General features: G+C 40.2%; 2 protein-coding genes and 2 pseudogenes across 4 annotated transcripts; 2 read left to right on the forward strand and 2 right to left on the reverse strand.

Moving 5' to 3' along the window:
• The first annotated feature begins 11502 nt into the window (after window positions 1-11502).
• Window positions 11503-13515, forward strand: Gpr151 (G protein-coupled receptor 151). The gene has a single exon (XM_034518643.2). The coding sequence runs from the start codon at window positions 11761-11763 to the stop codon at window positions 13093-13095; it is 1335 nt and encodes a 444-aa protein (XP_034374534.2). The 5' UTR covers window positions 11503-11760; the 3' UTR covers window positions 13096-13515.
• A 2239-nt stretch (window positions 13516-15754) lies between these two features.
• Window positions 15755-74419, reverse strand: Tcerg1 (transcription elongation regulator 1). 3 transcript variants are annotated; one of them, XR_004608229.2, is made up of 23 exons: window positions 74302-74419; window positions 66762-66987; window positions 63946-64098; window positions 62481-62922; window positions 55840-56082; window positions 51660-51722; window positions 50442-50642; window positions 49927-50039; window positions 48886-48974; window positions 42149-42309; window positions 40685-40741; window positions 40475-40541; window positions 38108-38243; window positions 37245-37334; window positions 30577-30695; window positions 27508-27658; window positions 23341-23505; window positions 22762-22944; window positions 20001-20180; window positions 19297-19380; window positions 18013-18113; window positions 17113-17206; window positions 15755-16849 (listed from the first exon to the last, which is right to left on the reverse strand). XR_004608229.2 is itself a non-coding variant. In XM_034518001.2 (22 exons), the coding sequence occupies exons 1-22, from the start codon at window positions 74358-74360 to the stop codon at window positions 16648-16650; spliced, it is 3285 nt and encodes a 1094-aa protein (XP_034373892.1). In that variant the 5' UTR covers window positions 74361-74419; the 3' UTR covers window positions 15755-16647. The 3 variants fall into 3 exon arrangements, 2 of the variants coding, with proteins under 2 accessions (XP_034373892.1, XP_034373893.1); XM_034518001.2 differs by lacking the exon at window positions 17113-17206; XM_034518002.2 differs by lacking the exons at window positions 17113-17206; window positions 51660-51722.
• A 12653-nt stretch (window positions 74420-87072) lies between these two features.
• LOC117719511 (large ribosomal subunit protein eL39-like) lies at window positions 87073-87219 on the forward strand (annotated as a pseudogene).
• Window positions 87220-98295: 11076 nt separating this feature from the next.
• LOC117719625 (small ribosomal subunit protein uS5 pseudogene) lies at window positions 98296-99598 on the reverse strand (annotated as a pseudogene).
• Between the last annotated feature and the right edge of the window lie 44581 nt (window positions 99599-144179).

A 144179-nucleotide genomic window follows, 5' to 3' on the forward strand; every position in this document is an offset into this window, starting at 1 on the left:
TTAGAACAATGCTTTAAAAAAAAAAAAATTAAGCAATGCTTTTGAATTACATAATCAGAGATATTTTGATGTTTTTCTCCCTTAATGCTTCAGAAGTACCAGCAACTCTGGGCATCCTTCCCACAGACAACCATCAACTCAGGCCAAGGGGAAGCTGATCCGCTTAGGCTGGCATCACCTCCTACCACTAGGATGCTTGTACAGCAACTGCCTAACCCTCAGCTAAGAGCAGGATTTACTCTCCTCCCCTCTACTGGCCAAATCCCTGCAACTGCAGAAAACTACCAAATGACTCTGGCCTGTAAGTAGCAGCAAACAGATTTTTGCTACTAGGAAAAGAAAAAAAAAATCTCTGTTCCTGACCTTTTCCCAGAAGCAGGTGACTCAGGTCCAAGAGATGCAAATGGGAATTTGGCAAATCACCACTTCTAAAATGAAAGGGAGTGCTGAATGCTAGCTTCTCTCATACTGTGCTATATATAGTCTTACCTATGAATCAGAATTGCTTGCAAATTTCGCTTTCCCAAAACATTTAAAATATTAAATAATTACATCACCATGTTTCTAAATATGATTAAAACATTTTTTGAGACAAGATCTTACTATGTAGCCCTGGCTGGCCTGGGATTCTCTACATAGACCAACCAGATTGGCTTTGAACTCAGAGACCCACCTGCCTCTGCCTCCTAAGTTTTGGGATTAAAGGCATGCACTATCATGTCTAGCTGATTAAAATATATTAAGACAGTCCAGAAGTGCACAAGAATTATCCTGTATTTATCTGAGATTGCAATATTAGACTCCTTATCCCAACATGGTTCTCATAGTAGCCATAGCAGAGGTAAAGAAGAGAAGAGGGAGAGAGAGGAGGGCAGAGAAGGGGAGGGGAGAGGAGGGGGAGAGAGAGGAGGGGAGAGAAGAAGGCAGAGAAGGGGAGGGGGAAAGGGGTAGAGAGAGGAAGGGAGGGGAGGGAAAGAGGGAAAAGGGAGGAAAAAGAAGAGGAGAGAAGGAAAAGGAGGGGAGAGAAAGGAGGAGGGAGGAGGGATGAGAAGAATAGAAAACAAGGAATGAATAAGGCAATGTGGTATCGGACACAATGGGTTCTTCTTCAGCCAGAGAAGAATAAAATAATGTCTCCTTTAGGCAAGCGGCTGAAACCAAATGTCATCAATGTCTGGTGAAGTCAGCCCAGAAGAATAGCAGGAAAAGACAAATATGCCCTCTCACATGAAGAATCTAGATTTAAACATATGCACCTATCTAGATTTCCGTTAATAAACACAGGCATGAAAGCAGAAGGGAACAAGGGGGGGGGGGGGACAGGAAAGGGAATTTGGAGAGGGAAGACAGGCAAAATATTGTAAGTTTTCTCTCATATACAGAATCTAAATTTCACCATATGTGCACACATATATGTTTGTATGTGAAATGAAAGCGGTGGTAGAGGGAGGGGACCAGTGAAGACAGAGAAAAGGGACTAGAAAGGAGAGAGGAGGCAAATCTAAGCTTAGCACAATGATATGAACTACGAAATAATATCATCTATTTTGTATGTTAACCGAAAGATGAAACTATTGGGAGGAACATCGGTTAAATTAAGCACTAATTAAAATACCAAATTAAGAAAGTAAAAATGCTTCACGTGTTGTTTAGGACGTAATAATTCCTCATTAAACCTTGAAGACAATGGTGGGGTGGTTGTCTGCCAATAAATCCAGACGCTAATACTCATCACCTACAGTTAAGAAAACGAGGCACACGTGTTACCCAATTTCCCACAGCTGGTAAGTAGGGACAGAGCCCGACCCAACGCTAAGTCTACAATGCATGCAGCAAGCACTTCTGCTGTGCTGCACCACACATGTGAGCGCCTGAGCTGATCAAATCTGGGTTCTAAACTCGGGAGATCTGTGTGGAGCCTGAGATTCTGTTTGTCTAACAAGCTGCCATGCTAGGCGGCTGCTCGCCCTCGAACCACAATTGAAGATTGTACACCTCTCCTCATGGGTGTTGTAATTTTTTTTAAACACGTGAAAGGCGTGGAAGGGATGTAGGTTTGCGGGGTTTGTGGGTGACGGTGGAGGTGGGGGTGTGGGAGTGTGGGGGTGTTAGCCACACTTGTCGTGGCTGACTCAAGAAGCCAGAGGAGAGCTTTTGGAAGGTGATTCTTTTCCTCTACCATGTGGGCCTCGTTCATTCTCCTGTTTATAAATATTCAAATATTCTCATGCTGATTTAAAAGTTCTTCAATAGCTCCATTCATGTCCCATGCAGTTGTTCCTTGTCTTCTCTGGACCCCCTACTTCTGCGCTACTCACCAAGCTTCAAGCTTGCCATCTGTCCCAGCTCGGCAGTAGTATTTTAAATTGTCACAAGGGGGCGCCGTTCACTAATCTCAGGCTCAGGCTCCACTGCAGCGCTCTCTAGGATGCCGGTCGATTGTGTAATTACTTGAACACAGTAACAGTGGATGGAAACTGGGAAAAATAAAGAGGAAAATGCTACTTGAGTCCTGCCAAGAACCTCAGGCTGCACGCCCTACTGGTTCACCGCTACCTTTTATATTCCTCCGTCTTTAGAAAGGGCAGAATCATTGAGATTGTGACAAGGAGGAAAGAAGAGCTACCGCAAGCTTTTAATGTCGAGGCATTGATGTCTTAACATCATTTGCTGTTTTGGCCCCAAGATGCTGCCTTCTAAAACAAAACAATTGCTATTTCTGTCCAAGAAATATACCCAGAGCTGCTGTGGATGGTTTGGCTTCCATCAGTAACGTGAGATGCTTAAAGAATACACCCATCTTCCCACCTCTTGTCCCTCACATTTAGGAAAGAGAACACTGGCCCTTTTAAAAAAAAAAATGTATGTCAATATGAACAGCATAAAAAGACACTTATGCTGAGTGTGGTGGTTCACACCTGTTTTCCCAGTACTTGGGAGGAGATAGGAGACCGAACAGTTCAAGGTAACCCTCAGCTATATAGCAAATTTGAGGCTACCTATCTAAAAAAAAAAAAAAAAGTCACCTATGACATAGTAGGAAGAAAAAAGAAACTTTTTTACAATTCTATTAAAACAAGATAGAAAGGAGAGAAAATTATAAGGACATGAGGAAAAAAAGGAACCTTCACCAGTCTGTCTGAGCCATCAGCTAAGAAGCAAGAATCCCAGCATGATTAAGTACATTTGCTGTGAAGGTCGTTGACACCACGGCAGTAAAAGTCATTTTATGTGTCAATTGTTAAAATAGCAGTGAACCAGGCCTGACTGAGATAGAGTTATCACTGCTGCGATGAACCACCTCCAACAGCAACTTGGAGAGGAAACAGGCTAAGTTGATGAACAGATCCATCCTCACAGCCCTTGGAGGGAAGCCAGGAAGGAACTCAAACTGAGCAGGAGTCTGAAGTCAGGAGCTGGTGCAGAGGCCATGGAGGGTACTGCTTACTGGCTTGCTCAGCCTGTTTTCTTACAGAATCCAGGACCACCAGCCGAGAGTGGCCCCACCCACAATGAACCCAGCTTTCCCCCATTAATCACTCATTTTAAGAAAATGCTGGTCAGGCAGTGATGGTGTCTGCCTTCAATCCCAGCACCTGGGAGGCAGAGGCAGGTGGATCTCTAAGCTGGAGGTCAGCCTGGTCTACAGAGTGAATTCCAGGACAGCCAGGGTTACACACAGGGAAACCCTGTCTCAGAATATATGACATAAAACTAGCCAACACAACTAACCCCTTGTCAAGTCAACCTAACTCACAGACACATCATTGTTAAGACACAACCTGTCCTCTCGTTCATCACCATCACATGTCAATAAAGACACCATGATATAGAACGCTTTACAAACATAAAAAGTCCCAGCTGGACAAAGCCAAACACTTTAAAAGTTGTCTCTTTAAAAATATCCAGTTTCTTTTCAAATCCAAAGTCTCTGTAAAACTCCCGAATCTCTTTTTTTAAAAGTTTAAAGCCTCTTAACTGTGTACTCCTATAAGATCAAAAATACGTTCCCACTTCAAGAAGGAAGAACCAGGGCAGAGTCAAAATTAAAGCAATACACACAGTATAAATTAACTCAATGTCCAATATCTGGGATTCATTCATGATCTTCTGGGCTCCTCAAAGGGCATGAATCACTTCTCTGGCTCCACCCTCTGCCCCACACAGGGCTTGTCTTTCAGGCTGTGGCAGGCTCCGCTCCACCACTGCTGCTGTTCTGGGTAGTTATCCCAGGGTACTGGCATCTCTAAAAATGCTGGGGGTCTTGATGGTATCAAGTTTCAGCTTTTCTCTACAGCCCCTTGAATCCTGAGCCTTCAACTTCTACTGAGGCTGCACCTCCTCCAATGGCTTACCCTGGCCTCTCACAGTGCCGAGCCTCATCTGCTTTTTATGCTTTCGAAACAGATACCAACTGGGTGACTCTTACACTCCCAAGTTCATATGCCAGTGCAAGCTACAACCTTGACCACCTATGGGACACAGCTGTAAGCCAACTCTGAGGAAATTCTTCCCAGACTATGCCTCAGTGATGATGGTTTCTTCTTAATTATTGTTAATTTCTTAGCTCCAGCTGACCAGCATCAATAGTCCCAGTAAAATAAAGGCTTTCCTTCAATGCTTCTGGGACCTCTCGTTAATCACAGCAGATTCTTTAGCCCCAGCTAACCAGAGCCACTGATTCTCAACTCAAAAGAGCCAACAGCCCCAAGAAGAGTCTTTACGTGACCCTCAAACTTCTGTCTGGAACTTCACAAGCAGGGTATCTATTGTCTGCATTGCTCTCAACATTCATATCTTTCAAGTTCCCACAGAAAAACTCACCAAGCTTTAAACCCTCAAGGGCAACTCAAGCCCAAAGTTCCAAAGTTTTTCCACAAATCTTCCCCAAAACCAACATGGTCAGGTCTGTCACAGTAATATCCACTAACCTGGCACCAATTTCTATCCTATCTCTATGCTCTGATCTATGATGAAACACCTTGACCAAAAGAAAGCAACTTGGAGAGCAAAGAGTTTATTTGACTTACACAGTCCACTGAGAAAAACAAAAGGGCAGGAACAACCAGGAGGCCGGAGCTGATGCAGAAGCCATGGAGGAGTGCTGCCTACTGGCTTGCTCAACCTGTTCTCATATACAACCCAGGACCACCAGCCTTGGGGATGGCATCACCCACAGTGGCCTACGCCCTCCCACACTAATCAAAAAAAGGGCCCTGCAGTTTTTCTATTGCTGCAATAAATAAAGCATCATGACCAAAATCAACTTTTGAAGGAAAAAGTTTAATTCATTGTACAACCTGGGGTCACACTCCATCACTAAGGGAAGTCAGAGCAGGAACCTGGAGGCAGGAACCTGGAGACAGGCGCTAAAAGCAGAGGCCATGGAGGAGTGCTGCTTACTGTTTTGCTCCCCATGGCTTGCTCAGCTTGCTTTCTTATGTCATCCAGGACCACCTGCCCAGAGGTGGCACCACCCATGGTGGGATAGGCCCATCTATATCAACCATCAATGATGGAAATGCACCAGCAGTTTGCCCAGAAGCCAATTTAGTGGGGACATTTTCTCAGTTGAGGCTCCCTCTTCCAAAATAACACTATCCTATGTCGTGTTGGCATAAAACTAGCCCCTCCTAACCCACAAGCAACATGATGACTGTTGACAGTAAAGCCACCCAACTACCCTGCTTCCCTGTGATCTAGAGTTTTACCTTACCAATTGCATTCATGTCTGGTGGCCTTCAGGGAGTGACGTGTGGCCTATTTTAGTTTCCTCAGCAACCTTTTGAAGATAACTTCAAACTCTCCAAAATGGTCTCTTATAAAGACAGCTAGGTGCCACTGTCTGAGAAGCCCACACTCATGTTCTCAACTATGTTTTGTTTTCTCCCCAGGAGTCTTCATTTCCTGAAGCCCTGTGCTTCAAAGCTCTATTTCAAAGTGTCTTTTAATAACCTTCAGATCTGCTTCCTACCAGCGTGGCCTGAAATTTCCTTCTGCATGGAAGCTAAGGATCTGGTCTTACCTGGGTCAGGGTCATTGGTTCAAGGAACCCGTCAGGATTGTGGGTGACAGCTGAGCTGTGTCACTGACCCTGCCACTTCCAGCCCTCCAAAATCATAGACAGGGGTAAAATGTATTTGAAAATATGCAAATGGAGATCAGGATGGCAGCATATCTCACCTTTCCCACAGAGCCTCTTCGGATAGACCCAGGTACTGTCCTGTTTCTAAGCATTTAAAACTGTGTTTCCTTTGTATTGTATCTTTAAAACATTTCTTTTTGAGACGGGTCTCATCTAGCTCACGATAGAACTTCTGCCTCAGGCTCCTAAGTGTTGGGATTCTAGGCTTGTACGACCAGACCCAGCTGCTTTTCCAGATTCTATGATTCATTCGGCCCATTAGAGTTTCACAGAAGGACTTCGGGGCTGCAACAGTAGATGAGTGGGACTTTAAAAACAGGGGCAAGAGTTCCACATACACACCTGCTTCAAGTTCTCTAGACCCCTCCTCCCTCCCCCCCCCCATACCCACACATCTGCAAATTTTATCTGGGCAAGAAAAACTGGTCTCAGTTCAGCAACTAAGCAGTTTTGCAACTATAAGCAGGTCGTCAGGTCTGAGGCACCTCAGCTTCTCCCCTCTCCCTCCTCCTCTTCCTTCTCCTCCTCCTCTTCCTCCTCCTCCTCCTCCTCCTCTTCTTAATGCTTATTACCACCTCCTCTAATTGAAAAGTTACTAAATAAAAATTGGAGCTGTTTCTGTTTCTCAGTTGCAGGGGGATAGAATACTGCACACAGTAGAAGGATTTGGTGAAACTGTCAGACTCTTGTCCGTTTCAGTGAACAGCTGTATAGCCGAGGCAAGGTATTTCAAAACATGCTTTGTTTCATTGTACTCAGCAGAAAGAGGGTTTGGCACTTCGTTCCCGGGTAGAAACATTGAGCATGAGTTTCTACAGTTCTCCTTCTCCATCAGAGTAGCTGTTCTCTGATTTATTTCCCCCTGGTACATTTTGTTATTGGCAATGTTGAAAAACAATATCACCTTTGCGAAGGAATGCCAATCAGTAAAAACAGTTCTGAAAAAAATATATTCATGAGGTGGCCACAGGCAGAGATGGCAGAACCCTCCTTGGGTGTAGGATTTAGGGCTATTTGGAGGCACTGAGAAACCTCACCAATTGATATCCATGATCTTTACAACACCAATGGTATCTATCAGTCATACATGGGATGCGAAGTCAGTCTCAAATGCCCTTCCTATGCCACCAAGAAACCAAGGTAGAGAACACTCAATGCTTTGAGCTAGTTATGTCTAGGGATGCTAGAAATGTGTGTCAAGATGCCATGTGCCCCACAGGGTTTTGTAACCATGGAAACAGCTCTAGTTTGTTGAAGAGATCATCACACAGGCTGGCCACTCTAGCTAGGAAGAATAGGAGAATGTAACATCACTAAATCTGGAATTATACAATTTAATGACTGGATATGCACACTATAACTCAAAGCAAAGTGTGACAACAGTTACTATACAACAGAGTAATATCAATGGGTTTTTGTGATTGTGTGTGTGTGTGTGTGTGTGTGTGTGTGTGTGTGTGTGTGTGTTTGTTTTCAAGACAAGAGCTTGCTATCAGGGCTGGCAAGCTGGGTCAGCTACAGCCTGAGCCTCTGCAACCTCAGTCTGACCCCCAGAACCCACATAAAGATAAAAGTAGAGAGCCAACTTCAGGAAGTTGTCCTCTAGCCTTCACGCATGCTCCATAGGACTCGGTACCCACCACCACACTAAGTAAAAATTAAAAATTAAAATACAGTTTGAAATTTACTTTAAAATACAAATAAAGATATTTTTTAAGATGGTGAGATGTCTCAGTGAGTAAAGTGCTCACTGCACAAGCCTGAAAACCTGTGTTTAATCCATAGAAGCCACATTAATGTGAAAGGTGAGAACTCCACCAAGTTACCCTCTCAACTTCACACTTGTGGCAAGGCATGCTCAGACATATCACACACACACACACATCTCACACATACACATCACACACACACATCACACACACACATCACACACACATACCACACACATATACATACATCACATACATATGCACACATATCATACAAACACATCATACATACATACATGCATATCATACAGACATACACAGGGTGAAATCCTCAGTAACAACAGAAATGACAGGCATGCACATGGAATGAGGTCTGCATGGAGTCCTGTTGAATGAAGCACATGACAGGAAGCTTTCCTCCCCATACCTATTCCAGACATGTACAGATTGGTTATTCTTGCCCATTTGATGATGTAATTCCTTTCAGTTAAAAGGGCTCAGATTTGAAAGGAGGCACTATGAGTAGGGGGAAAGCTAACAAAAGAACTGTGAGAAAAAAATGTGTTTTTTATTTTAATAAATGTTGTTCAATTTTAAATTCAATGTCAAAAATAACAAGATTTCACTATCTAGCCCAAGCTAACCTTGAACTTGCAGTCCTCCTGCTTCAGACCTCAGAGTGCTAGCATTCCAGATGTGTGGCACCTCATTGCCCTGGAAGTAGATTCTTTTAATAATTAGATTGACCTCCAAATGCCAGAATTTGTGTAAGAATACAAATACAAAAACAGGACACTTGTGTCTGAGAGCACAGATTTTTCATTATTTTACCACCACTTCACAATTTTCAAGGGTACCTCTCAGCTGTTACGAACCACTCTGCCCCACATTTGGGGGCCAAAATGTCTCAGACCACTCTACCAATGTTGGAACCCACACTGCCAAAAGCCTTGAGGGCTAAGTTGTTAGAGCCTGAGCTGCCCCAAGCTGCTCCAGTCTGCCGGTTGGGGTTCAGCAAGAGAGAGAGAGTAAGGACGGATGAGAACAATGGAGACCAGAATGTGATTCAATCCCGTTTATTCTTCAGTCTCTCTTCTTCTCTCCAAGTCCCTTGTTCCTAGTACCAAGTCTCAGGTCCCTAGTTCCTAATACCAAATCTCAGGTCCTAATCCCAGTCCTAAATTGCTAGTCTCTTTCCCAGTTCCAAGTTACTTCTTCCAAGTGTCTAAGTGTCTAGTAATAGTTGCCTGTCTCGAGTCTCAAATGCCTACTCGAAGTGCCTGATACTTAATAATAATTTCTTCTGTCTGCCTCTTGCCTTTTATATGTCTCGCTTCTAAGCCACGCCTTTAAGTCACGCTTTTAAGTCATGCCCTTAGGTCTTGTCTCTAAATCTGATCTCTAAGTCACACCCTTAAGTCACACATTTTTAAGTCTCACACACCCAAGGGAAAATCCTGGGTATCTAAAACAAGATGTTATCAGAGTGTGCTCAGCTGTTGTAGGCTGTTGTAATCAAGTCTCTTGTCAGGGTATATGGCTCAAGATGGCTGCAAGGATGATAGCCGCCTTCTGTCGGCTCCCCACACTCAGCAACATTGTTGTAGGTCATGGAAAAGTTGCACGGGACCCAGATGAGATAATCTGAGGGTGGCAGCTACAAGTTAGGACCTGAACATGAGGTAGAAGGAGACCAGAAAAGTACTTTTTGTTAAGCCAGAAAAGCCAGGCATCCTGTCTGCCAAACTCCCTGCCTTCTAGGTCTTCCTGCTCCTACCTCATACCACTTCAGAATAAAATGCACCTCCAGCCTGGGGCTGCTCAGCCATCTAAGAGCATGGAAATCTGATCTTTACCTTATCTCCATCCCAATAACTGTTTTCTTAAAAAATAAAAATAAAAAAAGCCAGGTGTGGTGGCATTCCACTTTAATCCCAGCACTTGAAATAACCAGCAGAGAGTACAATTTATCCTGAGACTGATTTACCTAGAATGTCCAAGGCCTAAAGGGCGGTGGCAGGCGGGAGCAGGAAGAGCTGTCTTGATTGAGTGTGACTGATGATATGCTTCTGATGTGGCAATCAGGGTGGCCAGCTGGTGAGGCACACATCACCAGGAAAGTCAGGGTGAAACAGCGAGACCCTGTTTCAACATCAAGCAAAGAAACAACAAAACAAAAAAGAAAAACAAAAGCCGAGGTATTATTCGCATTAAATTAACATGTTCTGAATATACAAGCAAAGGTAAATTGGTACATTTAATTGCCCAGAAATCCCAATACAATTTTAGAATATTCTCATTTCCAAAAGAAGGCCCATTGTGTCTTATAGCTCAAAGGATCTTTCCATTACTAGTCCTTAGGACCAAAGTCCACCTTCCATATCTAAGGGAAAGAAGCAGAAATCAAGGTCCAGCACCATGGCCAGCTCTCCGGGCAGCGCTACGGTTGAGCATCAACTCAGGTTTGTTTGTTTGTTTGTTTGTTTGTTTGTTTCTTTTCTTTCTTTGTTTTCTTTTTCTCTTTTTTTAATTGATTATATTTTACATATGTGGGTGTTTGCCTGCAGGCATGACCGTGGCTTCCAGAGTTTTTAATGAGCCCTCCTCTTCCGTCTCTGGGAAAAACTGCAGAATTAGTACAAGGACCTAGAGGTGTGCCTCACCAGCTGGCCACCCTGATTGCCACATCAGAAGCATATCATCAGTCACTATCAAGCGGGACAGTTCTTCCTGCTCCCGCCTGCCTCTGCCCTTTAGGCCTTGGACATTCCAGGTAAATCAGTCTCAGGATAAATTGTACCCTCTGCTGGTTATTCAATTCTCAGGGATGCTGGCTTTTCTAATCCCTGCCCATGTCCACTCGGCCTGAGAAATTCCACTTCATCTGAGTTGCTCTTCTCCTAACCTTTTTGTTATTGTATTTTATACTGTGTGTGTGTGTGTGTGTGTGTGTGTGTGTGTGTGTGTGTGTAGTGGGAAGAAAGATATGTGTCATGGTGCCTGTGGAGATGACAACTCTAGGGAGTCAATCTCAAGTCATTAGGGCTTGCAAAGCAATAGCTTTTTATCAGCTGTGGCACTTGCTGGCTTTTCAATTTTAAGATGGTATTTTCTTTCAAATCTCTTAAATGTCTTCAGCACAAAAATTCTGAAAAGTTTTATCTATCATTTGGCCTCATCACCACCATTCACTGAACTCTTATTAGTATATAAGCCAGTTCAGAATTCCAAGAGTACCTGGAGAAAATTCACAATAAACTTAAGTCATTCATAATTGGATTTAAGAAATACTCTTCAACCTTTTCACTATCCAGCTGTGCTCGCTATCAGCCAGTTGTTCATGGAACTGGTGTGGTAGTGAGGGTTGGGAAGAGGAATGCTCCTGTCTGCAAAGAGAACAGACAGAGCACTGGTTCTTAAATCGTGGTTTCCCAGTAGCAGTGGCAGCGGCACCCTATGGGAGCTTGGAGAACAGTGTCTTGGGCCCCATCTACACAGACTACATTAAGCTAGGAGATCCTGATGCATGTAAAAATGCAAAGAACTTGAATTAGCTGTAGTCTACTGAATTAGACTGGTCTGTACTTAGAAATCCAGTCAAGATTTTAGAAATGACTGGCAACAATCCTCCCCTCCCTGCCTGCCCTCACCCCAGGGGACCATCCCTACTGACTTGTTTCTCCTCATTTATCATTTATGGGAATGTGTTATCACTTTATGGGGCTGGTACTTAGTGTTAGACTTGCTAATGAGCCATATCAACACACTCCTGCTGCCTGCCATTCCGCACTCACAGGTATACTGTGTGCAGCAAAAGCTCAGTAGCCAACTTCCCACTGTCCGCTAACTAGTGAAGAGAGGGTCCAGAGGTGTCTTCAGTGTGGATGACAACAGAGGATTTTTTTTATGCAAAAGAGCCAGAGAGAAAGAAAGACCAACCTAAACAAGAAGCTAACATCTGCAGGGAGGAGCTGGATGGAAAAGGCAATGCTGGCCTCTGTGTTTGCTGACTCCAATTCCAGCAACATGAATGAGTCGCTCGCTCACCTCCACTTTGCAGGAGGTTACCTGCCATCTGACTCCAAGGACTGGAGGACCATCATTCCATCTCTCTTGATGGCTGTGTGCCTGGTGGGCCTCGTGGGAAACCTATGTGTGATTGGCATTCTTCTTCATGGTGTTTGGAAAAGAAAGCCATCCATGATCCACTCCCTGATTCTGAATCTCAGCCTGGCTGACATCTCTCTCCTGCTCTTGTCTGCACCTGTCCGGGCTACAGCATACTCCAAAGGTGTTTGGGATCTGGGCTGGTTTGTCTGCAAGTCTTCTGACTGGTTCATCCATATGTGCATGGCAGCCAAGAGCTTGACATTTGTTGTGGTAGCCAAAGCATGCTTCATGTATGCGAGTGACCCAGCCAAGCAAGTGAGTATCCAGAACTGTACCATCTGGTCAGTGCTGGTGGCCATCTGGGTTGTAGCCAGCCTACTTCCCCTGCCAGAATGGTTTTTTAGCACCACCAGACATCACGCAGGTGTGGAAATGTGCCTCATGGATGTACCAGCTGTGGCAGAAGAATTCATGGCAATGTTCGGTAAGCTCTATCCTTTGCTGGTGTTTTGCCTTCCTTTACTTCTAGCTGGCTTTTATTTCTGGCGAGCTTATGACCAATGTAAAAAACGATGTACAAAAACTCAGAATCTGGGAAACCAGATGCGTTCAAAGCAGCTCACAGTGACGCTGCTAAGCACTGCAGCCACCTCCGCTCTTCTGTGGCTCCCTGAATGGATAGCCTGGCTGTGGGTATGGCATCTGAAGGCTGGAGGTCCAATGCCACCACAGGGTTTTATAGCCCTGTCTCAAGTCCTGATGTTTTCCATCTCCACAGCAAACCCTCTCATTTTTCTATTGATGTCTGAAGAGTTCAAGGCAGGCTTGAAAGACATATGGAAATGGGTAACTAGAAAGCCTGCAGCTACTTCAGAGGTTCAAGAGGTACCAGCTGGAAACACGGAGGCCCTTCCTGGTAAGGCTCCATCTCCAGAGACCCAAACATGCATTCTAGACACAGACGGACGTGGCTCTCCTGACTCCGGCAAAGAGAGAACTGATAAAGTGGTGGTTCCCATCCTCCCTGATGTCGAGCAGTTTTGGCACGAAAGGGATGCTGTCCCTTTGGCACAAGACAATGACCCTATACCCTGGGAACGCCAAGGCCAAGAGACAGAGGGCTGCAATTAACAGACTTAAGTTTCAAAGGAGAGCAAATTGTCATTATTGTATTTACTTGTACTGCAGCTTGGCAATATTAGTGAAGTAAATTGTCATTAGAAATTGCAGATTTCTTTCTGTTTTCAAACTATAGAATCTGGTAAATAGAATGGCATGTAGTTAATTATGCTTCAGAATTAATCTCTGTCTAAAGAAATTAATCGAAGTGTTATGTAAAGAAAACTATTTCAAAGTGATTACAGGGCTCACAGTCTTTGTACTGCACTGGCTGGAGTAGTTTATCAGACTGGGCCCATGTACTCTGTTTCCTCCTGAAACTGCTACCCTCAATGTACCAGCAAGTTATACTTCACCTAAGCATAGCTCAAAATCTACATCTCCTTTGACTCTTTAAAACTGTAAATTTCACATGTAAGTTCTCTTAACTTGCTTAATAAATGTTAACTTACTTAACAAAAAGGTCGTATAATTTTCCTGAGTAAAATTTACAAAACAGTGAATACTTTCTTCTATTCTGCACTAATTTCAAAGCATAGTTATATGGGGGCCAAGTTTGGGTAAATTCAAATCTTCCGTAACAGCCCAAAAGCTGTTTAAGTCTTTAAAAATCCACCTGGATGGGTTTTTTTATTCAACATCTCAGAATATTACTAACCTAACATGACATTCTATATTGTAATGGAGAACTACAAACATCCCTTATCTTCCAAAATAAGAGTATCCTCCTACAAGCTGAAATGTATTCTCCTTGATCTCTGTTGTCTCTCAAGACAGACTATAAGTGAAAGCTAATGATACATGTATTAACTATTGATTAAAGGCAATCATAAAGGGGAATGCTGGGGGATTTTCTTGTATCAAACTTGAACCCTCAACTTTAAAATATTACCAGTGTAAACCAATCAAACATAACAAAGTGTAGAAAAGCACATACACAACAAAGAGAAAAACCAGCAGACGGCTAAAACGGGATTTAGGTAAGAACAGAATAATCACAAGGGCAATACAGAGCCAACAGCAATAAATAAAAACATTTTTGAGTTCCTAGATGTGGAAAATTTTATAGAATGCAGCATGCCCAGTAAAATGTGACCATGCATGTCTCTCCCCTCTGAACATAAAAGGCATTATATACACTCATGAGTCTTAACTGTTTCATTAATGGTATTCTGGGGATTTCTACTGCTCAGTAAGAAAAATGCCTATAACAAAATGCCTATAAGCAATGTAGAAGACTGGAGACGACTCTGTACAGTACGAAGAACCGCCACTTATAATGTTCGGTCTTGGAATTATTGTACTGTAAAAGATTGTGGCTTTCTTCTTTTTCACTTGTTTTGCTAGAAATTGCATTTGAAGATCTCATATTCAACTAAATAGTTTAGCCCAAGAATCCAAAATAACTGCTTTGTTGAATCCAGTTACATGAAGGGTTGCCACTGAAAATGAAAATCAGAGGAAGCAAGCTTTTGTTTTATATACACATACAGCAAGTACAGTGTAAGCTTCAAGTATATGACCTCTTGTAAAGAAATAAAATCAATGCTTTATTTCTGATTAGACTTAATGCTGCTTGTATCCGGAAATATCATCTCAAAACCATAGCTCAGAACAAGAGGGCTTTATGAGGTGGTCTAATGACAATGTCCAGGTTTCTGGGTAAGCTGCAGATACTGGAACACTATATTATAACTAATCATTCATTAAGAACATCAGAGTCTCGTCGATCTCCTTAAAAATCCACAAAGGAAAAGTTGACTCACTTCTAAACAATCCCACAGACAACTAATGTCAAAGCAGGAAAGAGATCTCAACTTTCTGCACTCTTTTTCTACTATGACAGGATGCAGCGAGTGTGCAGACACTACCATGTGGAACTCAGAATAAAAGGGAGATCAGAAAGCTTCCAATTTTACTTTATAAAAGTAAATTTCTGAGTTGGGGTGGGAGGATACAAATAATGTTTACAACTTTCACACTTTCAACCCTAGTCTGCTCCATTAATAACAGTCCTGAACATGTCATGTAATTTCTATGACACTTAATAGATTTATTCAAATGTAGCATGGATATGAATATTATGTGTAACAAATACAGGTCAGCTGGTATTCCTTTCTAGGCTCTGTTGCCATCATAATGGGTTGCAGACAATGGGGAAGATAACTAACACTGGTTTACATGCCTTATTTATGTGGCACTTGGCTATGGGCAATCTGTGAGAACAACATAAAAGTTATACACACTCACACCCCACATTCTGGGGAGGGGTGTAAAGCCAGAAGACTTAACTGAGCATCAGAGGTAAGTTCATGGCGTGACATATGACAGGTAGAAAGGATGTCCAAAACGCCCAAACTTTTGATATGTGAGAAAGACAGAAATAAGAAAACAAAAGAATTATAATATTCTCTGCTAGGTAACAAGTAGCATTAAAAGACTCTGACTATACACACATATAAACATAAACGCGCATACAGGCACACAAAAGAAAGGGAGAATAGGCTTTCTACAAAATTTCTTGTCTTTTATATTAGAAATACAATATTATAGTCAAGTCTTTAAAAACTATATCCTAAGATTTAGTTGTCTCAAATATCACATGCTTCTTTTCAAAAACAAAACCAATGAACCAAACAAGCAAACAAACAAACGAACAAAAAAACGGGTCTAAGAGTTTTTTAAAAATATATTGTGTAACAATAATCATTTACAATCCACATATATAAAAGGGTTGGTTTATTGTAATTCAAATACATAAATTCAACATTCAAACATCTTAAAATTAAACTTTTTAGAAACAAAAGTTCAAACATTCAAACAGGAGTAGTTTACAGGGACACCCAGAAAGGGAGTTTTGTTGTCTAATTGAGAATATTGGTAGAGCTCATTCAGTGGAGAATAAAGAATGTTTAAACCAGGATTCCATTCTGGCCAACATGTTAGTTATGAATGTGGTTCATACCTGAGAAGAAATTACTAAATACATCTTCTCCTGGGGTAAACAAGACTTGGCCTATAACTCAAGGGGGAAGAATCAGAGCACGTACGTGAACAAATACAACTAAACGGTTCTTTAGAGACAAAGGATAAACGCATGTCCGTTATAATATTCATAGTCTCTGGAAGAATTGAATTCAGTGTTTTCTCTTTTACCCGCTTAAAAACAAAATCAAAACCAAACTCCAACTTCAGTTTTCCTGGAGTCTGTGGTATATCCAAGCTCCTACCACAGATTCTCCTGTCTTGCTGAGTAACACTGCTAGTAAGAACATCACCAAGTCACTGGCTTCCACATCTTATAAAAGGATAATTTTTAGCTTCAAGATTTTAAATTTACTAGAGACAGCCTATATTTGAGTATGTATGTCAGTCATGCCACACAAAGAAAAGCATTAAATATTTTCAAAGTGTTCTGTTCAGAGACTGCCCCACAATTGCTTCTTCTGTTCGTAAGGTGGTTTTGCAATAGGTTGACTAATGCACATATATATGTAAAAACCTGAAAATTTGGCTCATGCAAGCATTTTCAATTAACAGCGAGCCTGTGGAGGGTATTTAGAATTATTTTGTTGATCGTCTCGTGGGCTCTGATGCTGTGGGAGGTGGAGGTGGACCTCGGCGATCCAGGTCATCGACATACGCCACGATTAGTTTCCTCCTCTCCTCTGGTACACAGTCCAGTACTAGATACCGTTTGTCATTCTGCAAAATTTTTTCTACATCTTTCAGGTGCTGATCAGATTCTTGGATTAGCTTTTTGGATCTGAAATAAGAAAAAAAGCACAAGAATCACTGACTGCTGTTCGCCGGTCTTTCAGAAATGAGCTGGAAATGTCCATCTAGTTCCTAATTGTGTTTCCACTTTTTTAAAGAAAAATTTCACTGCAGCAGTCACCTTTGTACATCGCCTCAGCAAGACTCCAGGGAGTGAAAGGGCCTCAGAAGCTGAATTACCCTCCCACCCCTACTGGTGGTCCCTCCAGATCAGGGCTGAGGGTGGGTAGGTAAATCTTGCCCGTGCTGTACCTGTTCTGTGGATGAACAGAGGACTTCAGTCTGCGGGGCTGCCAATCCCAGCATCTTTCACAAGCTTTCACTTTCACATCTTTCACTAAATTAACTATAAAAATGTAGAAAGAAGTCTTACTTCACATCTAATTTAAAAGCCCAAGCTGATGCAAAACATTAAGGATCCTGATGAAAAAATCCAAATGACAAAACACCTACGAAGCACATCCTCTCAGCACTAACTATCCTCCCGTTCACACCCTTCCTTCCTTCCTTCCTTCCTTCCTCAAAGTCATCTTTTAAAGGAGGAAATGCTGGCGCAGGAAGCCTAACTGGTCTCCTGCACAGACTGTAGGCCATGCCAAACTGTTTTCCTGGTGAAAGGTTACTAGTGATGGACTAATGGGTGCACTACACCAAAACCTTCTTTTAGGCTCTGATTTTTAATCTTTTTAAAAAATAAGTGTATCCAGCAACTCCTTTCCTGATGGAGAAAAATTATTTTTCTGCCTTAAGAAAACGAATTCAGGCATTCATGGTCTAACCCCACTCAGCAGTCTTCAGAGGAGGCAAGGGTAAGTTATAGTGAGGAATTAAAGTCTCTGTGAATTACAATTTTTAAGTTGAGGGTCCTCAAAAAAGAAAAAAAAAAAGCAGTGAAGTCAAAATAAAAGTGTATTTTAAAAACTGGATGTATATAACACAAAATGAGGATTGACATCTGGGCCCTTTCTTTAAAAAAAAAAAAAAAAAAAAAAAGTACTGTGAAATGGCCTGTATCTGCCCTTGAGGAAAGCTGGCATCTTCTGACTCCTAAAATCAACACTGTGGACATGTGTGTGAGTGAACAGTATGCTCTGGCCATTAGAGTACAGGCTAGGAGACAGAGCTGCCAGTGGGGCACCGGACTGCACCTACCTATATGTGATGAATTTGGTCTCTTTCAAAAGTGTCCTGAAGTCAGCTTTGGCAGTGATGTATTTGTCTCTGATGTATTCTTCAAACTCCCTTTGTTTTTTCTGCAAGGATGGGAAAAAAATAAGATTAAAAGGGAAGCCCACAAACTCTAAAACAACTTCTTTATTAAAGCCGCAAACCATGAGTCCTGTAATAAAATTAAAAATAGAAAAAGACAAGGCAAAGATATGTCCTTTCTGTAAAACTTACTGTAGCATCTTTAAAGAAAAAGAAAAAATATAAAATATTCTAGCTGAATATGAAAGTTTGTTACATGCACTGCACTGCTCAGTGGTCTCCATAAAGTCCCCAGGAGGGAAGCACAGAGAAACTAGGGATTTCTTATTCCCTACAGAGTATATATCTTCAAACATAAAGACAGCAATGAGGTATAAGGTATGGACATACAAAGCAAGTACATAATTACTGAGCATTTAGCTTTCTGGTAAGGAAACGGTAATGATTATTAAGTACTAGCACACAGACCTTGCTATCAATTCTAGCAGTCGGGTAAATTAGAAACTGACCGCGGGTCTCAGCTATCGCTTTTCCCAGTCATACATATTTTGTAGTCCACACATTAAAAATTCAACTAAGTAGAGTTGAGCGAGGTCTAAGAAAGGTCCCTTTATGGGCTTTTCAATGTCGGACCTAGAGATGTCCATCAGTGACAACATAACAAGTAAAAGCCAGAGGGATAGAACAGATTATAGTAAGCTATTTTTTTGGTATCACTCTATATCAGATATTAGGTAGTAAATTTGTTTCCTACACAGAAGTCAGAGTGCAAGAACTGGACTCTGCTTTTAATATCTCATGTGTTAAGAGATTTGCTACTCTAAAGTCTCCTCTCCAAGAACTTAGGACCTCTTACTGTTTTGCCAGCGTGGCTTAATAGAAAGGTGCTTTGACAGCTTAGGATCAATCGCCAGTTGAAACTGACTATAGTTTCAATCCATTGATAAAATCCTTAAACACAAACCCAACTCTTAAAATTCTAAGCTTTAGATTACTATTTCATTATTACTACAAGGAGCAAAATTTTTAAAAACATGTTCTTAGAAGCCAGCACTCAAAAGGCAGAGGTAGGTGGATATCTGAGTTCAAGGCCACTCTGGTCTACAAATCAAGTTCCAGGATAGCCAGGGCATTTACAGAGAAACCCTGTCTTGAAAAACAAAACAAACAAATAAAAAAGTTTCATGTCTGCCTAAGCTCCATAGGAAGTAAGACAAATCCTCTTACCCTGTCACTGGAGGAGAACTTAATGCACCGAGGGTCTTCCTTAATTATTTTTTTCACTTCTTTCCATGTAGATGTTAAGGTAATCTTTGAAAAAACAAGTGAAGAAAAAAACATAAATACAATTCCCTTTTATGCAGGGAGTTAAACTGCAGCACATATCGTACATAATATTACACACTGACCTGCAATCTCTTGTAATGCCCAAGCGTAACTGGACTAGTTAGGGACAGGGAGCAGCTTTAATGCAATTTCTTTTTGCTGGCTTGCCACAAGTTATTTTCATGGCCATACTTTCAAGGTGGCCTAAGACAATCACCTGCAAACCCTGTATTTACATGGGCAAACATCATAACTTCTGAAGAAACCATCACCAAAAAGAACAAATAAAGAGGAACAAAACCTGGATAACAAAGCGTACAAACTGCCAGATAAGGGGCTATAGCACCACATTGCAAAGAGAGGGAGAGGAAGAGAGCTCGCTGGGCACAGCTAAGGGCATTCACCAAAGAAGCAGCTGCAAAAAGAACTAGGTCCTGACTAGGAAGAATATCATGATATGTTTAAACACGAAAGGGGGGAATCAGAAGAAAATGTCATAAAACCTAAGAATTCAAACAAGACACTAAAAATCTGTCGGGATTGTACATCAAACTGTACATGAAGATTCCAGAGGATGAAAGACAGGGACAATAAGAGACTCTCACCGCAGAAGTTTCATCCAGAAGCTGTCTAAAGTGCTCCCTTTTCTTTTTGGTAAGTGCTTCAATATGTTCATTAAAGAGTTTCTCTTTCTCCTCTCTTTCCAATAAGGACCCAGATTCCCAGCGGTGGTCTTTCCGGAGGGTCCTCCTAGTATCAGACCAGGACACATCTGAAGAACGTACCTAAAAAATAAAAAAGGGAACTAAGTGGATTTTGCATATTCTACAATAAGAAACTCAACACTGTAGACAGGAAGTAGTCACATACAGAAACTAAAAAATATTTCCTGAAAAATAACTAGATCCCTTCAACTAGTATAACTTTCAGTTAAGTGAGTTTCTTCAGGACAAGCTCACCATCAAGCTAATCAACAACTAAACAAACAATGGTCAGTTCCAGTATCTTAAGCAAAAGGCTGTGGTAATACCATTTTAGTACAGAAGCCTCCTACCATCTACTTTAGAACAGAAATCTTAACTCACAGTGATCAGTTACTTGATGAAATAACTACTCAGGCTTGGGGAAGTTGACAAAGATGAGCAGCAGATTATCTTCCATCAGTCACTACCCATAAGAGGTTTAAACTGTACTCTAAATGCCATGTTACTTAAAAGTAATGTTAATTTTGTCTTCATCTAGCACTAAGTATCTCCTCCCCAAACACAATACAACAAACCTTGTTTTGCAAGACGATTCAGTAAGTAAAAGGCTCAATGACCCGATTACAATCACACAGGAACCCACACAGTAGGAGAGAACAGACTTCTGAAAGTTGTCCTCTAATATCTACACATATTCCACAGCCCAAGGGTGCACACACATTCTTACATAAATAGATGAGTGAATGAAAGAAAGTAATTTTTATAAACTCAATAGACTGGGCACCGGGAATGTAATTCAGTGCATTAAAAACCAGTCATGATGAGTTATAGTTCCAAAAGTGAGAAGTTGAAATTTTCTTCTATGACACGAGGTATGATATCCACCCTCAGCCCTCCTTCTCATCTAAACAGGGGTGTGGTGAAGAGTTTAAAATGTCTCTATTACTGATGGCTTGATCTTATATATAAAAAAAACCCAAAGACTCCACCTAACCACTATTAGAAACAATAACTTTAGTAAAATTAAAAAGGGCATAAAAAAAAAAATCACCATACAAACATTAGTAAGATTTCACAAGCAATCAAAATGTAAAAAGTATGAGAACAATCTCACAAGCTTGCAACAGTGTCAACACACCCCCATCAAAAGATCTAAGTATAAATTTAATCAAGGAGTAAATTACTTGTATGCTAAAAACTATTAAACATTGATAAAAACTGAATAAAGTAAAACAATGAGAATGATCTTCTGTGCCCACTGATCAGAGAAAGTTCTCAAATTCCTATGGAGTCAAGATCCTAAGAGCCAAGGCAATCTTGAGCACAAAGAACAAAGATGGAAACATCATTCTCTGATTTCAAAATAATACTAATTTTGAAAAAAAAAAAAAAAAAAAGACAGAGCACATCACAGATCTGGTTGGTTCACCAACACCACTGATGGCAACTAAAAGTTGTGATACTACAGACAGTGACAGGAAATGGGAAAAAATGAAAAGACAGAAAGAGAGGAAAGAAGGAAGTATGCAAAACCAGAATTTCTTTAACATTAAACAAACATCTAAATAATGTGCTTGTCATTGGAACTACAATTATTTTTTTTCAAAGAGCACATCTGTATTTTCCATAGGACAATGTGGCAAGTGTTACAGTGCTGTACGTTGAACACCAGGGCATGGCTGCAGGCAGCCTCAAAGGGGGGCTCCAGTGTGCAGTCCTCAAGACTGACAGCCTATGTCACTGCAGTGGGAAGGTGAGTAGCTGCCACGACAGAAGGATGGTTCCATGTTCAACAAAGCAGCACACCAAGGACTGAGGAGAGCAAGGCTGGCAGATAAAGTGCACACAGGACTGAATGGTCTTCATCCAAGGCACTCAACTAGGTATAGTGCTGCACTCCTCAAGGCAAGCGAGTCAGCACCTGAAGCCAGCCCGGTCAACAAAGGAAGACCATATCTCAGAGCAAACAAACAAAGGAAATGACTTTCTGTTGTTGTTGTTGGGTTTTGTTTTGTTGTTTTTTTTGTTTTTGTTTTTTGAGACAGGGTTTCTCTGTGTAGCCCTGGCTGTCCTGGAACTCACTCTGTAGACCAGGCTGTCCTCGAACTCAAAAATCTGCCTGCCTCTGCCTCCCAAGTGCTGGGATTAAAGGTGTGCGCCACCACTGCCCAGCAGTGTTTTAAAACAAAATAAAAGCAACAAAAGAGTTAAATTTGACTGACACACAACTTCTGGGTGAGGTGAACCTTCACCTCGTTCAAGTAGAGACAAAATGAGGTTTACAGTTCCCAAAAACCATTGTAACTGAAATTAAAACAAAGACTTAGGGAAATGTCAGTAAGGATTTCAAATTACTGAAAATGTCCAGGACGCAGAGCTCCCCAAATCCCAAAGCAGCAGAAAGAAGTGAAAAAAACTTCAGTCAAGAGTCATCTCTCACCAGTACCCTCCAGTCCTGTATCTCACAGCATCTCCTGTGGAACAACTGATCACCACACTGAGAGCCTAAAGCAGCTGTTTTCAACCTGTGGGGGAGAGTCCACTAACACAAGAACTCAATTCTCAAGTGCTCTAGAAGTAACAGTTATGTCATAATTAATTTACAGAACATAGGTAAATAAAATGGACTTCCAAAGTTCAGTATTCAGAGGAAGAAACGTACCATGTCAGACAGAAGAGCCTTGAAATTCTGGATAGCTTCTTCTCGTTTGTGCTGCTCTCTCTCCCGATCAATTTCTTTAGTTTGCTCAGAACGTGCCTTTTGAACTTCTCTTTCACGCTCTCGAAGGCTTGCCTCAATGCGGGCTTGCCTTTCCAGCTCTTTTTCTTTTTCTGAGTCTAAATTCTGTAAAAATAAAATTACGTTATCCCCTTTACCAACTTCATTAAGATTTTTCTCACAAGCTGGGTGGTGGCATACACCTTTAATCCCAGCACTTGGAGGTAGATAAATCTGAGCTCAAGGCCAGTGAATTCCAAGACAGCCAGGGCTACACAGAGAATCCCTGCTTTGAAAACCAAAACGAAAAACAAAACAAAACAAAAATTTTTTCCATAAAATATCATGTCAAAAGCACTCAAGTAAAATTTTTCCCCAAAACATTTCAAAATACATCTTTCCAATTAACTATGAGACTCATAGTTTCATCTTATTAATCAACTATGAGAAAAATTCCAGCCCCTCTTAAATAACGTTAAGCAATGTAATATAGGTTATAACACCAGTAAGAGTAACAGTTACCTTAGCTATTTTCTCTATGTACTGTTTGAAAAGGTCTTCTCTCATTGATGAACTGTCCACGGCTTTATATCGTGGGTCACTTTCTACTTTGTCTTTTACTTTGCTCCATCGAGACTGACTATCCAAGTGATGATTAGATAACAGTTCAAAGAAATCTGATTTAATCTAAAACAAGTGAGAACAGGATGATGCACTATGAGAAATTCTCCATGTTTTAAGTGACAATCGAATAAGCTACTACACTGTAACAGACAGCAATACACAGACCACAGCATTTAGGTTGATTATAGCCGCCAAGCTCACTCAAACTGAGAGCTGCACATACTGTTAGCAAGAGCCAGACTTACAAAATAACAATAAAATATCAATGAAGATATATGAATGACTTATTTTATAAAAGCCAGATGAATAACTAACTTTTGTTCATAAAGATTAAGAGAAAAACTCAGAAATCATTGAACACATATAGCAAGGCTTTATGACTGGATGTCAAATGTTTAAAATAAAAGGATAAAAAACTTGTTACAGACAGTGGTAGCACTCAAGAGGCAGAGGCAGGAAGATCTCTTGTGAGTTTGAGGGCAGCCTGATACAGAGCCACCCACAGCTACACAGAGAAACCCTATTTCAATACCAAACTCCCAAAACAAAACCCCACTTATATTTGCTTTTAAAACACAGTATTTATTCCTACCTTCATAAGAAAACTAATAATTCTGTAATTTTAACCATTAGTTTAAAAAAGCATGTTGGTGTCTGTGATTGTTAACTAGTTAAGTATACATGACTCCATTTATTCTGCTACACAGTCAGGAACACATTTGTCAAGTTCCAGCATCACACTTAGTGTCAAAGGCCTGAGTAATACTAGAGGAAATGGAGGAGACACTTGTTCCATGAGTCTCCACTGAGTTTTAAATGTTCACCATCGCTGGGCAGTGGTGGCGCACGCCTTTAGTCCCAGCATTTGGGAGACAGAGGCAAAGGGATTTCTGAGTTTGAAGACAGCCTACAGAGTGAGTTCCAGGACAGCCAGGACTACACAGAGAAACCCTGTTTCATAAAAAAAGAAAGAAAGAAAGAAAGAAAGAAAGAAAGAAAGAAAGAAAGAAAGAAAGAAAGAAAGAAAGAAAGAAAGAAAGAAAGGGAAAGGAAAGGAAAGGAAAGGAAAGGAAAGGAAAGGAAAGGAAAGGAAAAAAAAGAAAAAGTTCACCATCTGAATTATTAGGTTACTACTACACCAGAAGATACCCAAAGTCAGTTCAACCAAAGATTCTAGCCAAGCATCCCTTTATCACTGAGATTAAATATTCTTCAGTGGTGCCTGACCAAGGAATAAGGAATTAGGACTGAAATTAGACTTTAAGATGCATGGCACAGAATCGTGCTTCCTACCTATTCACACATTATGACTTCCTCTCAGAACTGTACTTTCCCCTCAGACAATTATTTGAGGTTATGTTCTTTTTGAAAATAATTTGTCAAGTTCTGAGATAAAGAATTTTAGAAACATTCTGCTTCAAAACATTTTTAAAAATAAGGAGCCAATCAGCTATGGATTTTTGTGTTATTAAACTTGAACCTTAACTTAATTTGGATTAATAAAAAATACTCAGAAACCCAGTATTTGAAGTATTAAAGTATTTGATGTAATAGCATAATTTTTCTATTCACCTTGCCAACTTTGTACCTAATAAATATAAATCCTAGCTGTGTCTAATAACTAGAAGGCAAAATTTACACTAAATAACACGTGTCAAAACAACCTTAAGCCATGAGAATTTATGTTAACTTGAAATTAAAAGTCTCTAAACATGTCAACTATATAGTTAGTCTTTAATGTGAGTAATACATAAACAAGTACTTTAGATGACCTCTTACGTCATGACACACGTGCTAAAGCTGCTAAGCACAAAAAGGAGTCAATACCTGAATAAATGGCAAAAAAAAAAAAAAAAAAAAAGAAAAGAAAAGAAAGAAATTTACCATCAGCTAATTCACAGCCCTTCTGTTTTTTATCCTTACCACAGCAAAAATACTTACACTACTTGGCACAAAATTTAAAGAAAAAAAAAAAATGCCAATTTTCTAACAGGGTTAACTCCATTGCCTACAGCATCCAATGTGTGGTATGAAGAATGAAGTGTTCACAGTGAGTAAACTGCAGTAAACAAAGGCTTCAATATTGGCCTTTGAAAACAAAATGCATAAGCAAATCAACTCTAAGGAGGTGGTTTCTCACAAAACGGAAAGCTGCACAGAAGTGAACAATTACCTCCTGCTAACTGCTGCCAATCTCACCAGTAACAAGGTTACAATTATCTTTTAATTTTTTTTTTTGAGTTAATTTTTTTTAAGCTTAGCAGAAATAATACAGAAAGAGTGGTAACATTTTCATTAACCAAATATTTCACAAAATGTGAACGAGAGTTCTATTATACTTATAATAAACTTATAAACTAACTCTGGTCTAATAATTTTATATTCTTTTTTTAAAAGATTTATCTATTTATTTTATGCATATGAATACACCACCATTGCTCTCTTCAGACACACCAGAAGGGGGCACTAGACCCCATTACAGATGGTTGTGAGCCACCATGTGGTGGCTAGGAATTGAAATCAGGACCTCTGGAAGAGCAGTCGGTGCTCTTAACCACTGAGCCATCTCTCCAGTCCTCAATTTTATGCTCTTTAAATTAGCTCAATCTCCTGTCATTTATAAGCCAAAGGATAAAGACATGCGGGGGGGGGGGGGGGGGGGGGGGGCAAGACTAGTAAGTACCAGAACTGCAGGATGCTAAAGCAACAGCTCAAGGAGGAAATCCTCTAAAACCAAGAGTAATGAGCAGCCCTATAAAACTAAATTAGAAAACTGCAACCACTTATTATAAAAATAAAGTCTTTAGGTTATCTCAAACATGTTTATAAAGCCATAACACAATCTGTAAGTGCAATGATACAGTATCAAATGATCATTTACTTGGTTTTCTTTAATCAAATATGTTATTCTAAAAGTCCAAAGTAAGAAATGGAAAGATAGCCTAGCAGTTAAGAGCACTGATTTCTCTTCCAAAGGACGAGAGTTCAATTCCCAGCACTCGTATGACAGCTCACATTAGATCCAGGGCTTCTCACACTCTCACACAGACATACACACAGGCCAAACACCAATACATATAAAACTAAATTATAAACACATAAAATTATATACATATAAAAACTATATATTAAAAATTTAAGTCAAAAGCAGCAATTTATGTAATTTTAAATGAACATATGAAATATGTGGTTTTTTGTTGACATAATTTTTCTGTCTATTTAAGAAGCATAATCATTTTAAGTCACCTGTAAAATAATTATAAAAATTTACTTTGAAGCCATCAGATAATCAGAGTTCTGCTATTACTGTCAAAAGCTGTTTCATCTAATACTCTTACTATCTTAATTCAAAGAGGCTTCTTAACAATGAGACTTAGGATTACTTCCCTAACAAGGTTTCTTAATAGAATTTGTAACATTTTAGCTTCCCACAGTAAGTAGCAATTTTGAATGTCAGGAATGATTAGGCTCCAGAAACTGTTTCCCCTATTACAAAGCACAGGAACACTCAGGAGAGTGACTGTTTTGATGGCTCATACACCACTGGTGTCATCTCCCCACTGTTCTGCCTCCACAGTGGTGAACTCTCTGTTCCTGACATTGCTATCAAATGACATTTCAGATGCATTAATCTTTAATAGCTGACCTTTAATTCTGAGAAGCAATAATTTATATGTAAGATACATTTACTAAAAGATTAGAAACTTACTAAAGTCATATTTTTATAGAATACAAAGATTAAGAAGTTCTTTGAAATTCAAATGTTACCATCTAAAAAGACTTCTGAAATCTTAACACTTTAGTTATCTCAAAGCATCATGCAGTTCTAAAATCCAGCTCCAGGTTTACAAGGCACCTTATTTATCAGAATTTAAAGCAATTGCATATACTTCACTTAAATTTCTAAAATAAGCATTATGAAAACAGTGATTATTAGTGATTATAAATGTGTATCAACAATTGTGCAAATTAAAGGAAAACACACATCCAACTGCTCACACCTACAAACAAGGTTAGGAAACATGGCAGTGGATCAGTCAGACCACTAGAACTCAACCACCTTACCTTCTCACCTCTCGTCTTCGAATCTTCTTTTTCTTTCTTCCTTGCAGCTGCCACAAATTCATTAAACAATGCTTCTCTATCTTTCATCTTTTCAATTGCTTTGAACCTTGAATCTTTAGCATGTTTGGCAGCAAATTCACTAAAAGTAGCTCTGTAAGAAAATGGTCAGCATGATAACTTTAATTGACTATTTCTGTTTCTAAAAGAAGCATAAAGAATATACCACTTTTCGAGGAAGAATATATGCCACAGAAATATGGGTCCCAAATTCCCACAGGAAGGAATAGAAAGCGTGACCCACTGAAAATGTGGTTAGTGACTGTATGCTATCAGCCCAGATTAGGGGAATATAAGAAAATACTTTTTAATAAAGGCACACCAGGAATGAAGAATATGTGTATCTAGAGACTTAATAACTCATCTACTACTCAAGGATATAACCACAGCTTAGAACACAGTGGGAAATCTTATCTGACTACTCTTCACCAACTGGACAAAGGACATAGGGCAACTTATTTAAAGCAGATGACTACAGGTGAAATGACAGTGAGGTACCTGAAAAAAGAAAATTCCTGAGGTCTACCCTACTGAGATTCATGTACAACATAGTGGCTACAAACTTTCAAGAGTTTCGGCACTAAAAGAGCAGAAAACAAAGTCTTAGAGACAGGAGTCCCCAGAAGACAATGACTGAAGGATAATTCTCAATGGTTCCTAGCACCTACCTCAGATGGCTCTCAACCACCTATAATTCTACTTCCAGAGGACCAACACCCTTTATGATCTTTGCAAATGAAAAATGAGGCTTATTTAAATTTCTTTTAAAATAATTTTAATTAGAAAAACTAAAATGCATTATCTCTTGTGTTACAACAAAGATTGTTATTTTAAATAGAATAAATTGAAAACCTTGCCTGAACAATTTGTTTGCAACCATAATGAAGTTAAGTTACTGAGAATATATATGCCAGAAAAATGACCATATATAGTCAGTTAAATGTTATTTTGTTCATAATACACCAAGCACTTTGTTTTATAGTTTCAAACTAGAAAAATAATGCTTTAACAATATTTGTACTTTAAAATCAAAATTTAAAAGAATTTGAGATTTTTATGATACATAAAATATCTAGTATCTTTTACTCTAATAGATGACAATGAACTGGATAGATGGTAGAGAATAGAGAAGTATATGTTGACTAGAGAAAATATATTTGAAATGTTTATTATAAGAATGAAGATTTCATTAGTTTACATACATAGATCTATTATTTATTATATGCTTTCATTCTTTCCTACTTGGAAGAACCAACCGTATTCTAGTACTGAAGAGTTTTGTTTTACTCTTTTCCTATTGGTATTCTCCAAAATAGTTCAATAGGTAACACTTGCTCACATTTAAGTTCTTCTTGTTTTCTTCTATTTACTTGATAAAAGTGTTAGTTATGTGTCTTAGTTACATAAAGTCAATGAAGCCACATAGCACACTCAGACACTTACCTCTCCCCCCCCCACACACACACAAAATAACCTGCAGTGTACAGATACAAGCACAATTTTATCTGCCCAATGGAAAGAAAGCACAATGGAGGGACCCAAAATACAGTAGGATTTAATCAAATCTGTAAGAGCACCACTACTGTTGCGTTTAGATTTCTAATTATTCCCAGACCAATGAGGGGTTTGTATGGTTGGTTTTTGGGTCAGTTTTATTTTTTGCTATTATTGTACATACATGTGCATGATGTGTAAATGGGTGGGTACAGGCAGAGGTCAGAGGAAATCTTTGTGGAAACAGTTCTTCCCCCCTCTATATTATGTGGGTTGCAGGGCTCAAATTTAGGTTGCCAGGCTTGTGCTGTGAGCACCTTTACCTAGTGAGCCACCTTATCAACCACCAATAAGACGTTTTAGTCAATATCATTGTACTAATCATAATACTAAATGATTTTACTAAATCATTTGAAAATATGCTATACACATAAATAAGCTTTAACCTATGAACATGTCAGTATACAGTTCCTTAGGGTAAAGTCTTTGTTCTTCTATAGCCTCAATATTCCAGAGAAGTACTAATCTAACCCAGTCACATTCAAATAGTCTCACATACCCCAGAATGTCTCTTGTTTTTTTTTAAGATAGATTTATTTATTTATTTATTTAATGTATATGAGTGCACTGTAGCTGTCTTCAGACACACCAGAAGAGGGCATTGGATCCCATTACAGATGGTTGTGAGCCACCATGTGGTTGCTGGGAATTGAACTCAGGACCTCTAGAAAAGCAGTCAGTGCTCTTAACGGTTGAGCCATCTCTCTAATCCCAGAATGTCTCTTGTAAGCCAGTCTCTATGACACATAATGCATGCTCTATGAAAAAGCCCAAGCCTGTTTATAGTATGAAGCTCTAACCCCCAAATGCTACACTCTTCAAAGCCACAAATACTCATTAGTTTTCCATACTTTGTACTAATAAAAATTTCTTTTTATACTGTAGACTTAAACCCATGATTCTCCTTTCACTGTGGAATCCCCCATGGAGCTGGAATTGTAGCCCAGTGGTATAATGCCAGCTTAATGTGAAGCTCCCAGGTCTAGTCTTTTTTAAAAACAAACAAACAAACAAACAAACAAACAACAACAAAAAACCCAATGTCTATATGTTTTTTTCTCCATATAATATAGTCTGATCATGGTTTCCACTCTCTACTGGGTTCCAATTTTATTACCTTAAAAATTAAACAGATATATACTTCCACAGTCAAGCATGCAGTACAAGCCTATAGACATAATACTTGGGAGGCCCAGCAGTCTGAAACCATTATTAAAAAAAAAAAAAAAAAAAAAATCCCCGGGTGCTGTCATTCATAGTCACAAGCAAACCTTGAACAATTAATTCTTCCTGTCTATACTATTCTGAGCAATAGTGGACTGAGGAAAGCTCCTTTCACAACCACCTTATTTGCTTGTGTTACTTTCTTTATCTATAAAAAACAGGTGTAAACTGATTACCTAAATCACCCTGTCCCACAGAAATCCACACTGAAATGTGACTGTAGTAAACTCATACCTTGGATTAAACTTTGCTTCTTCCATCATCTTTTTGAAATCTTCCTTGGCTTGCATTATTTTGTTTTTCTTTTCCCTGCGTTCTTCCTCTGCTCTGGTCTTGACATACTGATCAAACACCTGTCCAAAAAAAGCAATTAAAGATTACTCAGCCTTTTCAATAGAAAATTTCAAGACGAAGTCTCCACTCCACGTAAACTGTAATAGGAACCGTAAACTCAGTATAAATAACCAACTGTAGATTATCTCCAGCAAGTCTTACTCTAAAGCTTCACCAAAACGGTACACAAGCACACAACTCTCCACTTAGCCTTCCAGAACAATAGAAAACCAAAAACAAATAAAAGCCCTGTAGTTTGTATTTTTTTCTCCAATGATATAATACATATTTCAAATTTAGAAACATAAGAGATAAGCCTCAGTCCTCTTGAATTCATCTTAGAAAAGTCAGTGACACAGAACCCATATAATTTAATTCTCCTTCAGTATTTAAATCTATGCTACATTGTTTTCCTCTACTTAGTACTGCACAGCTAAGATGATGCGTTAACTGAAATGTAAATGCCTGGCCTATAAAATGTCTATAAACTTTATTTGAACAGTCATATCCACTGTCTTACTTATTGCCTACGGAGCTTCTACACTAAAATAGCAGATTCAGAGTCGCATATGACAGCATATAAACCACAAAACCCCACATATCATCTGACCCTTGAGCAGTTTGCTGATCCCTGTTAAAAAGGGCAAAACAGTATCTCATATAACATGATTTCTGAATGTGGCAGACCAGACTAAGTACCTCAGAATTGAGGCAATTCTCTGAACTGTGTGTGTGTGTGCGTGCGTGCGTGTGTAGGTCAGAAGCCTCAATTAGGCTAAATAATCCTTCATAAGGACTTCCAGAATTTATCTTCCTGAGTGACCTGTGCATCTATGTACAAGTCTCCAATTATGGAATCGTGGTAGCCTGAACAGGCATCAAGATGTTTTTTGGTGCTTCCTTCTTTACCATGAGGCAAGAATTCAAAGGCACTTGACAGAGGCCTACACTGCAAAACCAGAGTGTATACCAGAAAGCAAAGTTCAATAAGATAAAAAAATACTTAAGCAACTTATAAAACCATGGCTATAAAAGAAAACCTGAAAAAAGAAAATCTTAGAGACTGCTAAGGATGGAAGTAAAACTAAACTTAACAAGATGAGTGACAATGGTGAGAAAAAGTAGATTAAAAAAAATTATTTTAAATCAAGAGAAAGGAGCAGGAATTTAAGGATGAGGGCAGGGGATTTACATTTAGTTCAGTGGCAGAGCCCCTGCCTGACCCATGTGAGGCCAAGGTATAAGGGAAAGACTGGGGATGGATCCAGAATCCAGAGCCCAGAAAGGTCTAGAGTACTCAACCCTAAATGAGACATGGCTCCCAACATGGCTCAGGAAATACTGTAAAAGAGGGGTGCAACTACCGTGAAAGCAGAGTCTGAGGAGTCTGTAGAAGCTGGGACTGCCTGAAAAAAGACCTGTATCAGATCAACCCAGTGTAAGTCCACAGATGGACTTTAAGTAGCTACATTAAGATGAAGATTTTTTTAGCAACTGAAGATCATAATACACTATATACAACTATGGAATTCTCAAAAAATAACAATAGTAAAAAAAGTAATTTTCCAGAAGTAAAAGATAGCAGTTTTCATATCTTCTACTGGAATGTATCCTCCTGGAACATTAGATCACAAAGGATTAAGAGAGAATCTTCATAGGTACAATGTCTAGGGAGATTTAAAAAAAAAAAAAAAAGGTGATATTATAGCATCAAAAACTCTCTGAAATGTTTAAAACAAAGCAATACTTTCAAAATTCTTAAGAAACAATGTTTACCTAGCCACACAAAGAAAGGGACAAACAAGGCTTCCTCAAATATGTAAAATTTAATAGTTATCAACACCCATCCTCCATTTAAAAACAGCAAAAACCTCCAACAAAAAACCTCTGAGTAGGCACAGTGAGGTGGAGGGGCCACAACTCTGAAAACAGCCCAAACTGCATGAGAAGATCCTATCTCAAAATGTAGGCACCATGAATGAGCTCAGTAACAGAGCATTTGCTCAGCAAACCTTGGGCTTCATCTGCAGTACTACTCCAATCAACACTAAGCAAGAACCTCAGAGGGTGAACAGCTGACACCAACCCTATAAATGACTGAAGAAGGCCTTCCAGATAATAGTAAGCAAGCAAGTGAATTCAGAAAGCTCTAGGGGAAATGGTGGAGATAATGAAGACAGTAAGGCTATACTCCACCATCAGTGTCCATAAATCCACGCCAGCATGTCTGCATGAAATAAAAGAAAAGTCTACTAAAAGTGCCTCTCCAGAACAGTTTACACACAGACAACACTCCTTAAGTTACAGGAAAACTTCCTTTCTCCCACTATCTCCCTAACTCATTCCAATATTACATGATATATGAAAGGTCCTGTTTCCTTGAGGCAGAACATAAACTTATAACCTCCCTGTCTCTGCTTCCTGAGTTTCAGGATTATACACATATACAACAGAGACCAGCCTCTATCCCATTTTTCTTTCAAGTACTAGAAAGAATTAAACATGCCCTTCTTTGAGGTAGTCCAGACCAATGTTATGAAATACTGATATGAATTACTGAATCCCTTTTACACAGAATCTCTCCTTACTCCTGCCATGCTCTCCAATATACTTAGCTGAATGTTTCCTATTTTAAGCAACTATTTTCTTTTAATATCAATTCATGAATGCAACAGTTACAGTAAGAGTGGATGAAGTTTAAAAGCAATTCCTAGTGAAGTTCCTTTTATACACATAAGCAAAAATACATTAAGGGACCACTACTTCCTAGGCCTACCTAGGTTCTGGGATGCTAGTAATTACTTCTTGAATTTGGTAACTAACGTACATGTATATATTTTCATCTTATAAACAGTTACTCATAATTTTGCTTTTCTATATGTATCCTTTTCTTCATAAAGTTAAGTTTCTGGAGCTAAAGATTTGGCCCCATCAATAAAGTGGAAGCAAGAGTACCTGAGTTCAGATTCCTGACACCCACAGAAAAGCCAGGAACCATGGTATGCATCTAGACCTCAGCAGTAGTGGGAGGAAGGAGAAGACAAAAGAATCATAAAACTTGCTGGCCAGCCAGTCTAGCCAAATCAGTAAGTCCCAGGTTCAATGAAAGATTCTGTCAAAAACTAAGGTGGACAGTGAGGAAGACACCCAGTGTCATCCTCTTATCTCCACTTGCACACATACATTATTCCTACAAAACACAGATGTGTTTACTGAAACATGAGACTATTTTTAAGTGTTAAATCAATATGGTCTAGATATTCTAGATTATGATCTTAAACATTCATGCTGGTGCTGTGATCATAACACTATCTTCTAAAGCTCTGAGTAATACATTAAAATAAGAAACAACCCATCAAAATCAGTAATTATCTGCACCAGAGCCAAATATCTTGCACAAAACTGTTCTACAAAAACACTATTTTATTATATATTTATAACACTATTGTCACAACATATAATAAAAATTTTGACCCTTTAGGCTACCTTTTATTCAAACCAATATTAAAGAGACAAGTCATAAGCTATAAAGTATTTGGTTAGAAACAAAGGATGTAATTTTACATTAAGACATTAAACAATTGGTTTTTTTGTAGTCAAAATATAAACAGAAAATTATATGTGCAAATGTTTAATGAGTATCTATTTGCTTTCTCCTTAATGTTTAAATAAAAATAAAATAAAGTCAAGTCTTTAAGATAGATATTTATACTTGAATGTCAAATAGAAATTTCTCTTTCCTCTCAGTACACACACTGGCTTTTTTTTTTTTTTAATTTTAAAGATTTATTTTTATGTGCACTGATGTTTTTTGCCTACATGCATCTCTCTGTGACAGTGCCAAATCCCCTAGAACTAGAGTTACAAACAGCTGTTGAGCTGCCATGTGGGTACTGGGAATTGATCCCAGGTCCTCTGGAAGAACAGCCCATGTTCTTATCTGCTGAGCCATCGTTCCAGCCCCAACACTAGCGTTTAAAGATAATTTCCTTAGTAGGTATGATCTCTACACAGAGGCTCTGTCTGAAACAGAGTAGTCTCTCTGTTGTAGTGCAACTCTAAGAAGGAGCTCAATTTCTACCAACTGGCAATGTTCTGGAGGTTGAAGAACTTGAGTTCAAAGTACAGTTCCTAGGTTTCACTCAGAAATTTTTAGCAACGTAAGAATACATCATAAAATGTTAAGTCTTCCAGAGCTTTTATAACAGGGAATAATCACCCAGATACCACAGAGCACGAAACAAAACTTCTGCATGAGACATAAACAACATGAACATAAATACTGTCATTTTATTTTATTTACACTTACTTTTTGTGTATATGTATGTATCTGTATGTAAAGAATGTGTGTGTGCATGTACAACACAGTACATGTATGGAAGTCAGAAAACGACCTGCAGGGAGGGACTGGTTTTCTTCTTCCATCATATGGGTCTTGAGAAACTCAAGTCAGCAATGGCAGAGGTTCCTTTATATGCTGACCCACCTTGCCAGCCCCAAACTATTCATTTCAAATGAGACCCATCAGTGCTATTAAAAAAAAAAATACCGAAAAGCACACAAGGTGGTACACACAGACTGGCTAGGCAAAGAAAATGACAAGAACCAAATGTGCCTGCCTTATTGAGAGGCTGTTGATGTGGCTATAGTAAACACAAGAGGACTTTAAGAGGGATATAGGAATGACTACATGTAAAAGATTCCACATCAAGAATCTGTTCTCTCGGGGCTGGAAAGATGGCTCAGTGGTTAAGAGCACTGACTGCTCTTCCAGAGGTCCTGAGTTCAATTCCCAGCAACCACATGGTAGCTCACAACTATCTGTAATGAGATCTGATGCCCTCTTCTGGTGTTTCTGAAGATAGCCAACAGTGTACTCACATACATAAAATAAATGATTCCTTTAAAAAAAAAAAAAAATCTGTTCTCTCTTAATTGAAATGGGACGTACTAGACAAATTTTAAGAACAGCAACTTAAAACTGATTTCTCTTAAAACTTAAATTCTCTGGCTACTGTGTTGAAAAGTTGAGACCACAGAAGAACTAGAATAAAAATAATGAAGAAAAGAAGGGGCTCCTGAAAAGAAATAAGGAGCTACAAGAAAGAGTCTACCTTAATGGCTTAGATTAGGGTCATTGGTAGGAAAAACAATGAGTGAGAGAGAGGCTAGTTACATGTTTTGGAGGTCAACTCATTGAATAGAACCAGGGAAAATAAAGACTCAAGTTCATGGCTAAATCCCAGCACTTGGAAAGTAGGAACATCTAGTTCATGGCCAGTTCATGTTTTAGACTAATAAAACAAAACACTTAGGCTGATTCACAGACTTTGGGCATTATATGATGAGAATGAGATGATCACATCTCAACAGTTTAAAGTATTCAAAACAAAACAGCTACAAAGCTTAAAATGAACATGCAAATACACTTGGAAAGCCATGTCGTTCTACTGTAAGTATCAAAGCACAGACACTACAAATATTCTCTCCTCGTTAATGTTAACAAGTAGGCCTGCAGGCAAAATGATAGGACTGCTAAGAATTACTCCAATTGTTACACTATAAATATTCAAAATGAACAGCACTGTTACCAAAAGAAACTTCACAGCTCAAGTGTACTATGAGGACATGACTCAAATACTTACCACTGTATAGAAGCCAGTGTCCAGATGGTTTAGAGAATTTAATAATTACATAACTACAAGTATACAATGCTTTAGAGCAAGAAGCAATTACCATGAGGTAATACTATCCCGAATCATGAGGGGAATGACAGTTAGCAACAAGGTGATTACTTCATACAACTCTAATTCAGCAGAAACCTTGAAGAGACCCCATTTCTCTACAATTATGAGATAAGCACTTTAACAAACACTTAGTTGTTGGCATTCGTGAGATAAAATGCCAAGTACTACATCTTCACAGTATTTATATACTTATATGTATAGACAAGTTGGCACACTGGTATAAAAGGCAATAAACAGTGGTTATGTCTGCTAGGAATTATAGATAGGTGCTTTTTTTTTTTTTTTAATCAAAACCGTATTTTGCTATTTTCTACTCTGAATTTGCACCATTAGCACAAATTGATAAATGCATTAGAAATAACTTTTAAAACTGCCACAGATATGACAACTTCATTAACTATGAAGCACAAGGACAACATGTTCTTATAAAAGTAACAAAAAAAATCTGTTATCTAAAGTGGGAAAGCCTTCATACTGACCCACTAAGCACTAACATGCAAAAGTATGTTGTGAAGTATTGTTAAAAAATAAAGTATCAGTTCTTCTAGAGGACCTGGGTTCAATTCTCAGAACCCACATGGCAGCTCTCAACTGTCTAACTCCAGTTCTAGAGGATCTGATATCCTCATACCAATGTACATTAAAAAGAACAAAAACAAAACAAAAACAGACGATGGCTTAGTCTGATCAGTGTGCTTTTACTGCAACAAGAGAGAACAGTGCCAGAAGGACAGCCAGGCTAGCTAGCCTGGTAGATTCTGTCTCAACACTTAAACACTAGATTTCAAAATGGTAAATTTTCACTGTTATGTCTCCTTTTACCTGTTTTCTTTCTTTAGGATTGAGAAGCAAGTACCGAGGGTCAAATACTATCTTGTGCAACTCCTTCTCCCATGTTGAAAAGGCAGACACCTTTAAAATAAAGAAAACATTGCCTCACAATTAAGATACTCGACTCCAGAAAGGTCATAATTTTGCTTGAAATCTACAGGGCATCTGTTTGTAAAGGAGACATTAAAACCATAGAAGTTTCCATCACTAATAAATTAAAAGCAGTGGGAGGCTAGCAACAGCAAATTTCCACATTAATTGGCTCTGACCATTTCTTTGTTATAAAGAAATAACACACACTTCATTGCTCATTAAAAATAACCACTACTGTGTGACATTTTAAACTTAGTACATCAGAAAAAGCCTTGAAGATTTGCATTTTGATTTCACATACTAACTGCAGTCTTATGAGCAATATTGTAATTTTAAAATATAACAGTTTACTTATTCAAATACAATTGTGAATACAACCAAGAAGTTTCTCAGTTAAGCTTCTAATATCATAAATTTCACCAAAACTCATTCCAAGGATATTGGAAGAATCATATATATACCTTACCTATCCGAAGTAGCCCGCAATTCTGTAATGTTAATACTCATACGTGTTACCAAAATTATATGACCCAAAAAATGTTAAATGTTATTTATACTTTAAAGGACAGTAAAAATCCACTTAGTTAAATATGATAAGCCAAGGAAAAGGCCACTTCAAAAAGTGTACAGTAATTTAACAGGTTCCCTTATCCTTCCCACCCCATTTAAAGAGCACTAACCTTAGATTTGACCTTTTAGCAAGACATATTTATATTACTTATATAAAACAGAAATATCTCCCCCAAAGATTGTTTTCTGACCCCTCTCTCTAGCAGCATGTCCTTGAACTGCTTCATTCGAGCCTCCAGAGGGACAATGGCCCTTTCTCGGGCAGCTTTAATTTCAGCTTCCATGGCAGCTTCTTTCTCTGAATCAATGTCTTTATTATCATCTCTCCTATAAAAAAATAAATAAGGCGACATTAATACAATTAATACAAATCTTACTAAGTTCTTAAAATCAGTGGAATTTTCAAGGAACTAGAAGCAGCATATTTTTGACATAACAAACCATCCTGAGGATTTCAAATAAATTATATGGTATGACTTTCATTTGAATAATATGATTACAATGCATTTCTAATGTTACAATGGCTACACTGGTTACGAAAAATACATATATATATATGTATCTTTAATGTGCTGTCTCTCTCTTAACTTACTCCAGTTGCTATACATGGTGAACTAAAAAAAGAAAAAAGGCTTTTCTGGCATTGCTTACAAAACTATGTTAGAACCAAACAAAAGAGAATATATTTTTAGTTCTTGAAATAATATTTAAAAACTTAGCATTTCCCAAAATATATTATTATTAATTCAGAAAATATTTTAAGATCCACTAAAAATTATAAAAAGGTCAGTAATTTCAAATATTTATTTTAAGAATAAAATTAATAAGTTAAAAAAAAATACTGTGGCCAAGTATATAGCATGTGAGATAACACCTTACCTAACCAACATTCTTACTCACTTTCTGGTGACAAGCTGATTTAAGTTGAAGGGCAGGTCTCAGAGAACATGGGCACAAGAGTGGTTAGGAGGGAGTACTAGAAATTAGGATGGCTCAGCAATGACTTAGCCTACTTCTTGTTTATCCAAAACTATACCTCAGGGCTAAGGGCAGGCCTACTGCTTGTGTATACACAAGGAGACTTAAACAGGAAATCATGGTATCTCTCAAAATCATGCTATATAGGTAACCCAAGAGCTACAAATGAAGCTAAGCCTAACTAATAATGAGAGGTAATTAGAAATTGGAGGTGGCTCAAAAGAAATAGAAAACACAATCCATGACCTGCAGGAGCTTAGTGAGATAGTTTGTGACCTAAGACATGCACAAAATAAACAGGTAAAGCATTTTGCCAATCAATATATTCTTTATAGAAGAACTATTTAATTAGTTAAAGGAGTTCAAAGACAGCTACAGAATAGAATAAAAACAACCTTTACAGAATTATATTAAATGTCACAATACAAACTATCACTATCTAGCTCAATAAAATAAATAAAAGAAAAACTTAAGCCAGGAAAAACAGGCTTTTAGCTTTGTACCTAAATAGAGAAGCTCGGGCAATCCACATAAAGGACTTCTTTGACATTCTCCTGATAAAAGCAGTTAAAAACCTTACAGAGATGTCTATAAGAACAAACAATTAAAAACAACCTAAACGTTTAACATCACAGTTTAACATCTAAAATTATGGTACATCACCAGAATGAATACAGTCATTTACAATTAATTATTAAAAAGACACATGTCTTATTCTACAATTTTTAAAAACAACAAAAAATTAGATAACCACAACTAGTAAAAATACATTTTATTAAGGAAAACAAAGGACAACTAACTATCTAAATGAGAACAGCTGCCTCAACTGCAGGATTAAGGTAACTCCCTTTAATAAAATCTTAATTTAACATTGTTGCCAATAAACAAACACAGATTTGAGACAAACCTCTCTTTACTAGGGTTGTTCTACTCATCCTCTGCCATAATCAGGCTACAGTCGATCTGTCCTCTTGCACTCAGGACTATTATTCACCAGTCTGCAACAGACTTTCTGATTTGCTGAAAACATGGTAATCTCATTCACATACAGCCTCGACTCTAACCTTATTCCCCATAATAAAAGTAACCACATCTTGCCCACACTGGTGCTCCTAACTTCTTCCAGTGTCTTTCGGTATTTTCTAACTAGTGAGTCCACTCCTTACCAGGGAGTAATAACCAATGCTATGAACAAGCAAATCATAGGATAAACACACATGAGGAAGAAGTATCCATTTTAATGACATCCCTTGATGTTTTTGTAGGCTGATATGAGAAATTTTATTTTTAATAACCTCTAGACCTATTAAAGTTACAGAAAATTAATCAATTAATGCCTAAATTTCAGCTAGCTTCATAGTATCTATTTGTATAATCAAGTATTCCAAACTTTAACAACAGAAAGAACAGCATCTCTACATTATAAAACAGCTAATTAATATCAGGTCCAAGAAAGTAATTATAACTACTGTTTCCTAATCACATAGATACTACACGTTACCTTCCAATCACAAACTGATAACCTCATTAACTCTATAATTCAAATCTACCTGGAAATGTATAAACTATGTATTACTTACTTCCGCTTTTTTGCTTTAATAGGTTCATCTTCATTCATTTCTTCCATTAATTCTTGTTCTTCTTTAACTGTAAGATAAAAATTCATTAAAACACTGAATAAAACATACGCAGGCATTAGTGAATTTCCAGACACTGATTCTTTTGCTAATCACTGCTGGAACATTCACTTCAATGCATGAAAGGCTGCCATTTACAGTCATGTCACTCACTTGCACTCATTGAGAACTGCCACTTTTGGATGGACAGCATTGTCGGAGCCGGGTGCCCTAGCAAAGACAATTCAAACACTGTTATCAACAATTACACACACATATTCACAAGCTTTTTTAAAAATGTAGTTTGAATTAAATATCTACCAAATAGTTACTTTTTAATCAAACACTAAGGCAAGTATGACAATTCTATATTTTTATTTATCATCCCTTTAAAATGTAGTATCAATTTGGTTTCATGTTCCTGCCCAGCCCTTATCTTTAAAATCTGTGAGTAAAACTCCCTAGTTTTAATTTTACAAGTAAAACTCTTAATTCATAACTCATAGAACATTTTTTAGAATGAATGCTTATGTAACAAATTTTACTCAAATATAAAGAAAACGTTACAAAAAAGGACCAAAGCAAATCACATGCTCTCTTGGCAGTGTTTACTATGATTATAAAGTATCATCATCATCCTACAATTATTATACAAAGCAAGTATTACTGAAGTTGAAAAACAAAACGATGCCAGAGCACCAGATAGGCAGTCACACTGATCTGCAAAGTACCTTAAAGCACAAAATGCTAGAACCATCTATATGCTCCATGTAAATTTCGTGGTCACAATTTTCATATCAAGATTTGTTACATTAGAAATGAAACAAACGATTTATTTACCATATTTCTACATTATATATGAATATGAGTTTCATAAAAAACTAAATAAAACACTGAATAAGTGTAATAAAAACTGAGTAAAACTGTTACCAAGAATTATAAAAAAAAATTATGTACAAATGTTTGTACCCAATATTCTGAAATACTATCAGAAGAGGCAGTAGATTTTAAAATGTCTTAAAAGCTAAGGATTTCCATATTCAAGAAGAAAGCTATTATATAGTTCAAAGGATTTTTTTTTTTCTTTTTGGTTTTTTTTCTGGTTGACAGGGTCTTACTATGTATATGTAGTCTTCCTGGTCTAGAACTCATGAAGACCAGACTGGACTGGATTCAGAGATCGACCTGCTTCTATCTCCCAAGTGCTGAGATTAAATGTGTATGCCACCACATCCTACAGAATTAATTTTGTATAGTTTTATAAAATTTTGTATTTTGTAGACTATGAAATTTTAAAAAATATAAAAATATTCTGCATAGTTTGATTATTGCAAACTCTATCACTAGTATACAAGGAAGTAAAAGGCTATCTAAGGGTTTCAATAGAATTAAAAAGCATCAAGCTAAAAGCAACAGTTCCAGCATCTCAGACTAACTGAAAATACTAGCAACAAAGTTAAACATGTTTTACAAAATAAACTTTTATCCAAATTCTTTACAGTTTTATTTCTTATTGTATACAAACCAGAACAACAGTCTATTTTTTTAAAATTAAATATTTCAAATCGCCTTTATACTATCCATCAAATAGTGAAAGGGAGTTAAATTCAGAAGATAAATTTTTTATTTGAAACTTACTTAGCTTCTTCATGTCTTCCAATCCTTTTTTATGAGGGGGCTCTTGAATAATTTTGTCAACATCTGCCCTTCCAATCAAATCATCAGGCCGGTCCCACATAGAAAGGCGAGTGGTGGGATTGTAAAAGAAGACCCTCTCATCACCAGTCCAAACAACACACCTGAAAATAATATAAAATACCATTTTCCTCTGTTACAAGAAACTTTGATAGCTAAGTGCTTAATGTTAACTCTAAGAGGACAAAAAGACAGGCAAACAGTAAGAAAATGATAGGTCCTAATTAGTAATGGTTTTCATAATAGCTTTCAGAACAAAAAAGACGAATGACTACAAAAATGCAAATTCCTTTGTGGATGGAGTTTAAAATGCCTAGGAACTAAATTCAGTACAACCAATCCAATATAACAGTAAATTTTAAGCTCTTTTAAATATAAGTTCAAAGGCAACAAAAACACTATTAATGAGTCTATATATTTCTTAAGAAACCAATATTACATATCAAATGCAAACCTGATCTAATTATCGAAGATGTAAAACATAAAGGACTTCACTAGAACCCCATAAACCACTGCTGTCCACTAATCCTACTTTTACAATTAGAAAACTAAAGGTATAACAAAAAATAAGTATATGAAAAGGATTTGTAAGTTTAACATTAAATATATAAAAAGTACAATGAGTCAAAATTTACAGAGGCAATTTTAAGGAAAGGAAATGGCCATTCCTGACCCTCCACAAGTTCTTCTTACAGCAAAGTCCAAAGGAAAGCAGATCTCGTGTCCAGACAATTAGAAATTAATCAACACTGTCAAGCTCAAAATAACCCAGATATTGAAATGAACAAAGGATCCTATGTTGAAATAATCAAAGAATCCAAAGCAAAAACTAAGTTTCACTGAGATTAAACACACATACACACACACACCTGAAAATAAAAGATAGCAGTTTTCAGAATAGAAATAGAAACAATTTAAAAGGTAAATAGAAAATCTAGAAACTTAAAATAACTGATATTAGGGTTAGAGATGGCTTTGCAATTAAGAACACTGGGTGTTCTTGCAGAGGCACCTGACCTGGCTCAATGCCCAGCACCCACACCACAGCTCATACTAACTGCTGTCAGTGGATCCATGCTTTCTTCTGGCCTCCCTGGCACATGGTACATAGACATACAGGAAGGTAAAATGCCCATACACATGAAATAGTAGATGGACATATTTCTCAATTTGCTGTATGAAGTACAGCTCAGTAAACCCTATAAAAAAATAACTCCAAGAAAACCAGGCCTAGACACAAAAAGAAAAGCGGTGAATAAAAACTGAAGGACAAAAGAATCCTAACAGCAACTAGGGACTGGGGAAGGGAATGGCAAAGCTTTTATGAGGCAGCTTTATTCCTTAGCAAGGATCCCACAGGGTAAAAAACAGAGAAACATCTTTAAAGTTCTGGAAAAAAGAATTACCAACTAGAACTTCACATCCTGCAGAACCAAAAAGGGGGAAAGTATTTTCAGATGAAGAGAAGCTAAGAGGTTCCAATCCAGAAGACAAATTTATGAAGAATATTCTCCATGCTGAAAGAACTCAACAAAACCCACATCTTTAACAATAAACAAAACACGGCAAATGGTAAATATAAAAGATTGTTTCTTCTTAGGTTCTTTGGAATTCTTCCTGTCTATTGGCATTTTAATGAATTCAGCACTGATGTGTAGGATTGAAGACCCCCCAAATTAGGGAGACCCTTACTCAAGTCTCGGGATATCTCGGCCACCCAAGAACTCTCGCAAGACACCGTACCTGGATGCAAACGGCAGAGGTTTATTAGGGAAAATGGCCGGCGGTCAAACCCCAAGCTCTCTCGCAAGAGCAAGCAAGGTTTGGCACTGAGTGATGGGTACGGGGTCTTTTAAAGAGCGAAACCACAAACCAGGGGAGTGGGGAGGGGGTGAGAGGTTGCCAAAGATACATAACATGAGAATAGTGATACATTCCAAAGAAACCCACCCTAAAAGGTTAATGGCCATGGAAATTACCCAATACAATCATTTTCTCAAAAATGTGGTTTCACCAAGTCACTGCCCTACCTTGTCATTTATCAACTATTTATTTTCACTAGCTCCAGCTGTAAAGCCACAGCTCTGTCATTGTGTTTTTACCACCTGAATGACTTTTACTCCTTACAGCCAGTTCCTGGAACTGGCCTGGCTTAACTGGCCTGGCTTGACTGGCCTGGCTTGTTTCAGAGAAAATTTTCCGTGTCCCTAAAAGAACTTAAAAGGCATCTATATATGTATATATCCTATAAAAATGATTTTTATAATTTTTCATTCTTCAGGATAACGAGGACATTAGTCAGTGTGTACAGTACAAGCTTAAAGGGCCTGCCCAGCAGAAGGTTTATACATACAATAATTCACTCATTTAAAACAAAATGCAGATTAGGTATGGATATTATAATTCCTGAATTAACAAGTGATGACAAGAGATGTCCTCAAAACGTCAATAGATTAAGTAGAAACTAAGAAATTAAATAAACTGAGATTATGATAGAGGAAAAGGCTAGAAAAGAAAAACAGTAAGTAATCATATTTTAACACTATTAAAACTTACACTAACTGTTAATAGGCTGAAACTATTATGGCTGAAAAACATATCAATAAAATCAAAAACTGATAGATAAAAACATTACACTATAAGCTGTTTCTAAAAAAACACTTTAATATAAAACCATAGTAATGTGTGAAATATAAAAATATAAACCCACAGTAAACAAAAAAAACAAAAAAACCAAAATAGAGCTGAGTGTACTGGTACACACATTTAATCCCAGCACTCAGGATGTTAAATCTCAAACCCTGGAACAAATGGAGAAGGTGCTCATTTAACATATCAAAGTAGACCTAGCTACCAGGTTCTGCCAGGAGCTCAGATGCCCTTCCCTGTACAACTCTGGCTACCTGGCTTTTACAACTACCCTTAACCCTCCTGATCTCTTGGGTTTGGCTCTCCCATCTCTTCTCCCATAGCTCAGGGTCACATCCACTCCAGACTCTCCCAGACATCCCTGCCTGAGGCTTTGTTTTCCCTTTTATCTACAATAAACTTTCACTTCCACCACACCTAGGAGCAGTCAGGTCCTCTCCTTTATTTCTTTTGTTTTCTTTTCATTCAGAGGTGGCAGAGGTCAAGGCCAGCCAGATCTACAAACAGAGTTAGTTCAAGGAGAGCCAGAGCTATGTAAAGACCCTGCCTCAAAAATAAAATAAAATAAAATAAAATAAAATAAAATAAAATAAAATAAAACTCAAGAATGGCTGGGCTTTAATTATAAATAAAACAAGCTTCAAGAAAAAGAAGAGTTCAGTTCATAATTATTAAAACAAGATGCAACAATTATAAAATGTGGACAAGCTTATCAACGGGGCCTTAAAAAAAGCAGTCAAGAACAAACAAACTATATTAAAGGTGGCATGGTAGACAAACACTACAAAGGAATCCTGGTTTCAAAATTTACATCAGAGCAGAACTTTACTATGACCTAAAAACTTAACATAAAACAAAAAAGCATAACGTGGATCTAATGCAAATTAAAAGGGACACCCTGACATACAAGCAACATTTATCCAGGAACAAAGCCTCTGCAGTATTCAAAGTCCCTGGTAAATCGCCGTTTTAAAAAAATGGGGAGCCAGGCAGTGATAGCACACTTGAAAGTTCAAGGCCAACCTGGTCTACAGAGTTCCAGGACAGCCAAGGCTACAGAGAAACCCTCTCTCAAAAAGGGGATGTTGGTGAAAAGAATCTCCAGCTAACAAGTGAAAATAAAACACTCAATAGGTCACGGCAGATATGGATCAGTAGTTGAGAGCTTTTACCATGCATAAGGTCCTAAGTTCAATTCCTATTAAAATAGGGAGGGAAGGAAGAGAGGAAAGGAGGGAGAGTGGTGATGTACACCTTTAATCCCAGAGCTAAGGAGCAGACCTCTTGTGAGTTTGAGGCCAGACTGGTGTACATAATCAGTTTCTAGGACAGCCAGACTCTATCTAGTTCCAAAAATACAGTGAGCTGCATGCTCAGCACTGGTACATGGAGTAAGGCAAGGCCAACCTATAAGAGAATCAATAAAAGAGGAAAATTATGAAAGACACAGAAGAAAGGCATTTCTATTTGTAGATAACAGTTTCAAGTAATCCTAGAAAATCCTGAAAAGTTGTCCCGACTTCCAAATGCAAACTTTGGCGCATGTGCAATAGTAAAACATATCATAATGTCTAGGACTATGTCTAGCAAATCATGTCCAATTCTACAGTGAACACTGTTCTAATATTACAGGCCTAAACTGGCAATTTTTTTCATCAATTATCCTTATGAATCAGGAAAGATGATAATGTTATTCTCTCCAATTTTCCTTCTATGTAGCTCAGGACGCTCTCAAACTCATGAAACCCCTGCTTCAGCCTCCAATGTGCTAAGATTGTATGCATGTAACACCACACAACAGGCTTCTCTCTTTTACTAGAGTCAAGACAGGAACCACATATGTGCATGTATTCACAGAGAAGCTGTCAGAGAACCTCAGAATTAACCACAAACACAAAAAATTCTTCTATAGTACTAAGAAATGATAAACCAATTACATTGTTACAGTGAGGTGTACTGTAACTTTCAAAGTGTAAATAAAAATCAGTGGGCTGAAGGACAAGCAGATTAAAGCAAATATGGCAAAGTAAGAACTAGAGACTTAGTGGTCACTATACACACACTGTATATACTCAACAGAGAACTAGAGACTCTCAGTGGTCACTATACACACACTGTATATACTCAACAGAGGACTAGAAACTCTCAGTGGTCACTATACACACACTCTATATACTCAACAGAAGACTAGAGACTTTCAGTGGTCACTTTCACACATATACTCAATGTAAAACTATAGAATTTGGTGGTCACTAAGCACATGTTATATAAACTCAACACAAAACTACATAAGCGCAATGGTCACTATGCACACACTGTAAAAATTCAAAAAAATAAAAATGTCAAGAATATAGAATTCTTGACATATTTGCAAATTTAAAACTTGCCATAACAAAATAGAATAAAAAAACAGAAACAAACAAACAAACAAACAAACAAAAAAACCGAAGGCTCTATGCAAATTTCAGTAAATTAAAAAAAAAAAACAAAAAACAAACAAAAAAAAAAACCCAAAGATGAAACTCAAAAGACTTTTTTATTACATTCGTTTAAATGTATATGCGAAGGTGGGGGAAGGGGGAGTGGGTTTACATTTAAGGCCAAAGAACACCTTCTGGGAGTCAGTTCTCTCCTTCTACCATGTGGATTCCATGGTCCCTCTGTAGACCAGGCTGGCCTCGAACTCAGAAATCCGCCTGCCTCTGCCACCCAAGTGCTGGGATTAAAGGCGTGCGGCACCACCGCCCAAACTATGAAAGAATCTTAACAAGATCAGGAATGACTCTTACTTATGAGAGCCAGAAATAGGACAATGGAATATCAATGAAGATAATCCCTCTACCAGACAGAAACATAAAGACATTTAAATCAACTATTCTGGAACTGGTAAGTCCTTCCTAATACAATCTGTCCCTTTAAGATACCAATGCTGAGGATATCTCTTCACAGATATTTCAGTTAATAAAGTAAAAACGAGTTAATACAAGGACATAGCACTGTCAACCTTTAATAATTTATAGGATCTAGTTAGTCTAGGGATTTACCACCTTGCACTAAAGACATGCTGGGAATATAACTTCTATACATAGGGAGAGATGTACATGGTAAGGCACTGAACACAACTGCCATTTATCTACAAGCTATTAGCAATCTGCAAGTTTTAACAACCAGAATGTCTCCAACATTTTGCAGTTATGTCCACTGAGGAGTAAAATTACTGCTGATTGAAAACCACTGATCTAGATATCAATAACTGATCTGATCATCAGTATCAGCTACTAACATTCCTCATACACACAAACAACTAGAAGTCTTTTGAGAAAACTCAAAAGATCAAACTTCTATCTGATCACACTCAAGATCTGCTTGTTATTGTGGAAAATCCAGAATCAAAGGTACCTATTCAACATTACCTCACAAACATGGTTTTTAAACACAGATGCAGGGCCACTACTGGGAAAAAATGGGGGTTGAGGAGAGCAAAGAGGGACAAAGACAAAGTAGCAAAACAAGAACAAAATTTCAAGAACAAACAAGTCAGTGTCTGTTTAGTGGGGTAAGGGTTAAATAAGCAAGAGAAGTAATAGAAGAGACAGTAATGTGGCAGAGGAAGACCCCCCCAAAAAAACAAACCCAAGAAGAAAAGATAAGTAGATTAGTCCATAATTGAAGAAAGTCCTATTTACAGAGCTTTATAATAATCAGTGAGAGCCTACATATGCATGGTTATGCTTACATATAAATAAATTTACAACATTAAACAACAGGAAGCAGGTTCAAGATCTCACAGCAGTTCAAATGATACCAGTACAGGATCATGAAGGGAAGAAAATTTTTGTGTTATAATTATAGAAAACATTTATGGCAATTGAATTCTAAGTCTAAACACCCCAGCAAGAATCAAAATATCAAATAGTTTTAAAAAAATGTATCTGATTTATACTTTTACAAACCCTTTTTCTTCTTACGGAAATGTCATTTAAACAATCAAGTATAATAAAAAACATAAAATTGATCAGTTAAGTACACACCATGGAGTACCGGGAATAGGAGTAGTGGCTACTGGCTTTGCCTTCTGGGCAGCCTTTTCTTCTTCAGTCATCTCTTCTTCTTTGGGCTCCTAAGGGAAGTAATATTGTATTACAAATTAATAACACAAGACAAATAAACTATCATTACAAATAACCTCAAATGAAAACCAACCCAAGATCTCTTGTAAGAACGCCAAGGAGAGATTCTGAGTAGGAATTTCTCAAAGGTCCTACATCCTTGCCCTACATTAAGAAGTGAATCAAGCACACATCAGCAGAAACAAACAGCAACAACGAACCCTATCTTGGACATACTAGCTATGCACTTACAACTGAAATAACTAGAGTAGAGAAAATTAGACCTCTTTCTTCCTTTAACGTCGTTTCTTTCTTCTGAAAACTTCTGTAGTACTGAAACATCGTCATCTTAGAGAACAAAAGCAGCTCCCAAAAATCAGAACTCAAGTGTTACAAAAGGACCACTACACATCAAGACAGGACAGTGGAGAGGGCAGATGAAATATACTCAACTAGTAAGGTATACTTCTAACTTTAATTCAAACTAGTCTGCAAGTCAAGAGTTTGGAGATTAGGTCCAACCTCTAGCCAAAGACCCTTTCTCTCAATGGGCCTTGACTAAGTACAAAAAGGAAAGGGTTGTAAGAGGTGTATACTGCTCTTCTTGGGTACCTGAGTTCAGTTCTCAGTTCCCGTCAAAAGCTACTCATAACTGCCTGTAACCAAAGCTCTACTGGACCTGATACTCTATTCTGGCCTCCGGGGTAACCACAAATACCACAAGTACATGCAATGAAAACACACACACACACACACACACACACACACACACTTTAAAATTTAAAAAATTAAATACACAAAAAAATTAATGAAACTTTCACAGGAAAAATTATTAGAACTTCCAACTTTCAGAGAACAAATTTACAACTATTTTAATACAGGACAAATACATGTTCAGTTCTGTATAAACACTGCCAAGCAGCTCAGGCTGAGCCCGTAGTTTAGCATGCCATAGGCCTTTACCTCCTTTATCTCCTTTATAGGCTCTTCCTTAGGATCTTCCTCCTCTGTCTCCATTGGCAATGGCTCTTCAGATGCCTCCTTAATTGGTTCTTTAATCTTCTCATCTAATTTTTCTGTTAAAAAACTAAGATGATGTCATTCAAAAGTTTTTCTGTAATTTTTAAAAGAATTTCTACGAAATAAGCAGTTGAGAAGTTCTATTTCTAAATGTTAACCATAAATATAAAATGCCCTTCTTGGTACTGTCACTAATATTACTGGAAAACTCTTTAACCTGCTGACTTCAAGAGAACATATTCTCAAGTCACCTGTATCATGTACAGCAATCCTCCATAAAATACTCAACTATGTTGAGAAGCAGGGACTCACAACATAGAACATTATGAGTCTGTCACATACTAGGCTCCAAAAACCTAAATTTTGTTGATCACTATCATAAACCTCCCTAACGACAATATAATTATGCAGCACTTATTATAGTTCATACTATGTCCTGAGTCACAAAACAACTATACCTTTTTCCTTCAGTTCTTGGGGCTTCTCCCATGTTGATTCTAGTGTTCTATTGTTATAATAGTACGTCTTCCCATCTGCTGTTTTATATTCAGTCCACTCAGAAACTGCTGTTGCTCCAGCTAAGGTAGCAGGTGAAGCTGCAATAGCAACCTGGGGATGGATCATGGGTACTATGGGAGGGGCCATTCCTGGTAATACACCTAAAAAAATTAATAAAAAGTTAGATCTAAGTATTAAAACATCATATAAAATAAAACCATAAGCGAAATCTTCCTAGTAAAGATTAATAAATATTTGGAACAAGAATAGTGTATATAAAAGATGATCTAAGTATTGACCCTACTTCCCTGGACTTTTTGATTCTAAAGCCTAAATTCAAATGGATACAAAACTGGATCCAAGAAATACCTTAAGAACAGTCAAAAGTTTAGGTGTCCTCTATGACAATATCTAACTACCATGATATACTAAGAATAGAAATATACTTTTTAAGTTCTAAAATTCTAAAGAAATAAGTCACTGAGTGTAATTCCTAACCCAAAATTATTTCCTACTTCTAAAATACTTAGAGGGGTCAGAATAAAAATTCTTAGTTTTAAAGTAAGACAACTATTAACAACTCCAAATGACTATCAGATTACCCTTTTCCTTAAAAAGGCAGATCTATTTTTAAAAGACAAGCCACAATTTTTGTTTTTTATAATGCTATATAAATACTGTTAATATAAGGATGGATACAAGAATCCAAACAGAAAACAAAATCCTAGAATCTAGGTTCTAGGTAGTCTTAACTTTAAAATGCAATGTATGCTATATACAAATATCACACACACATAGTCACTTGCATGCAAGCGTAATCACATCATTTTACGCATGGAAATGACATTTTATATTTAACTTAAAAACATACATCAAAAATAAAATTAAATGTTATGAATATGAGAATGAAGTTGTTTACACTTATTACATAAATTAAAATATATAAAGTGATCTGACCTCATTTGCTTTTGTGAACCAAAGAAGCTAATACTACAGGAAATTGGGAAATTAAGTGTTGGCCAAATATGACAACTGTATTTAAACTGCTAATTAAAAAGAAAAATATATTTTAAGCTCCACTCACTAGGGCAAAAAATAAATAAATAAAAGGATAAACAACAACATTCACTACCATGCCAACTTACAGACAAAACAAACTAAGATGGTTTTAAAATTACCGGTCTTGGTGGTAGCGACTGTCTTTACATACGGGCAGCTGACTATTTGCATCATTGCTACACCTGTAAAATGGATAAGCAAGCATTGGTTGGAAAGCTGCCATTGTATGTCGGCTACCACTGGGATTCAGGGAAATAATTTACCACTACAATTTAGAATCTATTTCCAATGAGAATGACCAAGAATGGAATAAATTAGTTGTCTGACGTTTTTTGGGAAGTAGTGCCAAATCAAGTGATGCTATTTCTAGCTACAACAATAGTTACCTACCAGCTCTCATGTTTGAAGGAGCCTCAACATTTAAGTTCAACAAAAGAAATCCCCTTTGTTACACACTAATAAATTCTTGTGTGGGACCTTTTCCCACCAGACATCAAACCCAGCTGTGGATGCTTACATGTCAGTAAAAGGTACTGCACACAGCACTGTCTGACAAGATACTTTTGCTATGCTGATGCTGACTTGAAACCACATGCTAGAGCTGAATTGTAAGGTACAGCTATGCAAAAATAGAAAAGACGTGGCAGGGGGGTAGGGAGAATAAGAAAAATTTAAAGCATAAAATGGATTCAAATATTCCACTGCAGTAATGGTTAAAATAAAAGCACAGATGGAGAGAGCAGCTAGCATTAACCAGTGTCAAAATATCTGTTCAGTGCCCACTACATGGAATGGCACCATGGAATACCATGGAGGCAGGCCAAAACTATGCCTGTCCCATCTAAGGTTCTTAGTCACTGTCTGTCGTCACTTAGGGTGGCTGAAGGAGCACATATTAAGAACAGATATTACATACAGTTTGAGAAGGAGGAAGACTCATCATGATGTATTAGAATGATGATAAAAAGGTGAAAAGAAAAGCTGGAAAACTGAGAAAATTCAAAATTGAATGTGAATTTTAAAATGTTTTAAAAATAAAAATCTGAAGAATAACAGGGGGGAAACTCAACTTAGTTTGGTACTGCAAATTTTAAAAATGTAATATTAAAAATAAACTTTCCCACTGAAGGATAGAAGTCTCTCCTGATTCAGAAAGTAAAATCAAAATTAAAACTCTGTGTTTTCAAATATTTAGATGATGTTCACACACACACACACGTCCAAAAGCACCAAATTTAAAGTGCCTTAATTTCATTACCATTTCACATAAAGATTAACACTGAACTTCCTACTAACTTTAAACCAAAATAAAATCCCTGAGTTATAAAAACATGCTGAATGAAGAAAGCTGTGTATTGTTTTATTTCCCTAATGTTGAAACAAAGCAAAAGAAAAAAAATTCACTTCATAAAAGAAGTTTCAGGCTGTTAAGTTTCAGTTAATATAAATACTGCCATCTACAGGATCGCTAAACCTATTAAGCCACCACTTCCCTTAGGATAGAACTTTCTTCCAAAGTCTAGTCTCTTAAACTTTCCTCCAAAAAATTTTCATTATGTAACATTAAATGAACCAAATATCTTCATTTTCAGATATAACTGCCAATGATAAAAAAAAAAAAACAACCTATGTTTCTTCTCAACCTAAACAGATAAATCTAAAGCTTTCTCTGAAGATATTATAAGCATATTATGAATACTCACAAAATAACCACATACCTAAAATACTAACCTTTTTTAAAAGGGGAAGTTTTTGTCCAATTTTCCTACAAATTATGCTGTCCTCAAAATATGCTCTATTAGGAAATTAGAAAATTCCACTTAGCATTTTGGATTCTGATGTCAATGACAGTAAGTTTCTTAAAATTTCGAGTAAGATTTCAGTTTTAGAAGCAGATACCTCTAATCCTAATCTGTTACCACCCTCACATTTCACCTCTTTTAGTTCATCTAAATCTTCTATACTTTCCTTCATTTTAGTCATCTCTTACTTAGTCATCTTTATTACAAGCAGACAATGCTGTTACAAATACAATTTCAAGCTGCAAAGTAAGTAAGTAACACAAATAAATCCTTCCAATTCACCTTAACACCGAGTTGACATAAGAAGGGGGAAAGGTAGGATCTAACTGTAAATAATGACAAAAATCTGGAGAGGAAAAAAATAAGTGTTTTTGTCTTTTCACTAAAATAACTTGTAGAACTTAGTGAAAAGGTTAATGAGAAAAAAAATGAGTATCAAATCAGAAATGCCTCAGTACCAAAAAATATTACTATTACTTTCTATAAAACACCTTCCAAAGAATCCTGGTAGCTTGGACAACTGCTACCCAGTTGGAGAATTCTTGATTTTGGAGTACAGCTCAGGAGTATTAACACTTGCCTACCCTGCACAAGTCCCTGAGTTCAATCCCCAGAAGCGTGCACACACACACAGAGGGAGGGAGGGAGGGAGGGAGGGAGGGAGGGAGGGAGGGAGGGAGGGAGGGAGGGAGGTAGGGATCAGTTTTCTTCCAGTTAACCTACAAAGTATCATTAGTGCCTGCCATATTTTAAAAGTGTCTTTTACTGCCAAATTTCACAAGTATCATCTTCATTTTGTGGTCACTATCACCTATTCTAAATTTTTACAAAGTATGAAAATGAGGAATTTGACAAACTTCCATTGTCCACAAATCTTTGCTAATAACATGTACCCTTTGCCTTTTTTCTCTGCTATAGTAAAAGCATATAGAACAAAGTAAACACCCTTCAGAAGACAATAAATAATCTTTCAAAAAATATTGTTATAGCATCATAATGCCACCTCTCAGTCTGTTCTCTATAAATTAAGAGCTTGCCATCTTCACACTAAAAACCTAGAACTGACCTTGACACTGTCCTTAACTATAAAGCAGACTACAGTTTCAAGGTTTGAAGACTAGACAAGTGAATTCTAGGTTAGGCTGGGCTATACAGCAAGACAATAAATAATAATAATAATGATAATAATGACAATAATAATTTTTTTAAAGAAAAAGGGTTTGACAAGTGTCAAACTATTTCATACTTGTTACTTTCCTACAAAAATAAGATGCAGAGGAAAGTACTCAGATTGCCTTAAATACAACGAAAAAAAAAAAAAAAAAAAATCACACAACTTATTTTTCTTATTTTTAAAAAACTAGAGATTCTAACCTTCACATATAGGGCATTTCTCTCTAGCACGTATCTACCACTATATCAATAATGTATAAAAATGTTTTTAATCCAATAAAAACACCTGTTCTTAAATTTTTGGTTCTTGAAAATTTTTAATATTTCAATGTATTCACATCACAACTCTCCTTTTACACAGAACCCTACGCAATAAGGGGCAGTAGCCTTAGGAAAAGTGTGAAAGTTAAAGACAGAAGCCAGAGTCCTCTTCAACCTTACCACAAACTAGCCTTGTAAAACTTGTCTACGGTATTTTCAGCTACAACACATAAGGAATGAATCACGGATCAAGGATTAAATACATTCATTTGACAACAACAAATATACTCAAATTAGGATGCCCAACAATACTATCATGTATTCCCCAATGGAAAACTTCTCCACAAATCTTTTAACTCGTTCTCTACTCTTCATGATTGCCTGTACAATAACACACACAAATCTGCCCTAAGAAACTTTTAAATAATGCAGGTTATACTTTACTTCATAAATGTTGTGAAGAAATCTTCTGGTTTCTGTCTTCTATCAATCTGTTCAAAATTAAGGGACTCACATTCTTCCTAGTACAGCATGATTATTAAGAGTTTGGTACCTGGATTTGGAGGGCAGCAGATCAAATCCTAACACTGTCACTTAACTAAGTGACACTGGACAAAAAAATAATTAAATCTGTCTGCAAATCTACCTCCTAAGATGGTTGCAAAACTTAAGACTGAATGCACATGATGTGTTAGAATGATATATGGTGTACATTTAACCTGTGCTAGCTGTTACAGCTTGTAATTTATCAACTTCATAGATTCAATCTCTTTAAAAAAAAAATCACATTTAGAACATATTTACAAACAAAAATATAATTTAGTTTATTGAGGCTCTATTCTCCAAAATAAGTGTATTTTTAAATGTGACTAATTTTAAGACATGTAAACAACAACAAAAAAGGACATTTACCAAAACTTAAGAAAAAGTATTGCAGTTAGCCATGAATCTTTCAAAACCATCTCAAACAGGTGAGATTCAAGGCAATTTCAAATGCAACAGACACATGAGAACAAACTGACAATGAGAACCAGCTAGAACATCAAGTGTGATCTGCGTTTACCTGGAAGTGGGATTGGCATGCCAGGAAGGGGCACGCGGAACGGAGGCACCATTACTGGTGGGAAAGCAGGTATTGCTGCTGCTGGCTGAGGTACAGAGTGAGGAACAGCGGGAGGTAACGTCTGTGGGTGCGGCTGGGGTACAGTTTGCACAGGTGTGGCTGTAGGAGCAGGAGCTGAAACACTAACTGTAGGCGTGGCAACTGACACAGCAGAACTTGGGGTCTGGTCTTGTGTGGTGGGTGCTGATGAAAGAGAAAACAACATGCATCATCCTCATGGCCTTCTTACTGCATTCTTCCCTCCCTCCCTCACTCGCTCCCTCACTCGCTCACTCACTTGCTCACTCCCTTCCTCACTCACTCACTCACTCACTCACTCACTCACTCACTCACTCACTCACTATTTAAAGGCCCATCTTCTCATGCACTGCAAGAAATGTGTCACAAAATCCATGTTTGAGAAGCTTAAAAATAGCTACATGAAATTTAAACAAAAACAAATCAACGGTAGGGTGCAAAATGGAACCAAGACCTAGTCTGTTCAGATACAAGGAGGATACAGAAACTCTTACATGGAGATATTAAACTTCAACAAGTCAAGATTTCAAAGAGGAACCCAAAGAGAAGATAAGCAAATATTGAAAGAAGTATGAGTAAAGCAAAGGGTAGAAAGCAGCAGTGTTCACAAATCAGAAGTGAACACTCAACTCCTAAAACAGGAAGCACACACCAACAAGCCTGGAGTGAGGGTCAGCAAGTCTCAACTCTGCTGGGCAGGGAAAGGGCAGCGCTTATGCAGAGAAAATGGGGTAGGAAACTACATGTTAGTGCATATAACAGTGTATTCTCACATTATTGACAAGACTTCATAAATGTAAATGCAGGGTGCGTGTGATGAGTCAGCAGGAAGAGAGATCCATTATATTACTGAACTAAGCAGAAAAGAACAGAGTGACAAGGATATGCATACAACTAATATCTGGATAGGAATGAGTGGAACAGAAAACACCTCGATTATTTCAAATCTTAAGAAAATATTACAAGGCGTATAGTGTGACTGGGTGAACGTAAAATTCAGGGTAATTTGGGTTCTGCTAATATTTCTAATTATCAAAAATAACACACTTCATCTCTACAAGTCATATTTAAAGTAGAAATGATCAAAAAATAAAATCAATATTTTTAAAGGTTTTAGCTCTCATTTAATAAAACATGTAATTTATTTATAACTCACCTAGTTCCAAATAAAATCCACTATAATTCACTAGCTTTTCAGTGATTTTTTTTAAAGAAAAGAAATTACCAAACTGTACCTGTATCAGATTAAGAGTAAAGTTGCCAAATTACTAATAGTAATCTCAATCTTTAAACAACTTCAATTTTTATTAAAAGCACAGGGTTGAATACAAACCACTCAAGTATATTGTCCACCATCATCTTCTAGCTTCTAAAAGCAAACCTCACTTAGGCTGGAAGGATGTGAGTGATTTCGTACTTGTTAATGAGGAACTCACCTTGACTAAATAGACAGCAGGGCCAAACAAGTATCTTCAGAGGCCCAAGAATGAACTGTTAGTCTAGCAAAGACCTAGCCTTAGGGTACAGTGTCATATTAATGTAATTTATAACAATGTGAAAAACACAAAGTACATGCAACATTTGCCTAGTCCCATACATACACCATTCAGCAATTGTAGATCACTAAACTGGCTAGAGATATATTTATTCTTTCTGATTACCCTGAGAGGTTGACTTCATGATCAGTTTCCATAAACTTGCAAAACAAAATAAATAAAAAACAAAAGAACTTATGCTCAACGTCAAGTAAAATAAATGGTCTGAACGTTTATTCCCATATAACCACATATCTATATTTGTAGTTCACAAAACTAAATTTTAAAGTATTAATTCTGTTCAAATTACTAAAACTATGGTCCAAAGGACCAATGCCAGGAAAATGAGTTTATAGGAACATAAAATTTCAGGTGAAAAAAATTACAACCAAGGATATGGCAAAAAGTATTCACTCAACTCACTCCTACTTTCAGCGACAGGGTATTCTGCCCTTGCTTAAGGGTAATGAGTCTAAGGAAAAGGATAAAGGCAATGAAGAGAGTCACAGAAGAACCTGAGAGCGATGCCAAGATAATGAGTTAAGTTCCTAGAGTTCCATGTGCTCAAATAACTGCTAGAACGCCATACCACAACCCACACTATTTAACACAGAGTAGGATTCTAAAATAGACCAGTGCCTACATACAAGTGGAAAAATAGTAAAACTAGAACCAAAGTACCAGAATATTCAGGCATACAGTTTAAAAACTGGTACTCAAAAGCAATGAAGAGAGCATGACTTTATTATGTTTAAAGGTCCTTCAAACAGCAGGAAGGGGAGGGGCACTCACTAATGAGGATTTTATATACAGAAATGGAGCACACATAGGACAAATGAAATAGCTACATAACCACATGTATGTCCCTTAAGCAAGTACCACCCTTCCCAAGCCATTAGAGACCTTAAGCAACAAGAGCCTGCATACGATGCTATACTGCCTTTTAAGACCCTGCTCTCATCACCACCACCACATACCCCATCATCACTGGCAGGTTTCTGCTTTGACACTCAAGCATAAAAAACCATAAGCTGGGCTGGAGAGATGGCTCAGCAGTTAAGAGCACTGACTACTCTTCCAGAGGTCCTGAGTTCAATTCCCAGTAAAAACATGGTGGCTCACAACCATCTGTAATAGGATCTGATATACTCTTCTGGTATGTGTCTGAAGACAGCAACAGTGTACTCATAATTAAAAATAAATAAATCTCTAAAAAAAAAACAAAACAAACAAACAAAAAAAACCCACAATCCAGTTAGGCAGCACAATTTTCCCTTCCATTTGTATCTTACACTTGCAAAATATCTAGTACTAAATAATATCTAAAAACTGTCTCCAGCTGAATTCAGAGTGCTTGCCTGAAATGCATAAGGCCCTGGGTTCAATCAGCAGTACTGGGGGTAAGAGGGAGACACATCCATCTATCTGTGTACATTCATTACATATACCTTACTTCTTCAGTTGGTTCTTCTATCAATAAGGTAAATTCAAATTTGAATCCATTATGATTACATTTCCTCAGTATATATTTCTTACACTACTGATTCCCAAATTTTTGAGGCTACCAATCATTAAAGTATAAGGAAATTCAGACAGTGCAATGCATTAACAATGATCACATGAAGATCATTTCAAGATCAAAGTTTGCAGAGTAAGTAATACCACTGTCTTAGAGTTTGCTTTGATGGGACCAAATGACCAAGGCAACTCATAAAAAGAAAACACTTCATTGGAGCTGGCTTATAGCTCAGAGGGTCAGTTCATCATCATGGCAGGAAGCATGGAAGCGTTCAGGCCTACATAGTGCTGGAGGAGCTGAGAGTTCTACAACTTGATCTGAAGGCAGCAGAAGGGGGCTGTCTTTCACAGGCAGCCAGAAGACTGATTTTATACTTGGTTTAACTTGAACTTCCTCAAAGTCCACCTCTCCAGTGACACACTTCAACAAGGCCACACATACTCCAACAAGGCCATGCTTCCTAGTTGTGCCACTCCTTATTGGTCATTCAAAAACACAAATCTATGGGGCCAAACCTATTCTAACTACCACATTCCACTCCCTGGCCTCCATAGGCTTGTAGCCATAACATATACAAAATACATTTAGTCCAACTTCAAAAGTCCCCATAGTCTATCACAGTCATCTCTTAACTATAATACCCTATAAAATCAAAAGGCAGATCACATACTTCCAGTATATCATGGTATAGGATATAGATCTCCATATCTGATATACAACTCCTTTCAGCTTTGTTGATTGCAACACAATTCTTTCTCTTGGGTTGATTCCACTCCCTGTTACCATATTTCCACAGTAGGTATCCCTCAACTCTGGCATCTCTAACATCTTAAGGTTGCCAACTTCACAACTTCTTGGTTCAATGCCTGGGATCCATACATGATCTGCTGAGCTCCTCCAAAAAGCTTGGGTCACTTCTTCAGCTCTACCTTCTGTAGCACTCCAGGCTCTGGCTGTCTCCACTCCATTGCTGTTGCTATTCTTGGTGATCATCCCATGGTACTGGCATCTCCAATATGCTGGGGTCTTCTGCTGCAACTAGATGTCACCAATAGCCTCTCGCATTCCCTTTCCATGGTGCCAAGCCTCAACTTCTTTGCTTGACCCCCTTCAATCCTGGGCCTTCAACTGCCACTGAGGATGCACCTTCACCAATGGCCTTTCCTGGTCTCTCACAATGCCAAGCCTCAGGGATTCTCCATAACCCCTTTAAACACCAGTACCATCTGGGTGACTCTTACACATTACCAAGTCTGGCTGCCAGCACAAGGACTCTCTCTGGAACACAGCTTATTTGTACTCTCAAAAAACATTTCCCAGATTTCTCCTCAGCGATGCTGATCTTTTCTTAATCACCGTTCTTAGCTCCAGCTAACCAGCATCAATTGTCCCAGTAACCCTTCTATACTTGACTCTCAAACAGGAGCTAGCAAGTTCTGCTTGCTGGGGCAGGAATATGGGGCCCCCTTGTTCTATTACATCTTCACCAGCTTTCTATTTTCGATGATTTCCTTCACTGCCTAAGCTTGGCTGTCCTGGAACTTGCTCTGTAGACTGACTTTGAACTTAGAGATCTGTCTACCTGTCTCCTGAGTGCTGGAATTAAAGGCATGTACCACGCCTGGACCTAAGCTTTTCTTTAATTCCTTTTCACAAGATGTTTCTAAGTATGGCTACTATGGTATGCCCTCCATTTCTGGATAGTAATTCATTCTAGATATAGCAGAGTTGGCAACTGAGAATAACCGTCACAATTCATCCTGTGTCAGTCTGACACACGATCGTATCTCTTTATATCCAAATGAAAACAATAACCAAGTCATAATAACGCGTAACATGATTTAACTATCCCTCACACAACTGCAAAGACAAACAATAAGCTGAGCTGGGCGGCATCTTGCCCTGAGGTCAGTCACCACTTCTTTAATTCCATTTAACATCTTTGAACATAGGATTTAGCTCCACTCCACTTACTAGTGCTCCTCTAACCTTTGAACCAGACGTTTTGTATTCTTCCTTTCTCAGTTTGCTACATCTGATCAAAAGGCTCTTTATAACAATGATCCACAGGATAGAGTATGCTAGGCTGTTTTGAGATTTCCTTTGCCAAGGCAATTAAATCTAAATCTGACTTAGCCTCAGGCAAACTCTTCAAATGAGGGCAAAAAGCAGCCACATTCTTCACCAAAATATAACAAGAAGGATCTCTAGGCAACATACTAAAATTCTTCTCCTCTGATATACCTCTAGAGTCAGACCCCAAAATTCCAATTCAGCCTCAGTACAACTGTCTTCCATGTCCCTACTAGTATGGCCCATTAGCCAAAAGTTCCCAGATCCTCATTTCTCCAAACATGATCACATTCAGGTCTATCACAGCAATACCCCAGCTCCTGGTACCAACTTCTGTCTTAGCTAGGGTTTCATTGCTGCTAAGGGACAAGATCAAGGCAGCTTTTATAAAGGAAAACATTTAACTGGGGCTGGCTTACAGTTTCAGAGGTTCCGACCATTATCATGGCAAGCATGGTAGCATGCAGGAGGTGCTGGAGGAGCTCAGAGTTCCACCATCTTGATCCAAAGACAGCAGAAGAGAGGACTGTCTTCCATAAGCAGCCAGGAGGAAACTGATTCCACACTGGATTTGAGCTTGAATGAACTTGAGCTTAAATGAGACCTTAAAGCCCACCTCCACCGTGACACTGCCTTCTCCAAGGCCACACCTACTCCTAACAAGGTCATACCTCCCAGTAGTGCCAATCTCTATGGACCAAGCATTCAAATACATGAATCTATAAGCCATTTCTATTCTAAAACACCCATATGCAGAATAGTTGTTTAAAAAATGAAAACCTACTTCTCTTCAGACCTTACATCTGGTATTTATACACTCTCACTTTTATTTTTCTAAAATTCTAAGTCTTGGGACTGTGATTAGATACTTGAAAATTCTTTCCTTTCTTAGTGTGACTAAGCCAATACATACAGCATTTATACATAACTTATTCTGGGGCTCACTTTCTCTAGAACAGATTAAGTCTTCTGATTTCAATATCACCCAGAGGTATCATCTTCTAGAACATCTGCCTGATTTTTAAAGCTATCCAGCTCCTGGGCTTGCTCTTACTCAGTCTATTGAGCAATCAACTGTCCTGCCTCCGAACTTCCCTAATAGTTCCATAAACCACATCAGTTCTCATTATTTTTGTTCAGCCCTCAATTAGAAAATTGGACCTGGCACACTTAATTTTTTAATTCTCATAACATTTGTCACTAGTGTTGGTCAGTTAAAGTAACTGTACTTCTACAGTTTGTACTTTACAAACTATACTTGGGAAAATAATTTACTCATACAAATGTCTCATTTTCTCTAACTCAGAAATTTTAATGTCAAAACATATTTTAAGTAACATCAAGGGTAATGCCAGGAATATCAGAGCATTTTGGAATACTGTATTTATTTGGTTTTCATACCCCTAAATACAAACACACACTAGGCCAGTACTTACTTGATACTGTCTGTGCAACTGAAGTAGCAGTTGTCGTGGTAGATGTGGTAGAGGATGGAGTAGAAGTAGGTGTTGATGTAGACACTGCAGGTGCTGGACTACTGGTAGTAGGGGTGGGAGCGCCTACTGCTTGTGCTTGGGCTTGTGCCTGGGCCTGAGCCTGGGCTTGTGCTTGCGCTTGCGCCTGGGCCTGGGCCTGGGCCTGAGCCTGAGCCTGGGCTTGTGCCTGAGCCTGGGCCTGAGCCTGAGCCTGGGCTTGTGCCTGGGCCTGGGCCTGGGCTTGTGCCTGAGCCTGAGCCTGAGCCTGAGCCTGGGCCTGGGCCTGGGCCTGAACCTGTGCTTGGGCCGCAAGCATAGGCGTTAGTTCTGATTGCTGAATAACCTTAACTCCATCTGGCTTGGTCCATGCAGATTCACGAGTCCGAGCATTATAATAATAAACCTGCAGAGGAAGAAAAAGTAATAATCACAAAATCTAGTATTAAAAATGCTAGTATATTTTGTCTTAAATTTTTTTTTTGTTTTTGTTTTTTTTTGTTTTTTTTGAAACAGGGTTTCTCTGTGTAGTTCTGGCTGTCCTGGACTCACTCTGTAGACCAGTCTGGCCTCGAACTCAGAAATTTGCCTGCCTCTGCCCCCCAAGTGCTGGGATTAAAGGCGTGCGCCACTACTGTCCGGCAGTGTCTTAAAATATTTTAAAGAAGCCTTAGAAAAGGTTAAAAAATCTGTTTCTATAAACAGAAGAAAAAAAAAATCAATGTCATACTTTGTGCAGGAAGTGATAGAAGGCCTGACACTACCTTTATGAGAAAGTCTTGCTGACAAAATTGGCCTTTGACTAACATGTAAGAACTGTACCTGAGAATATTACACCACTCTCTTCCAAGTTAGAATGTATACTATGCCTAAGTCATGTATACAAACAATGCCCCTCATGTTAATAGTCTGGTTTTTTTCTGGGACTATGGAATTTTAGTATATGCTGAATAGTAGTACTATATAACCAATCTTTAATGAAAATCCCACCAAAAAAATATAGGTTCATGTGAGTTTACTGGTAGAAAACACTTCTATATATGGTTACCATTCCTCTCTGAAGAAATTAATCATGCAGTGCCATTCCTTCCAAGGACTTTGGGAAGCTTCAGTCTCTTTTCCTTCGTATTTGACCTCATGTACCTTCTCCTCTGTGTTTGTATCCTTTCACTGTAACTTTAGCTATGAGCACAACTATGGGTTGATCCCTGTTTCCCAAGCCTAGAGATGGTCTTGAGAATCTGTGACATCATTTAAAATATAGACCTCCATGTGACCTTGTTGTGACTGCAGCAGAATCTAATACAGGTCTTCACAGAGTCATATCCTTGCAACTGCTGGAGGCACAGGGTACCACAGTCTCAATCTACCAGAGCTTCACTACTTTACCACCATTAAAACAATAAGCTGAATATGTTCTGTAAGTTACCTTCCCATCTGGAGTTTTATTTTCTACCCATATCTCTTCAGTGGGAGGCAGTGCTGGAGCACCAGGAGCAGTTCCCGGAGGCATTCCTGGTGGGAACATCATACCCGGAGGAGGAGGCATAGCTCCCATGGGTGGAGGCATGAAAGGCGGTCTCTGTGAAGTCAAAAAAACAATTATTGTCAATCATAAACTACTTTATTTCCTTCAGGTTATATTAAATTATACCTGAACACAAAGATAAAGAACTATAAAAGCAAACAGTTATATGCTCAAGTACATTTGACTACTGCATGAGAAAATGATTAATCTGTAATAAAAATGATTAATAACCAGAATGTCAAAATACTAACAGGAGCTAATTTTTGGTTATACCATCATGGGTAAACTTTATGTTCTTCATATTTCACTGCATTTTTCATGCACTAGACTACTTTAAAAGAAAATTGATATTTTTATTTTTGTAGTGATTAGAATCAAACCCAGGGCCTTATACATGCTAGGCAAGTATTCTGTTCCTGACCTACATCCCAACCCTTTATGTTTTAATACTAAGTTTAGCAATGACTTACAACTCATCTACAGCAGGTACAGCAGGTATAAACAACATTCTACAAAAATCACACAGCAAGAACTTTTCGTTGTTTTTTACAAGCAAAAATACAGTTAAGACATTTCCCATTCTATTTTTCATGCAGTAATAATAAAGCTCATCCTTTTAAATGTCAGTGAGTTTCACAGATACAGAAAGCAACATCCACTTCTTCAGGTTCCATTTGCTCTGCTCTGGTCTTAGTATCCGGGACTGAACTCAGCCTTTGCACAAGCCTCTCATGGAAAGCTCGGAAATCAAGCAAACACAGGACACCAGTCTTGTGTGTCAACAGGACCTGAAAATTCCTCCACTGTCATTCTTCAGTAACAACGAACAAGAACCCAGGCCAAGCTATAGATGAAGCCAGAAAAGCAGCAGCAGCTGCTGCTATCTATGCCTGGTAATGTTAAGTATAAGGGAAGACTCTTCAAGAATAAGTTTAAGAGCCAGGTGTGGTGGTGTACATCTTTAACCCCAGCACTCAGGTGGATCTTTGTGAGTTTGAGGCCAGCCTGGTCTACAAGATGAGTTCCAGGACTGCCAGAGCTACACAGAGAAACCCTGTCTTGAAAAAAAGAAAAGAGTATACTTCAGAAGTAATGAATATTGAGACTGTCATTTTGAACAAAGATTAAGGTGTTTTCTATAATTTTTATGTAATATGAAAATTCAATTTACAGAAGCATCTTAAATTGGACAAGGTACCTGTCTCCACTTTCCTCTAACTTCTCCTTGCACTGCCGTACTCCCTGCTTTGTTGAACTTGTTTCTGTTACTTCTGCAGGGTCCTGTCTTTCCAGCACTAACACAAACTCCATTTACAAAGATCTACCCTAAATGTATATGTAGTAAACTTCTAGTCAGTGCTAAACAACTGGATCTTTCCAATCTTCAAGAAAATATAATGCCACATCCCTCACAGATAAGGTTCCACTTAGAATACAAGTTTAGCCAAGTACAGTGGTGCATGTCAACAATCCCAGCACCCAGAGGCTAGAGCAGAACTACTGCATGCTCAAGGCCACTCTGGAATACATGGTGGATTCAAGTCCAGCCTGTGCTACACAGCAATTCCCCATCAAATTAAAGAAAAAAGGAAGGAAGGAAAGATGAAAGAGAGAAAAAAATACCTCTTTATACATCCCAAATTTTTACTTAGAAAAAATATCATAACTCTTTTTCTAATAGTAAAATATTTGGAGAAAGAAACAATTATTATCCAAATCTATTTCATTCTCCAAATTCTACCCTAGACATCATTTCTAGAAAGAATAATTACTGAAGAACATGTTATATATCTGCACCTATTAGATAGTTGTTAGCAATATAAACCATCAAAGATAGATAAATATCCTCCACTCAGTACATTAAAATTTGAAAGCCTTTTTCATATACAGAAGACAGGTTTCAGAAGATAATTCACAAAATTATTAAGGATAAATACAAACTAGTCTATTAAACCCAAGTTTTCTGTCACCGCTTAAGTTCCTGATCTGATCCACATATTAACACCTTAGGGAACAAAAGAAATATATGCAGACATCTCCTTAGTAAATTCAAAGTAATTAAAACTTGAATTTCTGATGCAGTATCGCACATCTACAATCTCAGCATGTGAGAGCTAAGGCAGGAGGATCAGAGTAAATAAAGTCAAGGCCAGCCAGAACTACAGACTGAGAATTTGTCACAAAAACTTAAAAAAAAAAAAGGACTGAGTCAGTGGTTAAGAATGTCTGCTCCTCTTCTAGGGAACCCAGGTGTGGTTCCCAGTATTCATGGCCAGTGATTCACATCTGCTTGTTAACTCCAGCATTAGAGGGGATCTAATGCCCTCTTCTGGTGTGCACTCGGGGAACACACACACCAAAAACAAAACAAAACAAAACAAAACAAAAACTTTAAAACATAAAACATCTAAAAACTGAACTAGATCTTTAGGGGCTAGATACACAGTGATTTCCAGCACCCACATTGTGGCTTACAGTCATCTTTAACTCCAGATCAAAGTACTGGGTGCTCTCTTATGGCCTCAATGGGTATCTGGCACTCCTGCTATACAATTACATACATGGAGGCAAAACTCATACACATAAAATAAAAATAGTAAAAAAAAAAAAAAAAATCATTAAACACAAATAAACAGAATCAGGATTTTAAGGCAAAATCTGTATATAAAATTGATACTAATACCAACCAAGAAATGGCAACCTCTATAATTCTTTACCTGGAGGTGCGGTGGGCCCATGGGTGGAGGTATTCCTCCTGGAGGAGGCATTGGTGGCATATTAGGATCAAAAGGAGGCCGTCCAAAGGGGGGCCTGGGTGGTGGAGGAGGGCCTCTCATCATGCCAAAAGGAGGAGGTGGTCTCATGAGAGGTGGCGGGCCTCGCATCACAGCATTTGGTGGGGGAGCTGGGCCTCGGAACCTCAAGGCCTGCTGTTGAGCCATCCTGTGTGAAAGAACAGTGAACAGAGTCTCAAAATTACAAAAGTAGTTACTCAATACTGAATTATACAAGTTTTCAAAGGGCTCAAATGCAAACAAGAGTTGGAAAGTCTTACTTTGCAACCACTTGGTAAAAATGAGGTGAGAACAGAAATGAGGGAGAATATTTAGATGATTTTAAAATACCTTCCTACAATAGTACCTATAGTCACAAGATAGAATGAAAACAGCACGCTTATCAGAAAATTAAACAATACTAGATTATAATTAATGTTGTCTACTAAGGATAGATGATTAAGTATGACCAAGAGAGACACTACACTCAGTCCAACCAAGACTATTCAACCTCTAATGAATATAGAATGTTCCTGAACAGTCAGAAAACTCAACAGGTAAAGGCACTGAACCACCAAGCCTAGTAACCAAAGTTTTGATCCCCCAGATCCACAAGAACCTAGTCACCCAAGTTACCCTCTGACCTTCATATTTGTGTGGTGGTTTATACATATACACGTACATACACCCACACACACTTTAAAAAAAAAAATGAATGTTCTGGAGGGGTGTTACTCAGACATGTGTCATATAGAAAAAGTTAAAGACAGCTAAAAACCACAACCCAACACCATCTCTGGTTTATACAAACAGAGGCAATATTATATAAAAGATAGCAGGATCTACTGTTCAGTGAACAATCAACTTTAGAAGTTGATACCTAGGTTACTTCTGTAGTTTCAGAAAATACACAAATGTATTTAGGGGTAAATGCTCCAACTTTTTGTTTGTTTGTACCTTTGTTTGTTTTGAGACAAGGTTTCTTTGTGTAGCCTTGGCTGCCCTGGAACTAGCTCTATATAATCCAGGCTGGCCTCAAGCTCAAGAGAGGTAAGCCTGACTCTGCTTCTGCTGGGATTAAAGGTGCCACACTGCCAAGCTCTCTCCAAGTATCTTAACCATAAGCAGTTCAAAATTAAAAAGAACATTCACCATGCAAATACAGCAAAAGTCTCCAATTTATAAAGTCTGAAATATCTTTTTTGTTTGTTTTTAGTCTTTCTTAACAGGGAGTCTCTATATAGCCCTGGCTGTCCTAGAACTCACTATGTATGTAGACTAGAATGGGCTCAAACAGGTATCTCCTTGCCTCCACCTCTTCTCCACTCCCTGTCCACTGGAATTAAAAGCATGAACTGCCCAAGTTCTTCCTCAAGGATTAAATCGCTTAGCAGTAAAGACACTTGCTGCCCTGACTGATGACCAAAGTTTAATCCCTGGGAACCACACAACAGAACTCCTGCAAGTTGTCCTGACTTTCACATATGCAGGGTGGCACACAAAAAAATATGTAAAAATATTTTTTATTAGAAGAGAGAAGATGTAGTCTAAGGCATTTCAAATATCATCTGTCTGAAGGAGAAAACCTTTCCTTCACTGTTCTGGCCAAACATCTTACTGTATTCTCTTCATGGCATTTGAACAAATAACTGTCATAACAGCATTACTGACCTTTGCCCTAAGTGATTAAAAGAACCATCCTTAAAAGTGCTGAGTATGTGCCAGGGAGAATATTATACTCTTTTCAAATACTGCTACTTAGTAACAGTTCTATGAGGTTATGAGGTGAACACTAGTGTTAATTCCATTTTACAGGTAAGGAACACAGAAGGAAATGCTCTGTCCAAACAGAGCTAGTTCGGTGGTAGGTAAAGCAAGAATTAAAATGCCAGTATCCTGGAAGCCCCTTCAGAGAGGAATTTTGTTCACTCATAAGTCTCCAGTACAGTGTAAGGTCTAGGGCCCATTAAATACTCAAAGGTACTAGAGAGGTGGCTCAGTGGTTAAGAACAGTGGCTGCTCTTACTTAAAGAGTTCACCTTCCAGCACTCACATGGCAGCTCATTACTCTGTAACACTAGTTCTAGCAGATCTGACACCCTCAGACATACAAGCAGGCAAAACATCAACACACATAAAATAAAATAAATAAATATTCATGGCCAGGCATAGTGGTGCACTCGGGAGACAAAGGCAGGCAGATCTCTGTGAGTTCAAGGCCAGCCTGGTCTAATAATGAGTTCCAGAATAGCCAGAGCTATATAGAGAGACCATACCTTGAAAACAAAAGCAAAAAAATTATATAAACTACTACATAGCTTGGTGATACTACCTGCACCAAACCTACCACACAAGGATGAGACACAGAACCTTTAATAATTATTTTTATTAGAGCTAGGCATGATGATTAATGGCTACAATTCTAGCTATCAAACATAAGAGGTAGGCTGAGCACAGTAGTACACACTTTAATCCCAGCACTTTAATCCCAGGCACAGGCAGGAGGATCTTTGTGGGTTTGAGACCAGCCTGGTCAACATAACAGCCAAACTACATAGTGACACCAGGCAGTGGTGGCGAATACCTTTAATCTCAGCTCTCAGGAGGCAGAGGTAGGAGGATCTGAGTTCAAGACCAGCTTAGTCTACAATCAAGTTCCAGGACAGCCAGGACTACACAGAGAAACCCTGACTCAAAAACCTGAAAGAACTACATAGCAAGATCCTGTTTGGGGGAGGGAAGATGACAGGATGACGAAGGAGGCAGGAGGATCGTAAGTCTGAGGTCACTCTAGGCAACTCAAGATCCCCATCTTTAAATAAAAAGAATTTTAAAAAGAAAACATATTTATTAAACCTCAACTTGCCAAAGTCAATTAGAGTTCCTAACTAGATCTTCTGGGACACTAAAGTCTGTACATTACACAAACCACATTTCCATATTCAAAAAACTAGATTAACAATAATATTCTTATACATATCTGAAAATAATCAGGGACTGGAGGGATGATTCAACCATTAAAGAATTTATGCCCGAGGTTTTTTCCCAAAATGCTTATAAAAATGTCAAGCATGGTGGTGTACTTTGTGCTTTGAAGGCAAAGAAAGGAAGATTCCTAGTACTTGCTGGCACCAATCTAGTCTAACTGTGAGTTTAAGGCCAGTGTGAGAACCTATCTCAAAGGAGGTAGGCTATACTCCTGTAGATGACATCTAAGGTTGTCTTCTGGCCTCCATATTATGACAACAGGCAGACACGGGACACGCAGATGCACTTTCTCTCTCACACACACACACCAACACACAAAATAATTAATATTACAAGCTCTTCTCATCAGTCTGACTTCTCTGCAACTTCCCTACATTTTCCAACTCTGCTTACAATTACCCTTTATGCTCTGAAATTTTTTACATCACAGTTCAATCCTGTTGCATCAAAAGAATTCCAAATGAACTAAAGTGCCTGTCAAGAGAACAAGAGACTAAAAAACTACTATACTAGGTATATTTAACCAACAAGCTGCAAAGATCCAAGTAGGAGTCAAAGGCAACAACTAACTGTGAGTGGGAAGCTATGTCTTCTGCCAGCCAGTACTACTTAGGGAGTACCTTTTGGGGGTAGGCGAATAGGGGAGGTATAAGTCAGAAGTATCATCCTGGAATATCTTTACAGCAAATTTAACCAGGAAAAAACACTGTTTCAGGCTTAGTTTAAAAGGTACCTTAGCCTAGTGGTGGTGCACACTTTTAATGCCAACATTCAAGAGGCAGAAGCAGATGATCTCTGTGAATTCTAGGCCGCCTTGTCTACAGAAGTTCTAGAATAGCCAAGGTGACATATACACAGAGAAACCCTGTCTTGATGAAGGGAAGGAAGGAAGGAGGGAAGGAAGGAAGAAAGGAAAAAAGGAAAGAAAGAAGGAATACCTTAATCTTAGATATTCTTTTGGTCAGTCTTTCCTTCTTCAAAAAAATCTATGTTAAGTATTTCTTTAAAATTTCATACTTCCTGCCTCCAACTCAAAATTAAGCATCTGGCCAGCATTTGGCCTCTAGAACCACTAAGCCATACCAGCTCTGTTTTTTATCAGGCTAGTTATGTAATTTCCAAGTCTGAATTTCCTACCATGTAAATGAATGAGGACTTCAAATAAAATCTACCTCAGAGTTCTGTTCAATGAGATAATCCGTCAATTTAAGGTAATAGCCAATACACAGTAAAACATGCTACCATTTTCAATTACTCCTAATGCTTCATAGTGCTTTATCTATATAAGGCACTTAGTTAATTTTCCAGATTTCTTTTTAAAATCTGCCATTAATATCCTGCTGCCATAGCCTATCATTACTGTTTTCTGACGTCAAGTATACATACAACAAGTCCTGAGGTTATACACTGCTTCCAACATTGCCTCACCTAAGTCTGCAATGAGGACTAAATAAACAGATAAAGCACCTGGAACAGCAACTGACAGAACTCCTTTGTGAAGATGTTATTACCCACCTATTATCAGGCCTCGTTGTGGGCATTTCCAGATTCCAGTATACCTGATCATCAAATACATCAACTTCATTATGTTATAGCCTGTGCTCACAATTCCCTCTACTTGACATGTTCTTCCCACATTTTTTTTTTTTTTTTTTTTTTTTTTTGGTTTTTTGAGACAGGGTTTCTCTGTGTAGCCCTTGGCTGTCCTGGAACTCAGTCTGTAGACCAGGCTGGACTTGAACTCAGAAATCCGCCTGCCTCTGCCTCCCAAGTGCTGGGATTAAAGGCGTGTTCCCACATCTTTATATGACTATCTACTGTTCATTATTCAGACTCTGTCCAAATGTCATCTCAACCTGTTCCGCTAGCATCTATCTCACAGGCCATCTCTGAACCATCACTCATTCTGAGTTTTCAAGTAAAGCAAATGCTATGAAGCACTTTGTCACTTGTCTTTACCCATTTACAGTTCCTTTTAGTATTTTGATACTGTACAATACTGTTTAATAATGATCATGAACCCTGGACACTTCCTAGTTACCAGGATAGTTACACGGGCATTTTCTGGGGCATTTTCTGTAATCTTAATCTTTTTCAGCAACCCAAAATGAGTTTAATGCCATTTTTACAAAGGAAAAACAACTAATTAAGGCAGCTACTCTCTCGCAATGCCAGAGTAGTCTCATTCCTGTTTTCACCAGGGAAGAAATCCAGGCTGAAGTACCTTGTCATAGTATCAGCAGTAAACAAACTCCAAAAGACACTTCCATGGCCCTCAACCAGAGATGAATGACACTGGATCTCTGAATTTCAAAGCACTTACAGGGGACTTGAGATCCCATATCCTACCACTTCCAACAAGAAGTCTATTTGCATGAAGAGAACTTGCCTTTCTCCCCGCCCCCCTCCCCAAAGAAAGACCAGGAAATACAAATATACTTTTCTAGGAGTAATCTATCCAGATAAGCAAACTCCTTAGAGAAAATCCTTTAGTTGAATGGGCAAGAAACTAAAGATGCTAAGTACATACACACAGGAGGCAAACAATGAATCATCATGGGGGCTTAGGTTTTAGTCCAAACCCAATCAACAATCTCCACGGTGCTTCACACCTACAGGCTGATTTGCTCATTTGTCGGGGTCAGTTTAGTATCAAATTTGTACCAACCTCAATTAAACTAGAAAGTCTTTAGAAACAAAGGACTTTCCCCCTTATAACAAGGACCTACCCAGTAACCAGTCACAGGATACATAATAACCAGTAAGACAATAGTGACCATTTCTCAATACAAGTTATTTACTGCACATCTACTAAACATCTTATTTCTCAGATTCTATGATAGACCCCATTACAAAGCATACATGGGATGCAAATGCAAAACAAAGTGCAGTTTCTGCCATCAAAACAGCCACATAAATAGCTCATTTATCATAAACTATCTACAATGTGCTCGGGATGTAAGCTAACTGATGGCCTGAAGTTTACCACCCTCCTGCCTCAGCTTCCTGAAAGCTGAGGTTAGCAAGTGTTTGCCACCACACATAGCTTTACAAGCAATTCTTAAGCCCAGAAGCTAAGGAACAAAATACTTGCAGCAGGCTATTTAATTTAAAGCCTTCTTGGAATCAGCTTTGCAATAATGTCTAGAGTCTAAACTACCAGAAATAAGTCTACAAGGCTACTTACTCTTAAGGTTGAAGACACACTGCAAAGCTCCCTAGGACGCTGAGACTAGCTAAAGTAACCTCTTGAGATCAAAATAAAAAATAAACTTTCTATCAATAATACTGGGAGACCCTGAAAATGTACTCCGGTCATTCACTACACACGTATGGGAGTGAAAAGATTCAAGATTCATTTCCTCCGATATAAGACAACACCTTGTTCCTGCTAAGAAAGGAATTTCTGTGTGTGACTTTCTGAACCTGAAAGCCATTATTTTCTTCTAAGTAAGACTAATCTCCATTTCCTTAGAAAATTTCACCCACAACTCTAGAAAACACGAGTCCTCAAAATCAACACTGCTGCCTTCCTTTTAAACGCTGAAATGGGGCACAATTCAGAATGAGAACTGAATATCTGAAATGGCATTCCCCCCCCCCTTAGAGGGAAAAAAACTGCACATACATAAAATAAGTAACCATTTTCTCCTCAAAAAAAAATCAAACAAAGGGAGCGCATTTGCCGACCACTGTGATCAAACTTTAGTCACGACCGGTAAGGCACTGAGCGGAGAGGGTAAGGAAAGAAAGGTCACTGCCTCTGTGGGGCTGGGGCTTGGGTAGAACGGGACGAGTCACAGGCTGGGGACCCGGACAGATCGAGCCACTTCCTGGATTCCCAACTCCAACCTTTGCTCGTTCTACGGCCTCAACCCCTCTGAGAAGTCCCCTCGACTACTGGGGAGGACGAGCGACTGGCCTGGCACCGCCTCTGGCCTGCGAAAAGCGCCTGCAACTCCTCCAAGCCCGTGTGGTGGAGAATCCGGGGCGGGGAAGACTTAAGGGAAGCGGCTTCGTGGCCCTGCAAACGGTCAGGGCTGCGAATCTTCACAAAGGGAAACGAATCGGAAACGAGGGTCGGGGGAAAGCAGCGGGGCTAGGGAAGGGGGCGCGGGAGGCCAGGCAGCGCGAGGCCGCGGAGGGCGTGGAGGAGGCCGCGGCGGGGCCCGCAACGCCGGCCGGGCGGCGGAGGGGAGCGGCCAGCGGGGCCCGCCATGGCAGGCGGGCCGCGGCCTGAGGCTGAGGCGCGCCCATCGGGGCTGCGGGCCTCGCAAAGGACGCGAATGCGCCCCACCACGCGCGGAAGGCCGCAGCCCAGCCACGGCCCGGCTCTCATTCAAGCCGCCTTCCCTTCCCCCTTTCGCCAGCCCCACGCGGTCCGGCCCGGGGCCGCCGCGACTCCTGTTCCCTCCGTCCCCTTGGGTTTCCGAAACCAGCCCCAGCCCCTGGGGCGCCAGCACGCTTAGATGTGAGGGAAGGTGGCACCCTTTACCTCAGCTCCCCCGGGTTGAATCGCTCGCCTTCCCCTCCGTCCCCGCCACGCTCCGCCATTACAGACAGCCGCGTTCATCCACCCGCCGACCCGGCGTTTCCAATTGGTCGGAAGAATCGTCAATTCCACGCACTTAAGGCGGGACTATCAGAGATCTATATGTTGATTGGGGAAACTCGCCATCAATCTTAACGTTGGGGCGGCATTTGCTTTACTATTGGGCAAAGGGCCCGCCGACTTTGAAAGCGGTATTGAGACTGTCAGTTGATTGGCCGCATGAGGGCTTTATGGGAAATGAGACTTTGGCAAGGAGGAACAAGTGGCGCCCTCTTGCGGAAAAAAAAAAGCTAGATCTTCCCAAGTTCCGCCCAGCCTAACGTAGCCACGTGTCCGCGGGGCTTCCAGACCAGATGTGGAGCCATATTAGCCACTAATAGCTCAGGCCGAGACCTTGTGCGTTATAAGAACCAATCGAAATCGAACTGGGTCACGCCTAAACCAATTACCGGGTAGCTAGGGAAAGCGGTATTTCTCATCCTTGCAATTAACAAGAGGCTTAAATCACTATGCTGTATATGCTTGCTCTTAAATAATTACAAGCATACCTTCCAGCTCACCTAATCAACTGCAGGCTAAGTGTTATATAATTTAACTGCATTAAAATAAGTAAATTGGAAAAGGGAAGCCTCTGCAATTTACAGCTTTTCTCCTTCGGTTAGCATTTCTCCTTCAATCTCAAAATAAAGCTGTCTAAATTAACACACCCTGATACCAGAAGTTAACTATAAATATACTATATTTTTAACTTAAAAAAAAAAAAAAAAAATCGGGCCGGGCGGTGGTGGCGCACGCCTTTAATCCCAGCACTCGGGAGGCAGAGGCAGGCAGATTTCTGAGTTCGAGGCCAGCGTGGTCTACAGAGTGAGCTCCAGGACAGCCAGGACTACACAGAGAAACCCTGTCTCGAAAAAACAAAAAAAAACAAACAAAACAAAAACAAAAAAAAAAAGAAAGAAAGAAAAAAGAAAAAAAGAAAAAAAAAAATCGGGACCAGGGATTTCAATGACATAGTGAAAATGACCACTGTCATTACTGAACTTAAAATAATGATAAATTTTACTCAGACTTTATATATATATATATAAATATAATGGCACTGGCTATGTATTCTTTTATGCTTTGGAACCCACTAACAAGCAAGTAATACAAATAGCCACGATTGAGATACATGTTAAATTACTTGTTCAATATATGAAGCTAGTAAATGCCTTAAACCCAAGACAGTGTGACATCAAAGTCCCACTGTGGTCCAAAGTAATTCTACCAACTCAAAAACTTATACTCGAATAGCAATAAGTACCATTATTCATAATGCTAAAAAAGGCGGGGGGGGGTGGGAATAGCATTCCTCTGCTGGCAAATAGATTTAAAATGGGTAGCCATGTGATGCATGTGATGGAGTATTTTTCAGCTTGAAACACCCACCACAAAAAAAAAAAAAAAAGGTTGGACCTTGAAAGCAAGTATACTAGGCAGAAGAAACCAGACACAAAAGGCCTCGGCTATATTGCTCTATTTATATGAAATGTCCATAATAGGCAAGTCCGGAGAAAGAGAAAGAAGAGTCACGGTTAACACGAGGAAGTGAATTTGAAGAACTGAAATTTTTTTTTTTTTTGATACTGAAAATATGGGATTAAACCACGGAGACGGTTGTGCAGTTTTATAAGCATATTAGAACTCGTCAAATTTTACATTTTAAATAGATTTTATTGTGTATCTATTCACGTTCAATTAAAAAAAAACCAATGCTTTTTTGAGTTGCAATTAAACGTTCAAACTCAATTAAGGATAATATCAACAGGATAAAGGATAAAGGCTGAGTCTGGGGGGTTAGCAGAGAAAAGGGTCAGTGGCACTGAACAAACTACAGTCCAAAGAAGCGGGAAGGTAGGTCCAATCTCCTTAACAGCAGCATGTATCCTCAACACCTAGCTGCTCGGTCTGAAAATAACCCTAATGTAAATGCCTCGCTTCATACTAATCCACTGTGCTGAAAATAACTCCAAATGGAGACCATTGGCACATATATACATATATATACTGTTAGTTTAAAGAAACCTTTAGCCAGGCGGTGGTGGTGCACGCCTTTAATCCCAGCACTTGGGAGGCAGAGGACGGGCAGGATTTCTGAGTTCGAGGCCAGCCTGGTCTACAGAGTGAGTTCCAGGACAGCCAGGACTACACAGAGAAACCCTGTCGCGAAAAAACAGAAACAAGAAACCTTTAAAGGGATGCAAAAGTTTTAATATCTGTTAACTTTTATCATTTGTACCAAGACTTTTTAAATTGCAGATAATACTATCTTTTAAAAAGATTTATTTGGGTCTAATTAAGTGTATATGTAGCTGTGTGTATAAGTGTATGTGTAGCTGTGTGTGGGTATATGCACAAAATCATATGTGTCCCGGAAGGCCAGAAGTGTCAGATCCCACAGAGATGTAACTGCAGGCAGCTGTGAGCCAACCCACATGAGGACTGGGAACTGAATTCAGGTCCTGAGCAAGGAAGAGAGTGTTCTTAATTGCTGGGCCCTCTCCCTATCACTGTATCATCTATTTTAATAGATTAAATATATGTGTGTGTGGAGCCAGTGAGATAGCTCAACAGATAAATATGCTTGCTATGAAGCCAGGGTGTGATCCTGCAGTGGTCTGAATAAAAATGTTCCCCACAGGCTCATATACTTGGATGCCTGGTCCCCAGTTGGTGGAACTGTTCTGAAAGAACTAGAAGATGAGGCAGTACTTTCCTAGACTGGCCATTTCATTGGCCTATAACCTAATTGTGGAATTTAGGACAAGAAAGTCTCACTTCCCCTCGATGGTCTCCTTCAGACCTGAAACTATGAAACAACTCAATTAATATGTAGCAAGAACACTTTTATGTTGTAAATTTTTGGGGTGTTTTGTGTTGGGACTTGGTCTCATTCTATTACCCAGGCTAGCCGTAAACTCACTACATTGTTTAGGCCATCATCAGATTCTGCAGTGATCCCCCTGTCTCAGGCTTTCAAGTGCTGAGATAATATAGGTGTTAAGCACCTCAGCTGACCAGCATGTGTCTCTTTAAGAGTATAGTTAATCTGCAGGTAGCTTCTGGAACATGCCCTTGTTAGGAAGAGCATGAAGCAGTGTGTGGACTATATTCACCCAAACCCACCTCACACACACTTTTTCCGTCTGTACAAGTTGTATTGTTAAGACTAACACAGGAATCCATTCTAAGCAAGCTGTTGTGACTGCAGGAGAGAATTCCAAGTTCACACAAGTAGAGTGTGTACCAGTGGTGAAGGTAAGAATGTATGCCATCTACGGGCAGGAAGACCTGCTGCTCTACGCTAACAGGCTCTCTCTGTGGAGTTCATTATAACACGACAGTGTCACTCAGCACCGGCTAAGAAGAACTGGATGTTAGAAACATGTCCCCCAATGTGTTGGGTAGTTTTATGTCAACTAGAGTCATCAGAGAGGACAGAGCCTCAATTGAGAAAATGCCTCCATAAGATCAGAATGTAGGCAAGCCTGCAGGGTATTTCTTAGTTGTTGATGTGGGAGGATCCAGTCCATTGTGAGAATGATCACCCTGGGCTGGTGGTCCTAGGTTCTATAAGAAGGCAGGCTGAGAAAGCCTTGGGGAACAAACCAGTAAGCAGTACCTCTCTATGGCCTGTGCATCAGCTCCTGCCTCCAGGTTCCTGCTCTATTTGAGTTCCTGGCCTGACTTCCTTGGATGACAAATACTGATGTGAAAGCAGACATGTAAAACCCTTTCCTCCCCAAGTAACTGTTGGTCATGGTGTTTCATCGTAGCTACGTTGTTAACTCTACGACACCTCCTCTATATTTCAAGACGAATCCGTAAAAGCTCTCATAGTGTTCGATGGGCAATGGCAGTGTACACCTTTAATCCCAGTGCTTGGGAGGCAGAGGCAGGCAGATTTCTGAGTTCGAGGCCAGCCTGGTCTACAGAGTAAGTTCCAGGACAGCCAGGGCTACACAGAGAAACCCTGTCTCAAAAAACCAGAAGACTTGCAGCCCTTTTTCACTCTTTGTGTTCCCAGACCCAATCCTCAGGGTCTCCCCTAGTGCTGTAACAAAACACCAGCTGCAGCCTGTCTTCTCCACTGCTCATGCCTGTGTTGGATCACAACACTCCCAGCCTCACCTTCCCCCAGCCTCCAACATAGCAAATGCTCCCCATGAACACAGCATCCTAGCTGGCCAGTAAAACAGGCGACACCAAGCCAACATACTCTCTAAATATCCAAACAGGAAACAGAAACTATTGTATTAATAGTTCCCTAGAGCCACAGAATCTATGGAATGAATCAATCTCAATCTCTATATCTCTCTCTCTCTCTCTCTCTCTCTCTCTCTCTCTCTCTCTCTCTCTCTCTCTCTCCTCATAAAGGGAATTTGTTGTAATGACTTACAGACTGCAGTCCAGATAATCCAACGATGGCTATCTGTGTATGGAAAGTCCAATAATTTAGTAGTTTCTCGATCCCGCAAGGCTAGGTATCTCAGCTGGCCTTCTCTCTATGCTTGAATCCTGAAGAAGTAGGCTGCAGTGCTAGTGTAGAAGCAGATGTACTAGCAAGACTAGAATCAGCAGGCAAAGAGCAAAAGGTTCCTTATGTAGGCTTCCAGCAGGAGGCACGGCCCAGATTAAAGCTCTGTCTCTCCTCCTTAAGATCAGAATCAAAGGTTTGTCTTCCTACTCAAAGGTGCAGACTAGAAGTGGATTCACTCACTTCAAACCAAGCAGAAAAATCTCTCACAGGCGTGCCCTCCATTTCTGAATTGTAGTCCGTTGCAGACTTGGTCAAGTTGACAACCAAGAATAACCATCACAGAAACCAAGGAACAAAACACCCACCTGACAAAGACAAACCCAGAAAGCAGCACCTAGACCTATAATCACCCCAAATCCAGTTTCCTAGAAACCAGCCTAAGAGCACAATAACAGTCAGGTCGGTATGTCTCTGCCAGAACCCAGCTATTCTACCACAGCAGGCCCTAAATATTCCAACACAACTGAAGCATGAGAAAAAGACCCTGAAACCAACTAGATTGAGATGATGGAAGTTACTAAAGAAGCATTGAATAAATCCCTCAGAGAGAGCCAAGAAACACTAACAACCAACTGGAGGAAATGAGAAATCCTTCAAAGAAAGCAAAGAAAAAACAAATACCAGTTGAAGGAAATGAATAAAACTTTCAAGACCTGCAAATGAAAACAGAAATGATAAAATAAATGCAAATAGGGAACTGCAAACGAAAAGTTCAGGAATCGGATCAGGAACTACAGAGGCAAACGTCACCAACGCAATACAAGAGATGACAAGAGAGACTCTGGAGCATGGAAGAAGGTCATAGAGAAAATGGATACATGGGCCAAAGAAATTGTAGCTAAAACAATTCCTGACACAAAATATCCAGGAAGTCTGGGACACCATGAAAAGTCCAAACCTAAGAATGATAAGAACAGAGGAAGAAAAAAAAAAATCCCAGCTTGAAGTCCCAGAAATTATTTTCAACAAAATTATGAGAGAAAAACTTTCCTAACCTAAAGAAAGAGATGCCAATAAGGGTGCAAGTAGCATACAGAACACCAAATATATTGGACCAGAAAAGAAAGTCCCCTCCCCATATCATAATCCAAACACTAAACATACAGATTAAAGAAAGAATATTAAAAGCTGCAAGAGAAAAAAATAAAATGTTAGGGTCAAAGAAACGCTGAAGAATGATACCCCAGACTCAAATAGTATGCAGAAGCAAAGAGCTTTTATTCAGCTGAATTTTTTTACATGCAGGGTTCTTCCCATATGGGAATGGAGACCTCTGGTGGACTTGCAGGCCCAGCTTTTATTGTCAGTTAGGGAAATTCCAGGGAGGGGTATGTGACCTTTTACCTTGATTGGTTAGCTCTGTCTCTAGGGGTCTGACTAATTCTACAATTGGTTAGGTTCTGGAGACTTCCCAGAGGATTGCTTACTCATTCCAGCTCCCTATTCTTAATACAGGCCAGATGTCAAGGTGTCCTCGGATTGGCTGCCCATGGCTGTGGTTAGCTGAACACATGTTCCTGGATCCAGGTATTCATTTCTGGGAAACAGAAACTTCGGCCTAGTCTCCCAAACTGCCAGTTTACAGCCTGGCTCTGGCTAACTCAGTCCTCTCACAAGTAACATATAAAGGCAAACCTATTAGAATTGCATGCAACTTCTCAATGGAGACTTTAAAAACCAGAAAGGACCACAGATTCCAGCCCAGATACTATACCAAGCAAAACATGCAATCACCATAGATGAAAAAAAATAAGATATCCTGTGATAAAGTCAAATTTAAGCAATATCTGTCTACTAAGCCAGCCCTACAGAAGGTGCTAGAAAGAAAACTCCAATTCAAGGAGGTTAACTACATCCATGAAAACACGAGAAAAAAAAAAAAACTTATACCAGCAAAACCAAAAGAAGGAAAGCACACACACTCACACCACCACCAATAACAACAAATTAAAAATCATCAGCCATTGATATGTCTTATTATCAATTGTCTCAATTCCCCAGTGAAAAGAGACTAACAGAATGGACGTGAAGACACGCTCCATCCTTCTGCTGCATACAAGAAACACAACTTAACAGCCAGGATCGATGTCACCTCAGGGTAAAGGACTGGAAAAGTATTTTCTGATCAAACGGATCTAAACAGTAATCTGGTGTTGCTATTTTAATATATTAAAAAAAGACTTCAAACCAATTAACTGAAAGAGATGGGGAAGGACACTACATACTCACCAAAGGAAAAGTTGACAGAGGTGACATTTCAATTCTTAACATCTATGACCCAAATACTAGGGCACCCACTTTCGTCAATAAAATACTACTACAGCTTTAAAAACACAAATCATCAGCCGGGCAGTGGTGGCACATGCCTTTAATCCCAGCACTTGGGAGGCAGAGGCAGGGGGATTTCTGAGTTCAAGGCCAGCCTGGTCTACAGAGTGAGTTCCAAGACAGCCAGGGACACACAGAGAAACCCTGTCTCAAAAAAAAAAAAAAAAAAAAAAAAAAAAAAAAAAAAAACCCACATATTATCGACCCTTACACACAACTGGTGAGAGACTTCAATAACTTACCCTCACCTATGGACAGATCTTCCAAATAAAGACTGAAAACAGAGAAAAGCTGGAACTAACTGACTTCATAAACCAAATGGACCTAAATAATACTTCTAGAACATTTCACCCAAACACAGAAGAGTAAGTACACCTTCTTCTCAGCACCTCATGGAACCTTCTCTAAAACTGACCACATACTTGGACATAAAGCAAGCCTCAATAGATAGAAGAAAATGGAAACAACTCCCAGAATCTTTAACAGACCACAGTGGATTAAAGCTGGATTTCAACAACAGAAAAACAGACAGCCTACAAACTTAAGGAGATTGAACAACTCTTTACTGAATGGGGAAAAAACTGGGTCGAGACAGAGGGGAGCAGGTGCTGAGACCCACAGCCAGACATTACTCAGAGACAGAATCTAAATTAGAGGTCTCCATTGGGTCCCTCTCCTCCAAGCTTACATGGGCTAGCAGAGGCTGAAGTGGAAAACACGGGGCCTGTCTGGGTATGCACTAGATCCTCTGCATATGTGCTATGGCTGTCATCTTGCTGTGGGGCGTGTAACAGTGGGAGCCGGGTGTCTCTGACTCCCACTGTTCTTGGGGCTCTTTTTCTTCTATTGGGTCTGATATGAGCCTCATATGGCTTTTGCCACATCTTATCGTATCTTGTTTTATTTGGGTGTTGTCTCTTGGAGACCTGCTTCTTTCTGAAGGAAAACAGAGGGGGCTGGTGGATCTAGAGGAGAAGGAGGTGAGAGAGAGTCGGGAGAAGTGGAGGGAGGGGAAACTGGTCAGGGTATATCATACATATGAGAGAAGAATACATCTTTTTAAAAACTCACAAGTTTTCAACATTTTATTTTATTTTATTTTTTGTTTTTTTTTTCGAGACAGGGTTTCCCTGTGTAGCCCTGGCTGTCCTGGACTCACTTTGTAGACCAGGCTGGCCTCAAACTCAGAAATCCGCCTGCCTCTGCCTCCCAAGTGCTGGGATTAAAGGCGTGCGCCACCACCGCCCGGCTCAACATTGTAAAGATAATTGTACCTAAGAATTATCAGTAATACCAAATCCAAGTGATTTCCGTGGTGCCTCCAAAATGTTCCTTTCAGCTGCTTTGCCCAAATCAGTATTCAATTTAGAACCAAAGACTAGATCTGGGTGCTATGTCTCCTAAAAGACACTTGTAACCTAGAGCAGTCCTTTTATTCTAATGCTGACTTGGTGAGGACAGGACCAGTTTTACCTCTGGATCTGTCTGATTGCTTCCTCTAAACATTGGATAAGATCTTGTGGTTTGTTAGGTGGTGTTCTGAAAATAGGGCTTTTCTATGAGCCCAAGCTAGCCTCAGATTCTCTTTTAGTTCTTCTGCCTCAGATCCTGAATGAGGAGATTACAGGTGTACACCACTGCATCAGACTTATATTGAGCATTTTAGCTGGGGGTTGAGGGGTAGAGGGAGTGTTAGTATTCTGTCTAAACTCCACCTCCACAGTTACCTGGCAATAGCCAGGTATGCTCCTCCCCACAGTTATCCAGCAACAGCCAGGTAGGTCCACTATAAAAGGGGCTGCTTGCCCCCTCCTCTCTCTCTCTCTTAATCTCTTACTCTCTTACCCTCTTGCCTCTCTGTCCCCCCCCCCGCCCCCCCCCCCCGCCCCTTGCTCTCTCTCTCCACATGGTCATGGCCGGCCTCTACTTCTCTACTCCTCTGCGTCTCTCTCTCTCTCTCTCTCTCTCTCTCTCTCTCTCTCTCTCTCTCTCTCTCTCTCTCCCTCTACTACCCTCCTGGCTCCCCTCCCCATGCTCTCAATAAACTCTATTCTATACTATACCGGTGTGTGACTGGTCCCTCACGGAAAGAGATGCCTCTACATGGGCCCGCTGAGACATCCCCTTCCCCATACCTCTCCACACACCCACAGAACATACTCTCTTTATCTCTTTATCTTTTTATAAACACTTCAGGGAGGGGTACATGCCTTTAATCTCAGCACTCAGAAGGCAGAGGCAGGTGGCTTTCTCTGAGTTTGAGGCCAGCCTGGTCTACAGAATGAGTTCTAGAACAGCCAGGGCTACAGATAGAGAAACCTGTCTTGAAAACCCAATAAAATAATAATAATAATAACAATAATAATAAAAAATCAAACATTTTATTAAGATAGCTCATTAATTGTATTGTGTATTTTTCTGTGTCATACTAAGAGACAAATATCTGGTTGTTTTATCCTTTGGGATGTCAAGATTGACACTGGTGAAAAGTGATGGCAGCTTGTAACCAACTTGTTTCCCACATAATATTAGCTTGGCCTCACTCAAATGCTTTTTGACCATGAATAGTTTGCACATGCTCACGTGTTTAAGCACTTGTTCCCCGGGACTGTTGAAACTGGATGTGAAACCTTTAGTTGACTGTGGAACCTCTGAGAGGCAGAGCTCTTGCCACTGGAAGAAAGTCTTTTGGCAGTAGTCTCTGAGGGTTAGATCCCAGACTGCTTTCAACTGACTTTTCTCTGTCCTGGTCCACTGAGATATGAATAAGTTTCCTCACACTCCCAGCCACACAGAGCCAAGCCTCTAATTCTTCTGGGCCATGATAAACTGTAGCCCCTACAAGTCTGAGCCAAAATAAATCCTTCCTCACTCACTGGTTTCTGTCAGGTGTTCTGTCACTCTGAAAAGAAAGGAATCTAAAACACCTTTCAATAGAACGGTCCTATCACCTGTCACACAAACTTCACCTTGGGAGGAGAGTAGATATCAGCAATCACATGTGGTGCCGGATCGAACCTGGTAGGAGAGAGAAGGACAGAGGAGAGGGAGAAGGGAAGGGGAAAGAAAAATCACATGTGGACAGCAATCATCAACTGGGACCATCTCAGACAAAATGAGATGTATGGCCTGCCTAACTAGTGTCAGCCATTAAGCTATGATGTAATCATTTATACTTCACTGAATAAATATTGTCCTTAGGGGCAAAAAAAAAAAGGCAAAAAACAAAACAAACAAAAAACCCAAAACAAACAGACAACAAAAAACCCCATGGTTTCTAATTTTACATAACCTGAATTTAGTGGTCAGTCTTCTGTAATCGAATGTTTCTTTTATGAACAGGAGGAGCTGTTTAGTGACCCTAAAACGGTTTCTATTTAAAAAAGTAACTAAAGGCCTAATTCTTCCCCTTTGTCAGTTTTCCAAACGAAATGATGGTTTGACAACCAATGTCAACTATACTCAAGTTAGTTTTGTAATTTCCTTCTCCTTTAAATACTAGTGTAAACACAGTCACTTTTCAGCAATTAACAAGGTGAATTCAACTGTAATAAATCATTTTGATGACCAAATCTCTCCACCTTGCCCAATTAGTCTTTACTACAACCATATGCAGTATCACTATCATGCCGTTTAAGTTTTCTGTGATGAAACTAAGACAGGAATCAATTAAGCAACTGAGAACTACATACCTAAGAAGACCAGTAACTTAGGTTACACTCCACCACCAGTTGGATACAGTCAGAGAGTAGGGAGCATGTTTGTGGCTTTTAAATTCCTGTTTTCCCCCTGAATGTAGCTTAGTGCAAGGCAACTGTTCAACAAGCAAATCAACAATGGTTTCTGGTTGACACAAAAATCACTTAGATGATGGAGCTAGAGAGACAGGTCAGCAGTTAAGAGCATTGGCTGTCCTTCCAGAGGTCCTGAGTTCATGAGTTCAATTCCCAGCAACCACATGGTGGCTCACAACCATCTGTAATGGGATCTGATGCCCTTTTCTGATGTGTCTGAAGACAGCTACAGTGTACTCGTATACATAAAAAAAAAAAATCTTGTTAGAAAGTAAACAAAAATTGTTTAAAAGTCACTTAGATGAAAGAACATAATAATATGTGTGGATGAAATTCAAAATACTCGAGGGAGCAGAAAGGATGGGGGAAGACCAGAGGAGATATGCACGGATGGTAAGAGATTCAGCTATCTATAATGGTTGATCATTCTTTTACATTTATTTACCTGAAGTAGGGAGAATGCCATGGACAGTGTGTAGAAACCAGAAGACAGTCTATTAGGAGTTGATTTCCTCCTCTTCACCATGAGGGGTCAGAGGACAGAACTCCAAGCATCCTTACCTGCTGAGCCATCTCACCACCCTGTAATGGATGACTCTTAAAGCCAGATGATGAGAATTTATGGGGCTGTATTGCTGCCATTGATACCTGAAGTTTTCCATCAATAAGTAAAATGTCCTGGAGCCATTAAAACACAAAGCTGAATACAAGTATTTGAACTTATACACAGCAAAAAATAAATCTGCCAAATTGTTAGTTTACTAATAAAGTAAAGATAAATCACCGTAGGAATCATCTCAACACAAGCTAAATCTACCACAAGCCCCAGCTACACTACTCCGGGACTACCCAAAGTCCATTCCTACTATGCATGTTTATGTTCTATTTACTGTAGCTGGGTGTGGTGTCTGAATAAGAATGACCCTATAGGTTCATATATTTAAACGGCTAGGGACCAGCACTATTTAAAAGGATTAGGAGATCTGGCCTTGTTTGAGAAAATGTGTCACTTGGGAAGTTGGCTTAGAGGTTTCAAAAGCCCAAGCCAGACCCAGTGGTTTTCTGTCACTTGCAGATCTGGATTTAGAACTCTCAGCTACCAAGTCCGCTTAGCCTGCATTCCACCACAATCTCTGCTGTGAGGACTGGTGTTTTTAAAAACAAGAAGCCCGGCCACTTGATTTTACCAAGGAAGAAGCTGAGGTAAAAACCTGCTAGCTCAGAGGGGGAAGGGAAAGCATCCAGATGACCTCAACTGACATCCCAGAAAAGCATCTTCTTCTCCATGCTGTCTTAAACACCCTTCAACCCAAAGGCCCTCCTTTCTCTTTCCTGGGTTTTCTTATGTTCATTCCCTGTCAACTGGTGGTTTGCTGTGTCTCTTGGCTATCCATTGACTTTATTTAGCTTCTTATACAAAAAGCTCTTGGGTTAAAGGTGTGCGCTAGGGTCGGACAACACCATAACTATTTGTTTACAATAAACAGAGAGCTCTTAGATAAAAGCTGTGCGCTAGGGCTGAGCCCCACCACAAGGTTTTTCCAGTTCACAGTTTTGGGGTGAACAATGTGATCAAATATCCTGCAACATCTCCCCTCCTTTTTGTCTAAATAAAAGACTCTCTAACACCAATAAACTATATACTATATGGTAAGAATTACATTTACAATGCCCAGCCCAACTGCATTTGCAATTGGAATCTTGGAGAAAGTACTCTATCGTGGTTAAGTCCAAAGTTCTGTACCTAAATCAATTTCAATCATAACTTAAATTTATCAACCTAAAAATATCTTTTAGGATCATAAATTTTTTTTAAAATCCTAAAAAAAACTTAAGCTTGGCCAAGCTGGCGCAGCTTTTCTGGTGTGGGGTCCAGGGCTCCCCCTGTGTAGTGCTCACAAGAAACCTGGCTGAGTCAGGCACTCAACTCCACCCTGCCTTTCAAAATTAATCTAATCCACTGGTTTAGACTCGCCTGGAGGAATGTGTGCCTGCCTGACTTGATTCTTCACCATGGCATCTCATAAGACCAAGCGATTCCTGGCTAAGAAACGAAAGCAAAATCGTCCCATTGCCCAATGGGTTTAGATGAAAACTGGCAATAAAATCATGTACAACTCCAAGCAGAGACATTGGAGCTGAACCAAATTGGGTCTATAAGGAACCACATGTACTTATGCTGTCTGAAGGTTACCATTCACTTACTGTATCAAGTTTACATTACCATTGTCTGGACAGCTGAGTGTGTTTATTAGGAATATAAGTTTTCTTTCTTGCAGTGCTCTTGTGGGTTCATTCAGTAGTTCAGTAATAAATAAATGAAACCTTTTGTTTAGAAGAAAATTGCTTGTGTTACAGCCTTTTTGTTTGTTTGTTTTGTGGTTCAGAAACATTTGCATAATAGACAAGTATTCTATCAGTGAGCTACATCCTGGATCTTGTTTGGGTAGTTTGGGGTTGAGATGTATCCAGACTAGCCTCAAACTCATGATCCTCCTTTCTCAGCTTTCTGAATGCTTGGGAGACTCCAACCCTGAGTGACAGAAGTAAAAAGAAACTTATTTGTCAAGACTCATTTTCTCTATCATTTCACTTGATTATTGAAATTAGATTATTTCCTTGTCATTCAATAATTGCTCTCTGGTCCTTGATCTATGTCTTATTTAACAAATGTTTAAAACTGGCTATTGCCTCAGGAGGCAGAGGCAGGAGGATCTCAGTGACTTTGAGATTAGCCTGGCCTACAAAGCAAGTTCCAGGCCAGGGCTATAATAAGACTGTCCCCAAAATAAGTGACATCAAATCTCTTGGCACATTTCTGACTTCCCTGTAAATGCTTCTGGTGCTCTTTAATCCCTTAGTGATTGTTTTTTCTTTTGCAACTTTTGTGAAAGACAAAGCTCTGTTTTAAGTTTTAATTACTGTGCCTAAGGGATCCATGAAGTGGAGAGGTAGCGGTTAAGCCCCAGGTTTAACTAATAACCTTGAGGTCAGGGACACATTATACAGAAATTTTATGGCTGCTGTTTGTGACCAGTGACCAGTTTACCCAAGATAATTTTAGCACTTAAAGGTATTTATTTATTTATTTATTTATTTATTTATTTATTTATTTTGGTTTTTCGAGACAGAGTTTCTCTGTGTAGCCCTGGCTGTCCTGGAACTCACTCTGTAGACCAGACTGGCCTCGAACTCAGAAATCTGCCTGCCTCTGCCTCCCAAGTGCTGGGATTAAAGGTGTGTGTCACCACTGCCTGGCCAGGTTTTTCTTTTTTTCTTCTTTCTTTCTTTCTTTCTTTCTTTCTTTCTTTCTTTCTTCCTTCCTTCCTTCCTTCCTTCCTTCTGTTCTTTCTTTCTTTCTTTCTTTCTTTCTTTCTTTCTTTCTTTCTTTCGTTCTGTATTTATTCCATTTTTGCTTTTGAGATACAAAGAAACCATTCTCTTCCACCACACACATACACACATAAACATCCATTCTTATGATTTTTAAAGTGCATTTCCCCTCTACCAATGTATACAAAAATATTTCTTACAAACATGCAGAAGTTTCTGAACAAGGCACATTTAGGCATACACTGATGGCAAGCCCGTCAGTTGGATGTTCACATTAAAACAAAAGTGTAACATCATCATGTGTGCATTCTACAAGTTCTCGTGCCCCAGGGGTCTCTGGGAACCAGCAGCAAAACTGTGGAAAGGCACACAGCTTTGCTGGTGACGCTGGGGATACCTCAGCAGGAGAAACCAATACTCTCTTGCCTGCTGTCCTCCACGATGTCAAATTGTCTTTGAGTAACTCTGGAAGATCCTGTTATAGATAAGTTCACAGGATTTCTAGAACGTCTTATCTGCAGCTTCTGTGATCATGTCAGGGGACACAGTTGAGTGTAGAGCTTCCCAAAACAAGGCGCCGCCAAGCTTACATCTCAGGGATAAAATAACTCCCACCGTTGACTCCAGTTACTTAAGTTTCTACAGAATTACAGACTTCCATTACATCTTCCTAGCTTTCTAGAAAGAATTCTAACAACACTCAAACGCTTCCTGCAAGAAACACGGAGAGCTGTCTTACGGTCTCGCTTATTGTACCCATTCTGCAAAAGTGCCCCAGGGAATTTGGGGAAATAAATATGGAAGAATGGAGCTGCCTTTCCTTCCTGGATCATTGTGTCTGGGGGTTAGGATCCATCCATCACTATAACCAAGAATTGCATGAAGGCAGATCTCCAGGTCAAGCTTGCCGTGGGATCGTCAAGCAAGGGGCCTGTCATCTTCTGAGGTATGTAAATTTGTCTACAATGGTGAACTCTGAATGAAGCATAGAGTTTCTCAAGGTAGCTCCTGAGGCCATCTCAGAGTCATGGGACAGACTGGGTCAAAAGGAGAAGGGCTGTGTTGGAGGACGAAAACAAAAGACTCTTCAGTCTCTGAGTGACAGCCTTGATAAGGAAGTCAAGCACACAGGCTGCTTCATTGGGAAGGGTCCTGGCAAGCAGGTGAAGACATGCCCTTTGAGTTGGGGGAGGGGGTGCTGGGGTGTGCTGGCTGGGGGCTTTCAACCAGTGGCCAGATTTTTCTAAAGAATGCTTTGACAACATGATGTAACTATAGTTTAGTGACCTAGTACGCTACAAAACCACAAGACCCCTTTGCCATGTGGACAGTGCCTCTTCTCCTATTGAGTAACTGCAGCTCTTCAGTTGTTCTGATTAAAGAAATGATTCTACTTTTGGAAAAAAAAAAAAAAGCAAAAACTTAAGCTTAACTGTGAGACTATACCTATTTAGTCTTCAACCCCATTCGAGACCTGAGAAAGATAAATATTACCTCAATAAACAGGAAGTGCAGAGCAAGCAGCTTCCAAAACTATAGAAATGACAGAGACTGCTTGCCACCTGAACAGTCATCACGATTCCTATGCAGTGTTGGAGCATCCATCCCTTTGGCCTACTAGCCCAGAATACTTGGCATATTTTTCTGTGAAATAGGAATTATGATCGACTTTTCTGCGTTGTCCTGGCAGAGTTTGGCAGTAGACTTTCTTTATGTCCTTCTTGTCCACAGCTTGGTAGCATACTGTTAGAAGTTGAGGCACGGGAAGTTTCTTGCCCAGTGGCAGCTTGCCACATTTGAAGCAAACTCCCTAAGGAAGTTCTTTGGCGCTCATCACCTTCTTTGAAGTAGAATGGGGGTGTTGCCATGACTTAGCATGTCTCATTGTCAAAAAGTGTCAAATTAATAAAAATCTTTAAATGCCATACTCCATAGATCTCTGAGGTTTGTGAAGACTGTCTATCTATCTCAGTATATTTGAATAGGCAAATGATGCTTGTCTCTAGATATTCCCTATCTGATTAAATTAGAAAACACCTGTGGCCAGGCAGTGGCGGCGCACGCCTTTAATCCCAGCACTTGGGAGGCAGAGACAGGTGGATTTCTGAGTTCGAGGCCAGCCTGGTATATAGAGTGAGTTCCAGGACAGCCAAAGCTCCTGTCTCAAAAAACCAAAACCAACCAAACAAACAAAAACCCAAACAAACAAAACAAAAACACACACAGAAAAACACAAAAAAAACCTGTGATTAACTAAACTAGTAGCTGATACAACCACAAGTTTGATTAACGATTAACTTTCATTTTTAAAAAATGAATCGAGAGCTGGGCAGTGGTGACACACGCCTTTAATCCCAACACTTGGGAGGCAGAGGCAGGTGGAATTCTGAGTTCGAAGCCAGCCTGGTCTACAGAGTGAGTTCCAGGACAGCCAGGACACAGAGAAACCCTGTCTCAAAAAAACCAAAAAAAAAAAAAAAAAAAAAAAAATGGAGATTCTATTTTTTTTTTTTAAGATTTATTTATTTTATTTATACAGGTACATTGTAGCTGTCTTCAGACACATCAGAAGAGGGCATCAGATCCCATTATTGATGGTTGTGAGCCACCATGTGGTTGCTGGGAATTGAACTCAGGACCTCTGGAAGAACAGTCAGTGCTCTTAACCGCTGAGCCACCTCTCTAGTCCTTAACTTACATTTTTTAATTATCCTAAACAGTTTATAATAGTAGCTTTCAAAGGACTAGAATGTCACTTTACATTTTTAAGAATAACATAGCTATAATACCTTTCAAAGAGTTGATACTATGTAGTAACTAAAATATGTTACTTGTTTATCAATATACAAAAATCTATACAATGTACCAAATATAACCTAATTTGTATCAATATACAAAGGTCTATAAGAGTAGATTCAGTAATCGACTCTCTTTTTCCTATTATTCCTATATCATTCCTATATCTTCACCCCCTTTTTTGTCTAAACAAAAAGGAAAGATTTTAACCATAACACAGTAAAACTAATTACAACAATGAAGCTACTTCTGCCAAGTTTTCCACAATGTCCAGCTTGGTTGGTTTTGGCAGTTTTAGGATTATTTTTGAGTTCAAAGTTCTGCACAATGTTCATGTCAGTCTCATATGAACTCAGCAATTTGAGTGTCCTAAGCAGTTTGTAGTCAGAAACTGATCTTTGGATGGTGTTTATCAGCTTAGTGGCAATCCTGGCTAGGTAGAACATAGCAGACAACCCAAAAAGTGTCCACTGTTTGTACAGAACCTGGTGGCAAAAATGGCATGGGGCAGTTTTCCCCAGTGGTTAGAGTTAACAGCCTTCAGGCGAATTTGTCACTGTGAATCCCCATCATCCTCTTGAAAACCTAAGAGTTACTGTTAGGATTAGTAGAAAACCTAAACATTTTAAATGTCATATTCAGCAAATAGCAGAAATGTTTGAGGATTACAATTTATTAAGTATATGCGAGGTACACAATCTTCGTTCTGAGTTACTTGTTTCAGACTCAAGCCTGCAAATCCATACAGGAAGACAGAGGTCGCTCATTTCTAGAATTAGTTAGAATTCCTTATGACTACTAGTATCACCACAGAAATGTTTCTATACACATAATAATCTTATACATTTTGAGATAATATTCATACTTTAAAAGAAGTTTTAGAGATTCAAGTGAAAACCAAAACATTATGCAATTAGTGGCAATAGTCCCTTATTTTTGTTTTTCTCTGTCCCATACCAGGTGGTTTTTCTGATATGAGACAGAGATTTTGGATTTTCCTTTAACAAGCATACACTTGTTTAGAGTGGGTTTAGAGAAGGAGAGAGCCACACTCCAACCCCAAAGCCAGCTTTCATTTTTAATTGAATTGGGACTACATAAAGACCATTTGCCACTTAGGTCTGTAGAGGGCAGTGATATTATTTGGCCAGTTTACTCTTTTTCTTGGGACATTTTCTCTGATGATCTGCCTTTGTTCTTCATGTTTCACTTGTCCAGTGGTCTCCAGATTCCTGAGTTGGAGGCTTTTATTCTTCTGGAAAGGTAAAAAACAAACCCTTGCCTTAACCCTGAGGGATTCCCTTTTTTGGCAGATTATATTTTTCCTAGGGCAAAATGGTTTTTGGCAAAAGAAAAAGTATTATCATTCAACTGAAATTTTTAAAAATTTCTTTTTGAGCCGGGCAGTGGTGGTGCACGCCTTTAATCTCAGCGCTTGGGAGGCAGAGGCAGGTGGATTTCTGAGTTCGAGGCCAGCCTGATCTACAGAGTGAGTTCCAGGACAGCCAGGGCTACACAGAGAAACCATGTCTCGAAAAACCTAAAAAAAAAAAAAAAATCTTTTTGAATATTTGAAATTAAGTATACCTTAGCAGATAAACATATCTATTTTGTCCCTTTTCTTTATATACATATAAATTCAAGGTTTGAGTGTATTTCTTTTCAGATCACAAAGGACATTCACTTTGAATTTCAGTCTGCTTTTTATAAGAAGCTTTTAAATTTAAATCATGTAATTTTTGTCTGTCTGCCTCTGCCTTCCAAGTATTGGGATTAAAGGTGTGAACCACCACCACCTTGTTCACCTTGATTACCACACCTTGTTCATCTTGAAACCAACTAATTTACAGAGATCTGCCTGTCTTTGCTAGGATTAAAGGCATGAGCTACCACTCAAATATTTTATCTTATCTCCAAATCATTCCAACTCTTAGAAATTTAGAAAACAAGTTTGAATTGTAGTAGTCCTTTGAATTTACTTAAAACATTTTAAATCTCTTAACTGTGTTTTTAATACCAAACAACAAAAATATTCCTTTTATCTAAAAGAAGACTCAAAAGATGGTGTTCAAGATGGCATGCACTATGTGGTAATCTGCAGTCTAAAATTCTAACACAAAATTAAGACAATAGTTTAAGAAATCCCATGTTTCAGGCTGGAGAGATGGCTCAGTGGTTAAGAGCACTGACTGCTCTTCTGGAGGTCATGAGTTCAAATCCCAACAACCACATGGTGGCTCTCCATAATGAGATCTGATGTTCTCTTATGGGGTGTCTGAAGACAGCTATAGTGTATTTACATATAATAAATTAAAAAATAAACCTTTGAGCTGGAGCAAGTGGAGCTGGAGCAAGAGAAAGAAGGGAAGGATGAGAAAAAGAGAACTCCCATGTTTCATTTTATGCCATCAAGGCAAGCATGCTTTGATAAATTATCATTCAAAACTATTTTTATTTATTTTTTTCATGGCTAGTTAACCATTTTAAAGGAAGGGCAATTAGTATCTTTGAAAGACCAACACCTGTTGTGTCCTGCTTATGGACAACCTAAACAGTCTGTGATTGTTCTTGATAATATCTTTTAATATTTTTCTTAGAGGCATTCTTTATTTTATGGTTTATTTCTGATTTTGGAGGGCTGTTAACCTGTGTTTTTCCATTACTGCAACAAATCACATCCCCATAAATTAATGGCTCTATTAGCCACATGTGACTTTAATTTTCCTATTTGTCCTGACCCATCTTGAATTTTGTTTTACTCTGGATGCTTTGGTGAAATTCCTGTTATATCTGCTCCTGTATCTATGAAACCTTCTATCCTAATGCCATTTATCTGTATTTTCAGCTTTTGTCTCTGATCATTTATAGAAGTTTGCCAAAGTACTTGCTATATTGTCTTTTAAATATTTTTTTTTTATCTCTTGAAGCTGGTCTGACCTTGATTACATCTAGAACAGTGTTGTTTTTAATGACAGACATTAAATCTTTTAATTGTTCTGTGGTTGAGTTTCTCCAATGATAACAAAGAATGATTGATTCAAATCAAATTTGATATGGGGTGGGGGGTTTGGAGGTCCCATAGGGCATTTCCTGACAGCAAAGAGTTACCTTGTCTATCCCTGTTGATCTCCATTCATTAGTCCAATGCTGGCCTTTACCACACCAACAATTTTTAATTGAATTAAGAAGACATAAGACATAAGAAGGCTGGAGACTTCTTTTGGGATTATGTCTAGAAAAAAAAAAATATTACTTCTGGGAACGCCTTGTTGACAACCCCTTTCCAAATGACCTTGCTTACCACAGTTAAGACATCTGCCAGTTTTATTTTTTTTAATTTTTAGAAATTACTTCTACCAGAGATACATCATGAACATGAGATCCAGTATCAGCCATATTTTCAATCCATTCCTCTATTAGTGCATATCTTGCCTTTAACGGTCTAGCCATCCCTTTGCATTCTGAATTAGCATTTTCAAAAGCCAAAGGTTCAATTAGTATTTTTCTGACTTCTGGATCTGATTATTATATTTACAGCTGAAATCTTTGCAAAAAATCAGTGAAGTCTTCTTTTGGGGCCTTGTATAATTTTAGTAAATGACTCAGACCTCTTTCTTGATTCTTCAATCTTATCCCAAGTTAAAGTGGCTAAATGACATAGTGCCAAGGTATGGCCATCAAATTTAAGCTGACTTTATAACTCAGCATATTGAACTTCACCTAGCAACTGACCCTGGGATGTATCAGTGCCTCCAGCCTGGTTTTGTTCTTCTACAGCCCTAGTTTCCTCTTTCTACCATGTTCATCACTGTAACTGAGGACCAGCTTCCAATACTGCTTATGCCAAATCTTTTTAGTCTCAGGGATAATTCTGCTCTGAGTCACCCATCTGCTTCACATAGGATGAATATATACCATAAGAAACAACTGCTTTCTTAAATCTCCTCAAACTAAAATATCTATAGGATTCCGTTTTATTTCTCCATAACCTTAGGGGTACTTATTATCTACTGGCATGACTGTATATAGTTACTGGACAAACTAAGATTAGTTTTCTAACAAACTTGGGCTTTTCCCCTTTTAGTTTCACTATGCGGTGTTGGTGTCATGGTAGGCTTTTGTCTAAATTCCTCTGTCTATATCTGAGTATTTTTTCTTAGGTCTTTCTAAGGCTTGTCTTAAATTCTTCCATCTGTGTCAGAGTATTTTTCTTTTTCTCATTTATAAACCTCTCTGATTTCCTTCTAAAGCTGTATTTTATCAATCCTATCAATTTTTTTCTTTGAGCAGGTACAGAAAGCCATTATGGCTATTAAGAATAAAGTATAAAATTCTAGAATGATAATACTTATAATCAGTATTAAGCCAATTGTAGTTAAGTCCTTTAGCTTTTCACTTTCTGCTTCTAACTTCTATTTACAAGCCATCTACATTAGCACTACACAGGGACCTAAAGCTTTCTATTGTGGTACTTCTCATCCTTAACTCTCTCCTTGAGGACTTTCCAGATGACTTAACAAGTCTGATGGCTTCTCAGTTTGTCGGCAGCTGGAGTGGTCTTTCTGTCTGTGGGGGTCTTGACACAAGTTGGAGCACCAAAATGTCTTTAAAAAAAAATCCCAGTCACTTGATTTTACCAATGAAGACTCAGGAGCCAGATGCTGGGGTGAAAACTTGCTAGCTCAGAGAGGCAGAGAAAGCATCCAGATGATCTTTCTTTTCAACTAACATCCCAGAAGAAAAAAGCTCCTCTTTCTCTATGCTGTCTTAAATACCTTTCAACTCAAAGACCCTCCTTTCTCCTTCCTGGGTTTTCTTATGTTCATTCCCTGTTAACTGGTTACTTGCTCCATCTCTTCTTGACCTAGCCTTCATTGACTTTATTTAGCTCCTGTTTACAAGAAGCTCTTGGGTTAAAGGTGAGTACTAGGGTTGAGGCACACCATAACTACTTGTTTACAGTAAACAGAAAACTCTTAGACAAAAGGCTGAGCTGCACCACAACAAGGTCTTTCCAGTTCACAGTCTTGGGGTTCACAATGTGATCAAATATCCTGCAGATATGGATAATGGACTAAACCTCTGAAATAATAAGCAAGCCCCAACTAAATGTTTTCTTTTATAAGAGTTACCATGGTCATGGTGTCTCTTCATGGCAATAGACACACAGAGTAAGACACTGGAACAGGGAAACAGCCTACATTTCCATCAACTGGTCCCTGAATAATGAAAATGTAATACCTACATGCAATGGAGGTTTCATTCAGCTGTAAAGAAAAACTAAATTAACTTTACAGGTAAATGGGTGGAGCCCAAAAGCATTCTACTGTGTGAAGTAACTCCAACCCCAAAGCTGTAGAATCCAGGCTCTAGAAAGGGAGGACTCATGGGAGGAGGAAGTAATCTCTCACAGGACTGGGTAAAGAACAAAAATGGTGTGAAGGGAAAAACGAGGCATTTATGTGTGGAGAAGGACGAAAGAGATGAGAGAATGAATGATTAAACATATATAAAAATTTCATTTATGCTCCCTCACACACAGGGATTATGTCTCTTCTAGAACCAGTGCGTTGCCAAATTAAAAACCCAGTACCAGGAGTGGAATACTTGCCCTTGCTCTTGACCTTGAGTTGTTGATTAGAGCTATGCTAGAGAGTATCCCAAAACCATACAGACTATTGCTATTGATATAGGTTGACTACCATAACTTAGTGGTAAAACAGTATTGCTAAAGAAATCATACATATTGGTCACAGGACATGGAGTATTCAAGTTGGTGCTGACCAGGACACCATTGGCTGGAACAAGCAACAGACAACAGCTAGTGAATTCATGAAGTGGCAGGGCCCTCCGTGTGATTTCATAGACCACCTGAGATCAGTGTGCCACAGATTACATTGCTGGAGAATGACTATGGGTTTGTTTCCGTAATTGCTTTTCTTAGTAAGACACCACGTGATTGTCTAGGTTTCCACTTATTAAATCAAATGGTAAGCACATTCGGTAAACAGAGTTCGTGGTTTCCCTGAGATAATTAACCACATATTTACAGTCTCTTGACTTATTAACAATAGATGGCTATACTGAAGTCGATTGTGTATGCATTTTCCTAATTTAAAAACTTTAAATTTGTCCTAACGAGTAACACATTTGTAGCCTAAGAGTTTATTGACATAAACACTTTCTCAAATCCACCATGTAGTCAGTACTGTTTCTTCCATGGAATGTCATGAGGCCTTTCTCATTCTCCTGTAACTAGCAGACTCTTTATCCTCCCTTTTAACCCTAAAATTACACTGTTAAGAAAAACTTGTTTCTCAAAATCAGAGCAACAAAGTCTTGTAAATATCACACAATAATATTTAAGACCATATTACAATGTAATCATTTTACTCACTACTTTTTCCTCTATAATTTCCTCAAAGTACCATCTTGAAAAGTTACAAAAACAATCTGTTGAAGAGCTGAAGGGAATCTACAAGATTGCTTCATCCACCATAGCTCAACAGATAAAGAAATAGAGACTGAGAATTTACCTCATGACTGAGGAGGCAGAGGACAGACCCAGGTGCTGTTCCTTAGGAACTGACCACCTCAGTTTTGGAGACAGGATCTCTCCCTGGTTTGGAACTTGCCAAGAAGGTTAGGCAGGCTGTCCATCAAGCCTGAGGGAATCTATCTCCACCTCCCCAGTGCTGGGATTATAAAATCAGATCTCCACACCCAGTCTTTGTCACATGAGCTCTGAGGAAACTGGTCTCAAGCTTGAAAGGCAAGCACTTTACCAATGGGGCTGTCTCACAGACCCAAGAGGTTAACTTTTCCCCCAGATATTCATTTTATTTTTCTAGTATTAAAAACCTTATGTGGGGCTGGAGAGATGGCTCAGCAGTTAAAAGTGCTGACTGCTCTTCCAGAGGTCCTGAGTTCATTTCCTAGCCACATGGAGGCTCATCACAACCATCTGTAATGGGATCTGATGCCCTCTTCTGGTGTGTCTGAAGACAGCTACAGTATTCTCATATATGTAAAATTAATAAATAAATTTTAACCACAACAACAAGCTAACCAACCAAACAAACAAAAACGATGGGGTGGTCATAGGTCTCAGGTCCTCTGAACTCAGACTCTATTTTGTGTTTTCATAACATGGTCAGTGAATTCCAAATAGGTAGACTTGGCAAACACCGACCCTTTCCAGAGGTTGGGTTTGGAGTACAGTCAAAAGAATGATCCATAGTGAAGAAAGCCTTGGGGAACTGTGAGAAGAGGCATCAGGATAAAAGGCAGAAACCCTTTTACATAAAGTACATTTTGTTCCCTGGATTGTTCTTGGACATGATTTCATGGCTCCTGTAACAAACGCTTACATTTTTCTTAAAAGACAGGTTTATTCTTGTTGGATGTCAGAACATAGCTATAGAATCCAATCTGGTGAAGGGATAAGTTGAGTCCTATACTCAGTGTGTCCTGAATCTGGATATGGCCTCCTCCTGTCTTGCTTTCATGCTTTCTCAGATGTGAGCTATAGTACATGGCAGATATTGTGTTTAAATTGTCTGTCCCGAGAAGCTTCTAGGAAATCGCTGCTCTGTAAAAACTCAGTATGTGCTTACTGACATTCATTTACATGTTTTTTTCTGAACTCACTCAACCTTGAATCATTGCTTTCTCTCTTGCTCACATGTATAAAACTACACTAAAGCTAAAATAAAGTTGTCCACAGCCTTCAAGTGTAGTCTACCCCTTTCTTTTCAGGTCTTCAAATACCGAATCTCAAAGACACAGATCTGTATAGGTTGGTGAAAGTCATCATGGGGGTCAGGTAGCTGTAGGTCTTGAAAATGGCATCTTAGGTGGTCTTGTCAAAGTTGTCCATGGTGGCAGTACAGCCCCTGGTTGATGTGTAGCAGTCATCTATATTGGCCGTCAGCAGCAGCTTCTTGGGCACAGGACCAGAGATGATGCTCCTTGGGAGAGGGATGAGACACATCAGCACAGAGCCACACTGGCCTGTCACCTTGCATGGAACAGTGTGGGGCTTGCCAATCTTGTTTCTCCAGTTTCTCTCCACACTAGGACAATGGCAGTGGCTATCTCCTTGGAGCACTTAACACCAAGATCAACATGACCACTGTAGTCCCTGATATTGACAAAATTCTTAAACCTGGTCTGCCAGGCAGCCAAGTCTGCACTGGCGAGGTCCTCATCCTTTAGAGGTATTCTTAAGAAAAAGTCAATTATCATGGATTCCTTATTGGGCAAGGAGAGAAGTAAATCCCTTTGTCCCCTCCAGGGACTTCATCTTCATGTCCTTGACCAGGTGGCACAGCTTGTCTTCAGCTTTGCCTCCACAAGCCCTGTGGCCCTCACCACAGCCACAACTGATTAATACCTGCCCCCTTTCCATAGAAGCTTGTGTTGTCTACTGTGGTGGTTTGAATATGCTTGGCCCAAGGAGTGGCACTATTAGGAGGTGTGGCCTTGTAGAAATAGGTGTGGCCTTGCTGGAGGAAGTGTATCACTATGGGGGTAGGCTTTGAGAGAGTCTCCTCCTAGCTTCCTGGAAGTTAGTCTTTTCTTAGCTTTTCTTAGCCGCCCACGGCCACAAGTCAACTGGGTTCACCTGAAAAGGGGGCTGGGAATGAAAGGGGAAGGAGGGCGAGAAGAGATGAAGCCAAGACAAAGTTCTCTGATCAAGGCTCAAAGCTTTAATGTTCAGCTCTCAATTTAAAGGGGAAGGCCCAACCCACAACCCCTCCTGGTTTCAGATGGGTGGGATAATCCATAATCCGTTCCAGGTCACGGCAGGAGATATCTAAAGGCAAGCCCAGGGGCAGTTCTGCTTCTGTGTTCTGTGCAGCCAAGGTGGGTAACTCTACCTAGATCCTATCACTTGGTCTGTTGTGGTAAACAAGGTTTCTCAGGCCTGCTCAAGGCTTGGGGGGAAGGGCACATTAGCTGTCTTTGGAACACTCAGCTCATCCAGATCTATGCCTGCCTAGATGCTGCCACCCTCCCACTTTGATGATAATGGACTGAACCTCTGAACCTGTAAGCCAGCCCCAATTAAATAGTGAGTGTCTTTATAAGATTTTGCCTTGGTCATGGCATCTGTTCACATCTATGAAACCCTAACTAAGACATCTACTATTTGGAGTCTTCCCAATGGTTGAGTTTAACTTTCTAATGATCATGTGCCCAGCTAACAGCAGAAAACAAACTAGAACCCAGAATTTTACAACTCCTCAACTGAATCACACTACAAGCTCCATTACAATTATTTCTCACAGCTTACCAAGTTCAATGCCTGTACTGTGGCATCAGGAGCCACTCCAGACTCAGGACATGAGGTGAAATAATAATTGTTTATTGTTATAGAATTAACTCATCATTTTAAATTTTTTCCTGACTTTTCTTCATAAACCAAATATGTTATCAACTGTTCCACATTTGTCATCCTCCACCTACTCATTTGTCAATTTGTCAAATATTTAGTGTACTGTTGACTATGCTTCAGTAAATACCATGCTTGCTAAAGCCAGAGTCTGTGAAGCACAGTCTAGCAGAAGAAGACAAATAAATCGAATTTTGGCCAAGACCGAAGACTGTTTAGTATTCACTAAACAGCATATACAAGCCTCTTACATGACAATAATGCATGATAACTACTTGTGACCATTTCACAGATGAGGAAAAGGAGGCTTAGGAAGTTTAAGCATAATCCAGGTTACTATACTCAGGCAACCTTGTGCTACCATGTTTTTCTCTGGATCCCAGTGTGATACAGACACAGGGACTGTATGGAGAGAACTCTTCCTATGGAGAAAACAAGGAGACAAACAAGGATAACTGAAGGATAGCTTAGAGACAGCATTTTGGAGGTAATTTTAGGAACAATAACAATGTCGCTAAGACCGAAGAACTCATGTACAGGGCGACAGCAGGATAGAAGTGGGTAGAGCTGTACTTTATTCTGAGTGGTAGAACATTAGTATTTAAGTGTCTCGGGCGAGGACAGATCAGGCCGGTGTGAGCACAGTGAGAACTGAGGTTTAGAGCAGAGCAAGCTTACATTAGAGCTCTGGTACAATGCTCTTGAAACTGAGCCTGATGAGATGCCAGACTGACAGCAAAGAGGGGAAGACTTGGGAGTTATTTCAGAGTTAGATTCAATAAAACAAGGTGATTAGTTGGGTGGCTCGGGAGCTAAGAGCACTGGCTGTCCTTCAAGAAGGCCTGGATTTGATTCCTAGCATCCACAAGGCAATTTGAAACCATCTGTAACTTTAGTCCCAGGGAATCCAACACCCTCTTCCAGCTTCCTATGGTACCACATACATGTTGTGCCCAGACAGACATGTAGGCAAAACACTCATACCCATGAAAAACCAAGTTAACATGTATGTAATGTTTTAAAAGATTTCAATAAGTGGAGCTAACTTACCTAGTATACAGACCAAGCACAGCCGGGTTCCAGTAAAATTCTGCTTGAGGCTGTGATACACAAACCTCCTTTCACCGGTTCTTATTGGCTTTTTATTTTTTTAGAACAAAATAGAAAGTGAAGAATGAAGGATGTGAAAATCAAATTATTTACCCACATCCCAGTCTCTTTTTTAAAAGTTTTAAAAATGTATTTTATGTATATGAGTACACTGTTGCTGACACACCAGAAGAGGGCATGTGATCCAATGACAGATGGTTATGAGCCACCATGTGGTTGCTGGGAATTTAACTCATGACCTCTGGAAGAGCACCCAGTGCTTTTAACCACTGAGCCATCTCTCCAGCCCCCACATCCCAGTCTTATTGGCACATTAAAAACTCCATTACCTTTGAATAAGAAGTTTCCAGAATCGCTATGAAAGAGCACAAGTCATTTTGTACAGAAGAATGTGTCAAGTAAAACCATCACAGGAAAATACAAAAAAACAAGTAGAGTGCCTACCTGCCATGTTGGAGACTCCAGGTTCAATGCCCAGCACTGCCTACAAAATGAAACAAGAACAGAGGCCTGGGAATGTGGCCATTGGTAGAGAGCTCACCTAGCATTCCTAAGGCTCTGGGTTTGATCCCCAGCATCATATAAACCCAGTATGATGACATGTATGTATAATTCCAGCCCTCAAAAACTGGAGGCAGGAGGATCAAAATTTCAAAATCAGTTTCATTATACATTGAGTTTGAGGCCAGTCTGGACAGCATGAGACCTATATCAACTCAATGCAGTATAGTTGAGATTCCCCAAGGGAAGTGAAGTTATTCACTTAATATTTTAATTACCTTTCTGCTTCAGTCTTATAGTAAGAAATGAAGGTGGTGCCTAGACCCAGTCTTGCCAAGGAGCTTGTTGTTTGATGAGGAATACCAAGAAACGAAAGAAACTAGCAGTGTGGCTTATACTTCCACCAGGGACTAGCTTGGGTGCTGAGAGCCAACCTAAGGACCGGGGCTCAGCTCAGTGGGCAGTGTGCCCTCCTCACCAGTGCCAGGCTAAATTCCCAAGAAGAGGCATCTGACTATGTCACACACAGTGTAAGAGAGCAGGGCAGGGGCAGAAAGGCATGGTATGGAGGCATTTGCTCCCAAAGGGTGCTCTCTTTGTTTTGTTTCAACATAATATTTTTATTTATTATTTTGGAATGTTACAACATGCACCCTAATCATACTCACCTCCCAGGTATACCTCCTAATCTTGTAACTCGCCCTCCCCCCCCCCCCACACACACACAAAAGAAGAAAATTAAAAACAAAACCAAGTCCAATTTCTGGTGCTCATATCCTCACTGAAGCATTGTCAAACACTCAGTGGCCAGTCTCTTAAAGAAAAGGGAGTCCTTGTCCACCTATATCTCCATCAGAAGCCCTCGATAGTGAAGCACTACATTTTATCACCTTTATTACATTAAAAAAAATATTTATTATGTATACAGTGTTCTGCCTGCATGTATGCCCACAAGCCAGAAGAGGGCACCAGATCTCATTATAAATGGCTGTGAGCCACCATGTGGTTGCTGGGAATTGAACTCAGGACCTTTGGAAGAAGAGCCAGTGCTCTTAACCTCTGAGCCAGATCTCCAGGCCCATTATTACAGTTTTTTAAAGTTCTCTCTGATGGTGCTCTGTCTAGGCTGTTACTTTCGGGGGATGGGGGTAGAGGTTGTCATAGCCTTCTCTGTCTCCCTTTCAGAACTAAAGAACTAAAGGACTAAAGGAGTCATGAACACAAACAGTGGCAGCCCCTTGATCCCAGCTTACCTAAGTTTGAATCCTGGATCTGCCTCTTAGTATGTAATTTGGGGCAATTTAGTCCTAGTGTTAATACATCTTAAAGCAGAAATAACTGTATCTTCCAACAAAAAAATTGCCATGAAGGTTAAGTGAATATAAACCCATTTGGGGTATGTCTTCGTTAGGGTTTTATGGCTGTGAAGAGACATTATGACCATGGCAACTCGTGTTAAGGACAACATTTAATTGGGGGTGGCTTGTAGTTTTAGAGGTTTAATGTTATCATCATGACAGGAAACTCGGCAGCATGTAGGCAGACGAGGTGCTACAGAAAGAGCTGAGAGTTCTACATCTTGATCTGTAGGCAGCAGAAGCAATCTGTGTATCACATTGGGCATGGCTTGAACATAAGACCTTAAAGGCCACCTCCACAGTGATACACTTCCTCTAACAGGGCCATCCCTACTCCGATAAAGCCACATCTCCAAATAGTGATACTCCCTATGGATCATTCACACACAGGAGGAGTTTATGGGAGTATTTATGGGGGCCATACCTATTCAAACCACCACAGGGTATTTAGAGCAAGCTCTAGTAAGTCCTAACAAGCGCGAACAGTTGGGATTACTAGAAATGCCATTTTTATTCTTGTTTTTTTTTTTTTTTCCTTTGATGTCTTTTCTCTTATGTTGTTTTGAGACAGGGTCTGACTGTGTGGCTGAAGCTGGCCTCACATTTGTGATCCTTCCTGTCTCAACTCCCTGAAAGACGGACTCACCTCCAGTCCACCGTGGCAGGAAAGGCAGCGGGAACTTGAAGTTGGCGATGTTGCAACCGCAATCAAATATCAGAGGACGGGCTGGAAAGATGACCCAGCAGGTAAATGCACTTGCTGACTGAGTTCAATCCATGGAACTCACGTAAGAATCTGGACGCTTCAGCGTGTGTGATCCCCATACTCCTACGGTGAGTAGCGAAGACGAGGTAGAATCATCTGTAGGCTCACTTAGGCCGTCTAGCTAGCTGCGAGTGTGCAGTGAGGCACCGGAAATAAGAGAGATCCTGATTCAACAAAACCGATGGGGAGAATTGACTCTTGACTCCTAAACGTTGTTCTCTGACCTCCGTACATACACTATGGCACGTAATACCCATAAGCTAAATAAATAACGTTTCAGAATAAGAAAAAGAAGAAGAGATCAATCAAGGAAAACTAATGCTCACCCAGCTTTCTGCGTAGTCTGTTAGCCAGGGAACACTCCCATCTGCAGTAAAGATGGCGCCTCCCACATCAGCTACGATAGTCAAGATAATCCTCCACCAGCATGGCCGAAGGTCCCTCTCCCGGGTGGATATAGATTCGGTCACACTGACAACTGACACTAGCCATCATGTGGGACTTCCTCTTCTTATCTCTCCATGCCTGAGTCTGTTCTTCTAGTCCTCTCCGTGGCACAAAATGCCCCCAATTTTCTCAATGCTTTAGCTAAGAAATAGATATGAACTCTTAGGCTGAGGCCTGATTCATAATGCCTATTGCTGGCAATGTTAACACAAACAAAAACTTAAAATGACTATGACTGTATGCAGTAAAATGTAGTATTGATTAACGGGGGGAAAATAAATTTATCCCGGAAAGTGGCATCTGATATAGATAACAGTACTCAAAGAGACTTCATGCCAGGGACAACTCAAATTGCTTGATTTTGATCTATACAGAACTCTTGGGTGATTAATTTTGCACTCTAATTTTTTTTAAAGATTTATTTATTTTATGTATATGAGTACATTATAGCTCTCTTCAGACACACCAGAAGAGGGCATCGGATCCCATTACAGATGGTTGTGAGCTGCCATGTGGTTGCTGGGAATTGAACTCTGGAAGAGCAGTCGGTGTTCTTAACTGGTAAGCCATCTCTCCAACCCCTACACTCTAAATTTTAAAGGAGAGGATTTGGGAATGTGGTTCAATGGCAGAGCAAGTGCTTACCATCGGCAAAGCCCTGGGTTTGATCTTCAGCATGAAGCAGAATTGAATGAAAACCTGCTTCTGTTAGAACGTCTAAGATGTTCTATGAGCATGCAGCAATGCTTATATAATTTTGATTTATTATCAAATTATTACTAGGGTGCAAAGGATTGGGTTCAGAATTGGGGTATGGATCAGATTGGGGGGGGGTGCATGTGCACAGAAGAGGTGTTAAGGGGAAACAAAGGGCATAGTGTCCTCAGAATAAGCACCCTGCAGACCTTGCCCTCTGTGCTATCAGGAATCCTATATTATTTATCATGGCTGATACATTAACAGAACAGTGTACAAATGTCAGGGTCGGGCTCTTAAGACAGAGTTCTAGCATTCTCTACCTATGACACGCTGAAGAAGCTCCCATTTCCCCAAGCTTAAGCCTCCTCTTCTGAACATGGGACTTGCTTCAGTGCTTGCTCATCTGCCCAGCTAAAGGCCACAGAGACCATGCCAGTGACAGGCAGGCCTGGCAGGCACTCAGTTTCAGGTAGACACGAGCTATGGCAACTCTAACTGTATGTAAGTTCATTAAGTTCCATAGACTTTGTTGTCTGGTTAATTCTGGTGTGTTACAATTTTGTTTACTTGCAACTTTTTAAAATAATAAAGTTTATTTTTTTTTTTAAAAAATAATAGCTACTATTCAGGGGCTGGAGAGATGGTTCACTGTTTAAGAACATTCATTGACTGTTCTTCTAGAGGTCCTGAGTTCAAGTTCCAGCAACCGCATGGTAGTTCACAACCATCTGTAACAGGATCCAATGTCCTCTTCTGGTGTGTCTCAAGACAGCTACAGTGTAATATACATTACATAAAATAAATAACTTAATAACTTAATACATTACTTTAAAAAATAACTGTTATTCTATGCCATTAGCTGGTATTTTATACAATTGTTCTACTTTTCCTCTGTGCATCCTTGTGTGTGTGTGTGTGTGTATGTGTGTGTGTGTGTACACTACCAGAAGTTACTCACATAGCTGGCTGCTAGTTCTTTTGAGGTAGGATCTTCAGATCACATTTCTCTCCCCTCTCCTCCCCCAAACTAGTCCCAGGGCCCAGCACAATGCTGTGCTTAACATCAGATCCTACTAATTTCTAGTTGGCCGTTGCAAGCAAAGGAGAAAGCAAAATTAAAAGGAGGGAAAGAAAGGGGCCAGGGCTGTTAGACATGTGGGGTGCATCAAAAGCCAACCGGACAGATGGTTAGCAGGGGATCGGATCAAGGCAGGGAGAACACCTGGGCTCCCTACTAATTAGCTGACAGGTGGGTCAAGGACTGGAAAAGGTGGGACATTGGATGTTGCTTTTCCCCCAGAATCTGAGGCTGCCCGAGGCAGGGTGTGTTACGACTGTTTCTCCTCCTCATGGCTGAGTTAGTACACATTCAGAATATGTCCCACTTCACCTTGAAGCAGCCCTGAACAGAAGGGTAGCGTAACTGACAGGTTGATAACTGGCCCTTTCACAGAAGGCTCCAAGCCAGCCAGCCGCTAACTCTCTGCTTCCTCTCGTCACATCTCCCTGCAACTCAAATACAGCTTGGAAAGACAGCTCGGTGCCCTCACAGTCGCTGCGGCTTCCTCAAGCCATGACACGCTTTCTCTTTTATGAGCCTGCGGGGCACTAATTCTCCTCGCTTGACATTTATGGCACCTCCATGTTAGCAAGAGGCTTCATGACCATTTTTTATGAGAACTGCCTTGCTGAACCCTGCCGGGGGTTTATCACCCAAGCTGATCAGGACAGAGCAAAGTGCCCACACTGCCTTCAAAGGAGCCAGGAACAGGGTCTTCAGATGTCACTGTTCCTCAAAGATGTTGGGAGCAGAGCAGACTCATTGATTGCCCACTGCACCTCAGCAACTGTCTCTAGCTCTGGCCTCCACATCCAACCTACCAGTGGGTCCTGAAGCCAAGACCCCAAAGGACTCCTAAACCCTCCATTTCTGTCTGTCACCCTGCAGCCTATCCCACTCCACTCCCAGCACTGCCTGCTTTATCCCCTGCCACTGCCCATCATCCTTCATCCACCCAGGGGACACCTGTGACCTCAACATCTACTCACTGAATGAATCCAGATTTTTGGTTGTTCGGTTTTTTGTTTTTCAAGACAGCATCTCTGTGTAGCTCCTCACTGTCCTAAAACTTGCTCTGTAGATCAGGCTGGCCTTGAACTTACACATCTACCTGCCACTGCTTCCCGAGTGCAGGGATTAAAGTCTTGCGCCACCATGCTCCGCTTTGTATACAGTTTTTAAACTTACTGACATTTGGGGGGAATTGTCATGGATATCCTGTAGTAAACATGTAGTGTGTGTGTGTGTGTGTGTGTGTGTGTGTGTGTGTGTGTGATGCATGCTCACTCCAAGGGGAAACCCCCAGTTGTCATTCTTCGGGTACCATCCACCTTGGGTTTTGAGATAGGATCTCTTGTTGGCCCATAGCTTGCTAAGTAAGTTAGACTGGCTGGTCAGTAGGCTTCAGAGACCCTGCCTGTCTTCATCTTTCCAGTTCAAGTGTGTAATACTAGTCTTTTTAAAGACGAGTTCTGGGGATCCAACCCAGCCCCTTCTGCTTACAAAGCAAGCACATTACAATCCACCAAGCTCTCTCCCTAGATTATATGTAGTGTTCATTTTACAAGCTGTAGAGCTCTTTTCTTTTCTTTCCTTTTCTTTTTTTAAAAGAGCTTTCCTCTCAGGCTGCAGAGATGGCTCAGTTGGAAAAGCCCTTACTGTACAAGCACAAGGGTCTGAAGTTGGATCCTTGCATGTAAATCAATGAGTGGATGGTACAATTCCAGCGCTGAGCATGTAGGCTTGCTGGTCAACCAGCCTAGCCAATCTGTGAGCTCTCCACGTTCAGTGAGAGACCCTGTCCCAAAACACAGAGAGCCATGGAAGAAGAAATCCAATATTGACCTCGGGTCCCCACACAGATACTATCTATACCATCTCTGTGTGCATAGAGACATGTGTACACAGCACACACAATTCTTTTTTAAAAAAATTGAAAATAGCCAGGTGGTGCTGACACAAGCCTTTGAGGATCTCTGTGAGTTCAAGGCCAGCCTGGTCTACAGAGTGAGTTCCAGAACAGCCAGGGCTACACAGAGAAACCCTGTCTGGAAAAATAAACAAACAAACAAAAAAATCGAAAATATAGCAACCATTTGAAAGCTGTTTCTGAATAAAAGAAATTTATCCAGAATAAAAATCCATATGTTCAGTGGACCTTCCGTGATGGCTGGCACCCTGCTCCCATCTCTCTTGTCTTTCTTTCTTATTAGTCTTGGCTCCTACTCTGACTTCAGAGACCACTATGTTCTTTTCTGCCTCTGGAGTCCCCGTGCACTACTCTAACTCCTGGAAAGCTCTTGGCCCAAGCTCAGAACACAGGGCTTTCTTCTATCCTTCCATTTAAGTAGATCCATCATGAGGAGCCCTATTCCCACTTCAAAGCACTCTAAACAAGGTTAAAACATCTCCTGCCTGCCTCCTGAACTAGAGTAAAAGCTCCACCAGAAAAGAGCCGTCGAGCACATTTTCAGCCTGTGGGCCCGGCCTCTCACAGTACAAGGCATAGTAAGCACTGAAGAAAAGCCAACCCTGCTTCTAGCAAACCACCTGCAGTTTTCATTTCTATCAGTAGAGGGCAGCAAAGACCCTAAATTGTCTGACTTCTGGCATCGCTCTTAAAACTTTTCTAAATTGTCACATCTTGCTCTTTGTCAAAGAGCAAGCTTGGAGTTTATCAGGAATTTAAGGTATGCATTCATCCAAACAGACTCTTCTCTCCTTTATCCACAGAGCATTCTTCGCTCTGAATCACTTACAAGGCGTTTTTGTTTGTTTTAAGATTTCAAGCTGCCAATGTACCCTTAAGAAACAATGGCAGATGTTATATAGCCTAAGCCAAAAAGGAGCCCAAAGGCCTGAAGCCTGTACCTGCCTGCAGAACAAGCCGGGAGTGGGAGGAGATGGCGCACTTCACAGTCCACAGCTGTCGGGATTTAGGGATTTACAGCTCTCCCTTATGGCGTGTGGGGGAGCCTGTGCGGTTTGAGCTCCAGTGCCAGTAAGAACAAGCTGTTTGTCTGCTTCAGTCTCCTCTCCACATCTGTCTCTGCTCTACTCCACCTTCTCTTTTTATTAACGTCTTGAACAACCGGCCCCTCGGGGCAAGAATTTCAAGGTCTAAGTCCCCTGCCTTTGTGGGCTGCCTGGGCACTTTCACTGACTTTGTGCTGAACCTGGATCATCAGACATAGTGTCTCAGCTACCCACAGTGCTAGCTAACTAACCCTGTCATTTACCTAACTCTGCCAGCCCATCCTTCAATTCTTATAGGTCTCGGACATAGGACAGTGCTCTGTGGGTAGAGCTGCTATGTTTGATTGAAACAGCAAGTAAAATCAAAAGGGCCATAAGGAGTCAGGCTTTCTAGCCCAGTCCTATAACCCAGCAACTTGAGAGGCTGATACAGGAGGATCCAAAATTTAAAGCCTGCTTGAGCTACTACAGAGCCAGTTCAAGACCAAATTGGATAACTTAGTGGGATCCTGTCTCAAAAAGAAAAATACAAAGAGGGCTGGTGGTGTAGCTCGGCATCAGGGCACTTGCCTCGTGTGCACAAGGTACCAGGTTCAATCCTCAATACTGCTGATAAAGAGTGGGCTGTGGGGATTGTCAACCTCAGCACTGCTGACATTCTGGGCTAGACAGTTCTTTCCCACATAATAATAGAAGAAAATTCTAAATTTCTCGTGACATCCTGGTTTCCACAACAGTGTCTTAGTTAGGATTATTATTGCCGTGGTGGAACACCATGACCAAAAGCAAGTTGGAGAGGAAAGGGTTTATTTATTTGGCTTACACGTTCCCGTCACGGTTCATCATCGAAAAAAGTAAGGACAGGAACTCAAACAGGGTGAGAACCCAGAGACAAGCACTGATGCAGAGGCCATGGAGGGGTTCTGCTTACTGGCTTACTCCCCATGGCTTGCTTGACCTGCTTATAGAACCCAGGACCACCAGCCTGGATGGCACCACCCACAATGTACTGGGTGCTCTCCCATTTATCATTAATTAAGAAAATGCCCTACAGTAGGGTCTTATGGAGACATTTTCTTAAGTGAGGCTCCTTTCTCTCTGGTGACTCTAGTTTGTGTCAAGTTGACATAAAACTAGCTAGTTCAGACAGGCTGCAATAACTACAATGTCTCCAGATGTTGCCAACTATCCCCTGGAAGAAATTTTGTCTCCAATCCTTTGAATGGCTACTTTAAAAAGACTGGTAGAGCATTCAGGGATACTGTTGCAGCCTGGCATCTGGATCCTTGTGTTAGTTATGCTCTCCTTACTCCATGTGTATCTCTTGTCACTTGAAGCCTCTGGACTTGGTGGACTGGACACCTGACCTGACCTCACCTCTCAGTTTCTCTCCCCTGGGAATCTGAAACTCAGACCAAGGGAAAACCAACCACCACATGGGGTCCCAGTGGAAGTCAAAACTTTAATGCAAATTCAGGAGATGGTGGGGGAAGGCTGTAACAGGGACATGTAAACAGAGTCTCCCTCATGCAATTATTAGAATAAGTGGCAAGAGGCACGAAGTAGGCACCTGGTGTGAGCTCCATCTGCCCCCAATAATTTTAAAGCGTAACTACACTTCAGACTTTGGTGGTTTAAGACTTCCCTGTGCATTTATAACCATTGCCTCTTTTGTGAGAGGGTGGTAGGTTTTTTGTTTTTTAATATTTTCTGTTCCTGGCCAATGTGAGGATCTACCAGGTACATTCTATATGTGACTTGGAACTGAAATTGTAAGCAGAAAATAACAGGGTACAAGTAGCTGATAGAGCCTGTTCTTGGTTTTTGCCTGACCTGGCCTTGTCACAGCCTCTTATCATCAACAACTCAGAGCCAGCTTACCTGCTGACAGCAACAGCCACTTGGGTTTCTTCCTGTAGATTCCTGAGCAGGTGAATCTGATCAGCTCATATACAAAACTCGGCCAGCTGCTCGCCCAACAACCATCCGTCGTTAGCTTTGTATTGGTGAATATTCCCAGGCGGTGAGTGATAAACTATATGGACAATGAGGTGTAAGGGAAATTGTAGGGGGAAGAGACTTGCAGGAAAGGGTATCAACCACGATACATGAGAATGAACCAAGAGAAGGAACGGTGCCCTTCCAGTCCACTTCCGGTGTGTCATATGAGGACACAAATCATAAAGTTGGGTAGGTGTCTTGCAACAGAGGTACAGCTGGGAGAAAAACAGAAAAGGTGACAGAGGAGGGCTTTCTCTCCTGGAGCTGGTGGATCAACGCTCCCAGAGCCCTTTACTTTTGGACTTCTTATTACATCAGGTGTCCTTACAGTTTCAGCTGCCTTGACTCAGATGTCTTGTTACTTGAAGCCCAGATGATCCTGACCAATTCGGGTCAGCTCATCTTTTCAGGCCAGGTCTCTTAGGTCCTAGGATAGACTCTGGCTGGCAGGTCTGTAAATAGAAGAAATTAGAGACTCCGTGAAGCTCTACCGTGGAGTTCCTCTACTCTTATCGCCTAAGAAACAAGGGCATTCTTTTATAGAACTGAATTATTCTTATCATCATCATTATTATTATTGCTATTATAGATTTAACACTGATTATGCTATCATATAATACAAAAATCTTAAACTCCAATTGTCGGGCTAGGAAAATAACTCAGTCAGTACTGTACTGTTTTGCAAGCACAGGGACACAAGTTTGATCCCCAGAACCCACATAAAGACTCAGGGTTAGGCACACAGTCTTGTAATCTCAGGGGAAGGAAGAGATGGACCCCTGGGACTTACTGCCCAGCCAGCCTAACTTAAGGGGTAAACTCAAGGCCAATGAAAGACACTGTCTCAAAAACAAAGTGGATTATTCTCTTGAAAACGAAAACTTTAGGTTGTTCTTTGGCCTCCATACCCATACAAACACACTCACGTGTGTGGGTATGCATGCTCATATACAAAGCAGCCTAGGGAGGTGACTCACTGGAGGAAGAGAAAGCAAAAGGAAAACAACTTGGCAGGCCTCATAGATCATCTTGGCAGCATGTAGGAGGCAGATGAAAAAGATGTAGTTATGCCTTTGGAGCTAGGGTCAGCAATGGCGGTCTACAAGCTGATGTGGAGGGGAGGATGAGGAAGGGAGGCAGGCCCTTCAGAGAAAAGAGTGGGGAAATCCCAGAGTGCTGGCACGCATAATCAGTTATTACCGGGTAGATATCCAAAGAAGAGATAGAAAGGGGTAAGGGGAAGGTACACGTGAGTCACACAGAACTCAGGAGAGCCCGCAGGCTTAGTCATGCAGACCCGTGACTGGAATCCTTTTCAGTCTTCATTTTGTCTGACGGCTGAAATGGCTTTCTTTACCTTCTCTCTCTCTCTCTTTTTTTTTCTTTTTCTTTTTTTTTTTTTTTTTGAGACAGGGGTTTTCTGTGTAGTCCTGGCTGTCCTGGAACTCACTTTGTAGACCAGGCTGGCCTCGAACTCAGAAATCCACCTGCCTCTGCCTCCCAAGTGCTGGGATCAAAGGCGTGCGCCACCACCGCCCGGCTACCTTCTCTTTGTATTAACTTTTCCTTATTTTAAATCCTTCTCTGCTGTGTCCATTCCCACTTCTGTTCCTTCCCTTTGAGTCTTCGCTTCTAAAATGATTACCATCAACTTGAATTGTGAGTCTTACCTTCTGAGGTTTCTAATTCCGACTCAAATCATCCACTCTATTCCTAGGGTTCTTCTGTGAGGTCGTCTTGAAATACGAAATTACATTGGCTCCCAGTCTTTGTAAGCATTTCGTTCTGGTTTGTCTTCATTTTTGGAATGCTATTCTGACCAGGGCATCCTTTTCTTCTTATAACAAGTTATTTGAAGGCTCTTTTGTCATTTTTATGCAAATTTAAATTTTCCTTCAAGATGAAAGATGGGTCAGAATAGCTTCTCCTACAACTCCCTCACTTCCTCTTTTGGTGTCCTTATAAGAACTTTATGGTGTGTGACCCTCACCTTTAACCTGGGTCTATTTTCTTTCATATTGAGGGTTCCTGTCTTAGAATTTGCTCTCTACACAGAGTCTGCCTTTAAGGTGAAAGTTTTAATGTAAAGGAGCCTTTTAGTTTTGAAAGGTCACAGAGCCAAGACTGCCTCTTCTTCAGGCCTTCCTTTTGACCCACTTACATATCCACTGTGGTGTTCAGTCGTGTTCACAAACTGCTCTCCAGTGATGACTCCGTTCCATCGCTGAGTTCTGACTCAGCTCTGCCACCCATGTGCCTCCTTGTTCTCTTCTGTGTACACAATGTGCATCTTTCATTATCCTTGTTGGCTTTCTTAGGTCTGTTCCGATTTGGGGTTTGAGAGATGTCTTATCCATTGAGATAGCTTTAGGCTGTTAACACTGGGCCATGGACATTGCTGTGTAATCTGTCTTTTAAATGTATATTTATTTCATTTTATGAGTATGAGTGTTTTGCTTGTATGTCTGTGTGAGTACCACATGCGTACCTGGTACCCGCAAAAGTCAGGGGAGGATGTTGATTAACCTGAGTTACAGTTGGTTGTGAGCCACCATCCAGGTGGATATTGGGAATAAAACCTGGGTCCTCTGGAAGTTCTCTTACCCACTGAGCCATCTCCCAAGCCCCTAATCTGTCCCCTTTTTTTATGGGAAAAGAGGATTTGGAAAAACTTACAAGCCTTGCTGCCACTATTATTATATTTCCCCATTGGCTTATTTGTTGACTCATTGTTTAAACACAAATTTTGTAGACTGAATTGGAGCAGTTGGGCTTCCTTAGATTCTCTTGGCACAATTAACTTTCAGAGTCTAGCTGATGGTTCAGCCTCAACTGCTCTCCAGTGAGTCAGTCAGTCACTTAGGACCATACAAAACTGCTATCTGAACTGACCATCCACTTCCAGGACCCTTCTTCCAACTACCTTTGTGGGCCCTAATAGATAGTCTGTGTTTTACATGCAATTATACAATATGATAATCTGCAACATAGTAATATAATGTTATAATATATTATAATAATATTATGATAATCTGTATAATAAATGCTGTTAGGTGGGAAAGACTATAGAATATAACCATGATAAAGCTATAATTTATGACTTCATTTATAGATTGTCTTTTTAGGCATAACAATAAAGAGTTTGAACAAATATATCCAGCTATATATTAGTGATTACTAACATAACCATTATGTAGAAAATGGTTCTATCACTGCACAAACAGTCCTGTGGCATTTTCTATTCAATGTCCCTCCCAACTTCCAATAACCATTAATCTATTTTTTTAGATCTATTAATTTATTTTGTATATATATTGTAGCTGTCTTCAGACACACCAGAAGAAGGCATCAGATCCCACTGCAGATGGTTATGAGCCACCACGTGGTTGCTGGGAATTGAACTCAGGACCTCTGAAAGAGCAGCCAATGCTCTTAGCCACTGAACCCCTGTTAATCTGTTTTTAACCCTGTCATTTTCCTTTTACTTAGGATCATGTAAACTAGCAGCTCTCAACCTTCCTAATGCGTTAATCTTTTAATACAGTTCCTCATGTTGTGGTGAACCCCCCTCCAGCATAAAATTATTTTGTTGCTACTTCATAGTTGTAATTTTACTATTTTTAATCAATCATAAGGTAGACATCTGATATGCGACTCCAAAGGGTCATGACCCATAGGTTGAGAACCACTGAACACAGAATTATGTAACATAATAACCCTTTGTTTAGGCATCTTCCACCCAGCATAAGAGACTCAGTCATGTTGTAACAACTATCAGAAGTTTGTTAGTGCTTGTTTTAACAGCTGTATTGTTTTACTGCATGGTTGTCCCATAACTTATGTGTGTGGTCACTTGTAAGTAAACAAATGTATAGTTTCTAGATTTTAGAGATAAGTCTGTGAACAAATCCGTGATGACCATCTGTCTGTGCACTGATTTTTCTGAAGGCATAAGTTTTCTTTTTCTTTAGGTAAACAAGTAAGGATGGGTTGTTGGGTTATGTGTTAAATGTTTGCTTAACTCCATAAGCAAGTACCAAGCTGTTTCCAAAGAGGCTATGGCATTTCATACTCCAACTAACCATGTAAAATATTATTTTTTATTAATTTAAAAGATTTTTACAAGTATAACATAAATCCATTTTTAGTATTTAAATATGTTAAGAAATACACAAATGTTAAGAGCTCCTGTTACCTTTTTCTTTAACCCCTCTCTCCCCCTTAAGTGGGACTGCTGTGATTTTTGATGTATTTGCAGATTTGTTTCTGTATTCAAATGGCCCTTGAGGCATCACTGAGTTCTAATGTCACGTAGACTATGGTTTGGGGCATTGGGGTCAGCCAAACCTGAATCTTCATCCTGGATTGGTTTTAGTTTCTAAAGCCTGCAAGCAGCAACATGCACACATTGCACATATGTATTTCCAATCTTAATTATGTCTATATGGATTATGTATGTAAGCATGTATACATAGTATAAAGATATATTTGTTTCAATATACAACATACTTGAAATATTTATATATGTAAATATATATTTCCATATAACATTTCATATCAGTCTGAATTTATAAATATTTTGGTAGTTACCATTTTTTCCTTTGGTAGTTAGCATTCATCTGCTTTTAGTTTCAGACAGATTACCTAATGTAAAATTTTCATCTATAACTTAATTGTTCATAAAATTCTTCAGGTAAAAACTATGAGTAAGAACAAAGGAATTTTTCAACATATATATGTTGTATATATATTTATATATGTACATATGTGTATATATGTAAATGTGAATATAAATAGATATACATATACAATATACTATACACACACACACATATATATATACATAAATATATAAATTCATATATATATATATATATATATTTAGGTCCTAACATTTTTGAATTATTTAAAATTGACCAAAAGCAGCCATGAACTTAAACACAGAGAAAATCAGGTCACCTCCAAAGGATATTTGTCATATTACTTCGATAATGATAAACTTGAAGAAAACAATGTCAGTCAAGAAGGAATGGTTTCAATCTTACTGATGTCAGATAAAGTCAACAAAATTTTAGCAGCAATATGGAAAGTGTTATAAAATATTTTAAATGGAAATGAAGCTCATCAAAGCTTTTATTTAGTAATCTTCCTTGTCTATTTAAAACACACACAAACACAAAGCTGGGCAGATACAGGTAGATCTCTGAGTTTGCGGTCAACCTGGTCTACAAAGCAAATTCCAGGAAAGCCAGGGGATTCACAGAGAAACCTTGTCTTGGAAAAAGTATAAAATAAATACATAAAATAATGTGTGCATGTTAGTATAATTTTTATAGAAAAACAAACACAAAAATATCTATATCATAGTTGATTTGGATACTTGTGGGTTGGGTCCCTTTCTTCTCTCCACATGGGGGTTATCCTATCCATGGTTCTGGATTTTATACTGAGCTTGGGACAGCCTTTAGACTGGACAAGGAGCTCCCTCCTGAACATTCTTCCTAGAGTCCAGCATCACAAACTCACAGTGAAAAGCAAGTTTACTAAATAGCATGGGTGCTCACTGCGTGATGCAGTCCTGTCCCTCAGGGTGCACCATTTGGGCCATCTCAAATGCTCTTGCCTTTTTCTTTCTTGCTGTTCTTCTTGGAAGCAGAAGGTGACTTTCTTCAAATGTCATGAAGGTTGTGGCTTGTGCTGCTGCCAATGGCACGGAAGGACGGTCCTAAGGAGGAGAATTCGAGCTGTGGCAGCATTTAGGCAGGAGAAAAGACAAATTAATTAACTTGTCAATTCCTTCCTCTCAGATGTCACGAATGCTATAGATTCCTACATAATAAAGTATTGTTTCCCAGGGGTGATGAACATCCACTTTCTTGCTTCTTCCAGTTTTACTTTGTAGACCCACAGGCAGTCACAGGTTAATGCAGTGTCTGCAACAGCTGCACATGGTGGCCAAAGAACATTTTGCAATATTAAACATTTAGTCTTTAGAGACAGCATAGACGCAGTGTGTTGGAGGCATGAAGCATGACTGTTAGGGTTTGCTTTCCATAACTGTGATTAAACACTTTGACCAGAGCAACTTGAAGAAGGCAGAGTTTATTTCAGCTTACAACTTATAGTTCATCAAGGAAGTCAGGGCAGGAACTTAAAGCAGGAACTGGGATGCAGAAACTGAAGCAGAGGACACAGAGGAAACTTGCTTACTGTATTGCTTTTCATGGCTTGCTCAGCCTGCTTTCTCATACCCCCCAGGACCTTCTGCCCAGGAGCAGCACTGCCCACAGTGGCCTGGGTTCTTCCATATAAATCATTAATCAAGAAAATGCCCCACAGCCTTGCCTACTGGCTGGCCAGTCTGGTAGGGGCGTGTGGTGATTTGAACGAGAATGGACCCCATAGGCTCACCTATTTGAATGCTTGTTCTGGAGGAAGTAAGTCACTGGTAGACACGCTCTTTGAGATTTTAAAAGCCCACACCATTGCCAGTTAGTGATTCTCTCTGAATCTGTTTGTGGGTTTCTCTCTCTCCCTTCATCATGGCAGTGTCTCAAGAATTAAGCTCTCAGCTACTTCTCCAGTGCCATGCCTGGCTGCATGCTGCCATACTCCCTGCCATGATGGTCGTGGACTCACCCTCTGAAACTACAAGCTCCCAATAAACTCTTTCTTTTATAAGTGGCCTTGGCACAGCAATAAAAAACGAGAAGTGGGTATTTCCTCAACTGAGGCTCCCTCTTTCCAAATGACCCTAACTTGTGTCAAGCTGACAAAAAGCTAGCCAGCACAATGAAATTACCGTTTTTTTTTTTAAGCAACTGATGTGTTTTCAGCATGACAACTGTAAATTATCAATATTTATAAAAATATTTACTAAAATTTTATTTTGAACTAAACAATTACTTTTATTTAAAAATTTAATTTATGTAAACATTCATTCATTTTTATTTGTATTTTGCTAATTGAGAGTTTTAGATGTTTTAGAAGAAAAATAACCTTGATATTCTAGTTAATGAAATATGTATAATTTTCCTGTATCTCAGTATTTACTTCAAATACATTTTCAGTGGAGTATACTCGGTTTGGAGCCCTTTGAGTGTTATCTTTTAATTGTGTGCACATGCGTGCATGTGTGTATATTTGTATGTGTTTGTGTGTATATGTGTATGTATGTATTCATGTGTGTATGCATGTATATGTATGTGTGTATGCATGTGTATGCATGGTGTGTATATGTGCATGTATGTGTGTGTATATGTATGTGTATGTGTGTGTTTGTGTGTATATGTGTGTGTTTGTGTGTATGCATGTGTGTGTATATGTGTGTGTTTGTGTGTATGCATGTGTGTGTATATGTGTATATGTGTGTGTTTGTGTGTGTCTGTGTGTGTGTGGTTGCATATACCATGCATGATCAGAAGCCAGAGGAGGATGCTGGGTACCCAGCTCTATCACTCTTTATTCCCTTGAGACAAGGTCTGTCACTTAGTCTGGAACTTGGGCAGCAAGTCCCAAGGATTCTTCTGTCTCTCCCTCCCACCAATCTGGGTTCTAGTCACATGCACAGTCACATCCACCCTTTTATGTAGGTGCTGGGATTTGAACTCGGGTCCTCATGCTTTCATGGCAAGCACTGTTACCACTTAGCCATCTTCCCAGCATATCTTGTATTTTTTGTATCATTGAGAATAAAAATGAAGTGAGACTGTGGGGACAGAATTACAAAGCCAGAAAGAAGAGCTCAAAATAAGGGCAGAAAAGAAAGAAACAGAGCATGTTCAGAAAGGTTTCCCCTTGCACTTGTACATGGTAGACTATGACAGAAAGCAGCCTTCTGCCGAGCATAGCCTACAAAAGACTCACAAGGAAGCCTTATAAACTTTTCATTTAATGAAGATTTAGTCACTGAGCAAAGTAATTAAAATAAGAGCAAACCCACAGGACGGATGAATCCCCTCTCGCCTTCTATTCTTTACTAATGAATGTTTTTCTTCTGGATCCAAACAAGATTTAAAAAAAAATGTTTTCTTTGTATCTAATTCACAACTCAGAAGGAGCAGATTCGAGATGGATCTGCCACCCAAAGAAAAAAATTGCAAGGAAATCGGTGAATCAGGGAAGCAAGAGAAAAGCTCTCAATCTTTATAACTCCTCATGGGAAGGAGAACCTGGAGGCACATGGCTCAAGCCTTCTGAACTCAGGAGCGTGTTTCCAGGACAGCAAGCTGAATTCAAATCATTGATTAGTGATTATTTTTTTTCATTGTAAAAGCTGGCAGAAAAATTAGCATTTCAGAGCATGGTAAAACATTTTCAAAAGGAGAAATTGTAGAAACTTTCTTATAGTCTAAAGTGCAAAAAGACACAGCGTGCTGTTGCTGTTGCTGACGTCCCCCATCCATCTTCACAGTTATCCCCCCCCCCGCCCAATGATGGAGTTCGGAGCCAGAAATACTTAGGTTTCTAATTAAAAGAACCAAAAATGTTAGTTGCACTAAAAAGGGGGGGGGGGAAACAAGGGACAACTACTAGGATGGAAAAGAAATCTGAAATAATAGCATATAATCAGAGGCTTTCAACAAGGAAACAAAAGCATTTATGGGTGCTGCTGCCTCCCAGTAGGAGCTTCACAAAAATACCACTAGGTTATCCACATTCAGTCCCACTTGTGTGATACCAATAGAACAGTATTCATTGAAGACAATGGAAATGATCTAGTTCCTTAGAAAAAGAGCAAAGTAATGCAAACTTCATGTCAAAATGGTGAAGCATGTGAGAGTCATAAAAACTAATGTAGATAACATTTTAAAGGTTTATTTTAATTTTAAGTGGTGTGTGTGTGTGTGTGTGCTGGTAGCTGGACCCAGATCCTTCTGATAAAGACAACAACTTTCTTACTTAAGAAACATTTTTTATTTTATTTTTATTTTAATAAAATGTATTTATTAAAATACATTTGAAAAGATGTATTTATGTATAGGATGCATATGAATACACTGTAGCTGTTTTCAGACACACCAGAAGAGGGCATCAGATCCCATCACAGATGGTTCTGAGCCACCATGTGGTTGCTGGGACTTGAACTCAGGATCTTGGGAAGAACAGTCAGTGCTCATAACCACTGAGCCATCTCTCCAGCCCAAGAAACATTTTTTTTTTTTAAATTATTTATTTAGTGGACTTGTAAAACACTAATTGTAGATTAATAAAGTACTGAGAAGTATTTCATACATGTATACTTTGTGTCAACAGATTAAACACACACATCTTCATCTCTTTATGCCAGAAACATTCAGAATCCATTCTTCTGGCTTCTTGAGGCTACAGGACACAGTCCCTATCTAGACTCACCCTCCTGTGTAGCTGCATGTCATAGCTGGGGCTTTGTACAAAAGTTTGTTTATTTTTATGTATGTGAGTGTTTTTCATGCATGTATGTCTGGGTGCCACGTGTGTGCGCTTGATGTCAGCAAAGACCAGAAGAGGGTATCAGATCCCCTGGAACTGGAGCTACATATGGTTGTGAACTGCCATGTGGGTGCTGGAAGGTGAACCCTGGTCCCCTAGAAGAGCAGCTAATGCTCTTAACTGCTGAGCCATCTCTCCCTTCCTCCAGCTTCTTATTCAAATCCAATCGAAACATAGTATCCATGGGATCCTGGTTACCACTCATTCCTATCTATTGTCCTTCACCTCTGTTGTGAATTGCGGTGAGCCTTTTTTTTTTTAAAAAAAAAAAAAAAGAAGAAGAAGAAGGAGAAGGAGAAGGAGAAGGAGAAGGAGAAGGAGAAGGAGAAGGAGAAGGAGAAGGAGAAGGAGAAGGAGAAGGAGAAGGAGAAGGAGAAGAAGAAGGAGAAGAAGAAGGGTTTCTCTGTGTAGTCCTGGCAGTCCTGGAACTGGTTCTTAGCTGAGGTTGGCCTCAAACTCAGAGATCTAACTGCCTCTACCTCCCAAGTGTTGGGATAGTTCACATACAACTTCTCTTTGTGTGACTTGCTTCACTTCATGTTCTGTGTTTCTTCCATATTGTTATGAGTGACAGGTTTTCATTCTTCTTAGGACGGAATAGTATTCCAACTCTCTCTCTCTCTCTCTCTCTCTCTCTCTCTCTCTCTCTCTCTCTCTCTCTCTTTCTCTCTGCCTCTTTCTTTCTCTCTCTGTATGTGTGTGTGTATACATATATATGTATGATGAAACACACACACACACATCCTGCATTTAGGATTAAAACCAGCTACAGCTTCATTTTGCTCCCTCCCTCCATATCCACCAACTAAGTATTTAGGAACAATTGTGTTGCTTTTTCTAGGAAAAATGGTGCATCTAATAACTGGTCCATCTAATTGACTAAAACCTGTATCAGATATGGGGACCAGACTACGGATTTACCATGCAGATCTTGAGCTTACTCAATCATAAATATTCACAGCTGATTAACCAAGGGGAAGATGGCAGGAGTGGGGTTGGGAGGGGTGGCAATGTCAGGCTGTATTTGCTCCTTGACTGTGAACACAAAGAAAGAATGTGCTGCTACAGGGGAGAGCAAGCTCCTCAGTACGGTAGCGGTTGTGGTCCTCACAGTATAGAAAAGCAGGGCCAATAATCCAGTCCACAAAATTGCCAATGGAAAGAAAAAAAAAAAAGAAGAAGAAAGAAAGAAAAACCCAAAGCCTTTGAAGTAGTTAATGAATCCACTCTTTTTAACTTACTCCAGTCTCATCGCTGAGAGCTGTGCAGTTTTTGCTCCTGGGCAGAAGTTTCGCTAATGTAGGGATGTTGACTGGCCACGGCATCAAATATTTATCAAGTCACAGATGGGAATCTACAAAGAGTTTGCAGAGAGGTTTCGTGTCTCCCTTTGGTTCTAGGGGAAGCACATCAGCACAGCAAACTGCAAGGCCACAAACACACACTTTTAAGGTGGTGAGTAGGGTTGCTGACCCATTTAAACAGGTTAAATGGGGCCAGCTTAAAGACATCGCTTTTTTTCCCCTTAAAGTAAAAGTGTACGCTTTCAGCATAGACATTTTAGAAAACACACGTGCAGTACAAGAAGAAAACAGAGCTCGCCCTCTCTCTTAGCACCAGTTTTACTGTGCATTGTATCAGTTTTTCAATAAAAATCAAGGCATACTGTGTTGAGTATTTATCCTTGTTTGTCTCTTTGGCTTCTCTGTGCTTTTCTCATTTAGCAATCAAATTTTATTTTAATTAATCTCTCTCTGTTTCTCTCTCTCTCTCTCTGTGTGTGTGTGTCTCTCTCTCTTTGTATTTGTCTCTGTCTCTTTTGTGTGTGTGTGTGTGTGTGTGTGTCTGTACACACGTGCACATGTGTACCACAGCCTGCTTGTAGAGGTCAGGGGAGACTTTGTTTGTTTGTTTCTTTGCTTTTTCAAGACAGTTTTTCTGTATAGCCCTGGCTGTCCTGGAACTCACTCTGTAGACCAGGTTGGCCTCGAACTCAGAAATCCGCCTGCCTCTGCCTCCCAAGTGCTGGGATTAAAGGCGTGTGCCACCACTGCTCGGCCAGGGAAGACTTTTAGAAGTCAGTTCTCTCTGACTTACTGTGAATTTCAGAGATTTTCCGGCTTCTGTGAAGATGGTCATGGTGCGTGTCCAGGAAACATGGTATCTAATGGAGGGTTAAAGATTGGCTGGGGTTTGCTCAGGTTCATCTGGAAAAATTCCTATTGAAGCTGGTTTAATAAATAGCTCCAATAAGTAAATAGCTATCCAATGAGCCAAACAGCTGACCTTAACAATTCATTGTTTTTTTTTTTTCTAGAAAAGGAAGATTTTATTTTGCTTTTTTGCAACATCTTAATGGGAGGTTTATAATAGCTTTGGCAAATAACTCAAAACTCAATGAACAAAATGCCCTTGTTGACTCCTTTTATATAACCCTTTAAGATTATAATTGTACCATCTTCCCCTCCATTTTAACACTATATTTTTAACATATTTGGTAATATTGGGTGCTTTTCTACAGTACTTTTTATATGTCCTGTCTCTGTCTCTCACTCTGTCTCTGTCTCTGTCTTTTTGTCTCTGTCTCTTCCTATCTATCTCTCTCTCTCATTCTGGTTTTTCTAACAGGGTTCCTCTGTATAGCCCTGGCTGCCCTGGAACTCACTCTGTATGCCAGACTGTCCTTGAACTCAGAGATCTGCCTGCCTCTGCTTCCCAATTCCTGGGTTTAAAGACATGTACCACTACTGCCTTGTTAGACTTGTTTGCTCTCTTACATGAAAAGGTACATACAGTTTGCATAGCCAATCCCTTGGTGTTGGATAATTCAGCTAAATCTACCTTTCCTGAATATTAAGTGGCATTCCTTTTTTTAAAGGTTCATTTATTTTATGTATATGAATACACTGTCACTGTCTTCAGACACACCAGAAGAGGGCATCGGATCCCATTATAGATGGTTGTGAGCCTCCATGTGGTTGCTGGGAATTGAACTCAGTACCTCTGGAAGAGGTGTTAACCGCACTGAGCCATCTCTCCAGCCCCTAAGTGGCATTTCGAATGGGCATCCTTATAACTGTCACTTATACCCTCATTCATTTCTATGGATAGAAATTCTGATGAGCTGTCAGCTCCCTGATTTTCAGAAAACTAGGCTGCAAAGGCATGGAGAGCTATGTTATTGCTGTAGGGGTCTGAAGCCTCTGGTTGGCATGTTTGTTTTTGTAACAGCCTCTCTGTAACTTGAACGGTTTTCGTCTTTAATTTAACAGCTATCATGTTTCACTTATCTCCCATCTATTTAGTGACACTGGAGAGGAAGAAGGATCCCTTTGATGGTAAGCTGCACGGCCTGAGCTCATGAGGATTTATGGCTTGCTGCTTTGCATTGTTAGTGACCACAATTCTAATGTGGGCTCTATCAATATCTCTTTCCTCTAGCGATAGAATGTGAGCTGTTTCCTGCAATTGAAGTCTCCTGGCACAGAGGTTCAATGGTATATGGAAGAAAGCACAGAGGAGGGCATTGGTAAGACAAGGTCGTTGGCTTTTAGGCTTGGCAAACAGACGATTGTCATCAGCTAGGCACTGAAGAGTGAGCCCCGTAACACACATGAACTCACACGAAATAACACAGAATGAGAGTATAATTATGCAGTAGCCTTACCTAAGGAAGAATAATTGACAAGCCTGCATACTCTCTGTATTCTTCCTCCTCAGACGGGATTGGAGGACATCCTTTTGTTTGGTTTGAAGACCAGCATCTTTGATTTTGACTGTGTCTGTCACACAGACAGGATCTAAGCCAATTTTCTTCTTCCCTAGACAAAAAAGAAGTGAGAACATGCCTAAATCTTCCTCCCAGGTTCCTCTTCCTGCTGGCTTTGTTGATAAGTTCCTCCCAGGCTGCAGTGAATGTGGGTCCCCATTTTCACAGTTTAGGCATAGCCACATGTCACCTACAGTGTCAGTGAGTTAGGATTTCATTCGTGTCTATGGGGGTGGTGTGCTGCTTGAAGGTTTTCCTTTGTTTCGGGATAAGGGATCAAGGTGGATCACCTTGCACATAGAAGGCAGGGATCCACCCCTGAGCTATTTCCCTAACCTTAACATTTGTTTGAAATCAACACTTTCTAAACATTAACAAATAAATTTAATTCAAAGGAAACAATATTGGAAAATAAGTGGGCCACCAATATGCTTGTCATAAATGAATGAGAACAGTTGTATTGGATTCCAGCCCTTGACTTACGCCTGCCATGGGTCTTGCCTGAGACCAGTGCTTTGCTGGTTTTTAAAAACAGAAAGAGAGAACACATTAGCAGTGAAAGGTGTTGAAGATTGATGGTGGGGGTGAAGTGCAGGTGAGTGGGAGGGCTCTTGTCTCTTATGAAAAGGCCTGAGTCCAATCCCTGGATCTGAGAAAGAAAAGATTAAGTACAGGTGAAACGTTGCCCTTGACAGAACCAGTTCAGGGAGCTGTAAAGGGGACAGGTTTCCCAATGTGAGAGGCCACATGTTTGATGCTTGTGTATCTCAGGGCTGGGGAGGCAAAGACAGGGGCACCCCTTGCTTGAACTGGATGGCCAGACTAGCATCATCAATGAACTCCAAGTTTAGTAAGAGATCCTGTTTCAAAAAGAAAATGAGCTGGGCAGTGGTGGCGCACGCCTATAATCCCAGCACTTGGGAGGCAGAGGCAGGCGGATTTCCGAGTTCGAGGCCAGCCTGGTCTACAGAGTGAGTTCCAGGACAGCCAGGGCTACACAGAGAAACCCTGTCTCGAAAAACATAAAAAAAACAAAACAAAACAAAAACAACAAAAAACAACCAACCAAACAAAAAACAAAAAGAAAATTGAACTGCAATTGAGGAAGATACACAACAAACATTGACTTCTGTCCTTCATAACACCAGCACACACATGGGCGCGCACACACACATACACATACACACACACACACACACACAGAGAGAGAGAGAGAGAGAGAGAGAGAGAGAGAGAGAGAGAGAGAGAGAGAGAGAAACTAAAGACTATATTAAAGTCCACCTGTGTGTGTGCACAGTTGCTCAGAAACCCACACTGTAATCTGAGATATCTCTGCAGGGCAATTGTTTGAGAGATGGCGCAGCACAGGCAGATGCAGAATGAAGTCTGTAAGTCTCTCCTGAGCCCCAAGCCCAGGGCTGCCTGTGCTTGAAAGAGGCCTGGCAAGATCTCTGACTGACATCGGTCAGCGGATTTTGTCTTTGCTTCCAGCAGAGCACTCAGGGCTTCTGAGACTTTCATCATTGCCGATGGAAGCACCCGAGGCAGCCTATGCCCGGAGCACACTGGCCACCTTGGCAGATTTCCCTTTAAGCTTCGTGTCGGCTTGTCAGCCTCATCATCGCGGGCGAGTTAAACAAACAATCTGTTAGACTCCCAGCCCCTCTGGACACTGTGACTTTTACTTAAGGGAGTGTTTCTGATTTTTACATTTTTCAGCCGCACCCTAATTATTTCCCTTGCAGAGGAGAAAGGGTGCCTCTTTCGGCTTGAATAAGAAGTGTATTATATGGATGTGAACATGTGGTCTGTACGCTATGAATATTCATAGGCTCTCTTAGATACATCACATTCAATCTGTGTGCCCGCCTAAGTGTTTCACTCTAAAATCAAAGCTGAATGGGGTGCTTTTAAATTCTCACTCGGTTTTTATTATAAATGAATATATTTATGATAAATTTGTATTCCAATTAGACATAATTCACAAATACATAATTAGATAACTTGCTTTCTTCCCTTAGTGGTATTTCTCACAGATCTTTTTATGATCATTTAATTTTGAGTCTTTTGAAACAGATATGGATAGACACATACATTGATGCCTGCTCCATTGCAAAATGGCCATTTTAGATTCCACAACAATTAAAAGTGGCTTCGTTTCTCTCTCTTGGTTCTTTTTTGATCTTTCATCGGGAAAATTGGGATTTCATTGTCCATTTAATTTTGTTTATTCAACAATTTTAGAATTCAGGTTTTACTCTGGTAAAGTTCCATTTTTATTGTTCGTCATAATAAACCGAGTAGGGCTACCAACAGCAGCCGTCATTTGCCGAGTTCACACTGTCCTGTGTACAGACTCACGTCGGAGCAAACAGAGTCTTCAGCCTCTGGCTTTCCAGATGAGGAAACAAACTCAGAAAGTCTGGGAACCCCTGATAAAAAAGGAAAGGAAACCCTGTTATCAGCCGAGTGCCAGATTTACCTTAAACACACGTAACCTTCCTCCAGCCCACGAATACACGCCAAACCCCTTGTAGGGTGCAGACACCACTGTAAAGACTGCAGAGATGGAGAGCAGCAGGCAGGCAAAGCCCCTGCTGGCAGAAAGCTCACAGCCTCCTCAGCCTCCCCACTAGGAAGTACTAAATGACAAACGTAGACTTTCAGTGATTGCCATGGAAAGGCGTGTGCGTGTGAGCATACCTAGATACCCTCGCTAGTTTGAAACTATTGCTATGACAGGCTGCGCTCATACTCACAGAAATCTACCAGCCTCCCACGTGCTGGGATTAAAGGTGTGTGCCACCACTGCCCAGCAGTTGAGCCGTTCGTTCTCAGCTTTATTTCATTGCCTAGTACAGTAACTGGATTCTTTTAAGTCCTTAATAAATACTTGCCAGTTGTTATTGTTGTTTTTCTTTTTTTCATTTAGGCCTCCAAAAGAGGACAAGATGAAGTTGCTTCAAATGAACAATACCTCATTTACACTGCCCTTTTAAAAGTGGTCCAGGGGCAAGGGATGGCTCAGAGGCTAAAAGAGCTTGCCAAATAAGCCGGACAACTTAAATTTTAGCTCCAGAATCCACAGAAAGAACAGTCAAGAGTTGTTTTCTGCCCTCCACATGTATGCTGTGGCACGTGTACACTTACACATGCACAGATACACACAGTACATACATACTTAATTCGTTACTTAAAAAAATAGTTTTCCAGGTACAGCCTAGCTTCATATAGACGACTATAATTCCAGCTACTTGGGAGACGGAGGTAGAAGAATCAAAAGTTCAAACCTAGCTATGCTACAGTGACATCAAGGCCAGCCTGAATAAATTGGTGAGACCCTGTCTCAAAGCGTGTATGTATGTATGTATGTATGTATGTATGTATGTATGTTTCTCAGAGTCATGAAAGGGTGGGCTGGGGATATGGAAGAGTACTTGCCTAACATGTCCAAGGCCCCGAGTTTCATTCCTAGTGCCAGGGGAAAAAAAAAAAAGGTTCCTCTTTGATCTGAATTTGCTCTCCTTCATTCGCACAAGTGGCAGGCACAGTTCTAAAAATGCTTGGGGTGGGCCTGCCATTTCACACTGCACCAAGGACTAGGGAGAGACCCATTATCACCTGCTCCCACTTCTGCAGGTTGCCAGTCAGGAAGTTAGGCTGTGGCAGCCCAAATGGATTTCCAGTTCCCACTCTTTTCTGTCGTAGGAGCTTATACACCTAAAATCTTAGCACTCAAGAGGCAGAAAGTGAGTCCTAGGCCAGACTGAGCCACAGGGGAAAAAGGGGGACGGGGGCAAAAGCTTGGCAGAGACACTAAGACATGCATCCATATAGACATACACACTGTGCATTGTACACAAGCATGAGACAAGACCAGAGCTCAGAGCCCACACCCATCTGAAAGGTGAAGAATGGCAGCAGCACATGCCTATAATCCCAGCACTGGAGAAGCAGGAACAAGTGAACTCCGGAAGCTCTCTGTCTAGCCTGCCTAGACAAATGGATGAGCTCCGGGCTCAGGGAACGACTGTCTCAAAAAAAAAAGGGGGGGGGGAGCACTTAAGCAAGCTATTCAGTCAGTGTGACCGCTAGCCTCCACATGCAAGCATGCATATGTGCATTTACATAGGAACATGAACGCACATGTATGCCCCAATACACACACACCAAACCACCAGAGGGGAGATCTGTGATTGCTGCCAGACTCACAGCACCTGCCTGTCATCAACAAAAGCAGGGTTAGGAGTTAGAGCACCAGCCCAGCCCACCACTATGCCTTTACCAAAGCAGCTTCATCAGACTCCAACACCAGACAGGAAACAAAAATGCTATCCCTGGACATGGTAGCTGAGGTCCTTCCCAAATTGAAGGACCTGTCTGTCTTCCATTGAATTCTTTGATCTTCATTCACATACCTTTCTTCTGGGGTCTCTTTTGGAGTAACCGATGAGTTCTGCAGGCTGCTCATGGCATCTGCACCACTGACCAGGAAGGAAAGGACAGGGCAGAGAACCTGGCATTGTGATGGCGTCCCTGATCAGCTTGAATCCATACTCTATCTCTGCCTACCCTCCTCAAACTCCCAAAACCTTGGGTTTTCATCAGAAGGCTTAGATATGGATTCTTGGGCAATGGATTTAGCTGAAGGAAAGCCCTCTGAGGAGACATGTATTAGGGGTGGGTGGAGGCAGGAGATGTATCTGGGCAAAGGTGGAGACCCTTTGCCTACTGAAAGGTCTGCAGGTTTACTGCAATCTCAGCAGTTATACAGCCTGAGTACTGGAGCTGGGATTGCATGTTCTGTCACCAACCTGATGCCACATATTGTTGATAGGATGACTTCCCGGGCATCATCCACCAAGAAGCATTCTGTAAACAGAAACAAATCCTTTCAAGAAGTTGTTTTAGAAGGGGGAGGGGGGACAGTGAGGAGCATAGAAAAAATAAAACCAGGAAGGAATAATATATTGAGAGCCAGTAAGCAGCCAACATCTGTAGTAGCTGGAGTTGGGTACTAAAGTCATACTATGTGATGGGGTGATTAGGCAGTTCTACCCACCCCCTTTTCTCTCCAAATCCTTAAATGGATATTCATTATTAACATGGTCACCATAGAGTTTAGACTCTAAGAGTCATGAGTGGGCATGCAAATGATGAACAAACAATAGGCCCAGGTTAGGATCGCTGCTTTGAAGGAAGCAGAGTGCTGTAGTGGGTGGTAGCTGAGAAGGGGAGAGGCACCTCTTCTAGGTTAGATCTTCAAGAAAAGCTGCCCTGAACAGATAGCCTTTAAGACACTGCCTTCAGTGAAGACATGAGAGAATTCACTTGTAAGAATGCAGAAATGGAACACTAAGATCCTGACAAAAGACAAGCCGTGGGTCCGTCAGCTGTACCTCAAAGCCAGTAGTTTTCTTAGAATTTATTTTTGTTATTTTTATTATGTGCACGAGGGGTTGGGTTGTGTGTGTGTGTGTGTGTGTGTGTGTGTGTGTGTGTGTGTGTGTAAGTACAGGTGCCCAGGGAAGATAGAGGCATTGGATACCCCAAAGCTGAAGTTACAAGCAATTGTGAGACACTCTATGTGGGAACAAACTTGGGTTCTCTGGAAGTAAGTGCTATTAGCCACGAAACCATTTCTCCAACCTCCTAGTAGCTTTTGGGTCTATGGCAGATACAAATAGCTGTGCACAGCCCTTTGGAGAAAGCCACCATCCCATGGCTTTTGACCCTCGTTCTCCGTAAGTTAAAAGCCCTCTATTGTCTTGCCTTTGGCTAAAGGTTTTTCGAAAATCAGAGTTTTATTTTGTGCATCTCAACTGATGTGAAAGAAGGAGACTCATTAGCTGGAAGAGCTGTGTTAGTTTAACAGTTTGTCTCCCGACGGTACAGCTTAACTCAAGCTAAGCATACTCGCTTGCTGGCTCTGACCTCACACTACACTAAAACTAGTTTAGAACAGTCTGGGTTTTCCTCTTTGTAGAGAGTCAATGCCTTACCCTGTCAGTTTAACAAGGAACGACTGAGTCAATTAATTAAATAAATAAAAATAAATAAATAAATAAATAAACTTATTACATTAAATATTATATTTTATATATTTATTTTACTATATATAATATAAACTATATATGCAATATATAATATAAAATATATAACATATTATGTGTGTTATATAATTACATATAATTATATAATATAGTGCATATTTTATATGGTTTTATAATATATAAAAATGAACTGATTTATTATTATGCAATATATATTGTATTTCTTATAACATCATTTATTATAAATATATTTATTATAACCATTATAATTTTTATTTTTATATTTATTATAGATATTATAATAAAATAATAATAAACAAAGAAATAAAATAACTTTAACAACAAAGAGTAGCTCTTATTATGATACATATACCATTGGATCTACGTGCTGGGCTATGGGAACACCCATGTTGTTTTGCATAACTCTTGATCCAAAAAAAAATATCAACCTTTTTGTTGAATAAGTAAATCTTGTCTTAGAAAATGTACGGTTTAATTTCCACCTCTTCTAGCCATTGTCTTTGAGACAGGGTCTCCTGTAGCCCAGACTGGCTTCAGAATTACTGCCTCTCTCTAGCTGTTCTAGTTTGTGTGGAGACCAAACACAGTGTTTCATGCATGCTGAACAAATGCTTTACCAATTCAGCTACATTCCCAGCCCACCCTACCTCCTTTCATTCTTTCTGTGGGAAACATCCTCCTGCTACGGGAAGGATATGTATGACTTCTTTATTTAATGTCAGGTAATTTTTATTCATTTTAACTCATACAACATCAGCTCAGTTTGGGAACTAAGATGCCAAATCATCATATAATAAGAAATTTATCTACTATTACTTGAAATGCTGTGTTGTATCCACCAGAGAAGACTACTCAGACATGGGTTCCAGCCAATAGAAAGTCTTTATTAGCATGCTGGTGTACAGGACCCCTGTGCAGTCCTGAGCCTCTCTTGAGGTGAGCTTTTAAGCATAAAAAACACATTGTGAGTTAGCACACTTCAGTTAATAAGAACACTTAGCCAAGAAGCTAAACTACAGAAGCCAACAAGCAAGGTTTGTATGTATAGGGACTTTCCCAAATATGGACTTTGATGGACAGGATCTTTTTATTCTCATTTTGGGAGGTATTGTTACCTACATGCTGGGTTCCAAGGCCTGAATGGTACTTCCATCATGGCATCAGTTGTGCTAAGGTCTAGGGACATGTTAAGGTCTGGGGGCCTTTAACAAATATTCATCCTTTCCCGTCTCTGGCTTTAGACATGGAGGTGAAGAGAAAGATGTCTATACTTCCTTAAATACTCTTCATTCTTTAGCTGAATCCTTAACTCTTCAGAAGCAGGGTGGGGCTTAGAGGCAGCAGCGATGTTCTCACTTCCACGATAGTGACCACCACTCTGAGCTGGACAGAAACACAAAGATACTCTTCTGTAGGGCCTAACACGAGGTCTAATCTCCATTCCACCTTCACCCTTCAGTCACCTACACAGGTGGAGGGCACGAACAGGCACTAGAGAGATTTACATACTAATAAGGTACCTGAAGGCCAGAGGTGGAGCCGATTAAACATTCCTCCCCAGCCCCTCTCCCTTCCCCCCCCTCCCCCTTTAACTCAGGTCCACCCTGGGTTTTAGGGGGTATGCATCCAGATCCATCCACCGTCTGCCATGTGAATAAACCGGTTTTGGAAACCCAAGGGCTTCCTCGTGTGTTGGGGCCCGCGCTGCCGTGAGGAACCGTGAGGAGCGGGAGAGGCCTTTAGTTAATGAGCAGCGGGGCCCAACTTCCAGCTGGAGGAACCCAGAGTGTTCCCAGCCGACTTCCCACAGCATGGCGGGAGGAACCCTGGGATCCCCAGCCTTATTTTTTCCCTACACTTTTCTTTGGCTCTCATGAGTTCCTTGGAGATATTCATAGCATAGCGTGCTGGCTTCGGATTCTCTGTCACAGGTAGGTGCGTTCTGATTCTAGCTGACTGCTGTTGGCTCTGTCCACAGCTCTCCCAAGCATCTTAGATTGCACTTCCAGTGTCCTACTTCTGAGGTCCTCTGGCTTTAGGATGATCATTCAAGGCAACATCTAAACCAGCCCACATTGACTTGCTCTTGCATGTGGACCACACTGAGCCAAGAGGCACTCTCCTGTAATGTTTGTTTTGTTAAACTCTAGGATAGCAGCCATTTCCAGAGTGCCAGCTCCTGTCCAGGGACCAGAGTCCTTCCAGCTAGGCTCTCACCCCTTGGCTGTCTAGAAATAGCTCATACTGTTCGTGGTGCACCACTCACACCAATGGATTCATTTTAAGCTGTTTGAGCAATCTCTTTGGAGTCCTTAGGCTTGAGATGAACTGCTGCCCTCATACTTCCCTTTAGTGTGAAGAAATCCTCATCAAAAGACCTTGGATTTCCAACCCGTGGCTCTTATAAAATATTCTAGAGGTAAGCGAGGGGCCTCTCAGCCATCCACCCTGAAAGTGTTTGTGTTTTACTCCAGTGCCTTCCTTTAGAGCACGCGTCTGCCAAAATCCCCCTTTTAATGTTCTGTTATACTCAGAACTCAATGAATGAGCTAATGACTCATTCTCCCTGGTGGCCAGTGGGAAGGCGCCCTTAAACAGCCATTACCAGCTCTTGGTCCTCGTCCTGACCTCAGCCCAATCCCTCCAGGTGACCTTGAGGCACCCCTTTCATTGTTCCGGGGGCTCCCGGTGAACTGAAAACCAGAGTTCTGTTCTGGCCCTCGCTCTCCAGGGAAGTATTGTGAAGAACGATAAGGCAATGCCTATAAAGTGGCCTAAGTACTTCGGGGAAAGACGTTGGCTAAATACCAAATGATAATAATAACACTGCCATCATCATCCACGTTATTATTCATGGTTGAGAGGAGAGAGCAGTTGCTGATGGTGTCTTAGCTCTGTGGGAAGGAGGACGTCAAGCCCCAGAATGTTCTATCAATAAGTCAAAACCAATAAATACTGAGCACTGGAAGGGGAAGTTACCCAGTCATAAAGGCTGGATATGCGTGCCCATTTGTATTCGAAATGACAGCAACTGACTCTGTTTCTCATTTTTTATTTTTATAGCTAGTTCTCAGAGCTGCTAGGATTGAGGGAGAGTGTATGCCTTTTCCAGGTGATGGGTAGTAAAGGGATTATTTTTAACATCTTGGATTTTATTACCGTCTTAATATGTCTTTTTTCTACACTCCCTGTGTTCTCTCCCTTTACTCTCCACACCACTCATTTCCGAATCAGAGTTCCGATGAGCAAACGAGACAAGTTGTCATTCTGGTGGGAGATGACAAGCTGAGGATTTGGGAGTTGAGAATCAGACTCAGAACTTAAAAGAAAGAAGGCCTTCACTCCCATTCACTTATAATAAAGAGAAAAAAGCCCATTGCATTGGATTCCACACTAGCATCTAGAGGTAGGTGGTTCAACCACAGACAGACAGGCCCCTTTAAGATCCTGCAAGATCTGTGTTGGAAAACAGGTGACACAGCACACCTGTTGAGAGGCGTGAGCCTTTTACTTGGCAGTGCGACTCTCAGGGGCAATTACCCACAAGTGATTTCAGAATGTATGATTCTGCTCTGGAGAAAACTTTTCTCCACACCCCACACAAGCACCATCTACTAGCGACTCATATGGTTACCCTATTGCTATGCATGCGCACAGATATTTGTCGCCACGTGCTGTGGACTTTAAGTCTTCAGACGAGGTTGCCGTCCAAACCCACTACCTCCATTTCTCTGGGTCTATTTCTTTACGTGCAAACTGAAGATAAAAACAGTAGCTCCCTAAGCTTTCCAGAGATGCTGTGGAGGTTGAAGGTGGTGAGCTTAGCGGTAGACTGTGAGGTTATTCTCCTGGAAGTTGTGAGCTACTTGGGGGTCAAACTTTTGCTTGGTGAACTACAGCTAGATCTCCCTGGACTACAGTGGAGAGCTGAGCCCTAAATGTAGCTTCCTGGGCAGGTCAGGGCTTCATGATTTCGCTTACAGGAGTTAATTGGGTAATGAAGGAATAGGAGGCTAGTTTTCTTACCTTCGTTGTTGTTGTTGTCGTCGTTGTCATCATCATCATCATCATCACCATCATCATCATCATTGTTGTCGGGTTTTTCAAGACAAGGTTTCTCTGTGTAGTTGTGGCTACTCTGGAATTCACTCTGTAAACCAGGCTGGCCTCAAACTCAAAGATCCACCTGCCTCTGCCTCCCTAGCTCTGGGACTAAAGGCATGAGCCACTACTGCCCAGCTACATTTTTTAATTTCAAGTTTTGTATACATACTCTTTTCCAGTTATAAAAATGTATGATCCTGGCAAAAAAAAAAAATAAACAATGATGAGAGATGAAATTTGAGCCTTCCAGACTACTTGATGTGCATTCGCACACATTTCGTACCCACTGTACGAAATCATTTTAAATACAGCATTTTATAGCCTGCCTTTTGGAGTTAAGAATATCCATGGACCATCTTTCCACCGGCCCTTGTTTTTTGTTATCGCACTCTCTGGCTGGGTCTGAAGGTCTCCTTTTGAGATGCAGCATCCTGTTAGCTCTCACAGCATCCTTTAGGGTCTCTTTGATGGGGCACGGTCATCCCCAGCGGCCACTAAAGGACAAGAAACTTCCCCAGCTCAAAGAAACCCAGACTGTACATTTACAAACCCCACTTGCAGGGTTCTGAGACATTGACATCTTGTCATTTCTCTCCCTCTTTTTAAAATTTCAAGCTGAAGTTTGATGTTGAATTTAAAATGTTGCCAGGGGCTGCCTGCAGGGCCCTCAGGCTAAAACAGTGGCAGCATCTGCCAGGGGAGACCCACAGGTCCTTCTTCGGACCATGGCAACGTACAGCTGGCATCTCAGCTCAGGAAAGAGGGGAGAGGTGTGCACATAAGGGAAATTCAAGGACCAGGACTTTTTAAAACAGAGATCGAGAAGCCCTCCCCGACCCCCTTGGCGAGTGTTGTCCATTTTATTTGGGTCTTATTACCAAATGCACACGGGACCCTTTGTGTTCAGAGTTTTCTGAGAGGATACAGGGGGAGCAGCAACTTGTGGGCAAAGTGCCAGGACTCATTAACTGTCTAGGGACCGGGGATGAGTGAGGGAAAGTGGGCAAGTGCAGAGCTGATCAACAAATTCCTTTCATACAGCTGGAGTTTTGCTCTGAGAATCAGAAGAGAAGAGGCAGGTGAATGCGTTCTGGGAACAGGCAGGGCCCCAAAAGCCAGAGTTCTAAATTTACTATGTGCCTGTGTGAGTGTGTGTATGTGAGTGTGTGTGTGTGTGTGTGTGTGTGTGTGTGTGTGTGTATGTGTTTGTGTAGAGCATTTTAGTGAGGGTTTATGTGCATGTGTGTATGTGTCTGTGTGTGTGTGTGCATGTGGAAGCCAGAGGTCAACCTTATTGAACGTCATGCTTCAGGTGCCATATACCTTGTTTTTTGAAACAAGGTTCCTCTCTGGGACCTAGGACTTGTTAATTTCACCAGCCTAGATGGTTAACTAGATCCCAGGGATCTGTCTACATGTCCCCAGAATCATCATGTCTAGCTTCTTTATGTGGGCTTTAGGGATCAAACACAAATTATCATGCTTGCAGGGCAAGCATTTTACCAACTTGCTATTCGCCCCCACCCCACCCCCCAGTCCCTCACTATGTTCTCCTTTCCATACAGGACTGGAAGGACTCATGAAGCTGGAGACGGCAATAATTGCTTTTAGATGGAGATAGCAGGCAGCTGGTAAACGGGAGGTCAGGGCTGACGGGCCTTTCACTCAAGATCTGTCAGTCAGTTCTACATTTTGTGCCATGTGGTGTCTTACCTTCTGACAGAAAACAGCGACTTTCTTAGCTCAAAGGAATTTCAGATCCGCCCCTTCCAGCCCCCTGCCCCACCACCGCCTGCGTGTGCCATGCACCTTCCTTGACAAATGACTGCTTGATGAGGATAGCCTTTCCTTACCCTCAAATCATGCTAAAGCCTCCAAAATCCTCATAGAACAGTGATGGTGGCCATGTCCTTTCCTACAGAACATTGTTTAATTATTGTGTTGGGAGAGGGGGCTGAGTAGTGTGTTGATGATTGACTCCAAGACCTCACAGGTGCTAAAGACATGCTATACACTAAACCATAACCACTGTCTTAATCATTATTCTGTGTGGTTTGACTTGTTAGATATTTTCTGATTGTACTAATAGAGCCCCGATGGCCTCAGGTGGCATACACTGCTTCCAGTGAGCAAGACGGGCTTTTGGACAACAATTATTACTGTATAGCTTATATGATAGTCATTGTATATAAATAATATTAAGAATATCATACTTACTGATGCATCGTTTGAGCAACACCCTCAAATCTAGCGGTGTTACCTTACACATTTATCCACTCCATCACATCATCATTGAAAGACAAGTCACTTAACCAGATAGTGTAAGAAGTACTATTCTTGGGCTGGTGAGATGGCTCAGTGGTTAAGAACACTGACTGTTCTTCTGGAGGTCATGAGTTCAAATCCCAGCAACCACATGGTGGCTCACAACCATCCGAAATGAGATCTGATGCCCTCTTATGGGGTATCTGAAGACAGCAACAATGTACTTACTTAAAAAAAAAAAAAAAAAAAAAAAAAAAAAAAAAAAAAAAAGAAGTACTATTCTTATTTAAATGTTATTTTTCTTATTACTGTCCTTGGAGAGAACTGAGTATTGAAAACTCAACCTGACCCACAGGTCATTCCCTTTGAAAGGGGATGATGGAATGGAAGGAATTTGGAAGAACAGTTGTGCCACACAGCTGGTGCAGCTGGGTTCTGGGCACCTGACTAGGAGCAAGAAGGAATGAGGAAAAAGACACAAGAAACATAAAGCAGGGATCGAATGGGACAGAGACACACCAGCAGCTGAGCTATTCAGCCATGTTTGCTACATACATCGTGAACAAGGAGGCAGGTTAGCTAATGTCAGTAGAAGGGTCTTTGTAGGGAGCAGTCTCAGGATGATGCTATCTTGAAGCCATCCCTGACAAGTAGTGAAAATACCATTTAAATAAGAACAATATTTCTTAAGCTGGGCATGGTGGCACATGCCTTTAATCCCAGCCTTTCCATGTACTGTTTTTAGCTAAATGTCAGTATCCAGACAAGGACTAGGGGAAGGCCTGGGCTTCTCCTGAACCTGACTTAGGAAGGCGTTGCCATGCCCATGAGTCTGAGGAACTGGAGTCCTTGATATGTCTGTGGTTATGCTGTGACAGCTCATTTGTACTGGGGTAACTCGCTCCCAATATAGTTGCTGTCAGGACCTAAAAATATGGTTGAACAAACCCACATAAGTCTTAGATGAGAGGCTTTTCTAAGCAAACTTTGAGTGTGGCTTTATCCCATCGCTTAACTTTATTTTGCTGTCCTCATTTTCATGCCTTTCTTGCCACGTGCTGTCATCACACAGAAAGCCGGTGCAGTCCCTGAGAGCCTGTGACTTTCTCCTTTTCTAGGCTGAAAGGTGCTCCTGGTGGTGACTGTGCTAAATTATGAATGCTGGGAGAATACAGAAGACACAAATGTACCCATGGACTGTTCATTCTGGGAGAATACCGATAACATAAATGTACCTATGAATTGCTCATTCTCTTTTCTTTCTTCTAAGAGGTAATTATTAAATCTCTACTTGTGTCAAGCACTCTTCTAAAATAGTTATTTTCAACTGAGAACTACTTGAATCCACAGGGGACATTGAGCAAAGTCCAAAGTATTTTTTTTTGATGTCACAACTATGACACTAGACATCCTATAATGCATACATCAGACCCCCACCACAAGGAATTATGCAGGCCAAAGGTCAGTAAGGCCAAAAATGAAAAAGGCTATTCTAGATGCGTGGAGAATTTGCATCCCACATACATGAAGACCCCAGCTGTTGCAGAGTAGGAATGAATGCTATAAGAAATCAAAGGTAGCAGCTGGGCAGTGGTGGCACACGCCTTTAATCCCAGCACTTGGGAGGCAGAGACAGGCGGATTTCTGAGTTCGAGGCCAGCCTGGTCTACAGAGTGAGTTCCAGGACAGTCAGGGCTACACAGAGAAACCCTGTCTCGGAAAAAAAAAAAAAAAAAAAGAAATCAAAGTTAGACTGTGAAAATAATGAGTACACTAGACAGTGGTGGATACTCTTTTCTTTTTTTTAATGGAAAAGTTGAGTAGTGTAAGCAATCAGCAATGTAGATCATGTAGGATCAGATGACGGGTTACTGGAAAAACTTCAGTATTTAAAGCTGGATATGTCCGTGCATGCCTGCAATCTCAGAACTTGGCAGACAGAAGGATTCCAAGTTTCAGGACAATCTGAGACACATAGGGGAGACCTTATCTCTAAGTGGGGAAGCTTTAGTTTTTATCCTAAGAATTAGTTTTGAGCATAAAGATGACACGAGCTGGCTTCCACAGTTTTAGCTGCTTTACTTAAGCCAGCCAAAGAGGGGCAAGGCAGAATCATGAGACCCTATTACAGGTGGGGAGAAGTGGGAAAGCTTGAAAGGAAAAGTTAACAGGATTTGTAATGGCTAAAGTATGATCTTAAGTTTTGGATCCAAGGAACTATCATGATTGATATTATAAGACACCAAGATGGCAGAGGATGTCTGGTCCAAGGTGGCTTTAGTGAGAAATAGCAGGTCAGCCTCTGACCTAAGTTGTGTCTGCTAGAACTCTGAATGAATGGAGCAGTCATGTCAGCAGTTAGATATACACACCATGAGTTCCAGAGAGAGAAGTCTGCTGTGAAAATGTGTGAGCCTGTTAACAGCACTGAGGAGAGGAGCACTGAGATGGCTAACAGATTGCAGATGGAAGGAGGAGAGGGGTGAAGGAAGAGCCTGGAATGTGGGAAGGCCTGGGATGCTACACTCAGCACAGCTTGGAGAAAAAGGGAGGACCAGCAGGAGACTGTGAAGACAGACTCAGTGACAAAGGAAAGAAACAAGAGAATATGCCATCACAAGTAAACCAGGGGGCTAGGGGAGCATATCTTTAATCCCAGTACTTGGGAGGGAGAGGTAGGCAGATCTCTGTGAGTTCAAGGCCACTTTGCTCTACATACTGAGTTATAGGCCATCCAGGACTACATAATGAGACCCTGTCTAAAAGGAATAAATAATAATAATAATAATAATAATAATAATAATAATAATAATAATAAATAATAATAATAATCACTGTACTAGAAGATGGCCCAGCTCTTGCAGAGGATATTGGGTTCAGTTCCTAGTACCCACATGGCTCTCAATCAACTCTGGTTGCAAGGGGACCTCATGCCCTCTTCTGACTTCCTTGGGCACTAAGGACACACATACATATACACAGGCAAAACACACATACACATTTAAAGGCAAAGGGTATTACTGTGTGGTGGCATAAGGGAAGGGTGCTTCCATCATCCTTTTAAATTGAGACCTACCAGTGTTGGTTTGAAAGTTCCTCCAGCACTCTCAGCTGTGTGGATCCAGCTCAGAGTAAATGGGGTTAGACAGAGCCATAACTCTCATAGAGTGTGACAAAATGAAGGAAGGACTATGTCCTTGAATACATATGCAAGTGGATAGTTATGACTACTGCCCAGAGTTAGATCACTCATCTTTCCATAATGTGCATTTTGACCATCCAGACGAACTCCTGAACAAGTGGCTCAAAAGCATGTTGCTGAGTCGGCCACACTGCAAACTTGGTAAAGTTGGCATGGATTCACAGGGCCAGCATAGGTCTACAAACTTCTCTTTGTCTCTTCTGCCCGCTTTCCTTGCAAGTAAGTGTCTCATATTCAATGTCTCCCAAGAGATGTTGTGACTCCACAGAGATAGGCTTCCCAATATTTACTAACCAAAACACAGAGACGCTTCGCAAAGAACTTAATCAAATTTCCCATGCCCCAGCTTAAGTATTTCCTCTTTGAATTCTTGATAGGAATGAAGAGCAATTTGCAGAGCTTTTAAACAGGCTTTTTATACTAATATGAATCCAATAAGTATGTAAACACCTCAGTACCAGATATGCAACAGTAGGCATGTTCTTTTCTCTCCCTACTTTTACAGGAATGTGGTTTCAATGTGTTATGATAAAGGCCATGATTGAATCTCATGTGAACACAGGACAGGGGCACTAAAACAGCTGAGGAAGAGAAATGTGCATGAACAACTTCAGAAAGAGAGATAGAAGATCCTCGTGTGTTTTGGGGAAAGGGGGCAGGGGGATAAACGTGTTTCTGGCAGTGGGGATGTGTGTGAAAGCCTGCTACAGAGAGTATGGTGTGAGAAGGTGATTATTCTTGGAACCCAAGAGGCAAAGAACCAACATGGTACTTCAGAGGCCAGTAAGGGGACATTAGAAGGCTCTGCCCAGTCTAAGAATGGGGGTTCCACTCCAAGGGCACTAGTACCATCAGCTTGTGCCTTGCATGGTTCGCTATGGCTGCCTGGCATGGGTTAAAAACTGGAAGAAGGCAGCACATTGAGGGGTTGAAAAATGAGCTTTAAAGTTAGGGTCAGTCACTGGGGGAGACAACAGCATCCTGACCTAGGCATGGGCAGTGGAGATAAGAGGATGGTCTCAGAGATGGTTGGGGTAGTTGAATTGATAGATCCTTGTGGTTTACTGGTTTGAACGAGTCAAGGAAAGGTGAGTGTCTAAAGGGATGTAATCAGAGGCATCTTTGGTGATGGTAGTGAGGATATTGGATCTGAGGTGCTGTGATATATCCAGAGGAATATTCTAAAAGGCACATAGAATCTTATACTCAGAGACAGGGAATGCACATTTAACAGATATCTGTAAATATATGGTAACAGAAGCTTCAGGGCTTGAGTACACAAGCCACCAGCTGCACCGTGTGAAGAAAGGAAGGGCTAAGTCAGAGCTTTGAAGAACACCAGCATGCAAAGGAAGGGCAGACGGAGGGGCTTCCAGGAGCTAAGACTAACCAGGAAGGTCGGAGGCAGACGTCAGGAGGATTCAAAGCGACTGAATCTCTGTCAGCAAGTGGTCAATAATGTCCAATATTGCCAACGGCCAAATACCAGGAGGTCATCAGGGATGCCCTGGATCTGAGCATAGCAACTGTGAAGCTGGAGCCAGAACACAGTGAATTAAGGAGTGGACAGAAACTGGATTGTTTAAGAAGATAAATGCAAACACATTTAGGAAGTCCCTGGTACCTACATGTGACAGGGAGAACGCGGGAAGCTGGGAGCAAATTTTCACGTGAATAATCTCCTAAGTGACACACTGGTCCGTTTGCACATGAATTTTTAAGATAATGACTTCAGTTCTCCATCTTGTTTGAGGGCACAGCCTCAACCAGTGACGGCAGTTCTAACTCATCACAAATTTCCTTTCTTGAAGCAAAATTACATCTCTTTAATGAGGCTCTGCAAGTCTGTCACCCTCTAATTACTTTTGTGACTGTCCTCAGAATGGTTCCCAAACTCGTTGAGTTTCTCTTTAATCACTGAAGCATCAGGAAATAGGAACCTGGCAACAAGAAATACAGTAGGGACTCATCTGGTAAGTGACAGAAACTGACTAGCTAAACAAAGAAAGGACTGCTCTCCAAAAGGGATGCATCTAAAGGCTATGGGGGAACACTCACAAACAAAAGCACAGGACAGGAAGGGCAGGAAGCAGAACAGTTGGGCATCTCCATGGCTGAAAATGGGGAAAAACAGTCCCTTGAAGGTGCAGCTACTGGGTATAGCCTGCTGATGGCCATAAGCTAACCTTTGGCCAGGAGAAGGAAGGTGTCCTAATTGTAAATACCACGACAGGTGGAGTAGATTTCCACCAAGGTATAGGTGCCTAAAGGGGAAACGCAGGCTGGGCATTCTCCAGATCTCATAGGAGGCTTAGGTAATGTGGTTAAGATTTAAGAGTATTTGTCTAGCTGTGTACGAGGCATCCTGCTGAGCCCTGGACAGGAGAAGACTCGGATGATTTCCCTCTGATGTGCCTTCACTGCTGCTGACATTCTCTCTGTGTGTCTTCATTCTCCATTTCTTTCCTGGACTTAAACATGAATCTTCACGCTGGGGAAGACAGCACGTTATTGTCATTTCTCTGGCCAGTCTTCCTCCTGGTTCTGAATTAAAGTTCAAATCCCAGAATTCATCCTGGGACATTGATGGATGGAGCATCCACAGTGGGTACCACTCTTACCTGCCTCATCCGACTATTACAGACAGCTGGAATGGAAAATTCAGACCCCTGAGTATGTTCTGAGTCTAATGGTTCCATTTGGCTTGATCCCCAGACAGAAGAACTGGAGAGCAATCAAATACTCACTCCTTTTTTTTTTTTTTTTTTTTTTTTTGCACTGGGCACATGCAGGGAGCTGAGACCCTTAATGCCCTTATAGTTAAATAACTTCACAAACGTCATTGCTACCCTAGACTAGACTTTTCCCTTATGCATCTCAGCCAGCATTAAATTGTATGCAAAAAGAAATATAGAGATCTTTCTCTTTTTAACTCAATTATGGAGGAACTATTGGAAAATTTGTAGGTAAATAAGCGGCTTTTAAAAATAGGCGTGTGTTGCTTTGCAAATCATGTGTGTTTATGGAAAGACACTGGCAAAGAATTCGGAGGTTTTTGTTGTTAAATTAATCTGTATTCATTTTCCCATGTTCTCAAAAGTGAAGAATGTGATCATTCCTGCCTCAGCCTCAGTCTTGGCAAGTATAATCATGTATCAGCCAAGTCCTCTGACGTCACAGGCAGCCAGTCTGAACTCAAATCTAGCTCCACATTTTATCAGCTTTATTCCCCTGCACACATTGCCTAGTGTTTTAGGAACCTGTTTTTCATCTTTGTAAACGGTGGTTTATGTCTTAGCAAGTAGCAGCCTTAGCAGAAACTGAACACTCAGTAAATTTTAGTAGCTGTTATTACTTCTAGATATTTACATTTTCTGTACCCACCATTTATGTTATAGAATTAGTAACTTAAAAACAAATCTTTAGCCGGGCAGTGTTGGTGCACGCCTTTAATCCCAGCACTTGGGAGGCAGAGGCAGGTGGGTTTCTGAGTTCGAGGCCAGCCTGGTCTACAGAGTGAGTTCCAGGACGGCCAAGGCTATACAGAGAAACCCTGTCTTGAAAAACAAAAAACAAACAAACAAAATCTTTAAAAAGTGTTATTACAGGGGCCAGAGGGTTTGTTTAGTGATTAGGAGCCCCTAATGCTCTTGAAAGAGCCTGGGTTCAGTTCCCAGCACACGCATGGTGGCTCACAACCATCTATAAACTTAGTTTCAGGGAATATGACACCATCTTCTTCCTTGGGCACCAGAGTGCCCATGGGGCACAGACAGACAGACAGAAAACAC

This window comes from Arvicanthis niloticus, chromosome 14 (assembly GCF_011762505.2).
Source record: "Arvicanthis niloticus isolate mArvNil1 chromosome 14, mArvNil1.pat.X, whole genome shotgun sequence".
In the NCBI taxonomy this organism is placed as follows: domain Eukaryota; kingdom Metazoa; phylum Chordata; class Mammalia; order Rodentia; family Muridae; genus Arvicanthis; species Arvicanthis niloticus.

Bases quoted from the DNA above. Each gene is read 5' to 3' on its own strand.
- Tcerg1 (XM_034518001.2), bottom strand. From the start codon at position 74,360: ATGGCGGAGCGTGGCGGGGACGGAGGGGAAGGCGAGCGATTCAACCCG. The intron at 62,923-63,945 runs GTAACTTACAGA...CTTCCTCTGCAG, and splicing joins ATAAAACTCCAGATGGGAAG to GTTTATTATTATAATGCTCG. The intron at 40,542-40,684 runs GTGAGTGACATG...TTTATCTTACAG, and splicing joins GCAGTTCTCAATGAGTGCAA to TTAAAGAAGAACAAGAATTA.
- Gpr151 (XM_034518643.2), top strand. From the start codon at position 11,761: ATGCAAAAGAGCCAGAGAGAAAGAAAGACCAACCTAAACAAGAAGCTA.